Source organism: Maylandia zebra, linkage group LG3 (assembly GCF_041146795.1).
Source record: "Maylandia zebra isolate NMK-2024a linkage group LG3, Mzebra_GT3a, whole genome shotgun sequence".
Taxonomy (NCBI): Eukaryota; Metazoa; Chordata; class Actinopteri; order Cichliformes; family Cichlidae; genus Maylandia; species Maylandia zebra.
Window position 1 is genome coordinate 16,898,739 of NC_135169.1, and position 144,179 is coordinate 17,042,917.

Sequence of the window (144,179 nt, forward strand, 5' to 3'; positions counted from 1 at the left end):
TGACAAACTATATATATCAGCCACATACACTTAAATACTAAAGCAGTAAGAAGGCAGATAAGCTGTAATTACTAAACACACAAATACAAAACTTGAGCAATACAAAACGAATCATCTTACTCAAACATGGGTAATATGGTTTTTGTGGTTATGTCCTTTCAGTTTCCTTTTAATGCAAAATAAATTTCCTGTCAAACTGTTTCTCACACATCTCAAAATGATCTGTACTAAAACTGTAATATAAGTAGTTCCCCACAGTGAGTGCATCTACAAATGACAGCATGTCTATTCTGGTATAAGTAACACTCATGTATGAACAGAGATATAACATTGTCGGTTCACTTTTTTACCCTCAGGACATCTTAAAAAATAAATGCAATAGATGTGAGATACATAATAGTCTCACTTGAAAAGGATAGGACTAGGGGTGACTAGGATTAAGTCAAAATCTTGATTGACTTTATTGGGTGCAACTGAATGATAAAATCTAGCCCTAATTAATGAAAAATGAAATTATCAATCTACATAACATATTTCACATGTTCTGTGCTTCTGATAGTGAACAACACAAAATAACTTGCAAATAAGTTACCTCTCTCCCTCTTTGGTTTGACCGTGACAGCAGCATATGTAACACTGTCTGGATCAGCTACATTTCCTCTCTGATATTCTGAAACAATATAAAAATACATTTTCATGAATTGTTCAATGAGAAATTGAACTGAGTTTTCTAAAGATGCGATACATTACAGCTGATCCCTGTAGGGAAATTACTCTCTGCATTTAACCCATTCACTCAGTGGAGCAGTGTGTAGAGACAGTACCTTGCTCAGGGGTACCTCAGGGTATAAAAAAGATATTATGTAATAAGTATCTTTTCTCTTGTTGTTTTTTTCTGTTATTGTCACATTTATCCATGATTAGATCAGGTACCCTGACATCTTCATACATTGGAACAAATAAACATAAGACATACGTGTATACACATGTATACATACATAGTAGTCGTAAAGTAGACAGCATACACATACTTTTAAAATAGTAATCCTTACAGTCTTCACAGTCAAGTTATTCATTAGACTCCAGGAGAAAGAATTTCAATTCCTTTCCAAAGTTTAGAGACACTGTTTTTTGAAATTACTGCTATGCTTCAAGAGGAGTAATTACTAGAAAAAAAATACTGAATGCACAGTATTATTAATAATTTTATAATTTTATAAATTTTATATAATTGTATTATTATGCAGTGTGGTTTCTGTTAATTTACCATGTAATTCTTACCTGGTGCTGATGTCCCAGAGGAAGTACATGCTATTAGATTAAAAAAATAAATGAAATAAACAGAGATCAAATGTGAGAACCAATATGAAACTGCTAGCTCAACCATCATTTTTGCATTACTTACTTAAATAAACCTTCTTTAATCTACCGTACAAATGCTTACCCTAAGCTCTGCTACCCATTGCACACACTACACTTTTATTTGCTTTATTTTGAGTGCATCTCTCAGTTTTCCCTATATTGGCAAAAGTGAATTAGGCAGTCATGAAGTAATGTCAAAGGCTTGAGTACAGTTTTCAGACAGTAGTAGTGGAGCTCAGTGCATGCCCACTTTTAATTATACTTAACATCCTGTGGCCACGAAATGTGTGGGGTTTTAGAAGGATCCCTTTTATAGGGAAGCGTTCTATGGAAGACAGTAAATAATTTGATTTCTTGTAATTTGCAGCTGGATGAAATATTTTCTATACCTCTGTGTTTCTGATGGTAAAGTACTCCAATAACAACCAGCACAGCTACACCCAAAGTGGTGAAGACAGCTGACAACAAGATGGAGGGCTCAGTGGAGTTGGGTGTCTCTTCTGGACTCCTTTCATATTCACGAGGTATTGTTTCTTGAGGTGTGGTAACAATGTCCACTGTTAACAAAATAAAAAAATTGGTATGGCAATATTCAAGTTTAATTTGCATGGAAATTACTGGTCAAAGAAAAAAAAACTTATCAAAACCTCTTAGCATTTATTCTATGAAACTCTAACATTTGATAATTAATATCAGTTTGTCAAAAAGATCTAATCATAACGTTTGAACTTTTTGTTTTGACTCAATTTAGGTCTTTAGTTGTGCAGATTGTAATTAATTTTTTCACATCATAGTCACTAGAGGTGAATCCTGGATGAGCCTTGATTTGAATTGTACATTGCAATTTTGTTCTAGCATCGTATTTTTAGCCTATTTAATGCATAAAGCTAAAAAAACAAAAAAAAAACAAAAAAAAAAAAAACAAAATGTGAAATACTGTGTGTGTGCTGTTTCTTTTATACACAATTATATGTCAGGTATGTAGTCATTTCTCACCCCCAACAGTCAGCCAACTCTCTGGTGATTTCCCTTGAGATTCAGAAAAGATGCACTTGTACAGTCCTTCGTTAGACTTGGAAAAATTGGGAATGGTTATCTTTCCTGCATATCCAGTTTCCAATTTGTGGCCATCTTTATAAAAATCAGCTGGAAGATTGGAAGGCATTCCTTTTTTTCTACAACCCAAAGTGACATTTTCTCCCTCCATAACAGGAAAAGCAGAAATCTCCAGGATCACATCTCCTCCTCAAAAAAATAAAAAACAAAAAATAATTATAATGATGAATACAATGATACAAAGTCCATGTGCAAATCTGACTAAAGTGAAGATAGCTGCAAATATATTTTGAACAAAGCCTATTTTGACTTTTTCTGGAGCCATGGCAGCATATTGAACTTTTTAAAAAATTGTTAATTGTGGTTTACTAAACATACTAGTGATGGTGATGTTGACAGTGCTGCTTTTCTCTCCGTCTTCTTTTTCGCACCAGTATTCTCCACTGTGTGACTTAAAGGCAGGTTTAATGTACAAAGTTCTTGTTGATGTTTCCCACTGAGTAGAATTTAAACCAAGCTTTTTGATCACTCTCCATTCTGCTGTGCCATCAAACCCTGAGCAGTTTAATGAGATGGAGTCATATTCAAAGAACTGAAGTCTGTTAGGATGAACATGAAGACAAGCTCCTTCTGCTACACAGATAAGCGGGAAAAGAAAAGAAAGTGAGTTTATATCCACTGTTCAAAAAGAGCAAAGTGAAAACTCACATTGATTAACCAGTTTAATTTTAGTGCAGAACTAATACTCTGTGTTACATTGAGACCACCACTGTTGAAATTGTGCGACTCAGCATAGAAAATACATACAATAACTACATCCTTATTTTTTTTTATAGTTTATATATCAATAATGTCTTACATTTCTGAGCATGGCAACATTTCTGATCTTCAGCCATGAGCAGAAACAGTGCCATCACCACTGCAGACACAAAAAGAAAACCTTCATTACACCGCCACTCAAATTATTAAATTTAGCTTTTAGTGGCATATTTCAATCGTTTTCCCCCTTTTTGAATAAATACATATTGTAAACACTGACTAAAAGTAGGATTCATGTTTTGATAACTGTAATCATACACACCAATGTCCTTATTGACTGAAATAAACTCCTTTAAATGCAAGTTAATAAAAGTTAAAGGAGTTTCTATCACCAATACTAACTGACTGGTTAAAGAAAATCTGACTCTAACAAAAGTATTTAGGTAGTAAAGTTTTAATACTGTCTAATACACAAACATCTTATCTTGAAGATTTGATTTTGAAGTTGAATAGAGATGGAAAGAAGAATCAGTACTCACTCAGTCTCATACCGAGCCCTGTGACCTCCATGTTACCCCTCACATGTCTCACATATCACTGAGTAAAAGCACAATATGATAGATGTGAAGGTGTAGTACTTCCTTTTTCCTGTTCAGTGTAGAAGCAACAGTGACTTTTTTTCCTCTCCACATAGTTTACTTTTATGGGGAAGTTCTGTTTTGTTTACATTAGAAAGAAAAACAAAAAAGTGATAGATCATGACTTAGCTTAATCATCACTGAACAGCATAATGTTACAGCTATGGTGGCAGATGTGTGGGGTTATGATAGAGAACGCAAAATGCAGGAACTGGCTTTGATGCGATGAGTGAGCTTTTATTGAAACGATGTGAAATAACAGACTGACACGGAGGTGGTGAGGACAGGAACTAAGCAATAACCTAAACTGGGAAAATCGAATGAATGAAACTGAAACCTAAACTCAAAGGATGACATGCAGGGAAAAACACTGGAAGACTCAAAGATGAACACAGGAAGAACCGCAGAGGAAACACAGGGAGGCAAAACAGATGTACCAGGAAAAGGCAGAAGAAAACGCACGACTTATATACACACAGGAGCAATCAGGGAATGGGAGACAGAAAGGAAACAAGAGAAATCAGAGCTGACAAGACCTTGGGAAGCAAAACCAGACACACTACACACAGGACAGGGACTATCAAAGTAAAACAGACACGAGCTTAAGACAAGACATCAGACATGGCAACAGGGAGGGAACACATGGGCAGACACAAAACAGAGGAAGCAGGGAATCAAAACCCTAGAACTAAAAAGCCTAAACCCAAACACATAGAGAGAATACACTAGAACACAAGATCATAATAATAAACACAAAACGCTGGGTCAAATGACCCAGGACCATGACACATAATCCATGTAGTTTCAGACCACCTAGAGCAGTATGTAAAAGACTTCAATTAAAACCCATTTACTTATGAATACTACAATTTCTGCTTTTTTCATTTTATGTATTGAGTCATTAATCAGACATAAACATTGACTTTAGTTAACCTCACACTGGGAAAATTCACTTATTAAAGTAACAGAAAGAATGGAAAGAAAAAGTGAATTCGGGATATATTATAGAATGTAAAAACAGAAAAAAAAAATTGTGTACAAAAAAAGCTGAACTTTCACCTCCAGAATCCCCTATGTGAATCACCACTTTATCTTCGTGGAGAGTTTGTTGAGGGGTTTTTGTCTCCTGGTAGGGTCTCCCATGGGAAATTGGCCCTGGGAAAGGGTTTGTTCCCTGTGCCTTCGGGTTGGGGAACAGGTGTTGACCGCTTATGTGCAAAACAAGGGTTCAGAGTACCCGGCCTTATTGGATTCACTGGGCATGGTGCTTGAAGGTGCTCCACTTGGGGATTCTAACGTCCTACAGTGTCCCAGATCTGAACCTGAGTGGTATTCTGTTACTGGACTTTTGTGCAAACCACAGTTTGGCCATAACAAAATTATTTTCGAACCTAACGTTGTCCATAAGTGCATGGCACCAGGATTTTGTAATCATATCATCAGATCTGCAGCTGTATGTTCTGGACACTCAAGTGAAGAGAGGTGCTGCGCTGTCAACTATTCACCACCTGGTGTTGAATTGGATCAGGTGGTCATGGAGGATGGTGGACAAACCTGGTGCACCTACATGTACAGTGAAGGAACACCTGGCAGAGGCCTCAGTCCACGAGATCTTTAACTCCCACCTCCTGCAGAGCTTTGACCGCATTATGAAAGAGACTGGGGACATTGAGTTTGGACAATGTTCAGCACCTTCATTGCTGAAGCTGCTGCACTGTGCTGCTGCTGCAATGTGGTTGGTAAATACAAAATTAACAGAAAAAAAATTAACAGAAATTATTCAGAGAAAATCTTGTGAAAAAATATGTGATCCCCCAAAAAACCTTCACAGCAGTTTTCTTTTCCTTTTTTCTTTCGTATTTACTTTTCCTTCTGTACTGCCATCTGTTCATTTTATGGACACTTTTTTTATTATTCTCATGATAAGCTATCAAAGAACATATCTAAAGTTTTCTTAGAAGAAGTTATCTCTGGTGTATTCATTTACCTGCTGTTATTATGTCTAAAGGTCAATCCTGGTAAACACACAGTTAAAATGAAAGGAGCCAGTTTGTTGTTGCTGCAACATAGCTGGTTTATAGCAGTCTGGGATTAATTACTATCGTAGCAAAATACTATCAGCATTTTGATGGGACTGAACAACAGACATCCTTCGAAACTCCTACATTTTTTAGACTCTCAGTTTTTTGTGTCTTTTTTGTGTTTTTTGTGTGTGTTGTAATTAGCTGACAACAGTTCTTCAATTTGACCTTGAGGTAAAAGTCATGGGTTAAATATATATCTGTATAAAATCATTACTCTAGGGTAATAGCAATTAAGAGAGATAGCAAGATTTTATAAATGGACTTTGACCAGGCAACTTACTTCCTATCTTTCTGAGATGAGCTGACATGCTGCCACACTCCAAGGTATGTACGTACCATTTAATAAAATTCTTTTTTATAATAATTCACAATCACAGTAATACTTAAATTTACAATTTATTTATTTATCTGTTTAAATATTTGTATTACTTTCTCATGGCTGTACACGTTGTTTGTTCTTACACATTTCCTGAATTCTCAAACAAATTCATGTTAAATATTCCTTTACAAAAAGGAAAAGCTTATCTGCTGAACTTATCGCTGTGTCTTTATTATTCTTATGTAAGATTTTGCTGATCTATGTTAAATTACATCAATTACATTTTTCTTTTAGTTTTTACAGAAGCCAAGGATGAGGACCTATATCTTTTGCTGGATTTTTCTTTGCATCCTGTTATATTCAGGTAATGTATATTTAACAAATAAACTTGTAAACATTTTCATCAAGGGCTAAGGACATTACTAGTACTACAGCATTGGTAGTTTATCATATGCTAAGCCCTACAAAAATCGTAAGCACTTGCTAACGTGATTTCTTTGATGACAATGCTGCATAATATATATGGTGTATAAAAATATGCTAACATTTCTACTCGAGATTATGGGATTGGCCTCAGCTCTTCAAATTGTGTCTATTTCAGGACATCCTCTAGTATAAGCATTATTTCTAAAAGTAATGGTTAAAAAAAACTCACATGGTAATGTTTTAAATCTGTTGGGTTTATATTATCATGCCATCTCCACTCACTACTAATAAAAAAAAGGTAAGATATGAAAATGTCCTAAAAGTAAACTATGTAAAGTTTTATGACCATATTTCAAATTATTTGCGCGGTCACTGAAATCTTGTTTTAAAAAACCTTGCTGCATAATTTGATATTTCCCCCAGGGTCATTGATTAGGACCGTGACTTCCAAAAGTGACACAGAGGATCAAACTGATACAAGCAGCAAGCACACAGAGAATGGTACATATTCTGCTTTGTCCTGGACTTAGCATAAAGATATATATAAGTATTGTAGTCTTGATCTGTGTAGTCTTTTAATGCTATCTTGTATATGCTAAATTAATTGCAAAATAATATATATAATTAATTGTTTGATCATTTCATTTCAGCTTTGGCCTGTTCCCCATGTTCTTGCGTTTATTGTATCATTATTGGCACAGCTGGTGGCTTAGCTTTTGGCTTTGTGTTTGTTGGAGGTGCTTTTATCTTCTGGAAATGCAAGAAATCAACAATTAGTAAGTATGAAATATAATGTCCAGTCTTCTGCTGCCATTTACAGACTACCATTAAAAGACTTGGATGTTCAGGATTACTGGCAGATTGACATCAAATACATCATAATTCAAATACTTTTTCTTTCAGTTTTAATTTAATATTTGTTCTATTAATCCCTTTCCTTTGTGCCCTCTGTAGTGCAATTCATTTTCTCAGCAAAAAAGAATGATGGTCAACTAAAGACGGCCCTGCTGCAGAGACAAGCTGAGAAGACACATGAAGAACTGGATGTATTATCAGCGCTGAACACTCTAATGAAGGAACTGAAGAGGGGACATCACCAGCAAAAGGAAGAATTCAAACAGTTAGAGGAGACAAATAAAGAGCTGGCAGAAAACAAGGAGAAACTTTGTCTGGTAGAAAATGAAATAGCAAAGAGTGAAAAAGAAAAAGAGACGGACAAAACACAAAGATACTTGGAGGAAAAACAAAGTCTATTAAGTGTTCAGCGTAAACTGGAGAAGAGAAAGGAAGAACTGGAGAATCTACAACTGAACATGAGGAAACAGCTGCAACAAACAGAGGATATAATGAGCATGATGACAGAAAGGAAGACAAAAGTAGAACGCGCTTTGGAGGCGATTAACTCGCAGCTGGAGGACGCAGAAAGTCAAAGTGATACGGCTCATCTTCACACACAATAGTGACAATAACCTACTGCTACTTCACTTTTTATTAATTGTCCCTTGCAACTAAACTTAGGTTCATAATTTGGATAGAAAATTTTGTTTTATAGAATACAATTTCTTTTCTTTTAAACTGTTTACACCACGATAGCAGATTTTACCCAAGCAACCAATATGTAATTGAAAAGCAGAGTTTGCATCATTAATTCAAAACATTTAACAAAGAATTTTGTATTAACATTAACTTATGTTCAGTGGTTATACACAGCTTACACAGTGCCCCATTTTCAGGGGCTCAAAAGTCACTGGACAAAGTAACACAGCTTTAAACATAAGGATTGCTTCTAACAGCTGGAAGACTTTCTGTTGTTAATGGCTGTTTGAAATCCAGAAACCATGGACATCAGCAAGCTGTGTTTTTCTCCTTTGAGAAGCTCTGCAGGGCCTTTGTTGCAGCTGCTTTCAGTTGCTGCTTGCCGGTGTGTCTCTCTGCCTCCAGTTTTCATCTTCATTAACTGAAAAGTCACCTTCTATTTGTTTTTAAATCAGGTGACTGTAATGACCTAATTTTTTGACTTGAGAAATTGTTAGGCCTTCGTCTTCTTGAGTGTAACTAGTGGCGTATACCTTGTTGTAAACTTCCTGTATTTTGATTTTAACAAAAGGCACCAAAAAAGTGATTTAAGTTTAAATATGCCACTGAGAGTAACAATACATGTTCAACATCATGCTCATCTAGGTAATTTATATGTGGTATACAAAAGAAAACCAACAAGGTTAATAAAACTGAAATTCAACAACATAAATATTAATTAGAGGTATTTGTCATGAGATTGGAGGATAATTTCGATAATTTTGCTGCTATAAGTAAAAAGGAGATTTGGTAATTCAATGAATTATTATACATTTTGTGTTTTGATTACCTTTTAAGGATAGTCTGTTAGTCATTGAAAAAAAAATATTTTTTTAAAATGAAAAATCTGTTCTTAATTCTTTATCTGCGTGTTATTATAGAGTTTAAGAGAAACTGAATAAATAGACTTGGATAAATATGTGAAGAATAAATGTCTTTCTTATTTACTTTGAAATTGTGTGATTACCAGTAATGTCCTCCCAATAGGAGCAACATCAGACAAAGTCTGACATGTCGTCAGATTTTCCATTATCTGTTTTATTCAGAGTCAGTGTGCAGCAGTATTGCTTCTTTAATCAGTGACCCTTTATTTAGTTATATATGTGTTGTAATTACAGAATTCACCTGCTTGCTGCTACTACTGCACATTCACCCAGTGTATATACTATACATATATATATATATATATATATATATATATATATATATATATATATATATATATATAATGTTCTTCCTCTACACCCCCCCCCCCCCCAAATTTTTACACATGTCGAGGAGCGTGTCAGGCTACATTTCACTGTGTGTTATACTTGTATAACTATGCATGTGACAAATAAAGAACCTTGAACCTTGAACCTTGATGACAGTTAAACATTAAACTCTGGTTGAACCCTGGTTTAACTGCTGTACTATAAAGGACAAGACATTTATACTGTTCCGACCTCAGCGGAAAGCCAGTGTCATCATCAAGGACCCCTCACACCCTGTGACTTATTTATCATGTTTAACTTGAGTAGTGAAAGACTGAAGGGGTCTGAAAACGATGTGCCGGGAGGTTTTCACTGGCTCTAGTGAGCCTCGACTTTCAGGTCAGCTATCGAGCTGGTGGGTAACAAATGTCTCTGAAAACAGAGCAGTTTTGCAAATATGTGATGTTTTGATAAATCGAGTAGATATTACACAGCTACAGTCTCGCCTTAAAATATCTTAAAGGTTTATTTTATGACCCAGAAAGAGTAATATTAAAACTAAGTAGCTGTCGCCATTGTTGAAAACTGGAATTGGCGGGGTTGCGCTATGAATTCTGGGATAGGTTGGGCCACGAAGAATACACCCAACCAATCTTTCAAATATGGGGAAATAACGACGCATTTGTCAGCTGCATTTAGAGCAGCCTTTGAACTAGGTGATGTAATCAGCCTTCAAACGCGGCCTCCAAAGGATGCAGCCTATGAATTGGGACATACCTCCTGATACAGACGGACAAAATGGTGGTGGCTAACCAACTGGACATAGTGGTGGTAGACAAACAGAAGAAGACGGCCGTAGTGATCGATGTAGCGGTTCCGAATGACAGCAACATCAGGAAGAAGGAACAGTGGTCCCAGTGGTAATCGGAGCACTAGGTCTGGTGACTCCTAAGCTAGGCAAGTGACTCCAGCAGACCCCAGGAACAACATCAGAGATCTCTGTCCAGAAGAGTGCAGTCCTAGTAACAGTTAAGTTACTGCGCAGGACCCTCAAGCTCCCAGAGAGGACCTGAGCTTGAAGGATAGGGGCAAGAGGGGAATTGTTTTATATATATATGTATATACAGTGGGGCAAAAAAGTATTTAGTCAGCCACCGATTGTGCAAGTTCCCCCACTTAAAATGATGACAGAGGTCAGTAATTTGCACCAGAGGTACACTTCAACTGTGAGAGACAGAATGTGAAAAAAAAATCCATGAATTCACATTTGTAAAGAATTTATTCGTAAATCAGGGTGGAAAATAAGTATTTGGTCAATAACAAAAATACAACTCAATACTTTGTAACATAACCTTAATACTTACCAAATATCTTAAAAAAATATGTTATTAGTCAAATCATGTAACAAGTGAAATAAAAACAGGACAAAACACATCGATTTCTGTGTTTTATGGTTTGGAAAATTTTGTTGATATAAATGCAAATGTGATTTTTTCCATTTATGTGCTGCCATATGTTTTGCGTTGTGATTACATTTTACTACTAGTCTTCTAGTCAATAAATATTTTCTGTGATTTTACGCCAATAAAATTCTCTTTACTTCTTTTCTTTATATGTTTTGCAAAGATTTTCCTTCCCACTGTCACCAAAGTGCTTGCTCATAGGGGGTCATATAATTGTTGGGTTTTCCTCTGTATGTATTATTGTAGGATCTACCTTACAGTATAAAGCACCTTGAGGCAACTGTTGTTGTGATTTGGTGCTGTATAAAATAAATTGAAGGATGTGTTCAGGAAAAAAAATACATAGACTTGGATAAATATGTGAACAATAAATGTCTTTATTATTCATTGACTTTGAAATCGTGTGATTACCAGTAATGTGCTTCCAAGAAGAACAATACCAGTGGAAAGACTGACATGTTATCAGGTTTTCCATTATCTGATTTATGCAGAGTCAATGTACAGTGTACTGAGATTTTGCTTTCACTTGTCAGCCAACCATTGGGTGTAATCAGTGACCTTTTATTTAGTTATATATTAAAGTTAAACATTAAAAAGGCTGTGATTTTATGATAGTTATAAACACTTGCATATTCTCTGTAGCAGTGTTTAAAAGCACACTGTGTGATTATTAAATAAATCCAACTTAAAAGCTTGCACCGAAGAAGAAGAGACTGGATCAAAGTGCACGTCATTCTACAGTCAAAGTCTTGCGCTGTACGGTGTTGAATGGTGGTGCAAAGTCACTCAGAAAAACAACTGGTATGCACTTCTTCTTATTTAAACATCAGTAATTAGTACCATAGTAACTGACCTTTAAAATAACGATTGAACTAACAGACTGTATTAACACTTTGTTTATTTGATAGATTATTATTTTTTGCTTAGTCTGGAGCATTCTATCAGTCAAAGTACATACCACAGTATCACAAATGGGATGATGCATTGTAACAAGATGGTTTGTGCTGTTGTCCTTACTTTTCATTGATGTCATGAACTAGTCACTTTTAAGTCACCTTTATGTTTCCAGCACTGCAGGATACTCTAATGGGATTGATTGATCTTTGCACGATTTCAATGCTCTTTGGTTCCACCATGCTTTGACCCTATTCCTGTCGACAGATATTGGCATTGAGTTATTGAGGTATAGAAACTTTAACATGCAGTTTGACTTTTTTACATTTAGTCTGGTTATTTTAGTTAATAGTTCAACTGCATCTTTATTTTTCATACTAAATCTATGATGATGGCATGCAGGCAAAGCATTGACAAATGTCACATACAAAAACATCCTTAATTTTGTTTCATGCATTTCATTCATTTAATTATGTTTTTTTTTTTAAATTTGAAGGATGAAGTGTTTACATTACTATCAGCGCTGGATGGTTTGTGGCTTAAGTTGTGGCCTTGTGTGTATTGCCTTTAAGTGGTGGATCTGCAAAAAGTCAACAACCAGTAAGTGTGAAATAAGATTTTAATTTCTCTGCTGCCATTAGATAATTAATTTGATTTTCAAAAAATAGTGCTGAAATCAAGGGCGTAGATTTGGCAGGGACGGAAGGGACAAGTCCCCAACAATATCCAGCAATTATTGAATTGTCCCCATCAATAATTTGATCTCTTCAAGTAAAGAAAAACACAATCTGTCCACGTCTCATTGACCTAGCGGAGCAGAAAGAGTTAAATTACGTTCTCTACTGGAGTCCTACCTCATGTGGCAAATATGGCCAATGTGATTGGCTGTGCCTTTCAGGGAGCTCTGTTTATTTTTAGCAGTGTAAAGCCTGCGCTGCAAGGAGGAGAGGAGGATGACAGCAAAAAGGAAGAACCTGGATATAAAAAAATATTTTTCAAAGAAACCTGTAAGTCACTTAAAGTCAAGTTCACTCATATAATGTGTCCGTCACAATAACGTTACAGGCTATGCTAGGCTTTGGCCCACATCAGTCTAAAATTGTATGTAACCATGAATAACGTGTTTTGGAAACTAACTGCACCCTACAAACATTACTGATCAGTAATGTTTGTAGGGTGCTGTTAGTTTAGTTTAGTCGGTTATTTGTTTAATAGTAATTTAACATTATATAATTCACATATAAAACTATGAATTGTGATTTTAAATGGTTTAAAAGCATGTAGAATAGCATATGCAGGCAGGTATATTTCTCCTTTTTTTATCAAGAAGCAAAGACATAAAGGAAAAAAAAAAAGAAACCGGGCAGGGTTTGGTGGTTGAATCATCCGTCCCCACCAATGCCAAAACCAAATCTACGCCCTTGGCTGAAATGTTAAGAGAGGATTCTGTGTATTCGTGTGCTTATCCATATTAAGGAAATTATAATTCAAACAACATTTTGGTCCAAACCAGGCTGTTTGGCTATGACAAAAACCCAGAGATGCATTTTTCAAATGCAAAATTTATATTTAAAAAGAAAAAACAATTTATTTTAAATAAAAGGAAGAAAAAAGAAACCTTACACAAACCATGGCTTGCCAGTGTTGTGGATGAGTGCATGAGTGGAAGAATGGTGTTTGCAATGTTGTTTAGTGCAGGAAGAAACCAAAGGCAACCAAAATCCAAAGGGTTGTTTCTGAGAAAAGCACCACACAGTGATTGAGCGAGGATGTTTTTTTCTCACTAATTGTGACTGAACCACTCCACCCATCCAAATCAAGCGAGACATGCAACAAAAACAGGCCAAAAGAAATGCAAGGTGGAGTGGGTCGTTGTATTGTAATGAGTAATTTAAATTATATATTTAACTTTAATTAATTGCAAAAAAATTTTTTCTACAATGTCCTGTTGTTTGTGAAAAAGAAAGAAAAGTAAAAGAAAAGAAGACCCTGCTTCAGAAACAAGCAGAGAGAACACAAGAAGAGCTGACTGTATTGTCAGAGTTTATCACTCAAATTGTGGAACTGAAGAGAGGACATCACCAGCAAAAGGAAGAATTCAAACAGTTAGAGGAGACTAATAAAGAGCTGGTAGAAAACAAGGAGAAACTTTGTCTGGTAGAAAATGAAATAGCAAAGAGTGAGAAAGAAAAAGAGACGGACAAAACACAAAGATACTTGGAGGAAAAACAAAGTCTATTAAGTGTTCAGCGTAAACTGGAGAAGAGAAAGGAAGAACTGGAGAATCTACAACTGAACATGTGGAAACAGCTGCAACATATAAAGGATATACTGAGCAGAATGACAGAAAGGAGGTCAAAATTAGAAAACAATTATGAGGTGATCAAGTCGCAGCTGCAGGAGGTAGAAAATCAGTGATTGGTAGTGAGAAAGAATAAATAAATGATGTACACTGATTGATTAACCTTACTATCTGACGTGATATCTTAAATAAGACAATATAAATAATTAAATAAATAAAATAAAACAATCGTTAGTTGCAAAGAAGAATAATCTAAGAAAGATAGCAATATTTTTTTCAATTTATGATAAATTATATTCATGTTGTTTGAGTAAGAAAGTTTAAAAAGAAAGGAATTATCTCAATTGACTAAACAGAGAGATGGTGCTGGAAAGGATGCACAGCAGGTCGAGTAAGAAGGAAATGTACTAATGCGTGAAGAGGGTATGCTGAGAAAAAGGAAAGAGTACTCTGAGGAGATGATGAATAAAGAAAATGAGAGGGGATGATGGGTGGACAGAAGTTAATGAATCAGGAAGTGCAGAGGATTAGTAAGGAGGAAGTTAGGGTAGCTATAGAAAGACAGTTGGTCAGGATTCCATACCTGTAGAGGTATGGAAGTCTGGTAAAAAGGCCAGTTGACTTTTTCACTAGATTTTTTTTTAACAGTCTTGGAGAGTGAGAGGACGCATGAGGAATTGAGATACTGGATGATGTGCAGAGCTGTGGAAATGAAAAACAATTAAATTTGATTCAGAATATGTTGTTAATAAAAAAAACAGAAAAGAGAACTGCTCAAGCAAGGAAGAAAGCTGAAAGGAACAAATGTTTATTTAAATGAACACCTAATCAAGAGAAATACAGACATTGCAAGACAAGCAAGAATATTAAGAAAACAGAAGAAAATACAGTCAACTTGGATGTCAGATTGTAAGATATTCATTAAATTAAATGGAACACCAGAGCAGGCAAAAGTTCTAGTCATCAAAGCGATGACAGATCTATAAAAATATAACTAATAAATCATAATGCAAAGCAGTGCTAAATATGATGGCACTTGTCTAAGTTTCACAACCAACTCAGATGTCTGACAGTTTCATGTAACAATAGATAGATATTGACAATAGGACATATGTATGTCCTGGTGTATGACAGCAATATAGATCCTGATTGTAATTTCTTTAACAATAAGATAAATGAATGAAATTATTATAGACAATTTAAAAAGAAAATAAAGGTAGAAAAGGGTATAACAATGGTTCACTTTAATAGAGGAAGCCTATATGCAAACTTTCAATCCATCAAAGAAACCAATATACAGTTTAAACAGCCATTCAAGATGATAGCCATATCAGAGACCTGGATAACTCCTGAAAAAGAAGCAGACTTAAATAAATAAACGGATATGAATTCCTTCATTTAGACAGGGTCAACAAAAAAGGAGGTATTTCAATATTGCTTCGAGGTAGCAAAAAGCGCTCATGGAGCTGGATTCTGCAAACCTTTCAGCCAAGGTTCAGAGACTGAAGAATCACCTCTGTGCATTGTAGATGACTACATTTCACAAAATGGGACTTTTTAAATGGATATCCATCAAAAGGTTCATGCATTGCCTTGATATGATGTCATTTCCATTGTAGAGAAAGCATTTTTGGACTAACAAAATCTCAAATATGTCAAAAAAAGCAAAGGGAAATGTTCTAAAAAATAACCATAACCTGAAGATGTTTTTCATACAGGCCAGTAACCTGAGGAAGGGTCTAAGCTTGTTCTTGTGTTATCACAGTTCCTGTGTAATTTACTAGGGGATGGAACATAAACCATGAGCCTTTTTTCATTGTTTTGTTCATTTTGTTTTTTAAATAATCTGACCTTCTGTGTTTGCTCTCCTGGTTTGCCATTTATCCTTCAAGTATGTAAGGCTTTGAGCTAAAAGGGAAAAGACCCTTGTCTTTTTAGTGCTTGTTTATTTCGAGTTATTGCCATGTTCATGAAAATAAATTGTTCATTTGGAAAAATGTTAACATGTGGTCATTTATTCATAAATGTATTACAAAACACACAACTACATGTTAGTTTGTTTGGTTTTTTAGACATAGACTACCAGAGAAATACAATAACATTCATATTTGAATGTTAGGGGGCGATCGTGGCTCAAGAGTTGGCAGTTGGTGTTCGTCTTGTAATTGGAAGGTTGCCGGTTCGAGCCACAGCTCCAACAGTCTCGGTCATTGTGTCCTTGGGCAAGATGCTTCACCCGAAACTATACTGTGGTGGGGTTTGTTTGTTTTGCTTTACTTTTGCTTTATATGTTGTTTGTGTAATTTAAGACTAAAAGAAAATTAAATGAATGAGAGTTAAAACTTGATATAAATAATATGATATAAAACTTGGGTATAGGTCCAAATAAGTGTATACTTCTGCCTACTCCTTTTCAAACAAAAGAATGGAATGATATTTTGTAATGATTGTAAATGTACGTTTGAAATAAAAATGAACTGAACTGAACTGAATATATAAATCTACAGTGCATGAAAGTTCAAAATAACCAAAATGAGAAAAAAGGAAAAATGCAGGAAATATATTTCAGAAAAGAAGATTATTCTATTGAGAAGGATCATTTTATTAATGTTTCTCTCTTGATTAGTATCTAGAGTATAGTATAGTATAACTATCTTAAAAAAAATGTGTTAAGAAATGCAGCAAAAACGGGGCAGAACATATTGTACACCTATACATGTGCGTGACATTTTAATGGCAATTTCTGTATTTTGTGGTTTGGAGAATTTTGTTGATCTGAAAGCAAATTATATTTTTTACAATTTATGAGCTACCATAAGATTTGGCTTGGGATCACCTGATAGTCTGTCGATAGTCATCTATTTGTGTGATTTTTCTTTTATGGCAATAAAAGTTCTCTTTCACCCTTTTTCTTTTGTCTTGTCCTCATTTAAAATAAGAACATTTAGTGGCCTCCATCCCCACTAAAAAATCCATGTGTGAGAATTTGTGAAATTTGAATTCACAGTTTTAACAGAATTCTAACAAAAGCATTGGCTTTCTCTCAAATTTCCAAAAGCAAACAAACAAAACCTGTTTTCCCATTTCCATTCAGCTCTCCCACACTTCCATTTAATGGTACAGGTATTGTCATTATACTATTACTCTGATCTGGGCTGTGATAGTAGGCTTTTTTTTTCTTCTTTATTTGCCTGTCTTTTGTGGCAGAGTAGCAATCAGAATTATTGTCTGATCTGGCAGAGGCTTACAACACTTTCTCATTTGGCCCAACATGAAAAGTCTAACCCACGCAACAAAGAAAATTTGAACTACTTGTTTTGCATCAGAAACACTAGCAAAATAAAGATTGTCCTTAGCAGCCAGAAGCAGGAAGAATGCCACACCGAGGATGTGGAATAATGGGTGAAAAATTTCTTCGAGAGACAACATACTCAAGCAAAAAAAATAAAATAAAATAGTGGCACTGATCACAGCCACAGAAACAGCAATTTGAAACAAAAATCAGAATCAGCATACTTTATTACTCCCTAAGGAAATTATGTGGGTTACAGTTGCTTCAAATACAGTAACATTAACAGAAACAGAAACAGACTAGACTATTTAACAATACAAAATGTTACAGATTTACAGATTTAAGAAATAGCACAATATATACAAATCACTCAATAATAAATATCAAGAATTGACAGAGGCGATTAATAACAACATCGCAGATGTGGAAGCAGAGCAACTGCTGCCGAAAGTTTTGTCCTTTCTCAGTAATGCAAAGCCCCCAGCATCCAACATCGGCATGGAGGAAAGCAATGTCAAGATCATCATTGTCCTTCCAGTAGACAAGGGTAGGTGCACGGTTTTGCTGAACCAGAAAGACTATCATGAAAAAAATTTGTCACTGCTCAGTGACAAAAATACAGGGAGTGCAGAATTATTAGGCAAGTTGTATTTTTGAGGAATAATTTTATTATTGAACAACAACCATGTTCTCAATGAACCCAAAAAACTCATTAATATCAAAGCTGAATGTTTTTGGAAGTAGTTTTTAGTTTGTTTTTAGTTTTAGCTATTTTAGGGGGATATCTGTGTGTGCAGGTGACTATTACTGTGCATAATTATTAGGCAACTTAACAAAAAACAAATATATACCCATTTCAATTATTTATTTTTACCAGTGACACCAATATAACATCTCCACATTCACAAATATACATTTCTGACATTCAAAAACAAAACAAAAACAAATCAGCAACCAATATAGCCACCTTTCTTTGCAAGGACACTCAAAAGCCTGCCATCCATGGATTCTGTCAGTGTTTTGATCTGTTCACCATCAACATTGCGTGCAGCAGCAACCACAGCCTCCCAGACACTGTTCAGAGAGGTGTACTGTTTTCCCTCCTTGTAAATCTCACATTTGATGATGGACCACAGGTTCTCAATGGGGTTCAGATCAGGTGAACAAGGAGGCCATGTCATTAGTTTTTCTTCTTTTATACCCTTTCTTGCCAGCCACGCTGTGGAGTACTTGGACGCGTGTGATGGAGCATTGTCCTGCATGAAAATCATGTTTTTCTTGAAGGATGCAGACTTCTTCCTGTACCACTGCTTGAAGAAGGTGTCTTCCAGAAACTGGCAGTAGGACTGGGAGTTGAGCTTGACTCCATCCTCAACCCGAAAAGGCCCCACAAGCTCATCTTTGATGATACCAGCCCAAACCAGTACTCCACCTCCACCTTGCTGGCGTCTGAGTCGGACTGGAGCTCTCTGCCCTTTACCAATCCAGCCACGGGCCCATCCATCTGGCCCATCAAGACTCACTCTCATTTCATCAGTCCATAAAACCTTAGAAAAACCAGTCTTGAGATATTTCTTGGCCCAGTCTTGACGTTTCAGCTTGTGTGTCTTGTTCAGTGGTGGTCGTCTTTCAGCCTTTCTTACCTTGGCCATGTCTCTGAGTATTGCACCTTGTGCTTTTGGGCACTCCAGTGATGTTGCAGCTCTGAAATATGGCCAAACTGGTGGCAAGTGGCATCTTGGCAGCTGCACGCTTGACTTTTCTCAGTTCATGGGCAGTTATTTTGCGCCTTGGTTTTTCCACACGGTTCTTGCGACCCTGTTGACTATTTTGAATGAAACGCTTGATTGTTCGATGATCACGCTTCAGAAGCTTTGCAATTTTGAGACTGCTGCATCCCTCTGCAAGATATCTCACTATTTTTGACTTTTCTGAGCCTGTCAAGTCCTTCTTTTGACCCATTTTGCCAAAGGAAAGGACGTTGCCTAATAATTATGCACACCTGATATAGGGTGTTGATGTCATTAGACCACACCCCTTCTCATTACAGAGATGCACATCACTTAATATGCTTAATTGGTAGTAGGCTTTCGAGCCTATACAGCTTTGAGTAAGACAACATGCATGAAGAGGATGATGTGGACAAAATACTCATTTGCCTAATAATTCTGCACTCCCTGTAGTTATCAGCCCCTGACATGATACCGAGGAAATAGTTACAGGAAGAGGGTGATAGACTGTCTGAATCAGCCAGAACAAAATTAAAAATGCTTTTCGGGAGCTGGGCTCATTTAAGATAGACTAATGCAAAGTAAAACAAAAAATTGTCCTGCAGATCAACTTGTGCTGCCACCCAGATGATGTCTTTCTCAGGTAATGTCCTTCTTATTTCACCAAGGACAACACAAAAATGCTTTTTGCATACAATCAGAAATCATGCCAGTTGTCTAAAGGTCTGTGTACCACACTGAGATATCTGCAGTTCAGACCCCTCACCCGCTGAAAACATTTGGAATTTCATGAAGCAAAAACAAAATGAAAATTAAAAAAATAATAATTTTAACTACTTAAATAGCACTTTTCTATTCTAAACTCACAGAACGTTTTACTACAGGGCTCATTTACCTAATCACACTTACATTTATACAGGAACTTGTTTCTGTAACTACATGGATGGACATATCACAGGCAACTCAAAGTTATGTATCTTGCACCAGAGTACTTTGACATGCTGACTGGAGTAGCACAGGATCTTAGCTTGGTCATTCTCCACAACCCTTGGGGGCGTCTCCCATTTAGACCTCAGGACTTCCAGGCCGTATTCGGCACAGATGTTTCTGTATACTATACTTGATTATGGTGTTCCATGTACAGTGGCTTGCAAAACATTGTGGTTATTGTGATTAATTGTGTGATTAACCTTGTTGAGGATGAGGGGCTACTTGAAATAAATCACATAATATTCAACGACTGCACATCTGAATTTCCTTTGAGACCCTCCACTGTAACCAAGATACACAACTTGTATGAAGAAAAGAAGGCCAAAGTCGAGGAGGCTTTGGGGCACACCGACACAGTTGACCAAGTTCACCAGAGGCAATTGAACTTCTCTAAGCAATCACAGTTACCTTGGGGTAACAGCACATTTTCTTTTCAACTCAGTGGGAACTTGTTGTGACTGTTATGAAGATGGGGAAGAGGCACTTCGCTGACATATGACCCGAGTACTTTATGCAGGTAGCTTGACAGTCATTCACCATGTGAGAGGTTGTCAGGGAGTTTTTAATGTTTTATTTGATTATGCTTCACATGTTATGTTATACTTATGTTCACATATTTCAACAGACAGCTTTCTGTAGAAACAGGAAGCTGACCCTGTGACTGTAGACATTTACCGCAAGAGACCAGTACAGAAATACACATCCGCAGAAGTTGACTTGCATTATGCTATTCTTAGAAATGGACTTGTAGCACACACACTTTGTGACACACACACACACACACACAGCTTACACACAGACAGCATCAGGACCTGCGTAACAGGAAATGTGATTATATTTGCATATTGACGATGTAACCTATAAAAATAAACGAATGCTGCAGTTCGGTGTGTCTCTCTGTCTGAGATTCCGCACGTTATCAGTAACAAGTGTCTCAGTGTTGTTTATTCACCTGACTGTTTGTTAACTATAAATCTCTAACAGAGGTTATTTTCACTTGCTGGGCATGTTGTTCAGAAGAAGCAAGCTGCCCTGTCACCTGAAAATGCCAAAATGCTTGTCTGTTTGAGCAACTGGTTCATGGCAAAGAAACAAAATAATAGGGGAAACCCATGTACTGTATGTTTTAGTTCTGTTTTGTCATTGTTTCTCCTGTTTTATTACAAAAAAAGAAGAGGGAAGAAGCTTGGGTTGCTCAGCCTCTGCTAAATACAACTGGAGAGGAAAAAGAAGTATAGCCAAACTGTTTTATTCAAAGACACTGAAGGTATAAATTATAACCTAACTGCACTTTATAGACTTATGCATTACCCCATTGTTACATATGCATTTTATTTATTGTATTTTTATTTTTAATTTTTTATTGTGTCTCCCTGTTTTGATTCTGCATAGATGGGAATATATTTTGTGAGCCTTAACTGTGTCTAATGGTAAATTAAACAGTTACATTGTGTGGGGGTATAGGCTAAAGTTTCCTTTCAGCATATTTTTGAGTACTCAGTACCTTTGAGGTTTTTCTGAAGAATATTTTGGACTTTTCATTGTATTTTTCATTGTTTTGAATTGTTGCAATAAAATAAACATATTTGCATAAAGCAAGTTTATTTTTCCACTCCCATACTGTTAAGTTAGAAACATGAAGTATATCCTGTTAAAATTCCTTTAGAACAGATTAAAAAATATGTGATTGATTTGTAATTAATCATGAGTTAACTATTGATAAGTATGCAATTCATTGCGACTAAACATTTTAATCAACTGACAGCTCTAATATGTAGGTTTTTCCAATGTAAAAAAAAAGTTTTGATATATTGTTTTTAATTAAAAAAAAGCGATATAGCCTCATTGAACCATGTGAGCAGTAAACACCCCCCCCCCCCCCCCCCCCAAAAAAAAAAGAAGGAAAAAAAGTTCCCATCACACAAAACATTGACTGAAATGATTAGTAGTGGACTGGATGATATATGTTTATAGGAACTTTTTGGTTTCTGATACTTTTGGCTAACTAAACATGTCCTGGGTCAATGTAAATGTCCTGGTCATATATTATTTAGCTTAAAACTTTGATAACCATAATCTTTACATGAGATCCTGGGGATCCTTGCTGTACAGATTTACTAATACTAAAATGAGCTATAAACAAAGGGGTGTGCACATGGCCATGCCATCCATCCTTTTCTGCCCTCTACTGTAAATCAACTTGCTGCACAGCTACCCTTTGCAATACTCTTCCTCATTATTCCAAAAATCAAGAAAATAAATACCTAATAATTGCATATTTTTTCAGTTTAACAAATCAGTATTGTTGTGGCTTATTTGCAGTGGATACACTACTGTAGTTAGTATATAACAATAACTAACTCCATCTTTCTTTCTTTCATTTTATTTATGCATATTTTTTTTATTTTGCAGAAGCGACTTACTGTAGTATTAAATAGTGTTTACTTAAGACTGCAATAAAATATATAATAAAAAAGACTGCTACAAAAGCACAAAAAATCTATTAAAATGTAATAAACAAACATAAATATTAAAAATATATATATAATTCTCTATGTACGTTTTCTCTCAGGTTGTCCAGTTCTGCAGCTGTTCTGTCATATTACTGTCTCCCCAAAAACACTTGTTTTGTGATTTTTTTTTTAAACTTTTGCTATGTTTTTTGTTTCTCTTGTGTTTTATTGAAACTTGTGGTGTCTTTGTGTGTGGTCTATTTCTTTTCTTCAGTAGTGTTTTTCCATACAGCATTTTCCAGCATTTCTGTATTTGCTAGGGTTTTATTAACTTGCAAAAGATTTGACCTTTCAGGGTCATGGTAATAGAAATCTTCTATATTTTGAAATAATCACTATTGTCTCTACCTGCTCTAAAATACTGTAAAGTACTTGTTACCGCCCCACGAAGAGGTCTAGGGGTTTGAGTGTGGGGACCGGTAACAAATGGGTCCAGAACAGAATGAAAGGAAACCAGACAGAGGTGTTCAGTACATAACATAGCTGGACTGGCCATCGGGCATACCGGGCATTTGCCCAGTGGGCCGCTGGCGACTTTTTGTTTTTATGGGCCGATCGATTCTTTTTTTTTTTTTTTTTGGAAGGGTATAAGGTGTTGGATTGGCCAATTGGTCATGATCGACTCTGGGCTGGACCAAATACAGCCGAGGAGGTCAGATGCACCCTCCCCCTTGTTTAGCAATCTTATAGACGAACTAAAGCAAATAGAGAACAAAAAAAGGAAAGGAGGTGCAGAAAAAATTAGGGCCAAAAAGAAACAAGCCCTTCAGGCAGACGCTGCTAAATGTGTAAAAATAACTGAATTGTTTGGCGGTAGCTATGGCATAGCTTTCACAGATTTAGCAACATCAGCAAGTGGTGGAGGCCAGCAGGTGGATAAGGGAAAGGAGAGACCTGAGGCGGCCGCCAGTCATAGTGGCAGAGGAACTGAACTTCAGGTAAGAAATTATGACCTGCTGTCTATCCAGGGCTCTAGAGTGCGACCAATTTGGTCGCAGATGCGACTGATTTTTGCGCTGATCCTGAGCTGCAGGTTTTGTCTCTCTCCAACCAAAATTCACCGAGCTGAATTTTGCCGTTTTGCTTCCACGACTATTAAAATCACACTTCATGCACAGCTAGCTCTCTCTCTATCTCTCTCTGTACTTCAAGAACAGTTTCCCGTCTCCAATCTCTGTTTTCTGTATTATTCATTCGCTTATTACCCACCAGTCTACCGTTGTTTACAGCGCTGTGGCTGCTGTCTTTTTCTTTTCTTTTTTTCACTTAAATGACCTCGGACAAGAAAGCCTATTTTTTCTGTTTTTCAATACTGAAGTAATTTAAACTTTATATGCAGAACATTGTAGAATATTTCTAAGGTTATCTGCTATAAAAAGCCAGACCAGGAAAATCTCCTTCATGTTTTTCTGTGTTTTATTCTCAGTTACTTTCACACAAAGGCATCTGCTGTGATGTTCACAATTCTGATGAAGTCAGTACTGATAAATGATCAGAATTATAATATTTCTGACTGTCTGAGGCTAAATTGAATCGAATCGGGACTTTGAAAACCGGAATCGAATGGATTATAGAAATCCTTGATGATACCCAGCCCTAGTGAGCAGCCTAGGCACGACAGAAGTGGATGTAGCTGTAATAGGAAAAGAACTATTGCTAACTTTTCTGTTAAGTTAAGGCCTGATCCTTCTGAAATTCATAGCCAGTGCTCTGACACGGTGTCATCAATCTTTGAATGCTGAAAAAGCACAGTGTATCCAGAAAAACACATTATATTATATCAATTATTATAAAATTTGTGTGCGCCTAACTTTTGTGCCGGTACGCCTAACTTTTTAAAGTTAGGCGTACCGGTACGCCCATGGCAAAAAGTTAGTCTAGAGCCCTGCTATCTGTGTCAGATATAAACCAAATTTAGTTGTAGTTTGTTTTCGTTGTGGTGACTTTTTACAGTCGCTTAGAATAACTGGTACTGCGTACTAGCTAGCATGACAGAGTTTATATACTGCTGGGCGGGTGCTATGAAGTTACTGATAGTAAATTTTATTTTATGCTTAAGGTTAGTTTCTCAAACTCCTCAAAATCTTAACAAATTGTGCCAATCCTTACATGTTGCATCAGGCTGATTTATCATCAAAAGTGGAGAAGTCTGTGACAGAGGAGACAGAAGAGCAGCAGAGAGAGATGGAGAGATGACTTTATGTCATCCATGAGGGATGCATTTGACATATGTTTCACATATTATAGCCCAACAAGTTACTTATAGCAATTTAAATACGAGCAATCAGTTTTTGGCAAATACCGGAAATCACTTTTTGGCAGACAATCACTTTTTGGCACAACACCGGCTATTGCAGTTACAACAGCTTCTTGCCATTTTTTGTGTTTCTTTTTATCGCTGTGTAACTGAGTTCAACTGAAAGCCTGCGTGCGCTAGTACCTCTTGCCACAAGTTCCCAGAATCCTTTGCGGTTTACCCCTGAATGACGTCACATTTTTGGAGGGCCGGTCTCTAGTCAAAATGCCCGGGCCGATTTTTTGTCCCAGTCCAGCCCTGGTACATAATATGATTTTATTACAAATAATCTTAATCTAAACAGCCAGCAACGCTGTCTTATCAATAATGCAAGGGAGAGGCGGAGAGAGAACAACACCACACCCACACAAGGGCAGTTTCAGGAGGCCCTGCTAGGGCCGTATTGATACTGTATTATTGTGCATTTCGTCAAAACACCTGTTCATTTTAATGTGTTGCTACCAATCCAAGAGACAACTATGTTAAACTATTAAATGAAATAATTTGCCACCATTTGAACTACAAAACCTGTGTGCCAGTCCTTCTTAATCAAACAAATTCAATTCAGGCTGTAAAAATGGTTGACTCTGTGCTAGACATGCCAGAGACATTCATGTTGCAAACTTGCTTCTCTCTCCCTCTTGATTTCAAAATCAAAATTCTCCAACATTTGATATACAAGTAGGATTAATGTCAGATCTTGCTGATTAGACTGATTAGAGTGTGTAAACCAGCAATTGATTAAATTCAAATTTAGATCAGTACACCAAAGTATTCATAATTAAAAAATAGAAAACTACAGTTTGAAAAAAAAAGGGGGAAAAGGGCATCTAGTTTGCTACTTACAGTTTGTCATTTTAATATCAAAAGCAGAGAGTCATTTGATGGAGTAAATGTAATAAATATTCATTATGTCCTTCAATCATATCTTTTATTAAAATACAATGTGCTTTGAATATACTGCCAAATGACTACTTGGCCTATAAATATTCAAGAACTTGGTAGTGTCAGATGTTTTTTTAGCTCAACTCAAATGTAGTCATTTTAATTTATGAAGGGATTCAGCATTTCCTAATGCTCTGTGAGGGGATATGCATAAAACATAGACTGAACATCAATTTATATTTTTAATGCACATGAAAATACACACACCAGAATATGGAGTGCAGCAAAGGAAACAGACAACATCACAAAACTATTTCAAGGACTTACTGGTTGACATTAAAAATGTTCCAAAGTATCATTACACAGTATTATCCATCCATCGATACAATTCAGGTTTTCGCATGGCTGAAGCCTATCCCAGTGATCATAAGGTGAAAGGTGGGGCAGGTTATTTGTCTATCACAAAAATTCTAACTCTTTAACTCGTTGTCACTGTGCAGTCATACATTGTACAATATTACAATGAAATTGGAGCTAAAAGCACACCGTTGCTAAAAGAAAGACAAGAAGCAATCATAATAAATAACAGATATAGAAATGCTGTATCCCATTTTGAGACAGCAGGTGATGTAGGGGTCCTCCAGGGGGTTGCCAATGATTTTCTGGGTGATGGTAATGACCCTTTGTATGCCATTGTGCAGCTCGAGAACCACACAGAGATGCAATATGTCAGCACGTGTAGCAGCGGTAGAAGATAGTCAGCAGCTCCTGCTTCAGGTTGATGCTCCTGAGCATCCTCAGAAAGTGGAGATGCTGCTGGGCCTTCTTTACAACCTCTAAGTTGTGCTAAACCTACAGAGAAAGTCGGAGAGCTGACTGTGGAGAAGCAACACTGGAGTCGTCAGACTGCCACCAAATTCACCACTGCACATCCTCTTTTCTTAACATTGTCAGAGGCATAAGCACAGAGTACTAAAGCAGAACCATACATGTCTCAGTGTATGCAAAAGTATCAAATATGAATTCACTAATTTTTAAATAGCCTTAAATGAACACACATGGATACATTTGTCCTTCATTGAGAAAAAAATATGTAAGACTGTTCTCTTCCGTTTGCGCAACATCTCTAAACATCTCAGAGTGACGCTGAAAAACTAGTTCATGCATTTATTACTTCTAGGCTGGACTACTGCAATTCATTATTATCAGAATATCCTAAATACTACCTGAAAAGCCTTCAGTTAATCCAAAATGCTGCAGCAGGAGTATTGACAGGGACAAGAAAGAGAGAGCCGATTTCTCCTATATTGGCTTCCCTTCATTGGCTTCCTGTTAAATCCAGAATTGAATTCAAAATTCTGTGAATAATAAGGCCCCATCTTATTTAAAATCATCTCTGGCTCGCTTCCACAGCATGTCTTTCATCCTGTCTTCTCTCACACCAACCAGTCGCAGCAGATGGCCGCCCCTCCCTCAGTCTGGTTTCTTCCTGTTAAAAGGGAGTTTTTCCTTTCCACTGTCGCCAAAGTGCTTGCTCATAGGGGATCATTTGATTGTTGGGTTTTTCTCTGTGTGTATCACTTTAGGGTTTATCTTAAAATATAAAGCGCCTTGAGGCAACTGATGTTTTAATCATTCAAAACCATTGCATTTAAGGTTAAATATAATAATATATTTTTCTTTTCTTTCTCTTTTAGATAGACCACATTTTATCTTCTGTTTTCACATCCCTCATGAAAACCAAATGCTTTTTGTTTTACTGCGAACAATGTTTGGCCTTTAGAAGGCAGGCAACCAGTAGTATTACATAGCCATTATTCTACTGCTGTAAGGTACTGTCACGGCTGGTGAGGTGGACTCAGGCGCAAACAGAAAGTACAGTTAAACGGTTCTTTATTAATCCACACCGAGTCCATTATATACACGTGGGGTGGAAAGGCCAGTGTTCCAGGAGTCAGGGGGACATAAGATCTTCACACACGCTCCGCTACTCTCGCTCCTCGCACACACAAAACTCCACGCTAAACAGCTTCACTCACGCTCACGGGTCCAGGGGTGAAGGTACGACAGGGTTCCGGAAAAATCTATACAAGGAGATGAGGGTTACTCATAAGCAAGTACGTAGTAAGAAACGATAGTTTTTCTGGAGAGCTGGGCAAACACTAACTTGAGTTACTCAATATTCCAGTGACACGTAGCACAGTGCCCCTGTCGTATGAGGAGCCAGCAAACAATAGTGAGGAATCACCAGTAATCAGCTACAGGTGCATGGGCCAAGGGCAGGAACTCAATCTGAGCTCCGCCCAGGCAGAGTGACATAAGCGAGAGAGCAAGAGAGGGAAGAGAAAGACAGAACCAAAACAAAAACATGTCTGGCCACGCTGGGCTGACCAGGTACAGCTATATCTGTCACACAGCATGTCTACTTCAGGTTAAGCAAAAACCTATTGTTTATTATCACAATAACCACAACGTATCTATCAGCATCTAAAGTAAAACTGCACTGTGGTATAACTGCTAAACTATAATAAACCACTACCGTTAAAAAGAAAAACTGAAACTGTATGATGGAAGCTCAAATAGGAAGGCAGTTTAGATAAGCTCAATCTTTAATCACTTCACATGCCAGTAAACATGTTCAACTCAACCTCCTCTACATTCAGAACCTCACTCTTAATAGCAGCTAACCACAGTGCATGTATTTAAAAGTGACAGCATACTGTGTCTTATAAAAAAAACAACCATCTCTTGGGGTATTAACAAATAGAGAGAGAACAAGGTTGCTTATGTGTTTTAGCAACACAAATAAATGCTGTAAGATACACGTAGCTCTTACTTCAAAGCAGATGGTTTAAGAGCAACGAATCATGTTGAACAGACAGAAGTAAATGCTAAAGCAACATGAAAAGCAACAAAATCATTGATCCATTCAACCATCACTTGGATAGATCTTTTTAAGAATTGTTTAAAAGCGCATCATAGTGCTGAATAAAACTTTTAAACATGTTCAATGACCTTTTATGAATTGTAGACTGAATTGATTGAATTGGATTATGCAAGTTTTGGTTCTTTAAAACTAAGTGCTGCATTCATATGTTGAAACATTGTGTTCTATTAAGAACTTCACTCACATTACGCCTACTTTAAAGGTGATCTTGGCCCTTTGGAAAAAATCAAAACACCCTTGGTAATAAGCATGGCAGGTGAGTTTTAACAACATCTTTACATTTAGGAAATACATAAATGTTGCTCTAAGAGCTAGTTTTGACTGGCTGTGGCCCTTACCAAGGGTAAGAAAGGTTCCTCAGCTCCCCCTTTAACGCTGAGAAAGTAAATCATACCTTCATTTCGACCAGGCTTTATTATTGCCTTTTATTTGGGAACTTGGGGAACTATGTGGACTGTTTATTTGAGAGCATATTTCACTCTTGCACCGGCTACCTGAGCATTTTGGATTTTATTGTAATATTTAAATACTTTATACTATTTTAATACTTTTTTCGGTTATTAAATTGCTTCTGGTTTACCAAGAAAGATCAGAGGAGATCAGATCTTTGTTTTAGCTCCCCCTAAACTTTGAAACAGCCTGGCCATTCACATTAGGAAACACGCCATCACCAAGACCACTCTCATTAGTTTCAAAACCCATTTGAAAAGTCATTTTAATATCCTTGGCATTTAATCTAGACTGAGTCTGTAACATATTTTTGTGCTTTGTGTCCCATTCTCAGTGAATGATGAAGTAATATAAAAATATATTAAAAAAAAGATTTCAATACAGAATGCTCTAAATTTTGTTGTTATAATTATTATTATACAAGTTAAGATATACATATATTTTGTAAATGCAACATAAATAAAATGATGTAAAATTAGTACCTCTTTTCTCTTTCTATTTTGTGTCATTGTCGTAGATATCCATTTGTAGATCAGTTACCTGAACATTTTCATACACTGAAAGACATTTAAAAAATGATATGAGTAGTGTGTGGTGACAAAAACATAATGGAGAAATTTTCTACAATTTTTACAATTTAGTGCACTGGGACTCAAATCTATGCAGGAGAGATGACTACCGGACTAATGAAGCCATTGTCATAAATGCAGTGTTATGCAATGTAGTTTACATTTATGAACTACTCACCTGTTGATGAAATGGCAGGAGAAGAGCCTGCTCCTGGGTGAAAAACAAAAAGAAGAAGAAATAAAGAGACTGAGAACAAACAAATAATTGGCACATCACATTTTCCTTCAATTTTTTTTTAAATAACCATATTTCAATAAATATCAATTAAATCAATCAAAATCACATTCTCTTTCTGCTTTTTTGCTTTGCTGCTGTACATTTACAGGGTTCTCTCTAATATGTAATGTATACATATATAAGACCAGTTTCTTTCATTTCCAGCTACTTGCAAAAGTGAAGCCACTCCTCTGTTTTAGAGACTTTGAGAGAGCTATCCATGCCTTCATTTCATCTCGCCTGGACTTTTGTAATAGCCTTTACTCAGGTGTCAGTCTGTCATCCGTTAGCTGACTGCAGCTGGTCAAAAACAGCCCACGCAAGCAAGACCACACATCTCCCATACCAGCATCCTTACACTGGCTGCCAGTTAGTTTTTGAATTGATTTGAAGTTTGTATTTTTCACTTTTAAGGTATTGCACGGGTTAGCACCCACATACCTTTCTGGTCTTTTAAATTGGTACACTCCTGCGAAATCACTGAGGTCTGCAGATCAAATGCTCCTAGCTGTCCTGAGGTCCAGATTAAAGCACAGAGGAGACCGGGCATTTGCTGTACACAGCAAATGCCCTGCTCCTAAATCATGGAACAAACTGCACCTTTACATTAGGACCTCCCAAACATTAGACACTTTCAAAACCCACTTTTATTCCTTGGCTTTTAAATCAGAATGAGTTTGTACTACTTTTATTTTTCTTACTTCTTACTCAAATCTTCTTGTTTTATGTTTATTTTCCTTAAATTTTTATGATGTCTTCCTATGTTTTTATTTCTTTTGATTACCTTAAATGTACAGTACCTTGGTCAACAATTGTTGTTTTAAATGTGCTATATAAATAAATTTGACTTTGAAGAATTCAGTTGTGTTATTTACTTTTCTTTTCAACTTCAAACTCTTTCCACAATAAATAAAGATAAAAAAAAGAAAAGATTAAAAAAAAGAACATAAACATAAAAAGAAAGAAAGAACGAAACCTGTGTGTTTCTGCCTGTAATGTAGTCCAGCCATCAGCACAGCCACAGCCAAAATGAGAAAGATTGCTGGCAATAGGATGGAAAGCACCGTGGACATCGATGGAGAGCTCTCTTGTTCAGTTGCTTGACCATCTTGAGGTATTGTCTCTTGAGGTGTGGAAGCAATATATGTTGCTGATACATTAAATAGAAAATAAAGTATAGTATTTTGGTGATTTCTGTGAGTATTTCAAATAGAGTGGATAACAATGTAATTTATAATACTTTGCGTGAGTGAATGCAGCGTTAGATTTCCTACTAGATTAACTAAATTAATAACTCTCAAATTATTTGCAATGACAGTTTCTACAGTCATGGTCACCAGAAGATGAATCCTGATAATTCTAGAAATATATTGGATAAATTATTTTGACACCATGGTACCATGGCCTCCATGGTGTCCAGCGGTGAACTGATGTAATTCATTTAGCACTAGTTTTGTGACCTCTAATAAAATAATAATAACATTATTATCTCACTAAGCATTAACTATCGTGGTAAACATTATGCACTGTGACATAGAAAAAGTCATTGTAAGCATGTTTCAAGGCTGACACTGATTTAGCTGAAAGTGTCACTGTTTCTTAGAAAAGGAGTTCTTTAAGAAGCCCGCAGTTTGGCTTTATTCTTGAAGCTCAAACATTTCCTTAGTATCCTTGATATTTCAAATTCTGAGATTATATTTGCTGAACATAGACCTGTTTTAAAACTTTGATTTTCTTCTGGCACCTCTGCACAAAGCTTTGAGTATTACAAAGAAACTAGTGCATGTCCATTTGTACATTACATTTGTATTTAAAAACATCATGCACTTATTGTGTTAAATGATTGTCATATCTCACCTCTCACAGCCATCCAGCTCTCTGGTGATTTCCCTTTAGAAAAACTGCACTTGTACAGTCCTTCATTAGACTTGGAAACAGTGTGCATCGTGATCTTTCCTCCATATCCAGTCTCCCTGTAGTGACCATCTTTATAAAAATCAGCTGGATGATTGGAAGGCATTCCTTTTTTTCTACATCCCAAAGTTACATTGCCTCCCTCCTTAACAGGAAAAGCAGGAATCTCAAGGACCACATCTCGAGCTCAAAAAAAATAAAAACAAACAACAATTGAAACAACCACAGAAAAGCACAAATTTCAATCAAACAAGAATGACTGCAAGAGCCATATTAACCATATTCATAATTTCTCAGTGTTTTGTTTGACCACTGATATTTGCAAAGACCTATGAGATTATCTAAAACAAAATTTCAAATTTTCTCAAGCATGCTGAAATTTGTGAAACATACCAGTGATAGTGACATTCACCATTGTGCTTCTCCTTCCATCTTGGTTTTCACACCAGTATTCTCCACTGTGTGACTCAAAGGCAGGTTTGATGTACAAGGTTCTTGTTGATGTTTCCCACTGAGTAGAATTTAAACCAAGCTTTTTGATCACTCTCCATTCTGTTGGGCCATGAAACCCCGAGCAGTTGAAAGAGATGGAATCATATTCAAAGAACTGCAGTCTGTTTGGATGGACATGAAGAGAAGCGCCTCCCACACACAAAACAATAAGTAAATAGATAAAATTAGATGAAGAGATTGCTTCTGACATTTGATATCTACTCTTCAAAAACTGTAAATAGGGATCGTCCTCTTGCAGGTAAACCACAATCAAAGTACAAGACATTTAGTTTTTCATTTGCAGGAGAATGGAAAGGTAAGCCATGAACGGAAATATTTATACACACACATTTTGTCATATAGACAGCCTAAAGACAACTGACTAAATTTTTAATCATCCATCAGAATGGGAGGGAAATATGATTTATGAGACTTTAAATGTCTCATGGTGCCAGACGGGTTGGTCTTAGTCATAAACAAATTTAGATGTTTTTTTAAAAGCACACCTTAATGTCATGTTAGCAACCCTAAAAATAACTATACAAATATTAGTAATAATATATTTTGGTATTATTTTCTGGCCTTGTCCTATAACATCATATAACATCTTAAAACACAATTTCCCAACTTGTCTAATGAAAACAATAAAGTCTGAAAACTGGTTTTAATGTCCAATGTCATGATGTTACAGAGCATCCATGCAGGGGTGTCACTGATTCACTGATTCAGCAACACGTTTGTCATTATATTTAACCTGTTACAAGCAAGGGGTACCTAATAAAGTGACCAGCAAGTGTATTCAATTAGCAAATGTCTGCTTTCATTTTTAGCATACATACAATATTTCTGGTCTTGAGCCATGAGCAGCAGCAGTACTTTCACCACTGTAGAGACAAAAAATGACAGATTGCAGATGGCTTTATGCGTAAGACAACTTCATGTACCCCAGAAATGTACAAACATAACCACATCTTACAGTATGTTTAAACAACTACTTTTAGTGATCTATTGGAAAATTATTTATATTTTTTAATGAAGGATAAACATAGGAAATATGAACTAAAAACAAAATAAATGTTTCTATCTGTAACAGTTGTGCATTGATACTGATATATGTGTGTCAATACAGTCAATAACAGTACATTTATCACATATGTGCTGTAAATGACATGTATTTAAAGGCACAGACAAGTGTCACTTTTTAAAATATTTAAGTAGATATCGGAAATACTAGTGTGGCTTCTATATTCATTTAGTTTAGAGCAATCTTTAGAAGCATTTTAAAAACTTTACCAAAGGACCAGTTAAATCCTGCATCCTCACCCCTAAATGTGAGGTCACAAACTAACTCAGTGTAGAGTCATATATACTTTATGAATAAATAAATCCGAGTTGTGAAAAGAGTATTTAATTGACAAATATTTAATTTTCAAAAAGGCTTAATAGACATACACATAAATGGATTTTATTTTATTTTATTATTTTTTTTTTTTTTCTTAAATGACATCAGAAACAGCAGTATGCGACATTACGTGATGGCAGAGCTTCAGTTCATCCTTTGTCTTTTTTTTTTTTTTTTTTTTTTTTTTTTTTTTTTAATTAAATAAATAGGACAGGGGGAATGAATGAGAGAGAGAGGGGGAGAGAAAGAAAGAAAACCAAAGGGGAGAAGAGACGGTGAGAAGGGGGGGGAAGAGAGAGAGAAAAAAAAAGAACTCCTGGGTCACCTGTATGGAGAAAAAAAAAACAAACAAACAAACAAACAAAAACAAACAGAGGAGACAGCAAACAACAAAGAGCAACATAATAATAGAGAAAACAAAGCACCATCACAATAAACTAGCTAGTCATAGATATCAGTATTTACTAAGTAATAAACGATATTGTGCAGCACGCAAGATAGACAGCGCACAGTGTGCTTTGAGGCAGCAGCCAAGAAAGCTTTAGTCCGCGTCTGTGAATACCCATGTGTGCATACCTGTGTGGATCAGCATGCTTGCATTCCAAAGGTTTCTCCATGTAATGATCTGCTAGGGAGTGTGGGGGGGCCACAGCCCCGTCCTCCAGGGTGTGAAGCGGGTATGGAGGAGATCAAAACTCCAGACATCCAGAGGCCCCCAGAACACAAGAGACCATGGAAGACCAACAGAGGGGCAGCCGCGCCACTGTCCCAGTAAGAGCTGAGGAGAGTCCCAGATGAGGGCTCGCCCAGCAGCCGCGGAGCAGAAGTCAGGGGGAGTTGCAGTGACGCGCCCGTGAGCTCCGCCGGCCCCCAGCTGTGCCTGAGTGACCGAGCCCCAGGCCGAGAGGCCGGGGGCACCCCACCTCCAAAGGGGCCCGAGCGAGCCCCAGGCCCCAGGCCCCGACAAGCGGCCGCCAAGGAGTGAGCCGGTGTGTACCCGGACGCCCACCCCCAGACACAAAGAACCACCAACACACCGACACCTGAGGGAGTCCGCCACCGGCAGGGGAAGTGGTGGTGGGTGGAGATAGGCCTCCAAACCTTGGAGGGCCTGAGGTGTCCCCAGAGAGGTGGCGTCTGATACCCAACCTGACATATAGACACAGACATACAGGCACACACAGACACAAACATCCATTCCCACCCTCATGCTCTCATATGCACTCACTCCACACTCAACCAACGTGGAGACAGACATAAAGAGACGCTGTACACACAATCACACTCCCCAAGCGTACTCTACAAACCGGGTCTAGGTACCCTTGCCCCTGGAGGGGGGAATTGCACCCAGACCCAGGTGGTGTTACCCTTTTCCCTGCGGTGGGGAGAGGCAGACCACCCCGACTCCGCAGCAGCAGGGAGGCCCCACACCCCAGACCGCAGTCGGACGGCCAACTCCTCCTACTAGCCCTCCCGCTCCAGCAGGCCGCAGAGAATGGGGGTGGGAGAAGACTCCAAACCTCCCTCCACCCGCTCATTGTAGTGTTGATGCATATGTGTTCTAAGGTGCAATTAAAACCCAGGAGGGCATGGAGCTACCTGCCAAGGAGCAGCAGGTAAGCGCATAGTCCCTCCTGCTAACCCTCAATGACTAAGTGTATTTAAAATTGAGAGGTGGGCAACGACGTCAGGGGTGAGGTATACACCCTGATGGTGATTTGGACTCCGTGATTGTGCCCACCCCCAAGATCCTATATGTATGTGTAATGAGAGTGTGAATAATGTGAATGTCTAAGTTGTGGGATAAAATTGAGGCAGAGGCAGCCAGAAGGGGACGGGGGGGGTAGCCCCCTCTGCACCCTGGTGACATACCCCCACTCCAAGGCCCTGCATGTGTGGGTGGTTGTGGAGGAGCGGGAAGAGGGAGGCAGCTGGAGATGGGGAGGGAAGGAAGGGAGGGGCAGGTAACCCCTCCCTGGGGCCAGCTCCCCCGCTGACCCCAGTAGGCACTCCCACCCTCCGCGACCCGCCAGGGAAGGGGGGCCCAGGCCCATCAGACCGGGGCCCAGTGCAGTAGCGCCCCCCGGCTCCACAGAGCCCTGGACAGTCCACCCAACCCCACCACAGAGAAAACTGCACCCACCCCACCAACCACACATCTTCCAGACTACATAAGACGATAAACGCCCAGGCTGAGATCTTCCTCCACCTCTCCTGTATCTCCCCCTCCTGCAGAGAGTTCCTGAGAGAAGAAAGCTCCTGCAAGATGTGACCATCCCCCCCACCAGTTGAAGAGCCCCCCAGGCGGCTCGATGCACCGGCGGCACCCTGCTCCAGGGCCGGGCCCCCATGCACCCACCCGCCCACAACCCCGGCAACACACCAACCAGGACCCGAGCCCCCGAGGCCCGGCCCGGGCCCCAGCCCAGAGACGGAGCGCCCCCAGAACCTCACGCCCATCCCGGACCCACCCAGGGGCAGCCAGGTTGCCAGGTCAGTAACCCACGTCCGTCAGCACAGACCCTCCCCTAGCCCCGCTGCACGCAGCCGCGAGGAAACAGTCACCTGAGAGCCAACAGAGCCCTCAACCGGATGTGACCGCTACCCCGGGTTGAGCCCCCCAAGGAAGATGCCTCCGGGGAACCCCCCGACGCCCTAAGCCTGTCCCTACCCCCTCACCAATCACAACAGTGAAGGCGGGACCAAACTATGACCCCCCACCCCCACTAGGTGATGGAGCTGATAAAAGGGGCCCAGAGCAATTGATCTAATGTGGTGGCAGAGGCTGTGTCAAGACTAATGTAATCTAATAGATAATTTCTATATTGGTTAGAATTAAGATTATTTTTATTTTTCCAGTTCATGAGGACTGTTTTCTTGGCTATGCATAGGGCGGTGAAGATCATATGGGCTATATTCTTTTCTGAAGTGATATTATCTAAGCTGCCCAACAAACACACTAAGGGGGAGGTTGGAATGTTACATTTCAGACACTTTGATAAGTCTTCACATATCTCGCGCCAAAACTTTTGCACTGGTGGACATAACCAAAGAGCGTGGATGTAATTGTCTGGTGTATTGCCTTGACAGTGTGAGCAGTTGTTGGAAGATGTAAAGCCCATCTTGAACATCCGATGACCTGTATAGTGCACTCTATGAAGTATTTTGTATTGTATTAATTGCAGACTGGGATTTTTAATTAATTTAAAAGTTTTTAAGCAAATCTGAGACCAGAAGTTTTGGTCTAGGTTGACTAATAAATCTGCTTCCCACTTTGCAGTAGGAAGGGATATTGATTCATCTAATTTAGAAAGTGTTCTGTATATTTTAGATAATAATTTGGGGGATTTAAGAGTAAGAAAATGTGCCGCACTTAGTGGTGTTTGTAATTCAACTTGACTGAGGTTAAATTTCTTTTTTACTATGGATTTAATTTGTTGATATTCTAAAAACCTTGTCTTGTTGATCCCATATTGTTCAACTAGTCTGTCAAATGGAATAAATTCTGTTCCCTCTAATATATGTTCTAAGTATTTAATTCCTTTACAACTCCATTCTGGGAAATTAATCATATTATTGTTTTGTAATATGTCAGGGTTATTCCAGATAGGTGTACGTTTGCATGGGATTAATGAAGACTCCGTTATTTTTAGAAACTCCCACCATGCTGTTAGAGAAAAGCTGATGTTGATACTTTTAAAGCATTCATGTCTTTTGATGTTTGAGCTAATAAATGGTAGGTCTGAAATCTCTAGATCCTTGCATAGTGCCTGTTCAACATCTAGCCAGGGCTCAACTAAGAAGGTATGTTTTAACCATTCTGAGATGAACTGAAGCCTGTTGGCTAAGAAGTATTGGTGAAAATTAGGCAGATCTAATCCTCCTCTATCCTTGGTTCTTTGTAGCGTTTTTAAGCTAATACGCGGGGGTTTATCTTTCCAAAGGAATTTGGAAATATATGAATCCAGAGATCTGAACCAATCTTGTGATGGTTTGTTAGGGATCATCAAAAATAAGTAATTTATTTTTGGCAAGATCATCATTTTTATAGTGGCGACCCTTCCCATGAGTGATATGGGTAAAGATTTCCATCTAGTCAGATCGCCTTCTACTTTCTTTAGAAGTGGGATGTGGTTTAGTTTAGTTAAGTCTGAAAGCTTAGGAGAGATATTAATACCTAAATATTTAATATTTCCGGATTGCAGTGGGGCAGAGGAAGAATTATGGAAGGAGCAGTTAATGGGGAGAACTGTAGATTTTGGCCAGTTAATTGAATAATCTGAAACTCTTGAAAACCAGTTTATTAAAGTAATTACCTCAGAGAGGTTGGTTTGTGTGTTTTGCAGAAAAAGCAACACATCATCCGCATAGAGACTGATTTTATGTTCTATGTTCTTACATTTTATGCCCTTAATTGTTGTAGCCTGTCTAAATGCTGCTGCTAGAGGTTCGATAAAAATTGCAAAAAGTGAGGGGGAGAGTGGGCATCCCTGTCTGGTGCCCCTCAGGAGACAGAAGCTGGAGGATGTCTGGTCATTTGTTCTGATACGAGCCGTTGGGGAATTGTATAATATTCTTATCCAGTTTATGAAAGAGTTTCCAAAACCAAATTTGTGTAAAGTTGCGAATAAAAATTTCCAATTAACTCTGTCAAATGCTTTTTCTGCATCTAGAGATAATATTATGGCTTCGATGTTTTTATCGTATGAGTAGTCTATTAAATTAAGTAATCTACGAGTGTTTGTTGAGGAGTGCCGACCTTTTATGAAACCAGTTTGGTCAGGATGAATTAAGAGGGGATTCATTTTCTCTAATCTCTTTGAGAGAGCTTTGCAGATTATTTTAAGGTCTACATTTAAAAGAGAAATTGGACGATAGCTTGAGGGAAATAAAGGGTCTTTGCCTGGTTTTAGCAGGAGACTAATGTTGGCAGAATTCATATTTGGTGGTAGTCTGCCCTTTTCCTCGATTTCCTGCAACATGCTGTGGAATACTGGTGCCAAAATTGTCCAGAATTCTTTGTAGAATTCTGCAGGGAAGCCGTCTGGACCTGGAGCCTTATTATTGGGCATACTTATCAGGGCTTCCTGGAGTTCACTTGGCATCAGTGGCGAATCCAGTTCCATTGCTTGACTGTCTAGTAATTTTGGAAGAGTTACGTTGTCAAGAAACAGATCAATTTCATTTTTAGATGGGTTTATTTGTGGTGAGTATAAAGTTTCATAGAAATCCCTAAAAATGTTGTTTATTCTTCCAGGATCATATATTGTGTTCCCCGATAAATCTTTAGCAGCACATATAGTTGTTTTTTCTTTATTTATTTTTAGCTGGTTAGCTAGAAATCGACCTGATTTGTTACTGTGTTCAAAATTCTGCAAGCGAAGTCTTTGTATAAGGAATTGTGTTTTTTTATTAATAGTTTCATTTAATTCTAGTTTTGTTTTGCATATTTTGTTCAATGTTTCCTGATCTTGGTTGCACGCGTAGGCTTCTTCTAGTGATTTGATGTTTTTTTCTAATTCCTGAATATTTTTGTTTTCTTCTTTCTTTTTGTGTGATGAGAAAGAAATTATTTTACCTCTCATCACAGCTTTCCCTGCTTCCCATAGAACAGAAGCAGATATTCCGGGAGTGTCATTAAAGTCTAAATATGAAGTCCATTCCTTTTTAAAGTATTTAATAAAGTCTTCATCTTTAAGTAGTGATATATTAAATCTCCAGTTTTTACTTGGCGTAGTATTATTCTTGTGCATTAGTGTTAAAGATACAGGAGCATGATCGCTGACAGCTATAGGATGAATCTCAGTGTCTGAAATGTCGTTCAGCAGTGAGCTGCTGACCAAAAAATAATCCAGACGAGAGTAAGAGTGATGAACATGCGAGAAAAAAGTATATTCCTTACTGGTGGGGTGAAGAGAGCGCCATGCATCGCAAAGACCAAAGTCGTTCATATACTGTTTGATTATATTTGTGGACTGCCAATTACGCTGAGTTCCTGTTGTGTTGAGCCTATCCATTTCTTCATTTAGTCCAAGGTTGAGGTCACCGCCAAGAATGAGTGTGCAATCAAGGTGTTCAGAGAGTGCACTAAAAAAACCGTGGAAGAATGAGGGTTCATCAACATTTGGACCATATATACTAACAATACATAGTTTTTTGTTCAATATTGATAGTTTAATAATTAGAAATCTACCCTCTGGATCTATAACTGTATCGAGTACTGTAAAATTAACATTTTTATGTATTAAAATTGCTACTCCCCGTTGTCTAGAATTATAACCGGCTGCAAACACGTTAGGAAACTCAGGTGTTTTAAGTTCATTTAAACCTGTGACAGGTTTGTGAGTTTCTTGTAATAAAACAACATCTGCCTGTAGTTTTTTAAGCTGGTTAAATATTTTTAACCTCTTTCCTCTGGTGCCAGCTCCATTTACATTCCATGTGACAAACCTCAGCATGCCCTTAATTGTGCGTGTATGTTTAATGATGTATGCTGGGTGTTTCGTTTAGACAAGTGGAGAGAATATGGAAACATCCCTTGTTTGTAAATAGAAAGAGAAAAAGAAGTGTGGTGAGAGACTCCATAAGTCTGACTATGTGTGTGAATATTCACTAATATGAACAAGCGTGGCTTGCTTATGTGTCCTGCAAGTCTGTGCGTGCTGTGAGGCTGTTGTGAATGTGCTGCCGTTGAGCTGATGTGTTTGCGTGATCGTGCTGTGAAAATATGGAGAAATAGAGGGTGTTGTTTGTAGGTGAGTGGGGGAGTAGGTGACCACAGCAGTGAAAGACAAGAGAAAGAAAGAAACCACATGAACTGTGAGCGACAACAAAAAAAAGGAAACGAAACGGAAACATTCCAATTAAAGCAATGACGGAGGGTGACGGTGTTATATCTGCTATGACATCCTACTGATATTACTAGGTTAAACACATTTTAAAGGAGAAAGTGTGAATGAATAAGAAAAGAGTGTAGCGGGTTCTTATCTGGAGTGCAGTCAGTATAACCACGGTGTGGTGCCGGGGTCGCGGTACAGCTGTCCATCCACGTAGAGCCGGTCCACAGCGATGACAGCACGGGAGCCTTTCTGGATAAAGCTACGTCGAACTGGGAACAGGACCTTGCGTCGTTCCAGGATCTCTTTGGGGAACTGGTCGTTCACGCTGAAGTCCGTTCCTTTCAGCTCTCTGCCGCGACTCTTCACCTGTTCCTTCTGTTTGAATTGACTGAATTTGGCCACAATAGGCCGTGGTCTCCCGGTCCGCGACCGCGCGCCCCCCAAGCGATGTACTCTATCGAAGTCGATGTTCTTTACGGTGTCCTCCGGCAGCTTCAGGTGGATTTTAATGAAGTTTTTCACCGTTGCCTCTGCGTCCTCTCCGGCAGTTTCTGGAATACCAGAAAACACAAGATTATCTCTCATGCTACGGGCTTGTAGATCGATAACGGACTCTTTTATTTTTTTATTTTCAATGTTTAGCTGGGTCACGTTATCGGTGAGAGATTTAACCGACTCCCGTAGCGTGGCATTTTCAGCGGCAAGCGTTTCCACCTGCCGCTGGCTGAATTCCAGGGATTCTCTCAGAGATTTAAATTCCCGGTGTAAAATCTCCACCAGGGACAGCCTCGCATCGAAACTGGACAATCGCTTGTCGATTGACTCCAGGATTTCTGCGATGTCTTTGCCGGCAGGCGATGTTGTACCGGGGGAGTCTGCCTGGCGACTTCTCTTCGATGACGGCGTCTCGATTTTGGCCGGGGAAGATGCACTCTGGGCCTTATGCATTACTAAATCTTGAAAACAGCGGTCGATGTAATCTTGGAGAGCGTCTAAACTCTCCCCGTTGTCCTCCAGGGTGTTAGAGATGATAAAACAGATGTTGTTAGTTATATGACAATTGATTAGTATATTTGGTAATACTGAAGCTTGGAAAACCTTTGTTAAACTCTATGCTACCATTTGCTTTTTCTCCGCCAAAATCTCCGGCGTCTGACGTCACCTACAACATCACTTCCGTCACTTACCTCCTCTTGAGTCTTGAGTCAAGTCTGGGTGCTTGTGTGGGCAGAAAAGTGTCATTTAAGGAAATTTATCTTGTCTGTGCACACTGTAAGGTATCAGACTGGTCTGAGCTTCATATGTGGATTTTATTTTAATGTTGATTTAGATGCAGGAGGAGGATCAGTACTCACTCAATTTGATGCAGAGCTCTGTAATTGCCATATTGTACCTTGCATGGGCCTCACTATTTGACTGAATAAAAGTAAGATACAATGAAAGGGATAGGGTACTACAGTACTTCCTTTTCCTGTTCAGCATAGACATCACAGCCACATGTGGGGGATTTTTTTTTTCTTTAACTGTCACAAGAAAGAACCACTGTTACTGAGCACAAGACATACAGGGTGGGAATTACCAACCCGTTCTCACTCCCAAAGCGTAACATTTTACGCTAGGTGACAAATCGTCACCATATTACGTTTTCGGCTACCCACCACGTTCCTAAATGACGACCTCGGAAAAAGAGGAAATATGAGAACCGTCTGGCCTGAACCTACACATGTTCGCTCTTTTTCTTCAAATCGCTTAGAAACACGCTATTTAACATCATTAAAGTCCTGGTTAAGGTCAGGAATAAGGTTATGGTCAGGGCTAGGGATAAGGTTAGGTTTAGGGCTGGAATACAGGTCTGGAACGTCTACTACCGCGGGAGCGTCATTGCACTGGATTCCAGCCATAACCCGCCGCGTACCATAAGAACGCCGAAGGTCTCCTTTCGCGTTCCTCAGGAACGCCGCGGGACGTGACAAAATGTCCACATGTTACGCCTCGGGAGTGAGAACGCTCTGGAATTACAGGTGGAAACAATATGGTTTATTTTATGTAGTTACTTAATTACGTTATATAAAAGTAAACATCATCCAAATTAATATGCGAGTTAATATTATGGCACTGCAATGCTAAAATAATATTGGTAAGTTTTTAAGGTGGTACAAATTTTGTTTTATGTAAACTTTGGCACTTTTTATTTAAATAATTCAATTCAATTTTATTTATACAGATAAAGCCAAATCACAACAACAGTCACCTCAAGGCACTTTATATTGTAAGGTAAACCCTACAATAATACATTCAAAGAAAAACCGAACGTTCATATGACCCCCAATGAGCAAGCACTTTGGCGACAGTGGGAAGGAAAAACTCCCTTTTAACAGGAAGAAACCTCTACCTCAGAACCAGGCTCAGGTAGGGGCGGCCATCTGCTGCGACCGGTTGGGGTGAGAGAAGAAAAACAAGATGAAAGACATGCTGTGGAAGAGAGACAGAGATTAATAACAGATATGATTCAATGCAGAGAGGTCTGTTAATACATACTGAGTTATAAAGGTGACTGAAAATGAAAAACTCAATGCATCATGGGAATCCCCGGCAGCCTACGTCTATTGCAGCATAACTAAGGGAGGATTCAGGGTCACCTGATCCAGCCCTAATTATATGCTTTATCGAAAGGAAAGTTTTAAGCCTAATCTTAAAAGTAGAGATAGTGTCTGTCTCCCGAATCCAAACTGGAAGCTGGTTCCACAGAAGAGGGGCCTGAAAACTGAAGGCTCTCCCTCCAATTCTACTTTTAAATACTCTAGGAACAACAAGTAGGCCTGCAGAGCGAGAGCGAAGTGCTCTAATAGGGTGATATGGTACTACAAGGTCATTAAGATAAGATGGGGCCTGATTATTTAACCCTTTAAGACGTACCATAGAACCAAGTCCGCCAGAGCTGATATTATATTTTTACATGCTGTAGTGCCATTTCTGGGAGCATTTCAAGTTGATATACATCAATACAACCATTATAGCCCAAATTTTAATAATATGTATGCATTAAGTGCATAGTAATTACATAAATTGCAAAAAAGTGCAATAAACTACAAAACATTTGAAAATCGTTTTTGCTTTTTTAACATATATTTCTAGTTAGAGAAATTTAAGAGGCTTATCCCTCAAAACTGTAAATACAAAAAAGTTCCACAAAATGGTCTCCAACCACAGGAAATTTATTTTAAGTGTCTTCATAGACCCACCACATGTCTTTTAGATCCAATCCCCTCTTTACTTTTTAAAACACTTTATGGATTTTTTGAAGCTGATCTTTTATACATGATGAATTGCTCTCTTCAGTTGGGTGTCTTCCCTGCTGCCTTTAAAACGGCGGTGGTGAGGCCCCTTCTGAGGAAGAGCAATTTGGATTGTAATGATTTTAATAACTACAGACCTGTATCCAACTTACCATTTTTAAGTAAAATTTTATAAAAACTTGTTTTTACTCAGATTAATGACTTTTTGAATGATAGACAGATCCTGGAGATATTCCAGTCTGGATTTAGGGTGAACCACAGCACAGAGACGGCTCTCCTAAAGGTTTTAAATGATCTTAGATGTAACTGGGACTCCCAAAAGCTCTCAGTCCTGGTGCTACTGGATCTAAGCGCAGCCTTTGATACAGTAGACCATTCTATTCTTTTAAACAGACTGAAACACATGGTGGGCCTCTCTGGTGCTGTAGACAACTGGTTCACTTCATATCTCTCAGACAGAACTTTTATGGTGAGTATGGATACATGCTCCTCTAAGATCCATAAAATGACATGTGGTGTGCCTCAAGGGTCGGTTTTAGGCCCTGTACTTTTTAATTTGTATATGCTCCCTCTCGGCGGTGTCATCAGGAGGCATGGAGTGAACTTCCACAGTTACGCGGATGACACTCAGCTGTACATCTCCGTGTCTCCTGATGACACCAGACCAATGGATGCCCTTTTTAACTGTATTTTAGATATAAGATCTTGGATGGCAGAAAACTTTTTACAGCTTAACCAGGACAAAACTGAAGTTTTAATCATCGGTCCTGAGGCTCAGAGAGAGAAACTCTTGTCTAAATTACAGGCATTTTCACTATGTCCTTCACTACAAGTGAAAAACCTGGGTGTTATTTTCGACTCTGAGCTTGGTTTTATCCCACATATTAAACATGTAACCAAAATTGGATTTTATCATCTAAAAAATATAGCCAGAGTCCGCCCTATTCTCTGTGGAACTAAACTGTCACGTATGCAGGTAAAACAACTTTTCAGTTTCGAGCAAAACAAGTCTAGATACTGTGTATGTGTACAGGCAGCCTATGTGTGTCTTGACCTCAGTGCATGACCTCACTCGACAAACAAAGACATTTTAGAAGTATACTTCCTGACTCCGTTTGAGTCATCTGTTACCAGGCAGACTCCAATGCAGCAGGCTGCTGAACACACACAGGCCTCTATTCTGTTTACAGGTTATATGTGGTGTATTGTAAGCATGTATGCAATCCTTTCATAGCTTGGGTCACCTTAAATTACTCAATAGATCGGCCAGACGTCGCGCTGCCCGAAGCTTCAGACCATCATCAATTAACTGACCGAGCTTCAACTCTTTAATTAGCACAAAAATGCAATGTGTATAACATGATTACAGTTGCACCTGCAATGAAAGATTATTATGTAATTATGCTCACACCTGAAATACAAACTTTAATGTAACATCAACAGCTTCAATAAATGCTCTGATGAAATGATAATGATAAATGATACGTAATGCAATAGTAATGATAATGGTTATGAATAATAACAGTAAAATAATATTCTAATCTCGACAGTACAAAGGAAGGACAACGCTGTCCACTGAAAAACTCAGGCAGGAAGACCAAACAACGTTGGCAAAGTCTGGAGAGGCTTTAGAACCATCTCGGGCCACAAAGGTCAGAACTCTCTGCCTGGGAGGGATTTGAGGTGGGCAAATGAACTGAATCGTTTCTTTAACAGATTTGCTTCATCCATGAGGCAGTCTCCAACATCAAAGAGTAGAGGAGATGTATGGCGTTATTTTTGTGCCACTATTCTGAGCACACATAAAAAAAAAATTGCAGGTGCAAGTGTTGCATTTTGAGGAGAAATTTATTTTGAGCGAAGAAAAGTTAAATTTGAGTGAGTGAACAAAATTCATTGCTGCGTGTAATTTCTTCTTAGTATAGAAACTCTGTCGTGCTAGCTAGTATGCAGTACGAGTTATTGTAACTGACTGGAAAAAGTTAGCACAAAGAAAATAAACTACACCTAAACGTTTATATCTGACCCAGATAGACTGCTGTGGACAGCTACAGGTACCTTGGTGTTCATCTGAACAATAAACTGGACTGGACTCATAATTCAGAAGCCCTCTACAGGAAAGGGCAGAGCAGGCTGTATCTGCTGCGGAGACTTGGGTCTTTTGGAGTGAAGGGCCCACTCCTGAAGACCTTCTATGACTCTGTGGTGGCCTCAGCCATCTTTTACTGTGTGGTCTGCTGGGGCGGCAGCATCTCAGCCGGGGACAGGAAGAGATCGAACAGGCTGATCTGCAGGGCCAGCTCTGTTCTAGGATGCCCTCTGGACCCAGTGGAGGTGGAAACTCTCTAAAACACTCTGACAGTGGCACATTTTTATTTTTATTTTTTGCTACACATTTTGAATTACAGTAAGATACAGGTCAATGACATATTAACAGAAAAACTTTAACCACTGATGTCTGCAGTAAGGGGATTCAATGCCTTTCTTAAACTATGGGAAGCATTGGGCTGTCATAGATAGAATCAAACTGTGCACTTGCAGGTAATGATCTCTGTTAATATAAAGTTTTAAGTGATCACTATTTTCCAGGAATTACATATTTCTAACCTGAAAAGCTATGGCAGATTGTTATCAGGGATTTAGACATTACTCTCCATGAGCGTCATCAAAAAACAAAACAATTTGTGTTATTTGGTGTAAAAACTGAAGGTTCCTCTGATATATATGTCACAGGAGTGTTTAGCACTTTTATTGATACATGGTGGCCCAATATCTTGATGAGACTGGGTTTCCCGTTATTTTTATCATACAGCAGTATCTTTACCTGTTAGCAGCTACACTAGAGCATGCTCTGTTTTGATTTATTTCTTTATTCATTATTTTCTTACTTATATGTCCAATGAGAGAAATTTTCACTATTCCATCACAAGAAATAGATACCGTAGCAGGCATTTAAATCCATGTAAATATTGTGCACACTATGATTTTTGTGTGAAACTGACTGGGGTTTTCCTAAAAAAAATATTTACATGTTACAGTAACAGTTGAAGAAGTCTTAAGACCTGCAAGTAAACTAGCTAATCCGAGCTGTTATAGGGCGAGAGGTGAGGTTGCCAGTCAATCGCAGGGCTGACGCGCAGAATCAGACAACCATTTGCTCTCACATTCACATCTATTTAGAATCACCAATCACCAAACCCTGTTAGTTGCATGTCTTTGGACTGTGGGAAGAAGCCAGAATACCTGGAGAGAACCCATGCAAACACAGGGAGAACATACAAAGTCCAAACAAACCAGCTGGTGGATTTTAATTCAGGATCTTGTTGCTGTGAGGCAACAGTGCTAACAACCATGCCACAGTGCTTCCCCTTTAACCTGTACTAAATTTTAATTTCTTCATAGTTGCTCAGGAATGTCATTTCTTATTCTCCCAGATTTAAACCCAGTGGGAGTTTCCCCCCAAAGAGGGACAAAAGGACCCCCTGATGATCCTCTACGTAATCACATGAGCCAAGGTGTGAAACTGGGTGTGGGTCACAATCAGCCAGGGTTTCGGGTTAGCTCATTGTGAAACCTGGCCCCACCCTATCATGTGATTTCCTGAGGTCAGATGGCCCAGGATGTGAGTGGGCGTTAAGGCGTCTGGGAAGGGAACTCAAAACTGGATTATAGATGGCAGACAGTTGGTGTCGTAAACCACCACCTCTGTTCAAAGATGGTCGCTCACAGTGGACATAAATGGCTTCTTTCTCTCCTCTTTCAAACCATCTGTCCTCTCTGTCCAAAATGTGAACATTGGCATCCTCGAATGAGTGACCTTTGACCTTTAGATGCAGATGGACTGCTGAGTCTTGTCCCGTGGAGGTGGCTCTTCTATGTTGTGCCATGCGCTTGTGAAGTGGCTGTTTGCTTCTTACATTTTAATGATAGTATGAAGTTGAAATTCCAAATCCTGCCCCTCACACACACCTCTTAAATAATTAGGCCCCATCTTATTTCAAAGACCTTATAGTACTATATCAAATGACCAGACTTTGCTCTCAGGCTGCAGGCTTACTTGTTGTTCCTAGAGTATTTAAAAGTAGAATGGAGTGAAAGAGCCTTCAGTTTGCAGGCCCCTCTTCTTTGGAACCAGCTTCCAGTTTGCATTCAGGAGACGGACATTCTCTCTACTTTTAACACTGGTCTTAATCAGAATCAGAAATACTTTATTAATTCCGAAGGAAACTATGGGTTACACCAGGCAGCATGCTGGTTGGCGCATGCACACTCACAAAGGAACCCTCCGACCAAACATACATCACATTGGGGAGACAGGTCAGAGTGGTAGGCTGATAAGAACAACAACAAAAATACACAACATGAGGTGAGAAAAATGGAGAAAAAAGAACTCCCCACAGAACAGTTTGAGAACAGAAAAAACACCTCAGCACCAAAAAGCACATGAATCTTAATATACACCATAGAAACACATGACAAGCAACAAGGGCAGGTATGGCGTGAGAGTGACCCGGTGTAGAGCAAGAACGAGACAGAGAGGCTTTCAGAGGTTTAGAGTTAGACGAGACTAGATGAGGACATAGAAGCCGAGCAGGGAAGATAAGGCAGGGAGAGCGAAAAAGATGCGACCGCCGTCATCAAAACTTTCTATTTTGATAAAACATATAGTTAGTCCCTGATCAGGTGACCCTGAACCCACTGCAATGGGCCTAGGAAGCAGTGGATTTTCTTATTAACTCACATCTTTTTTAGTCTCTTTGAGTCTCTTTGTCCTGTCTTCCCATAGTCGTAGTTTGTTTGTTTGTTTGTTTGTTTGTTTGTTTGTTTGTTTGTTTTCCGTTGTATGGGTTTCTCCAGTCTTTATCTTACATACAATATGAAACAGCTTGAGGTTACTGTTGCTGTTATTTGGCACAAAATAATGACCTGCAACATGGACAATGACGGTTCTAATGTCTGCGTTTTATGTGTGTATGGACATGAGCCATCGTTGAGCTTGGCAACTTTGTGCTGATCTATAAGAATGCAGAAACATAAGAACATTGTCTTCAACCCATCATACATATGAGCCAGTCAACCAGAGAAATAGAATTAAATGATGGCTTTACTGAAGGTCAATTATGCTCAGTTGCTTAATAATAATCAGATTATAACCCGGCATATAAAGTATGAATATTTTTAAGTTAACCAGTGTAATGAAACAGAAAATACAGAAAATGATCTTGTTGTTGGTGTGTATGTGTGGGTGGTGCAGGATAGCAACACACATGAGGCACTGATCTTGGAATGTATGACTTTTAAAATACATGATGTATTAAAAACAAATTGTTTTGGGTAAAGTTTGATTGACAAACACAGACTTTTAAGGAAAAAGTAAAATGAAGTATTCTATATAACTGGATTAAAGGAATTATGCTAAAATGAATGTTTGTCAAAATGAAATCTAATTGTAGTAAGACTGCATGATCTAAATGAAACATGAAGTGTTTATAATCGTATGTGTGTATGACTGTTCAAATGTGATGGGATTTTCACTGTTACAGAAAAAAAAATAATGTAATGAATTCATTTTAAAGTTTAAATTATATTTGAAATGCATGTATGTCGAAAAAAAGTTAGAAAGAGATCAGGTGTTTTTATTTGCTCAAGAATTAAGAAGACTTGGATTTCCACCTAGCACTATAAAATATGATTATACATTTATGTGGTTTTATGATAGTTGTGTAGCGACACACAGCTTAGGATCAGATACTTGCACCAAAAAGCAATGTCAGATAAATCAGTTTTTTTCTTGCAAGGAAAACATGCTATTGCAATCTCAGAGGAAGCTCAGAGGCAGTCTCGTCACCTTCCCTTATTTATATCCTAACATAGTTTCATACTACTTTCAGACACACAGCTAAGATACAAGGTCACATGGAGGTTTTCTTTCTTCACAGCATTCATATTTTATGAATGCTGTGCTGTAAGTTTGTTTTTTGTACTCTCCCACCTTCCAGTAAACTCTGTTCCTCTTCCTTGGCAGGGTGTGATAACTAAAACAGAGACACAATTGTTTGTTTTTTAATGAGAAAAGGTTTAGATCTCTATCTAAGATAGATCTAAGAATGTTTTTTGTTTTTTTTTTTTGCAGTTAATGTATCACTAGACTGTGCTGGACTTTGTGATCAACTGTACAAAAATCACAAAATGCCGCTCCCCCACACATCAACAAACAAAGACAGATTACAGAGGGGGTGATCTGTGGCAGCAAAATGGGAAAATAGAATAAAGTAAAAAAATAAATAAAATAAAGTATTTTCTCCAACTGAAAATGCCAATGGTAACAACACAATCAGAAACCCTGCAATTAAAATAATGAAAGATTTACTGGTAAATTTGTGTGTGCATTTGGCACTAGTGGGGTTGGAAAGACTGGACTTATTCAAATTTCTTGAAGACTTATCACCTGTCATCCAAGAAACGTCTTCACTTTTAAAACCAAAAGGTGAAAAGTCCCTAAAGTGTGAGTGTGAATCATATGTCTTATCACATGAGCCAAGGTGTCAAACAAGGAGTGGCTCATTATTAGCAGAAGTTTTCAGTGAAACCACTGTGAGACTTCCTTCCTCATCATGTGATTTATCAAGCTCACCTGACTCAAAATGTTAGTGGTGGTTCAGGCACCTGAGAAGGGATCTCAAACGGCATTTTAGATAACTAACAATTGATGTCTGAGTCACCTCCTCTGCCCAAAGATGGTCATTCAAAGTGGACATAGATGGTTTCTTTCACTCCTTGTTCAAATCATCTCTCTTCTCTGTCCAATGTGAGCATCCTCGAAAAAGTGACCTTGTCCTGTCGAGGTGGCTCCTCTATGCTGTGCAGTGCTTTTATGGAGTAATAGTGTCAATGTTAAATAAAAATGTCAATGTTAAATAAAAAGGCTTACATAGAAATAAGTGGTTGTGTGAATGGGTGAATTAAAAGAAAACCTTTAATATCATGATCCGGAGTCCGTGACTTTATGTTTTAGTTTTTTTTATTATTCTGTGGTTTTGGTTACCTGGGGTGTTTGTACTCTTCTGTTTCATGGTTCATGTTCCTATGTTCTGTGTCCCCCAGTCTGTGTTAAGGTTGTGAGTTATGTCATTACGTGTATGTGTTTCCTGTTTTACTTACTGAAGATCCGTGTCTGATCTCAGTATGTTCAGTTTACTTTTCCCCTGTCTCGTCAGGTCAGATTACTCCCAGCTGTGCCCTCCTTTTGTGTCTCATTCCCTCGTTATCCTTCTGTGTATTTAAACCTCATGTCTGCCTCTGTTAAGTGCTGGTTTGTCTGTGTTGTTCCCCTCGGTCTCCCTGCGTATGTCCTCATACCTCCCTGCATCTTGATTTCTGGTTAGTTCTTTTCATTTTAGGTTTTCTTAGTTCATGCTCACCTTGCCATTTCTGTTTGTATCTACTTTTGTTCAATAAACACTCACCTGCACCAGAGCTGCCGCATTTTGGGTCCTTTCTACAAACTCCACACGTCTGCCACACCGGGCGTGACATTTAACCCCAATAATACAAATAATTAAGTCAGCATAATGAGTTATTTAAAGAAATCTGTTCTGAACTTATATTTAGTATAAAATCTTAACTCAATAGTACATGGAAAAAAAATACAAAAAAATCCATACAAACAAAAACAAGATGGGGGGGGGGAGAGAGTGACTGCCGTCTTGAAAGGATAGTTTTTCAGAACTAACGAATGGGAGTAGCCCTTACTGAGTTTACCCTAACTCATAAAACAAACGCAGTAGAATGTGACATCCTTTCTCACCATAATACATCTTGGAGAGCTAGGAGTGAGCCAGCTAGAAAGGCTGAAAAAGTGGGGGTTTCAAGTTCCACAGCAAAAACTGTGTTTCTTCTGCCACAAACTTGGCCATGTGGTTGCTGATTGTATGAAACTGGCACTTAAGCGGAAAGCGCATCCAAAGGGAAGAAGGCCTGATTTGAAAACAGTCAGTCGTGGTTCTCAAACTGACAAGGTTGTCAGGCCCAGCAAAGGACCACACTTGGGGCATAGTTGTTTAAGGGGCTCCTGTGGCCAGTGTAAGGGGTCAACTAACCCTGAGCTGCCGCTGGTTGACCATTTCTCAGGTCCTCAAAATGACTTGCAGGGAGACAGATCTTGTATAAAACCACCACTCAGACCTGCACCCCTTGCTAACAAACATGTCTGTGTTTCAGTAAAGCCTGCTAGCTGCCTGCTGGGTTCTCCACATGTGATGGTTCGAAGCCCTTGCTATCACATGGGACACTGTTTCGAGGGTCTGGGGCCACTCTCTGTCAATGTTGCGAACCCACTGAGATGGGGTTGGCAGCTTCCGCAGGAAATGCCTAACCGTTGCGATGGGGTTTGGTAGGTGGAAAGCCTACAGCTTTGGTGTTGAAACAGTTATGGACTTGATTAATTGTTTTGTTTATCATAATCATTTGACAAACCACAGGTTTGTATTTATGGGAGGGGGTGTTACGGCCCTAGCAGGGCCTCCTCCTGAAGGTGCCTGTGTGGGCGTGTCCCACCACCTCTTCTGCCTGAGGTGCCACCTTTCCCTTTAGTGCAGCTGACTCTCGTCAGTAATTAAAGAGATTTAAGCCCAGGGAAAGGTGAGCTCTGAGCCAGAGTGCCATTAGTGTGGTTACAGCTAGTGAGCTGAGTGTTTGTGGTGTTTGCAGCTAGTGAGCTGCACTCTTTTTGGCGGCTTGTCCGTCTCTTTTAGTTAGTTTTGATTTACGGCCTAGAAGCTGCTCTCAGCCGTGGCTAAATGACTCTTTAAAAATTCAAATTCAAATTTTATTTGTCACGTACACAGTCATACACAGTACGATATGCAGTGAAATGCTTGACAACTGCTCGAGACCTAAAGAAAACAAAAAAGGAAAAGGCTATAAATAGGAAATAAATATGAAAAATTAAAAAGGGTAAATTTAACTAGGAAGGAATAAAATATAAATTAAGGTTAAAAATGAAATAACTGTACAACACACTGGGAAAGAATAAGATAAAATATATAAATTAAATTGAAAATAAAATAACTGTACAACAAAATACACAATATAGAACTATATAAGAATGTATGAACAAATACACAAGAAGTATAAATAAATATATACACAATAACAGCAGCAGTGATTTAAGTGATGAAGTGAAAACAAAGTCCAGAAAGTCCAGTGTGTGTGTAAGAACCGTATGTGTGGGTCAGTACTGTGTGGTGGTGTGATTGTGATTGAGAGACCGTATCGCCTGCGGGAAGAAGCTCCTCCTCAGTCTCTCTGTGTTGGTCTTCAGGGAGCGGAATCGCTTTCCTGACCTCAACAGAGAGAACAGTCTGTTGTTGGGATGGCTGAGGTCCTTCACGATCTTCCTGGCCTTGGTCCAGCACCGCCTGCTGTAGATTGAGTGCAGGTCAGGGAGCTTGGAGCGGATGGTGCGCTCAGCTGACCGCACAACCCTCTGTAGAGCTCGTCTGTCCTGCATGGTGCTGTTCCCTTTATGCGCTTTACGACGCGTTTGCCGCCAAGCTGACGGTGGAAAAAAAGATAGGCTCCAGGTGTCTTTTGATATCCTTCGCAGGACCCACCTGGAATTTCAGAAATCTGCTAAGTTGGCTAAAGCGGCTTTTCTGTCGGGTGTCATTGCGGATAATAGTCACAACCCACGTATTTTATTTAAGACTTTTAACTCATTGATCAATCCTTGTCCTGAAACGCCTAGATTGGCTTCCTTAGCCCTTTGTGAAAATTTTTTAACTCATTTTACAGGCAGAATCTTATCTCTAAGAGTCTCACACCCCCCTGTGATGAGTCAGGCCCCAGCATTACGATGCTCTACTAACCTCAATCAGTTTGATCCAGTTTCGCTCCCTACTCTTAAGGGTATAATTGATCACCTAAAAAACTCAAACGCTGCTCATGACATCCTTCCATCTCGCATTATTAAAGATGGGTTTAACATTATTGGGCCCTGTATTTTATCATTAATTAACCTGTCACTGTTATCAGGTTGTGTTCCGGCTGCTTTTAAACATGCTGTAGTGCAACCTATACTTAAAAAGAGCTCCCTTGATCAGAATGACCTCGCTAACTTTAGACCCATTTCCAAACTCCCGTTTCTGTCTAAAATCCTAGAGAAGATTGTTCATTCCCAACTTCAAACTTATTTGGATGCAAATAATATTGGGGAAAAATTTCAGTCGGGGTTTAAGCCTCGCCACAGCACGGAAACTGAGAGTCTTTAATGATCTTCTTTCAATTGCTGACTCAGGGCGCCCTGTGGTGTTAATTTTGCTTTATTTGTCCTCTGCTTTTGATTTGGTGGACCATAATGTCCTTTTAATGAGGCTTGAGCTTCTGGTGGGCATCACGGGCAGTGCCCTTAGCTGGTTTAAATCCCATCTCTCAGAAAGGTCCTTTTCTGTCACCATGGGTACCTACGCCTCCTCCATTGCCCCTGTTACCTCTGGTGTCCCCCAGGGGTCTGTGCTGGGTCCCATGCTGTTCTCTTTATACTTGTAACCCTTGGGCCGAATCTTTGATAAATACAATATTTCTTTCCACTTCTATGTGGATGACATTCAAATCTATTTTGAACTAGCTGAGGATGTCACATCGTCGTTGCAACACTTCTCCGATTGTATGAATGAAGTTAAAATCTGGCTACTGAGCAATTCCCTCATTCTAAATGATAACAAGACTGAAATTGTAATCTTTGATACTCCCTTCTCTCGGGCTGAACTAATTGGTATTTTTGGGCCCTTTGCTGACTCCCTTTCTGACACTGTGAGGAACCTGGGTGTTGTCTTGGACAGTTCCTTCAAGTTGGACAAACATGTGTCCTCTGTAGTTAAATCGAGTTTCAATCAACTATGTCCAATCTCTAAGGCCAAGCCCTACTTACCACGTAAGGACCTGGAGAAATTTATACATGCCTTTGTTACATCAAGATTAGATTACTGTAATTCCCTTAACACTGGTCTCCGTTCTGCCCTTGTTCACAAACTTCAGCTAGTTCAAAATGCGGCTGCGCGTCTTTTAACTGGAACTGGCAGGTTTCAGTCTATTACTCCAGTTCTTTCCGACCTGCACTGGCTCCCTATTAAATTTCGTATTGATTTTAAAATCTTATTGCTCACTTTTAAGATCATAAATAACACCACGCCCAGCTATCTTACGGATCTCCTCAGCTTTTATACCCCTGGGAGAGCGCTTAGATCAGCAGGCCAAATGCTCCTGGTGCGACCTAGATCTCGGCTCAAGACCAGAGGTGACCGCGCATTCGTCGCTGTCGCACCCTACCTCTGGAATAACCTCCCTCTAGCTATTCAGGCGTCTGATTCAATTCAATCTTTTAAATCTCGATTTAAAAACTTATTTGTTTAGCCTTGCTTTCCCCGCCTCCTAGAGCCCACATTTTTGCTGTACTGTAAGTTATCCTTTTCGCTTTATTAATATTTATAATGTTTTAACCTTCAGCCTTCCGGGTTGTGCCTACTATGCCTGGTGTATTATTGGTTAGTTATGTCACCCGCCTGTTAGTATATTTTATTTGTGTTTTGTATTTGTATTTATTATTGCTCTAACTTGTTCTGTGAAGCACTTTGGCATACCTGTGGTTTTTTAAATGTGCTATATAAATAAAATTGTATTGTATTATTAAGGACCTTAATAAAGGGAAACTAAAACTGGTCCACCAAACAGTAAAGGCTGAAGCCGTCTCAACACAAAGTTGACCGTGTAACTTTATGAATGACCACATGTTTTGTGATGTGTTTACCTTTCAATGATAATCTGCTATTATCTATGTATTAAATATGTTTATGCAATTTATTTCAATAAAAAATTATTTCATCCCTTTTTTTATCTTCATGTATGGATTTTTGGAGAAACAGAATAAATATACTCTTTCCTATTCGTTTCTGGATCAAACTAGCATAGACACTGTGTGTTTAAGGTTAGTGTTTTATCAAATTTGTCATGATGGTTCTTTTTCATAATGCTAAATGATGTCAGGTGTCCACCAACCACTGCTGTGTGATCTGTAACCCAAAGCTGTAATATACAGTTATACATTAAAAGACGGTATGATAGTTATATAGTAGATGCTGATGCAGCAGTGTAAAACAAATAGTAGTGTGATCATCTATCCAATTTAGGAGCCGATGCTACAACCAAAGAGCACACAGGAGTTTAAAGTACACACTTCCTTTTTCACATTCAAAACAGACGAGGATTCTGTGTATAGTGTTGAACAACGGTGAAAACTTACTCAGAGAACCAAATGGTATGTGCATAATGTTATTTAAAAAATATTTCTATCTTTACTTTCTTTTGTGTGGTTCTAAATTAATAAATGTAAATGCTATAGTAGCTCTACTATTTTGTGCTAGTATTAGACTTACACATGTTTACATGCAAGTTTTCTTCCTATATTTCTTCTTAGCGAAATACAATGTTTGGTGCAACCCCTGCTAATTTAAGGTTTAAAACAAAAGATGTCCCAGAATTTTGTCATTTTAACTACACTACTTTGCACATTAAAACACTTAAAATTTTAACCAGAATGGCAAAATGTAATATGAAACATTATTTTGTGATTGAAATTTATGCTTCAGTACAGGCACTACAGTAGTATTATATATTAGTTGTTTTTTTTCCTACTTGATATAAAATGGTCATCATGATATAATTGTATTTATAAATTTCTAAATAAATGAATCATAAGAGATATTTTTCAGACTGATTGACTTAAAATTATAAGTGCATTGAAATATCACTGTTTAAATTTCTCTTAGATTTTCTATTCAGCTGTCAGTATTGTCAGTTGATAAAGCTATATGCTTGTATGTGATTTTTACAGTAATTAAATAATAATCCTATCCATATTTTTGGACTTCATTTTGCAGCAATCCAGGATGTTGCCCCAACTTTGCCAACTCATCTTTAAACCTCAGTTGTGTTCTTCTATTTTACGCCACACTGTGATCCTATTCATTCTGACAGATATTGTGACAGGTAACATTGTCTCATACTTTGTCAACTAAGGTGAATAATTTATACAGTTATTGTAGGTCTGGAGATATTTTGCACTTTTTCCTCGGTACACCGCAACAATAAATATGAAAGTGTCACAATTGGCTGTGTGCAGGCAGGAAAAGACCCAAAAACAAACTCACAGAAATGGGACTTAAACTCAAAATAAAGCTTTATTTGCTGAAAGAGGGGAAAAAAGGCAATACAAAACTGAACTGGAAAAACCTAGGAATCTAAATACACGGGGAAACAGGGAGGGAGCAAACTAAACGTAACACAGGAGATGAGATACCTTCAAAGTAAGAGGAGCAACAGAACACATGGTGCACACAGACAGGGGACTACCAAAGTAAAACAGGAAGTAACAGGAACACACACAGAGACAGAAACAGAGCCATGAGCCTCCACAGTTACATTTCAATAAAAGCAAAAGAAAAAGTTGTTCTCCCAGCAAGAGGTAAATTATTGGCAGAAGTAAATTACTGTAAGAACACATGACTGCTCTTAGACCATTTTGTGGTTGAGTGAAGTATTGGACACAATAAATGAATAGTTGGAGTTTTTATCAAACTTGTCTCCATACTGATTAAAACATTTTATTGCTGAAATAATTGAACAAAACACAATGCAAGAATGCATTAACACCTCTTCTTCATATATGAGCATCATTCCTAAAATCTCTGTAACAAAACCAAAACATGGTCAAAATCTCATAAACATCACCCACTATAGGTATCACAGACCTTTACCGCCGTAAAAGTAGGATTTTTCAGCTTACTAAAGTAATCTCAGATCAAACCCTGGGTTTGATTCAACATAACAACTAACCTGCTCTGAAGGAGGTTGCATTCAGGATGATATATCCATAAGTATAAAACCTATATCAGCTAACCAGTCAGACCTCTGTAAGAGTGTGCCACCATTAATTTACTTTTTAAAGTTTAGTGTGTAGAAGTGTAGAAGTCTTTAGGTTTCAAATAATATATACAAACATTTATACTGATATCTTCATGTATTTTAAAAATGGTACATGACAATGACAAGCGGATTAACTTGCAAAGTCAACATTTTTTTGCATTATTTCTTCTCTTGTTTGGCTGCACATGATTTTAGCCTGTAATAGTTCTCTGTAAGAGTTAAATTATTAATTATAAGTTAAATTATTAATATTTTATTATTATTATTATATATTTTCTATACCAGTGCTACTGTTTTGTACTACTAAATTTTGTACTATTAATATTTGATTCATCATCTGATGCCAACATCAGTGATTTTATGTGAGTTCATGGCAAAATTCAAAAAACAAAAAATATTTGCATAGCTCTATGGCCTTTGATTTTTAGTAATAGGTTTGGTGGAGGCAGGCCCATGATTCCACCATGCCACAATAGAAGCAAGTATCCTTCGTTGTGTTTTTTAATCTGGATGTCATCAAATTAATCAGAGATACCAAAATTGTTTTAATAACAATTATGGTATTTTTTTCAGTCTCCATATTTTATGGATAAAACTTATTTTTCTTATATTTCTCTTCAAATTCAAGACTTCCTCCTGAAATACAGTGATGCTGCTGCTACAGCTGATTCTATCCAGTCAAGACAACGCTTGAGTTTCCAGCACATGTATTGTAGTATGCTGCAGAAGCTTCCTAGAAGTGGCTCTCAACTCTGTTACAGAGAATAGCAACAGAATGATTTTTTTTTTTTTTTTTTTTTTTTTAACTTTTTATGGAAAAAGGTGCACAAAGCATCAAAAAAGGCATATAGGGAGTTGGTTATGGGTAAAACAGCAAAGAGAATCTGGTTCTTTTGATGTAGCTCAAGGATTACCTTCTAGCAGTAACAATCAAGCAGTAACAAATTCATTATACTTTTTTTGTCTTTTAAGCATTTTTACAGAAAGTATTAAGCATTTTAAGACATGCAATTGCCAAATGCAACATGTGTTTGTTTTCTAACATCTGAGAATTATGGGTGAGATATAAGGATGTCTTAAAAGGAAAACTATATAAAGTTATGACCATATTTAACATTATTTACACTGAACTCTCTCCCTTTTCAGTGACTAATGTCAAAAGTGGCGTAGAGGATCCACCTGATGGAAGGAATGGTACATATTCTGTTTTGTGACAGACTTTTAGCATATATATAATGCGTGATTTCATTCTTAATATACAATTTGTTTAGCCTGTTCTTTCATTCAGTTCTTAATAGGAAGAGCTTAAATGCACACAAAGATAATGGTAGATTTTATGTTTAGTGCTGGTCTTTTTATTCATATTTTGATAGTCTGTCATCTTATGTGTTATTTTTCAAAAACATTATTTTATGTATTTTATCATTTCAGGTACAGACTTTGCTGAATCTTTTTACATCCTCGATGTGGTGGCTGTTACTTTTAGTGGCTTAGTTGTTGTTGTTGTTTTGTCTTCCGGAGGTATCGCTATTTTCTGTAAATGCAAAAAGCAAAAACTCAGTAAGTATTAAATATTATGTTCAGTTTTCTTTGGCCACTTTGAGACTTTCCTCTGTATTAACTGGCATTTCCACATCCACTACATCATAATTTAAACAACTTCTATGTTATCAAGAGTTTCAATCTGTATTTATCTTTAATTAAATATTTCTTCTATCCTGACCTTTCATCTGTGCCATGTTTAGGGCAATACATTTTCTCAGCTAAGCTGCAGGGACAAGCTCAGAAGACACAGGAAGAGCTGAACATATTGTCAGAGCTCAACACTCAACTGTTGGAACTGAAGAGGGGAAATCACCAAGTAAAGGAAGAATTCAGACTGTTAGACGAGACAATTAAAGAGCTGGCAGAGAACAAAGAGAAGCTTCAGCTGGTAGAGATCAAAATAGCACAGACAGAGAAAGAAAAAGAGACAGACAAAACAGAAAGATACTTAGAGGAAAAACAAAGTCTCCTGACTGCTCAGCGTAAACTGGAAAAGAGAAAGGAAGAACTGGAGAATCTACAACTGAATATGGAGAAACAGCTGCGGCAAATAGAGGATATAATAAGCAGAATGAGAGAAAGGAAGACAAAAGTAGAAAACATTTTAGAGGTGATTGACTTGAAGCTGGAGGAGGTAGAATGTCAAAGTGATACAACTCGTCTTGTGATAGAGCAGTGAGAAAGAAATAATTTACTGCTACTTTACTGTTTACTACTAATACCATTACAGTTGATTTTAAACCAAGCATCAAACGTGATTAAAGTGCAGAATTTAACCTTGACTCAAATCGTTTAACAAAACCTTTTCACTGTCATTCAAAAATAATACAGTGTCTGATTTTCAGGTGCTCAAATGTGATTGGACTGTTGATAGTTGTAAATGCAAGATTGCTTCTAATAATTGGAAGAGCCTCTTTTTTTTTTATTAATGCCTGTCTAAACCCAGACTCCATAGACATCACTGAATGCTATGTTTCCTCCCTTCAGACGCTTTGTCATGCTTTTGCTGCAGTTGCCTTTCATTGCTGCTTGTTTGTTAATCTCTTTGTTCAGTTTTGTCTTCAAAACGTCTGAAACGCATGCTCTGTTGTTTGTACGCATTTACTGATTTAGCTGCTTTTAACTTGTTTTATAAAAACCCAAATTCATCAACATGAACATTTGTTAGAGCAATCTTTTAAAATTGTTTACAGGTTATATAAACTATAAATAAACAGTACGTAAAGAATAAAGTAACAATAAAGTAAAGGTTGACAATAAAGAAAAGACAAGAATTTGCTAAAAAAAAAAAAAAAAGAATTTTTTTTCAGTGAAATGCTTCCAATTTGATTGATGGTGTTTTTGTTTTTCGGTTATTCCTTAAAAATTATTATCCCAAGGATATTATCATAAGAAGAATCATGCTTCTTTGTAGTTCATCTATTAACTGCTCAGTGTAAACTGGAGAATCTACCACTGAACATGGAGAAACAACTGCAGCAAACAGAGGATATCATGAGCGTGATGACACAAAGGAAGACAAAAGTAGAACCAAAAAAGTGATTAACTTGCAACTACAGGTGGTAGAAAGCCAAAGTGATATGATTCATCTTCACACAGACTATGGAGAAAGAAATAATACACAATCTGCACTGAACCTGTGTTACTTAATGATTAACTTTATTATGTGAACTATGTATCTTAAACAATGAGTTGAATATAAGTATCATCTACAAAAAATCGATACATTTGATTCACTTTATGATAAATTGTATTCATTTTGTTTAGTACGACAGGAGAAAATGACTTATCGCAATTGTATTTACAGAGAGATTGACAGCAGGTTAAGGTAGATGGGAATGTACTAATGCATGAAAAGGGTGGGAGAAAAATAATGGGTAATTTAAAAAGCCGAAGAATTAAAAAAATGGAAAAAAAAAAGATGGATGGTGGGAAGTTAATGAATCATGAAGTGCAGAGGATTAGTAAGGTGGAAATGAGGGCAGACTGTTCCCTGAAGAGGGTAGAGTAAAAGTTCAGTTATTCCAGATGACACACCCTGTGGAAAATTTATCAAATAAAAATTAGCCCATAGCAGTGACCCAATAATTATTAAATAAAAAGAAGAATTATGAAAACTATTTGGATGTAATTATGACTTCCATTTCTGTGTGCTGTCATTGTCACAATCCTGTGTCGAGTGACCCAGTGTTTTGTGTTGTCTTATTTTTTGATGGTTTATGATTTATGTTTAAATTCATTTAGTTTATCTTAAACACAGGCAGTGAAGACACAAGGAGTATCTAATAAACAATGAACTATAACAGAGCAAATTAGCCAAAGCAGACTGAGCTTAAGTCTCCCTCGCCCTCCATTTGTTTCAGTAATGTCTTTAGCTGTGTCCCAATTTAGGGTCTGCCTTCGTAGTCTATGTTGGCCTCACCTCCAAAGACCGAGAAGGCCGGAAGTGCGAGGCTGTGAAATGGGACGGTCTAGCCTCTGTTGCATTGCTCAGGTTGCAACTATGAAACGCTTCATACAGCATTGTTTGACAGAAATGAAGGAGAACAATTTTTTGTTCATATGTTTGCTTTTGTATGAGCTTTGTTTGATTTGATAAGTATCTGAGGCTGAGCCCACAAGACTGTAAAAACATGAACAACAGATATTTATATTTCCTGTCAGCTTAAATCTTCACTCAAAGACAAGTATCTTTGACAGTGTATATATAGATATATTATACATAAATATTGTTCATTTATTATGTTGGCATTACTAAATTTGGCTCAATGCTTTCATATATGTGTAAAAAGAAAATGTACGAGCTGTGAAAACTGTTTCTGATAGAATGAAGAGTAGACTGATATATGAAATATTCCTTTATTGGGTGAGAAAATCAGAATCAGAATACTTTATTGATCCCTGGGGGAAATTATTTTTTGTTACAGTGCTCCATTTTAAACCAACATTAAGACAAGACAGACAATACGCTAATACGCTAATGACCATGTCATAACTGCTTTAAGTCATACAGAATAGATATCAGAGCCTTAAACAGGCTGACTTCTGCTAAATGGGTCAAACTGGGCAGAAAGTACACAAACACATAACATCCTTATAGAATATGATGTAACACTATAGATCAACTTACCTCAGAATATATAAAGCATATAAACAATTACAGCAATATGATGCAACAAACACAGCAGTGCTACTGATCCAAAATACTCAAAGCTTCATAGAACTGAAACAAACATTTATTTTTAGCTCCATTCTGCTGCTGATACATACTTTACGTTTCTGAACATTAAACTAGTTGCTGCCTTTCATAGTGTGTAACTTGAAGGCCCTGAGTACTTTCTCCCACACTGAAAACACTGGGATGATAACATTATTTGAACATTACCTAATAAGACTGATTCAGGACAGACAATTAGTTATGTTAAACTTTTCTAACAGTCCTTCACAAACAGGGAACAGTCTGTCTATTCTCCATCTGTCAGCTGCTGCTGGCTCTTCCTCCTCCTCTTCCTCACACACTGCTGAGTTTGTCCTGGTGGATCATCAGGGGTGCAAAGCCTCACAGATGATGTGCAGCGGTGGGTCCCTCAGTCTGTCCTCACTCTGGACACTTGCAGTCGTCACACATGGAAATCAAATGTGTGATAAGCTGCAGGATTCAAACACAAGTGTGACTTATACAGTGGGGCAAAAAAGTATTTAGTCAGCCACCGATTGTGCAAGTACCCCCACTTAAAATGATGACAGAGGTCAGTAATTTGCACCAGAGGTACACTTCAACTGTGAGAGACAGAATGTGAAAAAAAAAATCCATGAATCCACATGGTAGGATTTGTAAAGAATTTATTCGTAAATTAGGGTGGAAAATAAGTATTTGGTCACCTCAAACATGGAAAATCTCTGGCTCTCACAGACCTGTAACGTCTTCTGTAAGACGATTTTCTGTCCCCCACTCGTTACCTGTATGAATGGCACCTGTTTGAACTCATCATCTGTATAAAAGACACCTGTCCACAGCCTCAAACAGTCAGACTCCAAACTCCGCCATGGCCAAGACCAAAGAGCTTTCGAAGGACACCAGGAAAAGTATTGTAGACCTGCACCAGACTGGGAAGAGTGAATCTACAATAGGCAAGCAGCTTGGTGTGAAAAAAATCAACTGTGGGAGCAATCATCAGAAAATGGAAGACATACAAGACCACTGATAATCTCCCTCAATCTGGGGCTCCACGCAAGATCTCATCCCGTGGGGTCAAAATGATCATGAGAACGGTGAGCAAAGATCCCAGAACCACACGGGGGGACCTGGTGAATGACCTGCAGAGAGCTGGGACCAAAGTAACAAAGGTCACCATCAGTAACACACTACAACGGCAGGGAATCAAATCCCGCAGTGCCAGACGTGTTCCGCTGCTGAAGCCAGTGCATGTCCAGGCCCGTCTGAAGTTTGCCAGAGAGCACATGGATGATACAGCAGAGGATTGGGAGAATGTCATGTGGTCAGATGAAACCAAAGTAGAACTTTTTGGTATAAACTCAACTCGTCGTATTTGGAGGACGAAGAATACTGAGTTGCATCCCAAGAACACCATACCTACTGTGAAGCATGGGGGTGGAAACATCATGCTATGGGCTGTTTTTCTGCCAAGAGGACAGGACGACTGATCCGTGTTAAGGACAGAATGAATGGGGCCATGTATCGTGAGATTTTGAGCCAAAACCTCCTTCCATCAGTGAGAACTTTGAAGATGAAACGAGGCTGGGTCTTCCAACATGACAATGATCCAAAACACACCGCCCGGGCAACAAAGGAGTGGCTCCATTTGGCTAGGCCACTCCAGGACTTTCAGTCTCCAGACCTCAACCCCATAGAAAATCTGTGGCAGGAGTTGAAAGTCCGTGTTACTCGGCGACAGCCCCAAAACATCACTGCTCTCGAGAAGATCTGCATGGAGGAATGGGCCAAAATACCAGCTACTGTGTGTGCAAACCTGGTAAAGACCTATAGTAAACGATTGACCTTTGTTATTGCCAACAAAGGTTATGTTACAAAGTATTGAGTTGTATTTTTGTTATTGACCAAATACTTATTTTCCACCCTGATTTATGAATAAATTCTTTACAAATCCTACCATGTGGATTCATGGATTTTTTTTCACATTCTGTCTCTCACAGTTGAAGTGTACCTCTGGTGCAAATTACTGACCTCTGTCATCATTTTAGGTGGGGGAACTTGCACAATCGGTGGCTGACTAAATACTTTTTTTGCCCCACTGTAAATACATGTTCATACTTTTATTCCACAATCAGAGAGAAAGAAACAGAGAGAGAGTGCAGGACAGACAGACAGGTGAAAGTCTCAGGTGTACACACTGCTACAAAACGGCACAAGAGAAGCAGGATTTAGTGTTTGTGTTATTACGAGTGCTAAACAAGAAGAGTTCCCAGATGGTACAGTGGACACATGTGTGACTCCTGTGATTAAAGCATCTTTTTTTTTTCAGCTTAACGAGTGAACCGTCAGCTCGTTCAAACACACGTTAAAGTCCGTTTGGCTCGACACCACCGAACAGAGGCAGCAACATAACATAGCTAACATTAACAGTGCAGTGAATCCTGCTTGTGCCGTGATATCCAGGACTGCAAACCGAGCAGCATCACTGACTTTCAGCTTGTTGTGTTGAGCTACTGTTAATATCAGAAATGTCTGGAAATGTAATCTTGTCCTTTGATTTCAACATAAGACTGAAGACTGAAGATGACATAAAAGTAAAGATTTAAACAGGTTTAGATCTATTACACTCACAGAGCACTATAGCCTGCTAACATGGAAACTTTAAATAAAAATAAGTGTAATTTGTTCTCTTTTGATGTAATAATAGAGTCCACATAATTATCAACAGCTATATCCACCCTGGGGGATACTGGTGAGGGAGACCATCAGGACCAAGCTGGGTTTCCTGGGTCCAGAGGTTCGGAAAAGCTTCTTCACTTTCTTTCATCACAGCTGTCCTGTGATACAAGTGATGACCTTTGACCTTCATTGGGTTTTATTTAATGTTGTCAAAGAAAACATCATATGCTCTTCATGCAGCCGAGTACATTCAGTGTTTAAAACAGAAGCTGTGCTGGTCTGATATTTCTGACACACCAAACTGAGTTACTGTTAATGCCGATATACAATGATGATGATGTGTACTTCATTGATCCCCGTGGGGAAATTCCTCTCTGCATTTAACCCATTCCCTCAGTGAAGCAGAGGGAGCAGTGTGTAGGGGCAGTTCCTTGCCCAGGGGTACCTCAGGGTAGCCATTCAGTGGATTCAAACTCCTGACCTTTCTATCACAGGGCCACCACTCTACCTACTGAACTAATGCATAAGGTGATTTTACAAATATCTGAAGTTTTATTGAATAGGTTGTAAACAAATAAATGTTATCTCTGCTATGTTCATTTACCCAGTTTTATTATGATTAAAGGTTAATCCTGATAAAGAGAGAGTGAAACTGCAAGGAGAATGCTTTTGCTGCTGTATACTTGTTTTATATCATTTACAGATTAAATATTATCCCTGGCAGTTTGATGTGATGTCTGACAGCCTTACTGGTTTACTCCTTATTAGATGTTTTTTTTGTCTTTGTGTCTTTTATTTCATTTTATTACTTTTCTTTTAATCATTCTTATTCACTTCTGGTGGGGGGGAAAGGGCACTGATAGAGGGTACTGATCCTAAATATATAGTACAACATATAGCATGTACACATTGTGTAAGTAAAGCAGCTACTCACACATTACATGACTATAAAAACAGATCATTTAATATTTCTTTCTCACATAAGGGCATTGCGATGATCTCTGTATTATTACATGAATTGTACTTTTTTTTAGAACGCAAGTATTAGCAAGTATATCTTTTTCTGTCTTTTTCTTTGTATCCTGTTATATCCAGATTGTATTTAAGAGATCTTTGAGAATATTTAAAAGAATCCTCAAGGGCTAATCGTATTAAATGGCCTGCATTTGTATAGCGCTTTACTTAGTCTCTAATGACCCCAACGTGCTTTACACGTTCAGTCATCCACCCATTCACACACATACACATTCACACTGGTGATGGCAAGCTACATTGTAGCCACAGCCACCCTGGGGCGCACTGACAGAGGCGAGGCTGCCGGACACTGGCGCCACCAGGCCCTCTGACCACCACCAGTAGGCAAACATGGGGTTAGTATCTTGCCCAAGGATATTTGGCATGCAGCCAGGAGGCAGCCTGGGATCAAACCACCGACCTTCTGATTAGTGGCTGACCTGCTCTGCCACCTGAGCTACAGGGTTCGGGTTATTAAAAACTCAGTAACAATATTAGTAGTATATCATATACCAAGACCTATGTAAACTTAAGCACTTAAAAGATTTTAGTTAAAATCTCTGGATTCAAATGGACTCGCGTGCACATCCAAATCACACGACCACTTTAAGATGGCAGTTCAGACATCAAACTATATCTCAGTTATTAATCATAGCAGTGGTGTGGATTTGATTGACAGTTTGATACAAATAAGTCCTACACCTTAAAAAAATAGCACATATGATGACAGACCTCAGACGGCTCACTATTTGATAACTATGTTATCTAATTATGTGTTTACATACTTTCTCTAGATTTTGGGATTAGCTTCTGCAATCCTGAGATTTTCCCAGTACTACTGTGTCTATATAAGGACATCCTCATACATGAGCATCATTTCTGAGACTCCTGTACCCAAAAGAAAAACACTGACAATCCACTGACCTCACCCTATGTCATCACATATAATCACATACCTGTGAGTTAGTTGGTTAGTATCCACTAACCAAACAGTACAATTAATTTAATCCTCAAAGTTTAGCGTGTTGAATGTAATAAAGTAAAGTTTAAGACTCTGTCTACAAGCTTTGCCATTTCAAACTCAGTTTTTCCTATATTTTCTCTCCCTCTCCCATAACCTTGATACTGCCTTGTCTCATTTGATCTCCTTTGAGATGTGAGAGATTTGGGGTGTTTAGCATATTTGGAGTGTGTAGTTACTGTTTTGTGTTGTTAGTGTGTAGTGTAGTCAGTAGTTTTGTTTTGTGTGTCAGAACAATGAGGCCACTGCTAATTGTCACAGTTGCTACCAATAAGCCACCAAAGACAGACTGCAGTGTAAACGCTGTTATCAGGTGGAAAAGAGGAGGAGTGATACACCTGCTGTCAGGCCAGCAGGTGCAGGTATCGGCTTGTGATGTGCTCCTCTTTCTAATGGTGGACACAATTTTTTTTGGAGTGGCACAAATAATTTGTGTGGCATATTATTTGATGCAGAACACCTGATTGTTCTGTAAATAGTTTGAAATGGTTATAGAAAAAACACATAGGCTGCATTTTTAGCTAAATAGCTGCATGCAACTTTGTGTTTTGCAAAACTTATGCATATATTTTTTAAAATGCACAATTTATTTTTGCATTTCAAGTTATGAAAATGATTCATTAAACATGTTTGTGGTTGTTACAGTAAAAAATATGACTTTAACTCTAACTTTTTTGTCTCATTTTAAGTCAGTTCTTTTAATACAAAATCAAAAAATAAATTCAGACATGTGAGGTTCCAGTTTAGATTAGGGAGACAGACACTATAAAGAGTAGGCTTTAAATGTTTCTTTTTGCTAAAGCATATAGTTAGGTCTGGATCAAATGACTCTTAATGCAGCTGATTATAGACATCACGCAGCGAGTGTTTCTTCATCATTTACCATGCATTTATGTATTACTCGTCATTTAATTTTTAGTTAATATCCATGTCTGTGTAAATGTGTTGCTGAACAACCGTTGTCAAATACAATTATACATGATATCCTGTGATTTTATGATAGTTGGAGCAGATCCTTCCACTAAATGGTACGCAGGCGGTCAAAGTACACACTTGCCTTATTCACGTTCAGCACAGCCGAAGATCCTGTAGCGTGTTGAACGCAGGTGCAAACTCACTCAGAGAAACAACCGGTAAGTGTGTGATGTTACTTAAATACAGTTTTATTTTAGTTTTAATGGTGGTTCTTTATTGTAGTTCTAATTTGATAAATTGCAGACTGGTTTTCTTATTTTATAAACTGTGTTAACTCTATTTGTTAGCTAAGTTTTCATTATATAGAGAATACTATATTTTAAGTTTTTCTTCTGTTAGCCATCATTAAAATAGCGGCCAACCAGTACAGCTTTCTTTTCTTGAACAGGAAGTAGTTTAATATCAGAATCTAAACACTTTTCTTCTTCCTTGTCTTAGGCTACCTTTATTTTTGGTGTTGACTGTGCTGGACTTTGTGATCAAGCGTATAACTAACACAAAATGGCAGTATTGGTAAGTTGTCTTTTGTTTTGTTTTGTTTTTCGATTGACTAATTGACTAATTTACCCTTTGTAATCCAGTTTAAGGTATATTTGTTTTTGCTGATCAAAAACACAGATTGCCAAAGGAAGGTCTGTGGCAGAAAAAAAAGGAAAACAAAATAATTAGCTTTGCAATAAAAGCATTTTTTTAGTGCACAGTCTACATCAGTATTCAAATTGGTATTTTGTTTCATGTCATTGGCTAAATTTTACAAGATGATCAGTATTTTTTTGTTCACCTGTTATTGGTGATCTCAGCTGATATTTTTACTTGTTTATGCTTTTTGATGTCTTAAAGTCATGATATACTTTTAAGTAATTAAAATTTGGCGGCGTTATATTCTTTTTCCAGAACTCCCAATGTGGTCAACTCACTTTGAAACGTCATCTATGCGCTTTGTTTTTTGTGATCCTACTCCTTCTGACAGATATAAGGACAGGTAACATCTACACAAACGTTATCAGCTAAAGTAAATACTTTACACAAAATATATCCTTCTTGGAGGTCTGTGTATATTTTATAATTTGTTAGGTGTACAAAAATATAAATGAAACTGAGCAGTCAAGCTTAAGCTGCAGATAATCTAAGAACATTAGATAAACATGACTGTGAGATACAAACTTTGTCCTGTCCTTTCAGGTCAGTCTCAGACAGTAACATCATCTCAAACAATAATCACAGTAGTTGGTGAGGATGTCATCTTACCATGCTACCTTGACTCTGCGTCAGACGCTGTTTCTAAGATTCTGGAGTGGGGGAGACCTGACCTGGATCCCAGATTTGTCCATGTGTGGTTTGAGGGTCAAGACCATCTGGTTAATCAAAACCCATCTTACAAAGGAAGGACATCACTGTCCACTGAGAAACTGAAGCAGGGAGACCTTTCACTGAAACTCACTAGAGTCAAACACTCTGATAATGGCAGATATAGATGCTTTTTTCCCTCGGAGCACAAAGAATCTATCATTGAACTTCTTGTTGGTAAGTGGACATTTTTCAGTACACTGTGAGATACAAATTGATGACAAATTAAAGGAAAAACTTTAACACACAGTAAAGTGATCCTTGTGCATTCCAGTCTGTGAAACATTGACTGTCACTGTTCATATGAAGCTGTTTTATATGTGATCACCTTTATTAAGTGATTACACATTTCTATGCTGAGACAAAAATGAACACCTATGGAAGATTTTTTACCATTGAGTTAGACAGGGATCTCCACAACCATCATCAAAACACCAAATGACAGTATGTGTTATTTAGTGTAATAACTGAAGGTGTTTATTCCTCTAGTTTACGTCAGTGGAGTTCAGATGGTGCTTGGTGGCCCAACTCCTTGCTCATTTTTCTTTTATCACACCCCAGTATCGCTACCCTTTATCAACTACACTGGAACATGTTTTGTTTTCGTCTCCAGTAACAGCTGAAGTAAAAAAAAAGCCTGCTGGAGGTAAACTATTGGCAGGAGTAAATTATTGGAACATCACATGGCTGTTCTCACGTTGTGGTTGAGTTACCAAGTATGTTACAATTAGAGGAAGTGAAGTATTGGTCAGCTTTGAAAAAAGCAGTCAAAGTTTTTTCCACACTGATTAAGACGTGTTTTACTGCTGATATCATTAATCAAATACACTGTTCTGTGAATGCATGAACACGTCTCATCTTTGCCATCCTCAGGTTCACTTTCCTTACCTACAGTAGCAGAAGTCAACATAAACAGGAGTGCAGTCGCTTTACAGTGTGAGTCTGCAGGCTGGTATCCGGAGCCTGAGTTGCTGTGGATGGACAGTGATGGAAACAGCCACTCTGCTGGACCTACAGAGATCCTCAGAGGTCCTGATGACCTCTATACTGTCAGCAGCAGAGTGACTGTGGAGAAGAGACACAGAAATACTGTCAACTGTATAGTCCAACAAAGGGATATCAACCAGAGCAGAGAGACACAGATGCATGTTTCAGGTAATGTTTTCTTCTGAAATTTGCAAAGAAATTAAATGCAAATCTAAATTCATTTAAAATTTGATATAAGAAACAATACTGGATAATTGATATAATGATAAATTCAAACTGTTACAAACTGACTTTGTCTGTATGGGGCATGAGAGGTGTAATACAAGGGCAATAGCACAAGCTGTTTATAAGCTCAGACTACAAACAATAAAGTGTGTGTCAAAATTTATTTAGCGGTTTTTAAAAATTCTTACAGTTTTACATGATTAAATTATGTAGGAGTGGAAAAGGAAGCAAATTAATCTCCAGGGTCTCCAAGGCCAAAACAACAAACAAAAACTCCAAGGTTCACATAAAAAAGAAATGGCAGAGAACCCCTACCAAACGTCCACTAACTTCTAAATACCATGACTAAATCGTAAATTTGGCTTCCAAAGCACAAATCAAAGAAAGCAAGAACAGCACTAATGTTTTCCAGGACTCAGTAGCCAAAAGACAAAGAGAGTAACACACTTGCTGCTGGGGGGATTATGCTGCTCCACAAGTGATCTTGATGCTGCTCAGCTGTGTCAATCAGGTGTAGAAACCTGGAACAGAGAGCGAGGGAGAGAGCAACTGTCTTGCAGGAAGAGGCCAAAAGGTCAGTGGATGTAACACAAACCAATCCAATATCTGACAGTTGATGAAGTTACTTCATAATTGATGTTTGGCATTAAAGAAAACCACCCAGTGAGGCTGAGTATTTCTGAACTGAAGAGGGACGAGTTTTCCAGTCTGTGAAACATTGACTGGCTGTGATTTCTAGACCATCTGGTAGCAGTGCCTTAAAAATTGTCTAGATTTTGAAGAGAAAATCATTTTTGTGGTCTGAAACAACTCTGAAAACCATTTTCAGTCAACACAGTTCATTTCTGCATCGAAATAACATCTGAGCTCATTAAACATATATTGAAGAGAAGTGGGAAACTGTACTGCTGTTTTCAGCACACAGTCCAAAGTAATGTAAAGTGATGTATGTGGTAGCTTGGACATCTGTGAAAGCCAGCCAGTCGGTACATAATGATACATACTGGTTTTGGAGTAACATCAGCTGCCGTCTTTGTCAGGGAAGGTCCTTCATGTTTCAACAGGTTCTCTTTGTGGTATTTCTTTTAAAGTATAGTCTCTAAGTGTCTCATAAAATGATTATCTGTTTTATTTACAATTTGAATGCATGTCTGAGCATTATTGGAAGTTATTATGAATTTAATTATCTTGTCTTTTTAATTTTAGGTGATTGTGTTGCAGTTCCACCTTCTTCTGCCCTCCGTGTCAGTATTATTTTGGCAGTTTTTCTCATTTGTACTTGTACAACAATTGTTGTTCTGTGGATATGGAGACAAAACAAAATCAAAGGTAATCATATTGGTCTATCTGCTAGGTGTCACCAAATCTGTACTAACTCAAGTTTCTAACAACTAAAATCACCTTGATTAACAACTTAATCAAGGTGTGTGTACCATTGTTCATCAGACAACTTTTACATAACTAACTCTGTACTTATGCAGAGAAAAAGAGGCAAACTGAGGATGAAGCTGAGGAGAAAGAGAAAGAACAGCTGTTGGCAGAAAACAAGAAGTCTGAAGAACTACAGCAGAAAGAGGAAGAGCTGAAAGACCTGGAGGAGCTGGTTAATATACTGATTGAACAGGAAAACGAACTGAAGAAAGTAAAAAATGAACTCAAACAACAAAGGGATATGGTGGATGGTGAGGTGGAGGATATTGAAAACAAGCTTCAGTCAGTGGATAAGAACACAGAAAGTGACAGAGCAAAGGGATACATGGATCTGAAAGAAATAATAACAGAAAGCAAAAACAAATTACTAAAGAAAAAAGTAGCAAATTCAGAGCTGCAAGCAAACATTGAAAACCGTCTGCTTAGAACGCAGCACATACATGATAAAATGACCCAAAGAAAACCGGAAGTGGAGAAACAACTGGCAGAGTTACAGAAACAGAAAGATGAGATTAAGAAGACACTTAATTTAGAGCAAAATCAGGAAACTTTAAACATTTAGAAAAATTCTCAAACCTCATGTAGAGAGGTTTGAAAAGTACTTCTTGTATCTGCTGATGGTACATACCGCCAGCCTGTCCTTCCATGATGGCTCATCTCATCCCCTTGTTTCTCAGGTGTCTGCTACCTGAGGTATTCACTAAGCACATCATCTGTTGTGGCCATCTTCCTGATGTACTCATGGATGTTTGTTGTCTCATCCTGGACCGTGGTTCTGCCACTCATTAATGCACCTTTCTTTGGTTTAGCATACAGACTCAGGGTGATGGATTTGGGGTGAATCAGAATTAGAATAAGAATAGTTTATTAATCCTTAATTAGACTATGTGCGTCCTCCTCCAAGATAATAAGAACTGTAACAGACTGAAATTAAATAATACAATATTTAACAAAGAAATAGCTCTAATATATACAAATATACAGATTATAAATATCCAGAATATTACAAGGATTAAATATGTATGGTTTTACTCTAAACTGTAAAGTGTAACTGTAACCCCATGGATGGTAAAGAGCTTCCTTGTCTTGATGTCAGTGGCTTTTATCTCTGCCTTTGGCCAGCTTATTATCCCACCAGAGTACCTGATCACAGGTGAGATACAGTGTGTAGGTGTTGATTGCCTGGATCTTGTTCTTCATATTCAGCTGACTCTTCAGGTCTTACCTGACTCTCTGCAGGTATTTCACTGTTACAGCTTTCCTGGCAGCCTCTGAGGTTCCCATGTGTATGGGCTCAAATTGTGGTCATAAATATTTTGTACTTGTAAATCAGAATGTGTAGTTGTGAGTTTTGTAACCTTCAAATGAAAATATATGAAAATATAATGTTTTTGCATCTATAAATTTTAATTTATGTGTGTAAAAAAGATTTGTGTTTGTAAAACATATTTACACAAGTTAGATATTTTTTTTTGGTAAGGTCTGCTTACATATACAGAGCAAAAAAACTATGTGTAAAACTCACGTTTCACGGCTGCGTGTAAGTTTCAACTTACAAGTACGAATTTTTACCCGATTTTTCGTCTTTTCTTCAATTTAAACTCCAGTTTAAATTTATAAAGTAATTTCCACCTCATGTTCTGTCAAATATTTACATCGTCTCCAAGATCCAACTGTGATAAACATTGTTCAGTCAGTGTGATTGATAATAATAGGACAAATGATCATCGATCAGTGTGTAATATGCAGTCCTGTGTAATATAAATATATACATACACACACATACAAACACACACACATATCCCCAACTAGCCATCCTCTCTGAGACTGATTCAAGACTTATGTTATTATTGGGTGATATTATTGGTTATTATTGGGTGACAGCATCTCAAAATACTATCACCCTCAACATCTTCTCAGATTCATTTCATGCAAAAACAGAGCAAAGTAAAAATCTGTGTCGTTTTAACCCAGTGTTAAGTTAGTCTTTTGATATTATGTGATATTCAGTTACATCTATTGGTTGTTTTGTTAGAACGTGCCCTACAATAATTGCAAGTATTACAATGTCACTGATTTACGCCTGTTTCACGACAGTCAACTGGGGAGTAAACTCTGGTGGGAGGGGCTGTAAACTCACATGGCCTGTGGCAGTGGCAGAGTAAGCTTGTGTGAGCCAGCCATGATATCTGTACAAGCAGTAGCCTTAAGATATTCACTATTCATTCTCCTGCTAGTGGTGGAGGAGAGTTTTCTAATGGGGAAGAGGCCCTGCTGTCCTCCCGTCTTAATGGTGCTACTGAGAGATTAGAGGCGGCTACATATTCTTCTGGAACATCGAGTTTTGGACCCAAGTAATCACAGACACGTTTCACAATTTATTCAGGGTCTGACAGCAGTTCACCATCTGTGTCCAATATCTAATACAAATTTCTGGATTGGAGCATGTATGTTCTTGAGAACTGACCGTGTCCTCCCCACACCAGGGGAAACCATAGGGTCCTGATGCATCGGAGATTTAAAAAAAACACACTCCTGTGAAGAGGAGGCCAAACTCATCTGCCAAGACAGCGGCGTTTGCAAGAGACTTAACTTTTTGTTCATTTAAATAAAATACCACATGCTCTAGCAAGCATTTCTTAAAACCCCCCAAAAGCACTAGATACCTCAGCTGTCCAAAATCTTTGACTTGCTAGCCTGACACCATTTATCAAAAAGCAACCGTTTCTCACGTGCAAACTTCATATATATCTGGTTGTCCCTTTTCCCACAATGTAAGAATTTCTCTTGGTACGCTTCAGGCACCAATTCAAAAGCAAGCAATACTGTAGCCCTAACCACGTCATAATCCAAGCTTTGGTCCACTAAGAGGCTAGCACACACCTCCTGAGCTTTACACACAAGCCTAAACTGCAGCAGCAAGGCCCAAACCTCCTTCGGCCAGTTCAAAGCCTCATTACATCCTCAGCCAATGGTACGGCTCCACCTGGAACTTACATAGGTACAAACAAAAAGAATGAATAACGCCACCCTCAGGTGTGAGGAGCACAAACAGCACACAACATCATGACATGGGCAGTTATTCTTTGTTAAACTAATATATTGGTTACATCTTCTGAACTGCTTGAGTCAGATAATGGGTCTTGTTTATCTTTGGTTACTTGATATTCTAAAGAATGATACAGACCTCGACACAGGCTACATTTGGACACCCACCATTTACACATGCCTCAGGGCTTCAGTGTCAGACGCAACATCATCACCCCCACCCATTGTCTGACTGGTTGACCTAGCAACGTGCAGCAATAACCCCGACTGTATCATCTGTGATCAGAGAGCTGTAAAATACAATTGTATATCAAAGGCTGTGATTTTATGATAGTTGGAGCAGTTCCTTGTACCAAAGATCACACAGACGGTCAAAGTTCACACTTCCACTTTTCAAGCTCAGCACAGCCGAAGATCCTGTGTAGCATTTTGAACGTAGGTGCAAACTCACTCAGAGAAACAACTGGTAAGTGTATAAAGTTACATAAATATGATTCTATTTTAATCTTAACTGTACTTTTGTTGTAGTTCTAATTTGATAAACGTAAATTTAAAACTAGTTCTCTTGATTTATACTGTTGTTCGAGTATTTGTTCACTGAGCTTTCATTAAATTGTGTTTCTTCTGTTAGCCATTGTAAAAACAACACTCTCAACCAGTGTTTTTTCTTAATTGGGCAGCAGTTCGGATCTCTTTTTACTTGCTTGTCTTAATCTGCCTTTACTTTTTGCTGTTAATGTATCACCAGTGCTGGACTTTGTGATCAAGTGTATAATTATCACAAGACACCACACTCACACACAGCAAGAAAAAAAGACCAAATGAAAAGGGGGAAAAAAGATTGCACCAAGGGGAAGATCTGTGGTTGCAACATATTTTCCCACAAACCTCAAATAGGAATGGAAATAACACTGTTGGGAAATGTTGCAATTAAGATAATTAGTGTTTCCCTGCTGATTTTAAATTGCATTTGGCACTAACAACAGAATAAAAGGCCTAGAGCTGTAACCCCAAAAAAGCAATTAAAAGTGGAGCCGTAAGACAAGAAAAACCTGTGCATCTATGTGCCATTGTATAGCTACAATACCATGATAACATATTAGCTAGATACTGGATACTAAGGGTCTTATGATACAACATTTGCTGCCAACTGAGGATATTGCACGGAATATCACACATTGAGCAGTTTTGGGGGTTTTTTCGAGACCTGCTCCCGTTCGATCCTATCACTAAGTTATGTGGAATGATCTGTTTTATGTTGTAAATTGTTGCTGACTTAAGAGAAGTAATTAGCAAATTCAAATTTTTTTAAACAAGTAATCTCACAGACCTTATTTTACGTTTTATTGTTTTACTACTCATTTCAGTGCGGTACTTATTTATATTTACGCACTTACAGTAGTAACCAGAATAGCACAAATACATTTGACTAATTTGACTGTTGATTGTATTTTAGGGGAGCTGTCTCTACTGATATAATATGGTCTGATATCTAGGAAGTGTATGCACAATTTAAATTATGATAATTCACTGAATTTTTAACTGATCTTTGACAGAATGCTTACTACTGAATATACAAACTTGATATCACAGTAATTTAATATTTAAGGTCAACTCACTCTGTGCAATCAGGTTTGAAGTATGTTCTTCTTCCATGGTTCTTTTCTTTCTATTTCCAGAGAACCAGGATGTTTCCCCAGTATGGCCAGCTCATCTTGAAACCTCAGTTATGTTGTTTGTTTTTTCACCATGCTGTGATTCTGCTCCTTCTGATAGATATTAAGACAGGTAACTTCTACACAAACCTCAACTAATTTGAATACTTTAAACTCAATATAAAGTTCAACGAGGTTTGAAGATATTTCATAATTTTGCACATATACATCAGCACAATAGAAATAAAATGAAACAATCAAGAGTCAGCTGCAAAGAATCCACAAACATCAATGTGACTGTAAGATATAAACTTTGTCCTGTGCTTTTCAGGTCAGTCTGAGACAGTAACACCATCACAAACAATAATCACATTAGTTGGTGAGGATGTCATCTTACCATGCCACCTAGAACCTCCATCAGACGCTGTTTCTGAGATTCTGGAGTGGGGGAGACCTGACTTGGATCCCAGATTTGTCCATGTGTGGTACGAGGGCCAAAACCATCTGGTTAATCAAAACCCATCTTACAAAGGAAGGACATCACTGTCCACTGAGAAACTGAAGCAGGGAGACCTTTCACTGAAACTCTCTAGAGTCAAACACTCTGATAATGGCAGATATAGATGCTTTTTTCCCTCAGAGCACAAAGAATTTATCATTGAACTTCTTGTTGGTAAGTGGACATTTTTCATTACACTGTGAGATACAAATTGATGACAAATTAAAGGAAAAACTTTAACACACAGTAAAGTGATCCTTATAAATATGTCTCTTTATATGCCGTGGGGAGCATTTGGCTGTATAGTTACATGAAACTGTTGCAGTTAATATAAAGCTGTTTTAAGTAATCAACTTTATCCAGTCCAATCTTTGCTGGTTTTTTCCATTATTTTATCACACACCAGTCACTTTGTCCTTTACCAACTACAATGGTGCATGTATTGTTTGATTTTTGCATTATATGGCAGGAAATAAGAAAGTTGATCCTATGCAGGTTTTGAATATTTTTGAAAATAATTTATCTTAGTTTTCCATCTTCATCCTAATAGAGCTTTGTACACTATGACCTTGTGTGAAACTGGCAATAGCACCATGGCAGTTTCTTGAACTGTGACATTTTCTAGCAACAGTTCAACCTTTATTTTCCAGCTGGAAATAAACAATTTGCAGAAGTAAATTATTGTTAGAACATATAACTCTGCACAGTACGCTTGGAGGGAACCTTTATCCAAACTGATTAAAACATTTTTATTGCTGATATAATTGACCAGAAACACTGTGCTCTGTAAAAACACATTCTTCTCTTTGGCATCCTCAGGCTCTCTTTCATTACCAACAATATCAGGAATCAACATAAACACCAGCAGGGTGGTGTTACAGTGTGAGTCTGCAGGCTGGTATCCAGAGCCTGAGCTGCTGTGGTTGGACGGTGAGGGAAACCTCCTCTCTGCTGGACCTGCAGAGACCCTCAGAGGTCCTGATGACCTCTATACTGTCAGCAGCAGAGTGACTGTGGAGAAGAGACACAGAAACAGCTTCACATGCAGAGTTCAGCAAAGGGATATGAAACAGAGCAGAGAGACACACATACATGTTTCAGGTAAATTGTATTTCTTTTAATCTTTAGAAATATAAATAAAAACAAAATTAGATTTTTTAAAAATGCTATAGTTAATTGATTGCACTAAAAAGATCATTATCAAATCTTGAAACTGAAAAAAGATGTTTCCAAATGGACACAAGCGACAATATTTAAAAATCTCTATAATTTAAAAAGAACCCAGTGGAACATCTGACAGTGGATGTTTGGACATAATTGTTTGTTTTTTAAATACCAAAATACCTCCCTATGGAAGGGGTGTCTTTTTGTTTTGTTTTGTTTTTTCCACTCTGTGATCTGAAGACCCTATGTTATGTGTACCAGTTCAAGGATGACCCCAATCCAGAATGCTGAAGGCAGGAATCAAACTCGAACAGGTGCAGGGAAATCTGAAGAATATATAAAGTCCAAAACCAGAGAGTGGGTTAGGGAATACAGAACAAGAGAGCTCTGGGTAGGCCTGGAAGCACGGGGAATACAAAGCCTGGGAACCCACAGCTAGCACGACACAACATTGAACAGATGGAGACAGACTGAACACTACAGACATACGGAGGTAGAGGGATGTGAAAATAACAACACAGAATACAGCAGTTATCAAAATAAAACTAAATATAGCTAAATGTGCAGACAAACATACAAAGACAAGACTGGATGAACAGAACGGGAGCACAAAAAAGAATTTACTAAAGAAGCCCAAGGCTCTCCAAAATTTAACTTAACATGAAATAACAAAACCATACAGAAATTATATAATTATATAATGCATCAGGCAATAAACAAGACATGCATTACACGTAGGAAACTAGGAAAACCATCACTGCATTAAAAATTGTTGTTAATCTGTAGTGAAAAGGATCAAGAAAAAAACACTTTTCTAGTCTATTTAAGCACTCAGAGCTCCTTTTACTACTAGGCTCATTCACCCAAACACACTTTCATACAAACAATTTTTTAAGATGCAACAAAGCACTTTGTTTCACACTTGCACACACGCTCACACTCCTAATGGGTGGAGGCAAAAAGGACACTTTGACATGTAGACTGGAGTAGCCAGGGACTGAGCAACCAACATTGTGATTGGTAGACGACCCTCCTAAGTCTCAGTTGCCCCAATTTGTATGTTCATTAAGAATATGACAAATATATATTTTAATTTCAAATCTACAGGAAACCATCTCCTCTGATTCCATACACTTATACAATTGCTTCTGACATCATTTTTATTAACTCAGATATGAAAGACAAGAAATGTTTTTTCTCTTATTTGATTTTTTAGACATTATTTATAGAGTCCCAGAATTTTGGGGAAACAGATTTTTGTATAAATGTAATTCCGTTGTCTTTTTCATTTCAGGTGATTGTGTTGCAGTTCCACATTTTCCTGCTGACCGTGTCAGCATTATCTTAGCAATTTGTTTCATATTAACTGCAGCAGCTATTTCTGTGTGGAAATGGAAACAAAACAGATCTAAAGGTATCTAACTCTGGTAACTCTTAACAATTTAATGTGAATAAGCATTAGTGACCTTTACAGTGTACCTACTGTATCATGATAGATTCATTTAAAAAGCCCCTGATCCTAGATGCATGGCCCAGAATCTATAGCAATGAAATGTCAAAAAAATCTGTTTTGTTGAAGGGTAATTTCTAATATTCTTTATTTAATGTCCATAATCGTTCTTCAAACCATATTAGAAATGTTTTAATTAAATTATGTGGCACATTTTTTTTCAGCCAATTTCAACAAAATAACTATTTATGCATTTACACAGAAAGAAAGAGGCAGAAAGTAGAAGAGCTGCGCGTGGCAGAAAGCAAGAAGTCTGAAGAATTACAGAAGAAAGATGAAGAACTGAAAGACTTGGCGGAGCTGATTAATATACTGATGAAACAACAGATTGACCTGAAAGAAGTGAAAGATAAACTCGGAGATCAAAGCAATACATTTGCATCTGAGGTGGAGAACCTGGGCACGCAGTTTCTGGAAGTGGATAAGATCACAGAAAAGGACAGAGCAAAGGGATACATGGATCTGAAAAGCATTATAACTAAAAGCAAACACAAATTACCACAGCAAGGAGCAGCATATGGAGAGATGGAAACAAACATTGAAAAACATCTGATTAGCATGCAGCAAGCATGTAATAAAATGAGAAACATAAAAACAATAGCAGAGAAACAGAAGGAAAACATAATTTTGCAACTGTCAGAGATACAGAAACATAAAGAAACTATTCATAAGAAATCAAATTTAGAGTCAAACCAGGAAACCTTAAACATTTAAATACAACAACTACTTAAAAAAACAACTCAGGTGCTAAAACAAACACACACACATATTATAGATGTACTGTATATTAACCTAACAATATTTTTTTATTTGAGTAGAGTTAAATAAGATGAATGCAACTTTAGATGTGGGGTTTTTCAAATACATGAAGGGAAAGTTTGAGCTTTCTTTTTTTTCAGCTTGTTTGATTAAATCTCTAGCAAGAGCCATTTGCTCTTTTGGTGAAAAGGCTTAACTGAATAAAAAAAACGAATATCTTTTTGCATTTTTCTGATGACATTTTCTGAAGGCAGTTATTTATTTATTTATTTAAAAACTGTGCTGTAATAGAGAAGAAATCAAAGTTATCCTCTTGTCCAGATAAGATCTCATTTATTTCTGTGCTGCAGTTCAGCCATTCAGTCATGACTCGACACATAATGCACATCACATTACATCAAAAGGTTCTTCAAAAAATAAAACTATACATTTCATAAACACAACAAATAAAGTTACATACTATAAAGTATTCTGGCAACCGTCAGTGCTACCTCTGGGCCTTCTTGTTTATAAACGAGTAAGCTGCTGATAAAATGAAGAATAGCCTGTATCCCTTTATTGGGTGAGAAAATCATGACATATAATTTTCTTAGGTCAGATGGAAAAGATATCTGATCCTTAAATGGCTGAATGGGCCTAACAGAGCATGATACAGATGTATAACATGCTTATAAAATACGATGTAATGCAGCAGATGAACTTATCACAAAATATATAAAGCATATAAACAGCAATATGAAACAAACACATAGATAAAGCAAAAATATTTCATGTTTAACTGAAGAAACATAAAACTGAAGTTAATATGCTTGACGTTTATTTTCAGGGATATTTTGGTGCGAGTGCTTACACACTTTAACTTTTTAAATGTATACCTTTTCACTGCCCAGTGCTACTTTATTTATTTAACCATTGCTAATTATTTTAAACTTTTCTAACAGCCTTCATCAAGAAAGAGCAGTCTGTGTCTTCACCTCCGCTCTTCTATCTCTGGGCTGGCACTTCTTCCTCCTCCTCTTCCTCACACTGTTGAATTTGTCCTGGTGTATCATCAAGAGTAGAAAAACCTTGTGTCTGGGCACCTCTCGCCTTGATGGATTTCTCAGTCTCTCTTGACTCTGGACACACAATCCTAAGGCAAAGTAAACCAACCATGGCACTTAACAAAAAATAGCAAAAGTTACAGTGGTCCTGAGAGGCCAAAAGGAGTGCAACTTAAGAAAACACCATCAAATTAAAAACACCACAAAACACAACAGAAATCGAAAAAAGATTACAAAGAAAGAAAACAAAGAAAGAAAACAAATAGAAAAATGCAGCAAAAGCTAAAAGAATAAACAAATCAGTCACTAACTTGACAAAGCTGATGCGGAAGTGTGGTGGTGGATAATTGTTTTGCAAAAATGGCTGAATGCTCAAACAGCATGACGAAGAGTAATGTCAGGGTTCCTGGGTTGTGACCCAGTGTTTTCAGTTCATTCATGTTCACTGTTTATTTTCCACATGTTCTACTTCCTATGTGTCAGATTATGTTCAGCTGTGTTCTCATCGTCAGTCAGTCCGTCAAATAGAACTCACGTTCTACTTGCTTTAAAAGCCTCTACTTTAGAATGCACACTGTTCATGCTGTCTGAACACTGGCAGAAAGCTGTGGAGGACAGGAGGGCCATGATGCTCAGCTGAATATCACTTTTACGGTCCTCCACAAACATCAGGATCATTTACACTAATGATAATGTTAGTTCAGTTATTTTGCTGCCTAATCTGGTTATATCGGTGGTGCTAAAAGGACGTTTTTTATAAGGAGAAACAAGCAGAAAAATAGTAGTTTATTCGGATTAAACCTGTGTTCTAATCCTGCATCTTAGCACACATGTGATTTCCATGTGTAAAAACTGCAAGTGTCCAGAGTCAAGACAGACTGAGAAATCCACTGCTGCATGATGTTATCTTATAGATATATTTCTCTTTTACTTTTATTATAAAAAGAAGTGTTATTTTTATTTATTGCATCTAGAGGGCAGGTGACCTCTAAAGGGCCTCTAAATTGGAACTCTAAATTGCATTCTATATATATTCTAATGTCTTAAGCCACAGTTATATCTGTCACATTGCATGTCTACTTCAGGTTAAGCGAACATCCAACGGTTATATTCACAATAACCACAGTATCTACCAGCATATAAAGTAAAACTGTATTGTGGTATAACTGCTAAACTATAATAAACCACTACCTTAAAAAACAAAAATTGAAGCTCTAATAGGAAGGCAAAAATAAGTTTGAAATGTTGAAACATTTTAAGAATAGTAATTCTAAATGTTTGTTGCTTTTCAAGGTTTCTTTTTTGTTTGTTTTAGTCTTGATATGTCATAAATTCATGAATATATCTGACAAATATGCTGTTTTCTATATTCCATTGTATAAACTGAATCTGAAAATGTATTTTTATTATGTTTCTAATTAATACATGTACATGTCTTCTAAATGTATAATTAATAGATCCACATAATACAGGTACAAATAAAGAGACACATGGGCTAAAAAATAAGTTTATACAGGACAGTGTATTACATGCCCAATATAAGAAAACTGGCCATAGAAGTTACAAAAAGTTATGCAACTGCTCTTCCAGAAGTCACATGTATTGTAACTGAAGTCAACGAGTCAAACATAAATGCAGCTGCCAGTATAATATATGAAGATAACACCTAATAACACCTATAGCAATTAACATAATAAAAATGGCTCTTTGCTGTAGTTAAATAGCACTTAAAGTTGACCTTTGCAAATTGGGTTTACTATAATATTCACTTATTATTTATTGGACTCTGTTAAGTGCATGCCCTGCCTTTTGTATGCAACAGATTTTAAAATTAAAAACAAATGCTAAATAATTATCGAATACCTTTTAACTAAAACACACATGTTTTGATACGGTGGAATTTTAGATAAACTTAATCTTTAATCACTTCTTTCCTATTTCTTTTTTTTTTTCCATGTCAGACATCTGCCAGTAAACATGTTCAACTCAAACTCATCTGTATTGAGAGCTGAGTTGTAAGTGTTGTAAGATACACGTAGCTCTTACTTCTAAGCTGGTGGCTTAAGAGCAACCAATCTTGAATAGATGAAAGTAAATGCTAAAGCAACATGAAAAGCATGAAAATCAGAAATCTATTCAACCATCACTTGGATGGATCATTTCAGAGTGGTTTAGAAGCGCATCATAGTGCAGAATCAGCACTTTTAATCATGTTCAGTGATCTTTTATTAATTGTAGATTCCTACTTCAAAGGTGATCTTGACCCTCTGAAAAACACATTTGGTATTAAGCGTGGTTTTTGACAATATCTTTACATTTAAGAAAGAAAATGCTGATGTCAGAGCTAGTTTTTACCCACTGAGGCTCTTAGGATAAAACATAAAATCGATTGTAATATTTTATTTGTTTCAGTCATTAAATTGCTTCTGGTTGTACCAAGAAGTTAAAGAAGAGAGGAATTTGTATCTTTGTTCTAGCTTCCCGTAAACTTTGGAACAGCCTGGCCTCCTATTAGGACCTCACCAACACTCAGTAACACTTTTCAAAACCTGTTTCAACACTAATTTTCATGCCTTGGCATTCAATCTAGACTGAGCCTTCACATTTCTTTTTAGTTTTTTCTTGTGGTTATGTGTATTGTGTTGTTATTATTGCTTTCATGATATAGTTTAACAGTATTTTGGTCAGTATTGTTTTTTTTGTGCTTATAAATGAACTGACTTGACTTGGCACTGGATATTTTAATTTAATGTAATTTGTTTTATTCATTGTCAATTCATAACAATCATCATCTGGAGGAGCTTTCTTACTAATTCCACTTCCCCAGCAAGTGGGGCACACCCTGAATAGGTTCGTGTCTATTTCAACACTAATATAATGCTCTTTGTGTCCCATTGTCAGTCAACAATCAAGCAAATCAAAAATATAAATATATGTCAAATACAGAACACTATAAATTATGATATTATGATTATCATCATATTTTAAGATATATATTTTCTATAAGTTATAGAAAAATATATAGTTTTCCTATATGGTTTTCCTAAATAAAGTAACAATAATAATAATAATAATAATAATAATAATAAAATGTAAAATGAGTACCTCATTTCTTTTTCTGTTTTGTCTCATTGTTGTAGGTATCCATTTGTAGATGAGTTACCTGAACATTTTCATACACTGAAACAGATAAAAAAAAGTTTTGAAATAAGTAGTATGTGGTGACAGAAAGATAACTTACTCATTAGTCTATTTGAAAGACATTCTCACATAAAAACACTCACTCTTGGTGATACTGTGTTACAGCTTCCTAATTTTACAATTAGTTCACTGAGACTCAAAACTTCGCAGGAGAGATGAGTGTAAGATTAATAAAATAAACATAAACACTCTTACAATACTCACCAAAAAGACTCAAAAACAACACAAACTTCCACAAATCTACTACAAACTGGACCTTGGAACAATATGCTTATTCGCCTCAGTCACATGGTCACTGAACACATCTACATTATGCTATATTTGCAAATTTTACACCTTGCACATGTCTTTGGCTTGTCTTCTCTACTAAAACCTGACCATAACCTGAACCTGGTATTCAATACCTACTGCACAATCATCTCACTTTACTGCAATTGCACATGACCACTTTTTATTGTTTGGGTTTCCACCGGCGTGGAATTACCAAAAATAGAGAGGGCATAGCCTAATATATGAAACAAGAAAATACCGCCATGTAATCCCTTTATTTCAACAAAGTAACTGTATTCTGAATACCACCTTTTTAAACTGAATAGATTTACTCATATTTTGTATTTTAAATACGTAACGTAATGTATTCCCCAACACTGTCTATTTTTTATATTCTCATAAATGCAAAATGGGGGGTTTGTGGTGAAACGGCATTTTGGTACGCTGTATACTGTGTATGTTGTTGTATTGACAATAAAGACCTTGAATCTTGAATTTATAAACTACTCACCTGTTACTGACATGACAGCGTAAGAGCTTGCTACTAGGTGGAACAAAATAAAATAAAAAGAAGAACAATAAATAAAAAGTTAAAGAACAAACAGGTAATCTTACATTAATAAACATCCATTTAATAATTCCAAAAATTATTTCTCTTTCTGCCTTGTTTTGCTACTGAACATATTAATCTATTGTTATTATAAGTGCTTTACTGCACATCCAAACTGAGCAAAAGACTTCTTCTGATATCTACCTCGATGAACATCATATGAATTAAATTGTATTATTTAATTTTCTGTTCACCTTAAATTATTGGCACAATAAATAAGTAAATGCACAAATATAGAAAGAAAGAAACCTGTGTGTTTCTGGCAGTAATGTAGTCCAGCCACTATTATCACATCCACAGCCAAAATGATCAACATAGCAGGCAATATGATGGAGAGTCCAGTGGACCTGGATGGAGAGCTCTTCTGTTCAGTCTCTTGATCATCTTGAGGTATTGTCTCCTGAGGTGTGGGAGCAACATGTGCTGCTAACACAATAAATATACAATATTGTATTTTGTTAATTTTTGTTAAGTATTTCAAGATGATGAAATGGATAACAATCTAATCTATATTCCCTTGACGTGAGTGAAGACAGTGTTAGTTTCTCACTAGATCAACTAAATCAATAACTCAAAAGAAACTGCAATGACCTTTTGCACAGTCATGGTCAGCAGACGATTCATTCTAATAATTCTGGAGATAGGATTGTGACGCTGAAAAACTTGTTCATGCATTTATTACTTCTATGCTGGAGTAATTCATTATTATCAAGATGTCCTTAAAAAATCCTCATTAGAGCGTTTCCCTCTCGGACTAAAGGCTTACTTGTTGTTCCTAGAGTATTTAAAAGTAGAACAGGAGGGAGAGCCTTCAGTTTTCAGTCCCCTATTTTGTGGAACCAACTTCCAGTTTAGGTTGGGGAGACAGCCTCTCTACTTTTAAGATTAGACTTAAGATTTGGGCTGGATCAGTTGCTCCTGAATCCACCTTTATTTACACTACAATAGGTCTACACTACTGGGGGATTCCCATGATGCATTGAGTATTTCTTCTTTACTCACCTTTTCCACCCTCTATGTGCTAAATACACCTTTCTTCGAGTTAACTAATGTAACCAGGACAATGTTATCTAACTTATGTTAAAAAAATAATAATAATGATGAAATATTATCTCCACTTACTCAATCATAATCTATGCTAAATCTGAACATTATATAGTAGGACATGAAAGAGTGAAAATTATAATTATGGTTGAAGGCTGATGTTGATGTTGCACAAAGCAACACTGTGCCTTACAAAACTAGAGCTTTACAAACCCCAAAGTGTGGCTTTATTCTTGAATAAAATTCAGTTCAAGCATTTCCTTAGTATGCCTGATATTTTATATTCTTACATGCAAGCAGAGACTGCAGAGACCTGTTTTAAAACTTTAATTTTCTTCTAGCACCACTACACAAAGTTTAGAATATAGCAAAGAGACTATTGCGTGTATATTTGTGCATTGCATTTGCTCAAATGCAGAACTGTATAGTTTATTTGAAAATATTATGCATCCATTGTGCTAAAAAAATGTCATAGCTCACCTGTCACAGCCATCCAACTCTCTGGTGATTTCCCTTGAGATTCAGAAAAGCTGCACTTGTACAGTCCTTCATTAGACTTGGAAACATGGGGAATGGTTATCTTTCCTGCATATCCAGTTTCCAAGTAGTGACCGTCCTTGTAAAAATCAGGTGGAAGACTGGAAGGCATTCCTTTTTTTCTACAGCCCAAAGTGACAAAATCTCCCTCCATAAAAGGAAAAGCGGGAATCTCCAGGATCACATCTCCTCCTCAAAAAACAAGAAGATTTATAATAAAAATGAATACATTGACATCCCCCCTGACTAAAGTTAAGATGGCTGTAAAAACACATTTAACTCAAGTCCATCTTGATTTTTGAGTCTTAGTAGCATGTTGAAATTTTGGAAAAATGTGAAGTTAGTGGTTAGTAAACATACCAGTGATGGTGATGCTGACAGTCATGCTTTTCTCTCCATCTTCATTTTCACACCAGTATTCTCCACCGTGTGACTTAAAGGCAGGTTTAATGTACAAGAATTTTTTTGATGTTTCCCACTGAGTAGAATTTAAGCCAAGCTTTTTGATCACTCTCCATTCTGCTGGGCCATGAAACCCCGAGCAGTTTAATGAGATGGAGTCATATTCAAAGAACTGCAGTCTATTTGGATGAACATGAAGATAAGCTCCTTCTGCTGCACACACACAAAAATAAGTAAATGGATAAAATTAAATAAAAAAATGACTAGATGAAGAGATTGATATCTACTCTTCAAAAAAGTGAATTTAATAGGGACCACCCACTTGCAAGTACAGTACAATAAAAGTACAATATACTTTTTTTTCCAAATCATTTTCTTAGGAAATAGAAAGATAAGCCATGTCTAGTATTTGTAATTGTTATATACACTAACCGGTCACTTTATTAGGGACATATGTTCAACTGCTCTTTAACAAAATGGCTAATCAGTCAAATCAACAATTAGAATAGAAAACAAAATGATCTGAGAGACTTTGAATGTGGCATGGTGCCAAATGGGTTGTTGTGAGTCACAGATTTATCATAGATAGACATTTTTTTCAAGCACCCCTTGATTTCATGATAACACCCTTAAAGTAACAATACAAATAGTATAATAGCAATTTATGTTGGTATTGTTTTTCTGACCGCTACATTTTCCCAGCTTGAAGGGAGTAAAGGTTGGAATGAAAATCGGGTTTAATGTGCAGTGTCATGATGGCACTCACACCGAGGCATCACTGATTCAACAACAGGTTTGTCATTACATTCAACCAGGCACAAGCAAAGTGTACCTAATAAAGTGACCAGTAAGTGTATTCTTACAGACATTTGTCTCTGTTAACAAAAGTTTGTCTTACATTCTTTAGCATACATACAATATTTCTGGTCTTGAGCTATAAGCAGCAACAGCATTTTCACCACTGTAGAGACAAAAAAATGACACATTACAGATGTCTTTATATGTAAGACATGGAAATCTCAACAGCAAAAAATACTAATACTACTGCTGCTAATAATAATAGCAATAATACTAGTCTGGTTTTTATATACTTTTAGTTCAGTGTCCAGCTGACAGCGATCAGCAGAAGCAATTTAAAGTTACCAAATGATCTGGTTTCTTTAAGGCAACAGAATTAACACTTACATCATATAAAAATCTTATTAATCACTCAGTTTAAATTCACATGCACTGTGCTTTATAAATAAATGTGACTTCTGAAAAAAGCATTAACAAACCGCTTAATAGACACACACATCCATGGATTTTATTTGAATGTTGATTCAGATGCAAATGAGGATCAGTACTCACTCAGTTTGATGCAGAGCTCCATATTGTACCTCACATGGGCCTCACTATTTAACTGAATACAAGTAAAACGTGACAGGGTAGTACTTCCCTTTTTCTGTGCAGCATAGAAGCCACAGCTACGTGTGGGGGATTTTGTTTTTTGTCAACCTATCTCTTGAACTGTCAGAAGGAAGAGCCACTGTTACTGCACACAAGACATACAACAACAACAATCTTTATTTATAGAGCACATTTAAAAACCAGCGGTATACCAAAGTGCTTAACATTAGAGACAGAGAAGTAACATGAGTATTATAAGGCCTTAGCAAAGTATCAAATATGCTCACAGGTCAATACCACTAATACACAGGGATAATATAAAATGCATATTAAAATAAAAACATAATAAAAGCACAAGCCATAAAAAATATGTATAAGGAAAAATAGAGTAAGTCTAAGAGTCAGGTGCGAGCATTAACAAGCAGGAAAGGCGAGATTAAATAAATAGGTTTTTAACCGCGATTTAAAAGATTGAATGGAATCGGACATCCGGATCACAATAGGAAGGTTATTCCACAACTCTGGTTAGCCAGGGCAAACACCCGGTCACCTCTAGACTTCAGCTGAGATCTAAGCTGCACCAAGAGTAACTGAGTAGATGATCTTAATGCTCTGGCAGGAACATACGATTTAAGGAGTTCCTTAAGGTGGCTCGGTGCTGTGTTGTTGGTAATTTTAAACGTAAGCAGCAGTATTTTAAATTGGATGCGGTATTTTATGGGTAGCCAATGCAGGTCAGCTAGAACAGGAGTGATACAGGCAAACTTCCCAGTTCTGGTCAGAATGCGTGCTGCAGCATTTTGGACTGTCTGCAGTCTATGAAGGAGGGCAGAATGAAGACCAAAATAAAGTGAGTTGCAGTAATCCAGCCTTGAGGTCACAAAGGCGTGGATGAGCTTTTCCAGGTCCTTATGCAGAACATACTGCCTAGCCTTAGAGATGAGACGGAGTTGGTAGAAACTAGATCTAACTACAGCAGACACTTGTTTATCGAGTTTGAACGAGCTGTCAAGCAACACGCCCAGATTGCTAACAGTGTCAGAAAGGGAGCTGGTAAGGGAACCAAAGGCATCACGAAGTTAGCCACGAGGAATGTTGCTGCCAAATACCACGATTTCAGTTTTCTTATCATTTAGGATAAGAGAGTTTGCTAGGAGCCATTCTTTGACCTCGCGCATGCACTCCATAACGCGGCAAATCTCCGTTAACGAGCTACCGCGGATCGCCCCGTGCGTGGGGCTGGACACCGTCAACACGTTAACGAGCAAACTGTGCTAACGCACTAGTTCCCACCAATGTAATTGAGCATCGCGTGGCACATCTGATATACTGTTTCACTTTTTTCCATGACGCGCTTACCTTCAGGGTCATACGTCACATGAAAACCAAAATAGTTCCAAACGCCAGATCTGAATGAGGGTGGGGGAGGTTCAATTTCGGGTAGCGTTGAGGCAGTTGCCATGTTGCAACGAGCTTAACTTCTGTCTTGCTAGCTTGCGCTGCGCTCAGTGGATCTGCGCTCGACAGTGCAGGCTAGGCGGAGTAGTCGAACGCAGATCCACTGAGCTCTCAACACAGACAGCATCGTCAGAATAAAAGTTGATAAAATAAATTAAAAAATTTTGTATTGTTCGATACATATGCGTACCGAACCGAAAGCACTGTATTGAACAGCTCAATACCGATACATGTATTGTTGCACCCCTAATATATATATCTATAGATAGATAGATAGATAGATAGATAGATAGATAGATAGATAGATAGATAGATAGATAGATAGATAGATAGATGATGTTCCTGGGATCTGCCGGAGCCACACTCACTTATATATAACGTAGGGTTGGTTAGCATGGTGGCCTAGCCTAGGGACGCTTAGTGGTGATGATGTAGTAAGTAATGATGCGAAGAATCATGAACGAATGGTTCAACACTCGAGAATCACTTTTGAATCATTCATGAGTCAGTAACTCAACTCCAACTGACTCACTGACTCATCCCTCTTGCTGTTAGTTTCATTATTAGAAATATATCTAGCTTATAATTAAAATTGTGGAGAAAAACACAACATCCAGTATCTTAACAAAAACATTTCTGCTCTGAAATGGAAGAAAAAACCCTGAGTAGAATCTCACATCAAGACAATAGCTCCTCGGTTCACAGTAGCATCGCTCTGCTAACATGCTAACAACACATTTGAGCTACTCACCCCCTCCCTTCCTGTGCTGATTTGTAGGGTACGCGAATCACTCAGGACTCACTAACTCATTCCCTTCCCGTGCTGAATCATAGTGCGAAGGAATCACTCAGGACGCGCTCACCCCCTCCCTCCTGTGCTGAATCATTGCACGAATGAATCACTCACTCACTCACCCCCTCCCTCCTGGCTCACAGCTTCTTCTTCTTCTTGGTTGGCACCAATGTTAAGGCGCATTACCGCCCCCTGGCTCACAGCTCAGTGGACATTTAGATGAGAAAATATATATTTGACACATTTAAGGAAAATACTAATAAAATAAAAATAAACAAAATAAATGTTCCCTATAGAATTTTTTTTGCTCTTTTTTGTTCTATAAAATAGTTGTTTTCTTTTAGAATCACTCATCTTAGCAGTAGGATATACATGAAAAGAGAAACAAATTAAGTTTGAGTGAAAATGTACATTTTTTGGATTCTCTGGTCAACTGACTCAGTGACTCAAAACACCCGATTCACTTTGGTGAGTGACTCATTAAAACCTGATTCACTTCACTACTGGATACAGATGACTTGCTGAGGATTCAAGTATGGGTTTGACTATCTATCTATCTATCTATCTATCTATCTATCTATCTATCTATCTATCTATCTATATAGTTACAGTTAAAAGCTTATATACATGATCATGGGCATGAATGTATTGGTAATGTGGGTTTAAGGCTTTTAATCATAACAACTGGTCTTTTTTCAGGATGTATACAGCATAAGGCTGCAAGGGCTTTAAAAACATTTATATGGCTGATTTTTTATCTATGAGTGTAATTTCTGGTCTAGAGCTGAGTTTCCCACAGTGAAGGAGTCCCACCAAAAGCAGCAGCAGAGCCACCATCACAATAGTGAAAACAACCCTTAAGAGGAGGAGGAGATCACGAAAGTTGTCAGAAAAGAGATTAGTATCTCTGTGAAGCCCTGCAAAGAGACCAGAAATTTGCATATTAAGAAGAAACATTTGCAATTTTTCTTTTTGCATCGTCTTTCACACCATGGTGTCTCTTCTAACATCATGATACCCTAAATTAAAAAAAATATTTCTATCCCATTGTAAGATTACTTAAAAATATATATAAATAAAACCTTGCCATGCAAAATGCACTTTTTAAAAGAATCTAGTTATGTTGGTTAAATAATGGTACATAATAATATTGAATGATAAAGCGTGCTTTTCAGAATTCATGAGCATTTATCTCCGAATGTAGGTTTTGCTAATCCTTTAATTTAAAATACAACCAGCCTACGTGTTATTTTGAGCAATGCTTAGATGGCTGGACAGAACAGTGACACAGTTGACAAAACTGACAATGCTCCCAGTATGACTAAAATGATATAGGTTTGTCAAGTTTAAATGTGATCAATAAAGTTTATTATATAAGTTTACTACAAAGTGAACAGATATAAGTATGAAATGTAAGGGTTTTATTTTGAAACATTTACACCTCACCTTGGACAGACAGCCAACTTTCTGATGATTCTCCAACTCGTGATATTCTGCACTTGTAGAATCCTTCGTGAGACTTGTAGACTGTGCTAATGGTCATGTTTCCCATAGAGTTGGTACCAATGAAGATGTCATCCTTATAGAAGGAAGTAGCAAGGCTGGCAAAAGCCATTTTGGTTTTGCAGAACAGAGTCACAGATTCGCCCTCCATCACAGGATGAGCAGGAGTCTCCAGGATTAAAGCAACAACTAAACAAGATAGGGCTTGTCAATATTTATATAATTTAACCTTCCAACATTCATAAGGTCACTGGCAACCCATCTAAACTGAATGCAATTTTCAGTTCATTCAGTTTTAAGATGCGCTAATCTTTTACTACAGGCAGAATCAAATAATTAAAATGACAAAAGATAAACCAAAAACAAATGACAGTACACAATTTTGTTCAATTATTAAATGATGAAGCCTATAATTACACTTCACAATACAATATACAGAACATATTAAATTCAAGACTTATTACCCTCTCTTTTTTGTTCTTTCACAATCAACAAACTCTCTGGTGATTCTCCAGCCCCAGAGATTATACACTTGTAGAGTCCTTCATCAGACCTGGATACATTGTGAAGGACCATCTTCCAAGAATAGCCAGTTCCAATTTTCAGATCATCTTTATAGAAATCAGCTATGTGGTTTAGAAGAGCTCCTTTCTTTTTACAGCACAGGGTGACAGTTTTACCCTCCATGACAGGGAAAGTTGGACTCTCCAGTATCACAGAATTAACTGAAATTAACAGAATTAACTGAAACATTTATACAGTATGTTAAGGCCTAATATGCATTCATTAGAAATTATTTTTGTTGTTTAACTATCGGGTGTTCAGGCTTTCAGGACACCTGGTTTTAACTAAAGAATTATGGTTGTCAAAACATTCATGAAAAGTATAATATCTATTGATACAAAAAAAAAATCTAAAACATTGTGCTGCCAAATCTATACATGTCATTATCTTGTTTTTTCTTAGTTTTAAATATAGAGGTGCACTTGTAAGCAAAAAAAACCCCCACATTTGCACGATAGTTGGGATGGGTTGGATCAAACCTTTCTAGAATTTCAAGTTTCTCAAGTACACAACAGTACATTTTACTGGCTCAGGTCTGAGTGGGCCAAAATTCTGCCACAGCAATGTAAACGTGTAAATATTCTAGTAGGCAATGAGCATATCTTCACATTGCATATTGACACAAATATTGTGACACATATTGACACAATATTTATGGAAATTTGAGATGGCCATACAGAAAATATTCTAAAAACTATATATGATATTACAGTGGCTTGTTTTTTGTTTTGTTTTTTTAAAATACTTTAGTTTTTAGAATATACTTGTAATAGAATATTTTTTTTTTCCAAACATTTTTTCCAAATAAATAACTGCAAAGTGGGGTGTGCGTAATTATTCAGCCCCCTTTGGTCTGAGTGCAGTCAGTTGCCCATAGACATTGCCTGATGAGTGCTAATGACTAAATAGAGTGCACCTGTGTGTAATCTAATGTCAGTACAAATACAGCTGCTCTGTGACAGCCTCAGAGGTTGTCTAAGAGAATATTGGGAGCAACAACACCATGAAGTCCAAAGAACACACCAGACAGGTCAGGGATAAAGTTATTGAGAAATTTAAAGCAGGCTTAGGCTACAAAAAGATTTCCCAAGCCTTGAATATCCCACGGAGCACTGTTCAAGCGATCATTCAGAAATGGAAGGAGTATGGCGCAACTGTAAACCTACCAAGACAAGGCCGTCCACCTAAACTCACAGGCTGAACAAGGAGCGCGCTGATCAGAAATGCAGCCAAGAGGCCCATGGTGACTCTGGACGAGCTGCAGAGATCTACAGCTCAGGTGGGGAATCTGTCCATAGGACAACTATTAGTCGTGCACTGCGCAAAGTTGGCCTTTATGGAAGAGTGGCAAGAAGAAAGCCATTGTTAACAGAAAACCATAAGAAGTCCCGTTTGCAGTTTGCCGCAGGCCATGTGGGGGACACAGCAAACATGCAAACACTACTGTTCACAAACGCTGTCCATCGAATCTGACTGAGATGGAGCTGTTTTGCAGAGAAGAATGGGCAAGGATTTCAGTCTCTAGGTGTGCAAAGCTGGTAGAGACAGACCCTAAAAGACTGTCAGCTGCAATTGCAGCAAAAGGTGGTTCTACAAAATATTGACTTAGGGGGATGAATAATTACACACACCCCACTTTGCAGTTATTTATTTGTAAAAAAATGTTTGGAATCATGTATGATTTTCGTTCCACTTCTCACGTGTACACCACTTTTGTATTGGTCTTTCATGTGGAATTCCAATAAAATTTATTCATATTTGTGGCTGTGATGTGACAAAATGTGGAAAGTTCAAGATGGCCGACTACTTTTGCAAGCCACTGTAGATCTTATATTGTGCTTAATATATGTTTTTCTTGGTACAGCTTGTAATATTTGCTCATCCCAGCATTGAAGTTGAATGAAAATGGCATTTTCTTAATTTTTGTGACTAAGAATTTCATGTTAATAAGTATTTTTACAGTGTTGTGTAATTCATCTTTATACAAATCATCATTTGCAATTAGTCTGTGCTCAAATATGGGACTTGACAGGACTGTTTGGAAATTTTTTATTTTTTTTTACATTTTAATTTGCCCATTAGTACACATTTTTAAAAATATTTGTCCCAAATTACAAATTCTAATATTTTTTTTTTTTTATGCTAAAAAAAGTCAGGTTTTTCTTGAAGATACTCATGTGCAAACATTGTTGTAGAATTCAATGTCAAAAAAAGGGCCTGAAAGTGGGTAGTTGAACCATTAAAATATATATTTATAAATATCTTAAAGTATTTCATATATGAAGTTAAAATTTCACAGCAATAATTATAAATGTTCAGATTTTCTACCATAAAATACTATAATGTAAATTGGAGGCGTCAAAGCAGAAGGTTTGATTTGAAAAAGAATTACTCTATGGTGTTGCAGAGTTTCAAAGGAATGGTGGGTAAATTAATTTTCTTAAGGGACCACATGAGCACCTGGTAATGCTGTGGAGGACTGTACCAATAAGCATATAAAGACATAAAATTAATATCGAGCACAACTGAATTCAGCTTATTGGCGTCGCCCTCGGCAATATTACCAGTTTGTTTTGCAGTCCTTCAGAAAATGTATTGCCCATCCCTCTTTTTAAGCTTTAATTTTAAATTTATACTCAAATCAGTAAAATGCTTTTCAAAAACATTGTACATTTTGACATTTTAAATTTTAAAGTGACGCTTTTCAGTTAACAAGCTTTTATTTCGACTCCATGTTTATTTCTCACCTCTGACAGCCAGCCAGCTTCCTGGTGATTCTCCACCTCCAGATATTCTGCACTTGTAAAGTCCCTCATGGGACTTGTAGACTTGGTGGATGGTCATGTTTCCTGTTGAGCTTGTCCCAATGAAAATGCCATCCTTATAGAAGAGAGCTGGAAGGCTGGCAGACAGTGTCTTGTTTCTACAATGCAGAGTTACAGCTTCACCCTCCAGCACATGAGCAGGGCCCTCCAGGATTACTGAAACAACTAGAAAACATTTTACCACATTTTTAAAGTGTAAATGTTTACTTAATCTCTTTATCAATTTGTTGGTGATCCATCAAACTTGAGGGTAATTATTATAAACACTGAAAAAATGATTTTGCAATGCCATTTATACTCAACAGTTTTTTATGTCCAAGTGGAAGGAAGCCTTGGGCTGGACCCAGGACACATTAAAGAGATTATACATCTCGGCTGCCTTGGGAGGTAGGGAGAGAGGGAAGTCTGGGCATATCTGCTCATACTGCAGGCCTCAATACCCTTATGAGTGGTCAAAAATACATGGGCAGAGTTGCATGTTTTATTTATTTTTTTGTATTTAACTTTAGGGTATTTCTATTTGTGTTGTGGCTATGCCACAAATTAATTAAATAACCTAAAAAAAAAAACCCACAATGTTCCACTGCTAAATGGTTTGATCTAACAGAGTTTCGTGTATAATTTAAAGAATACATGAACTTGAAAGCAAATACCTTCTCCATTTTGATTTTCCAAACTGCTGTTTATCACCACCAGGGAGGTCTCTGGTGATTCTCCAGCTCCAGAGATTATACACTTGTAGAGTCCTTCATCAGACTTGGAAACATTGTGAAGGACCATCTTCCCAGAATAGCCAGTTCCAATTTTCAGGTCATCTTTATAGAAATCAGCTATGTGGTTTAGAAGAGCTCCTTTCTTTTTACAACGCAGGCTGATAGTTTCGCCCTCCATGACAGGGAAAGGTGGACTCTCCAGGATCACAGAACCAACTGAAACATTTAATAAATGTACAATAAAAGTTCAGTCCTGAATTCAGATTATACAAAATTGCATTTAATGTGAATTATACATAAAATATTAGATAATGATATGCCATGTGGGGGGGGGGGGGGTTAAAAATATTTCATACATATGGTAAGAAACAAGGGGGAGATTCAAAAAGCATGTGACAAACTACTTAAAAAAACACACGCACAGGAAAAACATTCCCAGACATCACTGTGGCCATATTAACCTAACATGTATTAGACAAGAAAGTGGCAAAAGATAATTCATCATCACAAATATCTAATACTAGGGCTACTTGTTCAGTTATTATACCTGCAGTGCAGGTTATACAGTTTTGTAACTGTACAATCCAACAATATGCTGGGTTGGCTTCCAAATGGTCTAAAAATATTAATAATACTACTGTAATCAAAAGATACATTCCAAGGCTCTTGCCACAATACTACATGAAAACTACACAAACTTGCAAATTTAACAGCTACTATAGCTCCACATAGTGTAATAAACAAAGTTATATCTGTAACTGTTTAGTTAGGAAAAACTGCATTACCCTTGATGTTAGAATTAGTTTTTGTGGCCACGATAGAGTTGTTACTGTAATTGTTTTAAATTACTTGTATCAGAACCTGAGTCATACTTAACTCGAATTTCTTGGATAATGAATGTATTTAAGCACTTATAAGACATTTAACTGTATCAGAGATATTGAATGACAGACTTCCCAAAAGAGAATATTTTAGATATAATGGCATATGTATTATGTGATCATCTTCATGTAATTAAGCTATAAGGTCAACCAGACTTAAATTCTCACCTTCAGTCATAGGATGAGAAAGATGCTCCTGTGACACAGCTTCACCTGTACATAACAGAAAATATTATGTAACCATATAATTTAGTACCGTATTTTTCGGACCATAAGGCGCACTGAATTATAAGGTGCACTGTCTGTGTTCATACATAAGGCACACCAGATTGTAAAGCGCATTACGCGAAACAAAACAGTCTAATAAGTCAAACTTTATTCAACTCATTCTTCTTGCTTCCTCCACTTCCATACAATTGATTCATGAATTCTCTCGCAGCTGCCCTATTCCGATGTTGTTGCAGTATATTAATGACTAACCTCGTATTGTGGATGGATTATCTCAGTTGCTCTCCTGTCTGAAGTTTGATCTATTTACAGCATCCTGCCATGCGATTGCGTTTGACCATAACCACTCGATGTGCCTCTAGCGATCACGTAGCACCAGTGTTGGGGAGTAACGGAATACATGTCATGTATTTAAAATACAAAATATGAGTAACTGTATTCCGTTACAGTTACCGTTTAAAAAGGTGGTATTCAGAATACAGTTACTTTGTTGAAATAAAGGGATTACACAGCTGTAATGCCCGTGTCTCAATCTCTCCTTGTGGCCTGCATAATGATGTGACGAAATATTTATTATTGTTCAAAAAATTATTTAATATGAAGGCAATAGACAGAGTTTTACAGGCATAGCCCTAAAGAATATAGTCTCATGGGGAGTGTAGCCCAGTTGTAAGTAAGCTATTAAGACTCGACTGTATACTGTGTTCGTGTTTTCCTCCAAAACAATAAGTTCCGTTGGAGCAGCAAAGTTGACCCAGACAACAAAGTAAAGCTAGTTTTTGGTTACGAACCCAACACGGAACCCAACGCATTAGCCAGAGGTCCTTTTACTACGGTTCAGAGCCGCGGACCTGTTTCATATACGCGCGGAATAGTTTTCTATACGAGACCGCTGCAAAAATTGCAGCGTTAGGTCCAACCTACTGTTACTCATTTTATATTAAGATTTAAAATTCTAGTTGGTATCGGTATGGCGAATAGCCTTCAGTAATAGTAATAAATCACACAGCAATAGTACATTCATGTAGTTGTAAAAAGCATGATAATATATTAAGTAATCCAAAGTATTCCGTTAAGTTACTCTATTTGAGTAATGTAACGGAAAACGTTACAAAATGGATTTTGGGGCATGTGTTCTGTAATCTGTAGTGGAATACATTTTATAAGTAACCTTCCAAACACTGCGTAGCACATTATTAAATACCAGCTAGCCCAACTTCAGTAACCCTACAAACATCACTGCTGTTTAGTTTTCTGTCTTCATTTATGTTGGAAGTGATAGCAGAGCTGTACGTTTTAATTTTTTCAAAAATCTCTCAGTCAGAACATGTTATATCATGTTTGGGTGGAAACTAGCGAGCTAACTTCTAACTCTGTTAAATTTAATACATTCTGTTTTCATGGATGCCTGGATGTTAAACTTAATTATTACACCAAGTAAAGCAGCAACTCTGATCATTTTATTAAGGATGAAAGAATTTAGACCGTCTTTAACTTTCAGCATTGCGACAGTGTTTGTTTGACTTTGGGACCTGAATGAGACGGAGTATTGCACCCAGATTACTCTGCAAGGGTCCTGACTATGGTAGCCGTAATGCTACGACAATCTATTTTTTGAGAGATTTTTGAGTGCCGTGTACCACACAAAATCCGTTCGAGGTCAGTGAGCACAACCAGAATTCATACATAAGGCACACTGGATTATTGGCGATTTTTGTGAAGATTTAAGGATTTTAAATGCACCTTAGAGTGCGGAAAATACGGTAAATAAATCAAACAGTGTAAACCTGTGTTAGCTCCTCAAAGCTGAGGCAACATAGTTACTGGAAACATTCCTGGTTGCCAAAATGTGCCCCTTAATCCTTAAATTCTCCTTGATAGAGTCAAAAATACCCTAAATTTCATCCTTGCATCCATCCTAAAGTTTGATTACTTTTGTTAAAGTGACATAAAAATAAACAACATTGAACATTTTTTTAAACTGCTGTATAAGTGCTGCAAATTTCTTGTTTGATCTTGCTAAAATTTGACACATATGTATTAAGATACGTTTTAAATCCTAGAACAACTAATTAATCTATTCTTATACACTTTTATATGTAACAAACTTGAGGCTTTTATTTTGAAATATGTTTATGTCTCACCTCTGACTGACAGCCAGTTTTCAGGGGATTCTCCAACTCCAGATATCCTGCACTTGTAGAGCCCTTCGTGAGACTTGTAAACTCTGTTGATGGTCATGTACCCTGTAGAACTGGTCCCAATGAAGATGCCATCTTTATAGAAGACAGCTGGGAGACTGGCGGACATTCTTTTTCTGCAGCACAAAGTTACGGTCTCTCCCTCCATCACAGGATGTGTAGGACTCTCTAGCATAACAGGAACAGCTGAAATAGATCATTGACATCCACATATTATCAAAAATACCTTCTGCCCCACTGAAAATCTGCATGACAATCACATCTTGATGGTTTCATTTAACAGATGAAAGATTACAGAAGCTTTGTCAAATGTATCAACCTAACTGTATATTTTGACATATAAGACAATAATTCGTATATTAATAAGAATCGAGATCAACAAGAGTTGAGGGTTTACCTTCAGTGGCAACATTAGAAGCTCCTAGAGTCAAAGCACTACCTGTATGTGACCGAAAATATGTTTGCACATATTAAAGTTAATCACAGAATTTTCAGCCTTTCAAAATCACTTTTTTTTTTTTACCCCTACAGTACATCAAAAATGTATCATGCATCGTGATTAGCACACAAATCCTGATGTGCATAGGTTGGTATCCAATTTGGAACCAAGAATATTTCCAGCAGTGTTACATTACGAATGGTATGCATACACCATAAACAAAATATACAATAAAACAAAATGACGACATATCCTTTGTGCTGTGCTTACTTTTGATCGCTAGCCAGCTCTCTGGTGATTCTCCAACTCCATGTATTTTGCATTTGTAAAATCCTTTGTGAGACTTGGAAACATTTTGGACTGTCACCTCTCCTTCAAAGCTGATGCCAATGAGTAAGTTGTCTTTGTAAAAATAAGCCGTAAAATTGGAGGAAGTCGTCTTGTTTCTACAGTACAGATTCACAACTTCTCCCTCCAACACAGGATGGACGGGACTCTCCAGTATCACAGAACCAGCTGAAAAATGTGTAGAACGTTTTTTTTCTTCTTCTGACTTTATAAAAGCTGGATTGTATAATTTTCACATTTCAGATTTTAACTTTGAGAAAACATACTTGACACAGTGATATTGATGGTGTCGCTTCGCTCCGCTCCACTCTCACACCAGTATTCTCCACTGTCTGATACAAAAGCATAGTCGATCGTGCAGGTCTTCATCGTAGTGTTAGTGGAACATTTCGAAACAATTTGCTCAATGTTCCTTACTTTCCATTCCGCTGAAATATTAAACCCATTACAAGTGAAATAGACTGACTCATATTCAAAGAGCTGCAGCCTCGATGGAAGGATTTGAAATGCTGAATCTGAGAAGAAAGCATGTCATAAATGTAAAATTCAGTTTAATGCAGAAATTAGGGGAAAAAAGAACAAGGTTAAGCAAAGCCCATCAAAAGAGTGTGAAAGAAATGTGTGTGCGTGATTTTTTTTGTTAAGATTAACGTTAAGTTGACTACTACTTACCAGATACAACATATGCAACCAGCAGCATCGACCCTTAAAAAAAACAGCAGGGACAGTTTTGTATAATGTTGATTGTATAACGATATATATAAATATACACTAATTTTTATAATCTACTTTGGAGAGTGACAGAGCACCATACATATACTGTACATGCACTGCACATTAAACCATGGTTACCTGGTGATGCTGTCATAGTCTGGCTATACTCAGTATGTTTTTACTTCAAGTTCTGAAACAATTTTGTAATTTTCTTATTAGTATTGTGCTGTGTGGAAGGAGCTCCCTTTTTATTCAATCCTAATCTGAGGCTAACACGGTTCTTGCTCTTATAAATGAACAAGAGGGTTGTTGTCTAGTACTTTTGGGTCATGAATTCACAAAAAAACAAATGTAAAAAAATATATAAACAATAACGGTTTAGCATATCTTATTTTATTTTCTTGAAATATTATTTTAGCTGATAGTTTTTACTATGAGACTTTTGGATATCTATTATTTTACACTTCACAATTCAGTGTTGTAGATCTTACATGAACAAATGTTAAGAACCTAAAGTAAAACTAAAAGAAAAGTCTTGCATTTAGATGCTACTACTATGGTGTCCCATATTTGAGCATAGGCTAATAAAAAGTAAAAACATATATTGTTGATTTTAATGCCTCTTACAATATTATAAATTTTACTTGAATTATATGACTGCTCGAGGGGAGTAGGTCTTAAAACAGCAGGTAGAGTAAGATTTTAAAAAATGTCTAACAAATCAATTTTCTCAGTTATAATTAGAGTATCATCTGAAAATGATAAAACATTTAAAATCTGTATTTATGTTTTTGTTTTTATGGTTAATAAAAAAATAGCATTTTTGTCATTTTGCGTTTATCTTAAAAAAAGCATTTGAAATATTTTTGTTTGCCTTTTTGTGAAACTCAACTATAAACCATCAGAAATTGCCACTAACATTTGACATTTGTGACATTTTAGTTAGTCAAATTTGGGCGTCTGCAGGAGTGCTGGCCTTCTTTCCACATTTTTTACTTGCTAGCTCTAAAATCCAAATCCTGGTAAATTACAATGATAAAAAAAAATCACAGGGAACATTTCAGGCTCCTTTCTTCAATAGTTTTTGCCTCATTTTTCAAAAAAGTGATGATTTTTCCCAAACAAGTGTCTAAACAAATATATAAGTTAAAATTTACAGCAATCATTCTCTGTGTCCTCATTATAGACCATATAATTGTATGCAAATCAAAGACAAACAAGAAGAAGGCCCAAATAAATTTGATAGGATGAACCAATAGTAACTTACAGGTTAAAAATTACACCAGCTGATTACTTATTGATAACTTATTGGGACACACATTGCACATATTGCATTGCAAGTCTTGCGTTTAAATGTTTGACATCATCTCATTGATCATATAATAACTTGCAGAAATGTCCAATAAATAAATAAAAAAGACATTAACTTTGCATTATGCCGAAAGAAGAATGGTGGAAGTAGAATAATTTCAAAATCTTAAAACTAGCCAGTGAATGAAAAACAGCAACATAGTTTGCAACCTGTCATGCCTTACTTATGTGAAAGAAAATTTATGAGGACTACAGAATAATACACTACTCACAGATTGTGCTCCAGAAAGCTGTGACCATCATGCTGTCTTGATGTTGTCTTGGCTGTGACAATGAGACAACAATAAAGCTCGAAGTATTTGAGGTCTTGCACTTCCTTTGCTGTTTTTTTGGTTGTTTGTGTGTTTACGCTAATATTCATGAACTAAGATACAACTTTCATTTTTAAACCGTATGACCATTTATTTCTGTGTCTATTAGGGTGTTTCTTCTGTTTGTTGTCTTCATGTGTGGTTTGCTTTTGATATGCTGCAGCTACTAAATAAAACTTTGAAGACATGCTGTAAAAACTCAATACATGTCTCTAAATGTCTACATGTACCTTCAGACTTGGTTATTAATATTCTACAACCAGTTAACTGTCAACACAGCAGAACTTTAATAAAAAGCTTTTGATCAGTAGCACACTCAGGCCTCCATCAAGTGATAAATAGGTTGTAAAAGGTAATTTTGCAGGAATTCTTTCTTTTACTCATTTAATGTATTTCAGTGCAAATGTATTAAATTTAAGTAGTAATTTTAGATGATGTAATATGCATTTTTATTATATAACCATGATGCATTTCATGTGTGACTCTTTTCTTATACTTTTTATGTAATATTAAGAGAAACTTATAAAGTAAAACAGCTCCAGGTTTTAATTTATAAAGATTTCAATATAAGCCACCACTGTGGTAGTGGCAGGAATAGTTATAAGTGAGGGGCTCCTCTACTCTGATGGATGTGACTTTCAACAAGTAAAAGTCATAAACTATGTATTATTTCTTACTTTATTTCTTGTCTGACTTCTCTGTTACATTTCTCTGCAGCTTTGAGTGATGTCTGTAATCACTGCTCTTTTTTTCTTGTATTTTGCATCTAATCTTTTGCATTTTTTTTCCACTTTCTTCATCATTCTTACATGATTTTTTCATAGTGTTTCTCTCATTTTTCTGCTGCTCTAACTTTTAGAATAGAATAGAATTCAATTTTATTGTCATTGCACATGTCACAGGTACAGAGCAACGAAATGCAGTTTGCATCCATCCAGAAGTGCTTAAGCCATGATATAGATATATTACAATATATATTAGCAATAATATAGATATGTAAGTATATTACAGAAATGGGTCTATTGTGGTATGTAATATGTACACGGTATGTTATGAATATGCTATAACTATAAGTATGTACAGGCTGTAGTGAGTACAAGCTATGTACAGGATATAAATATGAAAAAAACTATACAGAATACGAAATAAAGAATAAATAACTATACAGAAATATGAGATATACAGCTATACAGAAATGGGAACTATGCAAGTTAAGGGTTAAAAATTATCGTATTGTACAGAATGATTATTTACACAGAACTATACAGTAGTGCAGTTAAGAGGCTATATAAAGTGCTAGTGGTTGTGAGTGGTGGTTCAGTCCATGTTATTATTGTGTGTTTGAGGGTACAGTTGTCCATTGTGGGTGTGTGTATGTCCAGTCCATGTGTTAACGTGGGTCAGATGTCAGGAGGCAGAGTTCAGGAGTCTGACAGCTGTGGGGAAGAAGCTGTTCCGGTACCTGGTGGTCTTAGTCTGGAGGCTCCTGTGGCGCCTCCCAGAGGGCAGGAGGGTGAAGGGTCCATGTGATGGGTGACTGGGGTCTCTGATGATTTTCCCAGCCCTTTTCAGACAGCGCTTCCTGTAGATGTCCTTTATGGCAGGAAGTGGTGCTCTGGCAATGCGCTGGGCAGTTTTCACGATCCTCTGCAACGCCTTCCGGTCCGAGGCAGAGCAGTGCCAGTTGGAACAAACATGGTCTAAAGTCTTGTCTCCTCTGGTGTGGCAGGAGACATGTTGGTAGAATCTGGGGAGGACTGTCTTTAAGTTGGTGTGGTTGAAGTCACCAGCAACAATAATCTTGATCTCTTGATTTGTTGGTAAAACACACATTGTCAATCAGCAGCAATGGCAAAAACTGTTTCAGTAGTACATCTATAATATGAAGTTTAATATCATAGATGCATCTACTAATCATATTGAACAAGTTCGAATCTTGGTGAGTCAGAGATGAGGTTTTCTGAAAATTTTGTGAATGCAATGAATTGAGAAATATGTCCCAAAGGATTTTCTAAATGATACCATAGCTGCATCTACTAAGTCTTGGACAAATAAATCCTGGTGACCTTGACCTTGAGGTTAGAGGTGAAGTTTTCTGAAAATCTTTCTGAAAATGAGTTAACTTGGGATTTGCAAATTCATACTATAAGTGCACGTTATCAAACAAATCAGGGACTGCAAAAATTCAAATTTTGTCAAACAAGAAATTCTGATGCTTACCAAATTTGTGAAGTTATTTCACATTTACTTACATAACCATAAACAAGAATTATCGTGTGGCTACATGACATTTAGTTATTTCATCCATATTTTGAAAATTTGATGTGTTTCCATTACAACATAATATTTTCACTATATCACTATAACACAACCATGCTCAGACAATCAAGAAAAAATTTTATAAAGAATTTTTTGGAAATTTACACACATTTAACTCAAGTCACCTTATTCCAAAAACACACACTAAAACAAAAACATTAGAAGAATATCTAATAAATGTGGCCCAATCCTAGCAAGTGAATGGGTTGGACAATCTCCTTGATTTAGCTGACATTCCTTTTAGGCTACGTTCACACTGCAGGTCTTAATGCCCAATTCCGATTTTTTGATCAAATCCGATTTTTATGTGGGCTTGTTCACACTACAAATAAAATGCGACTTCAAACGTGCTGTAGTGTGAACGGTTCACGGCCCTCAAAGCGACCCGCATGCGCAAAAGAAGACATCACGCACAACACGCTCTGTTTACGGAAGTAAAAATGGCGGCTACAGAGCGAGTAGGTGTTGTTGCAGCAGTTTATCAATTTATGCACAGTCATAACCGACAAAATTTTAACAAATTAATCAGAGAAAGGAGGACACTGAGAAAAAAGAGAGTCCGTGCTTTAACAATGGCCTTGTTTGGAGCAGTGGCTGCTACCTCCGTGCAGAGGTATATATGGACACGGAGTCGGAACCAGGAGTGGTGGGATTGGGATGTGAGAGGCTTCACTGACACGGAGTTCATCCACAATTTCAGGATGTCAAGACAAACACTTGAATACCTCTGTCAGCGCCTTTCAGCTAGAATGCTTAGACAGGATACTCATCTCCGCCAATCCATACCTGTGAGCAAGCGCGTTGGAATCGGGCTGTATTGGCTGGCAACAGGCGCATGTTATCGGACCATGTCAAACCTGTTCGGAGTTGCCAAATCTACAGTTTGTTCCATCGTCCATGAATTCTGCTTTGCGGTCCGCTATGTCCTCATGCCTGAGTACATTAAATGGCCTCGAGGAGATGACCTGATACAAGTTATTGAAGGCTTCAGACAGCGATGGGGGTTCCCACAGTGTGCCGGAGCAATAGATGGGAGTCACATTCCCATCACTGCTCCTGAGGACAATCACTGTGATTATTTTAACCGCAAAGGCTGGCACTCTGTCCTCCTTCAGGGCGTCGTCGACCATCAATTCTGGTAAGCATACTATGATCTACTAATTATGAAAAAATTGAAAGGGAAAAAAAACATGCATTTGAATGGCTCAAACATATATACAGAGCTGGACAAAAAGTAGTCGCCTAAAGAATTATGCAAGTAACTGTTTGATCAGAAGTGTGATGAACATTTTGTGTTTTCCTTCAGTCTCTCTGTTTTCTCCTAATTACCCACATCTTTCCTGCTTCCAGTAATTCCCTATGCATTTTAACTCACTTTACTTGTATTGTTTTTTATGTAACATATTTTTAAATGATTACTATTAAATAAATGAGTGATCCTTTATAAATTGTCATAAGTAATCAACTGTGGCTCAATATAGTAGTGAACTGTTACTTTTACAAGTAAAACTACTCTTAAAAGGTAAAACTTATACTACCCACCTCACAGATTTCATATATTTTATTAAAATATATTGCATTTTCTGTCACCCATACCCAGACCAAAAAGTATTGTTTGACTGATGGCCCGTAATATAAAGACTTGTTTTGGACTTTACGTTTCGCAATTTTGCCTTAAGTTATGAATTTATTTTGCTGTTTACATATCTCCTGATAATTATCCTTATTGCTGTTTTAGAGAAGATCAGTGCTTCAAAGGATAGTTGCAGACATCTGTCAGAATCTGCAGATTTACAGTAGAAATAAAATGTTCACGTTTCCCAAACGTTGTCTTCCCAACAGTTTCACTAACATCTACACTGGATGGCCAGGAAGCGTCCACGATGCCAGGGTTCTCAAGAATTCTGAGATATACACAATGGCAGAGAGAGGGGAGCTATTTCCACCAGTCAGTATCTTTGAACACAGTGAATTGTAATTAAAATTGTTTTACCATTCTACCTTGTTGATATATGTCACCTTGTATTCACATAATCTTTAGGTTACAGAAGAAATCATGGGTGTTGAAGTTCCAGTCATGCTGCTCGGTGACCCTGCATATCCCCTGCGAAGCTGGCTGCTGAAGGGATATGCAGATACAGGAACCCTAACTGAAGAACAACAATACTTCAACCAGAGACACAGCAGAGCCAGGATGACAGTGGAGTGTGCATTTGGCCGACTTAAGGGTCGGTGGAGGTGCCTTGGGAAACGTCTTGATGTGGACATCCACACTGTTCCCACAATAATAGCTGCATGCTGCACACTCCACAATGTGTGTGAAAAACATGGTGAAGCTTACAATGAAACTGATAAAACTGATCTGCGTGATTCTAGAGGTACCGAAGGAGGCATCTTACCAGATGTTCAGCCAATAAGAATCAGAGAGGTGCTGACCCAATTTTTTCATAGTCAACGTTAAGGCACAAAAGCCATGGGTTCATCTCATTGTCAATAAATTTGAGCTTGATGTTTAAGTGATGCATTCACAAAATTTAAAGTAAAGCATTCAAAGTTTTTTTTTTTATGGAAAATATTTATTTTGACGTGTGTAACATGTACACTTCTTCCTCTGAGTACTGAAATTGCAATGTTGTTTGTCTCAAAACATATAAGTTTGCATATGAAAAGCACAAATTAAATCTGAAAGAACCACTGTCCTCAGCAGTACTGAAAATCTCTAACAACAAACAAAGCATTTTTGGATGCAACGATAAATAACCAACACTTTGCATTGAAAGTAAAGCCCCTCCAAAACAATATTAACATAACATTAACTGAAATATTTTTGGAGTATCCATTTAAAATACATTAAGTGAACCATGTGCAAAACTTGCTTTTCATAACATTTAAACTAATGCCTTAAAGTAGTTTAATCCTGTTCATCTGGAGGAGGGTAGGATGACATAAAGGCCTGGTTAAAGGATGCATGCTGAGCCTGGTCTCGAGGGTTTGGTCGTTCTGGTCTAAAGGGCTGACCCGGATTGTGAGATGGTGAAAGGGCATTACCAAAAGGAAGAGGTTGAGCTAAATCTTGTTGGAAAGACAGAGACTGATTGGACATCTCAAATAGTGGAGACTGAGATGAAGCCATGGGGTATGGAGGGGAATGGATGACTGAAGACTGTGTTGGGCAGTAAAGATGTGGAGCCTGTACTGCCTGCTGGTAGAAAGGTGGTTGTTGGCGTGTGATGAGCTGGGTCAACATGGACAGCACTTTAAGATCATGCTCATGCTGAGCTGCTTGCATCTTCAACAGAAGCTCCGACTCATCATTCTTCAAGGCGCTTGTAATCTTGTCCGCAAATATTTCCAAAGTTGACTCCATCTTTGACTTTCTCTTCCTGCTCTTGGCAGATGTATCTGTAAAGGGAATAGTTGTTTGTGTTATTTCAACAAAAGGATAATTTTTATGTTTGAAGGACAGAGGGAATTTCCATATGCAGTTCTGGTACACACCTTGGAGAAATTAGAACATCACCATATCAGTACAGGTCAGAAATTAAGACTGGGGTATTTGATCATTTGAGTCAACTCGTGGTTTTTATTTAAAAAACATTGTACAATCTACAGCATGTCTTACATTACAATCTCACCCTTCCCTCTCATTGACAAAATGAGTAGTATTAATTAAAAGATATGTGTGCTTTATCCATGCTTAGACATCTAGAGTAAAATTTAACTCATTATTTTGCCTTGTGAGGTCTCGACATGACACCTTACTTAGAAAAAACGTTTTTATTCAATGTGATGATGAAAAGTTTGCAACAACAATGTTCTATTTGATATATGGGTTACTTACTTCTGGTTTGTGCATTCTTCTTTATGGAATTATCTGCACTCACTGCAGATGAAGAACTTTCCTCTGATGCAGAATCAAATGTCAGTGACACAGGAGTATCCTCACCCAGTGTACAGGCGCCTTTCGAAAATACAACCATACAACCTATTAAAAAGTTATATACATGGTTACAGCTGATGTAGTTCAGCCTTCATTTAGAATTACGCTATTGCTGTCATATAGAATGTTTTCAATTTTTGTTCAGTAATTTATTCAGTTCTGTTATGTTTAGACATGTGTTATACAGTACGTTTAATGTAACGTTACTTGTACTTAGTTTTATTCTCCACACATGACTACAACAAGTTAGCCTACCTTTTTCACTGTTGAGGCTGGGAGCTGGACTGGCGCTAGCCCCTGGACTTTCAGGCTCCTCTTCAGCTGTTTCAATGGAGCTATCGATCAGCTCTATTGGCTGACAGCTGGGTTTGTCCCCCAAAATACGGTCAAGCTCATCATAAAACGGGCAGGTGACTCGACCACGTCCGCTTCGTTTGTTTATATCTTTAGCTTCTTTAAACTTGGCTCTGAGGCTCTTGACTTTCCTCTGACACTGTAGCCACGTTCGCCTGTGCCCTCGTCCAATCATTTCTTTGGCAATGCACTCGAACACAGCCCGGTTGCGATACGACCCTTCAAGTTTAGCTTGGATAGAATTGTCTCCCCATATGCTAATCAATTCCGCAACCTCAGTTTCGGTCCACTGACCCGCTCCGTCTCCAGTTTCCGCCGCCATGCTTTTTTGGTTTGTCTTCTCCGGCGCTGATAATTGGCGTCTGTCTCGTGTCAGTGACGTAAAAGACGGATTTAATGCGACCTGACCGTTCACACAGCAGTCGCTTTCTAAAACATCGGATATGTATCGGATTCAGTACCACATACGAAAGTGACCCAGATCGGATTTGAAAATATCCGATTTGTGCCGTTCACACTGTCAGACCATGATCGGATATGGGTCGCATAGGGTCAAAAAAATCGGATTTGATGCGCTTTCGCCTGCAGTGTGAACGTAGCCTTAGTGATCTGTAAGGAGGGACAAGATGATTTCTCCCAGCTGTGTTTCCCTCTTGTCTCCCATTCCCTGATTACTCCAGTGTGTATTTTCTTGTGTTTTCCTTGCCCTCTGTTGCGTAGCTTTCTATTGTCGTAGTGTTTGGATTTGAGTTTGTAGTTCTATGATTTTGTTTTGTGTTCGGATTTTTTCTTTTTATCCAGCAATAAAAGCTGTGCTTTAAGGTTAACCTCCCGTCTCTGAGAGTCCTGCTTTAGAGTCCAATCCTGCCTGCCACATAGTGCATCATGACAGTAACATTGTTTTGTTTCAATCTCTACACTAAAACCCCATTCCATTTTTTAAAATATGCATTTGGCTACAAAATCAAAATTTTGGCAATTAAAGTGAGCAGGAAAATTGCTCTGTAGTTTTTGCAGCATTAACCTAGCCTGGCACATCTTTTAACTAGCTGCATAAAGCTGATACCAAGGAAAACAAACATAATCTGGACAAGTAAAACCAACAATTTATGTCAGTTTCAGGTGACATTTGACCATGTTGAAATTTGGAGTTAGTAAATAGTCTGTCTGGAACAAAAGAGAAATTGTATTTGACAATTTCTCGTATCAGTCAGCTATAATTACATTTTTAAACTTGCCTAGTTTTGTATTTAAAAATATATATATAAATAATTTAATTAAAAAAAAAAAAAAACTTGTGAAGGAAACAGCAATGCTACCTATGCCAGAAGCCCCAAAGACAGGCTACCAAAAATCCAGTGGGTTCTTCACACTTGTGTCAAGCCAGCCTCAACTTTGTTTTGTGTTCCCTGTGTATTCCATGTACTACGGGAAGAGATGTTGAAAACTGATTTCAAAATAAAGCCTGTGAGGTAGCATAACATAAGCAGCATGGAAAGTGATAGGAAAAAAGCATCTGCAGACTGTTCAAGTTTCTTTTAATTGTCCTTTGTTTTCTGCCGTCGCCTTTCAACAATTATTTCACAAAACATCAGAACCTGGCAGTTTCATATCTCACCTGCTTTATATAGAATTCCACTCACATCTGAACCTCATTAACCTCTTCCATTGAGAAAACAGGGTAGACTAAATAACACAGTATAGACAAAGAAAAAGTAAACTCAATCTTCCACTTAACAAACTCATTCACCCAGCTGAATGGTTTGAAAAGTCAATCTCTTCACAAAATCTGACTCATGAGGTTATTTTAAAGAAAATAAACAATTTTACACAAAAGAAACTTCCTTCATTTGGTTACACCCAATTGACATGATCAATGACATCATATCCTATAAAAACAGGAAGTACTGGGGCAGCCCTTCACAAATACCGGTTTCACAAATAGGACCTGCACAAAGGAACACACAATGGTAAGTATAACCAAACTGCATAAACAAATGAAAGATTCAAATCAACTAATGATGAAGTGACCTTTAGCTTTAAGAACACTTGCACAGATGTAATGAATGTAACCAATACTACCACAAACTACCACAGACCCAGGATAGTATGCAAGGTTACATGTGCTGTGTTTACATTAAAGCACTATGACTGACTATAAGATAACAGAACACAAAAGAACAATATATGCAAGTAACAAATGGTAAATTAATTCAGTCCTAGCCACTTTGTCACAAAGCCCAACCTTGGTGAATTTAGCTTCAACATTTACCCTGATTTCAAAATAAAAGCCCACTTTGAGTGAATTAATAGACATATGTTAAGTACATAATAACAAATATAACTTAGTCCTGTTAAAAAACTAATATTAGATCCGCATGACGTACCCTTCCACCCTAGTAGCACCCTGTCAACATCAAGGCCATCTTCTTTTACATTTCAAAGGAAAAGCCTTGTGAATTTTCATTTTCTAGACTTTCAATGTATTCAGAATGCTCTTGAAAGGAAATCTCATGTTTCCGCATACTAGTTGTACATTATACAACCACACAGTGATACCATGTCAATTTCAAGTCAGTCGGATTCATCTATTCATCCATCCATCCATCCATTCGCTTCCGCTTATCCTTTTCAGGGTCGCGGGGGGTGCTGGAGCCTATCCCAGCTGTCGTAGGGCGAGAGGCGGGGTACACCCTGGACAGGTCACCAGTCTGTCGCAGGGCTAACACACAGGGACAGACAACCAGTCACACTCACATTCACACCTAGTGACAATTTGGATTTTCCAATTAACCTATCCCCACAAACTGCACGTCTTTGGACGGTGGGAGGAAGCCGGAGTACCCGGAGGGAACCCACGCAAACACGGGGAGAACATGCAAAGTCCACACAGAAAGACCCCGGCCTGATGTTGGAATTGAACTCAGGACCTTCTTGCTGTGCAGCAACAGTGCTAACTACCGTGCCGCCAGTCAGTCGGAGTTTGCTTTTTAAAATAAAAGCCCTTTCCAATTGCCCATATATCGTTGTGACTTTAGAATGCTCTATAAAGGAAACTTGCCATCTCCACAGGATAATTACAGTCTATATTGACTGTAGAAAACCTCACACTTGTCAAGGGGTTTAAAACTGACTCAAGCGCAGACCAGAAATCCTTTGCAAAGAAGACAGTGCATTTATTTACAGTGGAAAACACCAGGTGATAATATATACAGAATGTGGCAGGGGAAAAGGGTCCGAGGGTCCAGGGAAAAGGGAATTAGTCCAACAGAAACTTCCTCAGCAGTTCGTTCACACACACTCATTTGGTTTACGCTGCATTGCAGTGATTCGATTTGTTACATAGAATTTTACCGCTGTCCAGCTTCTTTTTTTAAGTGCTTTCGGTGAAGCCTCAATACAGGCAACGCACTCTGACTTTCCTGGTATTTTACCAGACTCAATGAAGGACATTGGTGTCTTTTCCACAGCATTGACCTCAGCTGATGTCCAAGTCATCTTCTTTGATGTTCCTAAAATAGAAAAGAAAGTAACTTAATACAGTTCTAATAATTAATTTAAGATAAATTAACACAAACTAAAAGGGTAGAAACTGCAGTTTTAGGGTAATTGTTGGGTTTGCAAATGTAAACTTCTGCAAACTAAACCACTCAACTATGACCTTTGATAGCAACTTTATGGATGAGAAAAAGAAAACTTAATGCAAGTCAGCCAGTTCAGATACAACAGAAGCAGGAGAGGAGTCAAAGAAATCCTGCAGGTTAGGTTTACAGGGTCTGTACCCCAGTATCTGACTCCATCCTCACTCTGAAATGGAAAACCCGGATTATACCTCATCACCAAGTTAAACTCAGAATTTTATCCAAACATGTTTTCTGGCACAGAGCCCTGATTCCTGGAATCCTCTTGTCCAGAATTAAGAAAGTGTACTTTATTGATCCCCGTGGGGAAATTCCTCTCTGCATTTAACTCATTCACTCAGTGAAGCAGTGGGCGAGCCATTGGGCGCCCAGGGAGCAGTGTGTAGGGATACCTCAGGGTAGCTGTTCAGGGGAATCGAACCCCCGACCTTCCGATCATGGGGCCACCACTCTACCTACTGAGCTATCCCTGCCCACAATATAATATGAGATAAAGACTTCTGTCTGTATTCACCCACCCAAGGAGTATGACTTTGGTTGCTTCAGGTTAAAGTATTCACATACAGGAACTCTCAAAAAAGAGCTGACAGATGAAGAAGTGTTTTTCTGTTAAGTAACAAAAGTAAATTCTTTGACCAGTAACAGTCTTTTTGGACAAGAGCATAATAACCAGCTAATCAACGAGATAGTTAGCCTTAATTAAGAAATTTGGCACACATTTTATCCACTGTAACGCCTCTAAGTTTGCTTAGAGGTTAAATTAAGACAGGTATCTCAGATGTGCGGTAGGTGTGAGAAGTACCTGTTTTAGGGTCATCAATGTCAGATCCAGTCTCCATTCTTCTCTTAGGTGTTGAGGATGCTGTTTAAAAAAAAAAAAAAAAAAAATCAAATAATGAGATATATATATATATATATATATATATATATATATATATTACATTTCTGTGTTTATAAAAACTACAAAAGAATAAAAACAGGTACCATCTAGTTAGTCTGCTGGATACCTGTGGGTGTTTCATCAAACTCATTGGAAGTTGGCTGGCTTTTCGATCTTTGGGATCATTTGACAAAAAAGAAAAAGTCAGTAATGGTATATGGTTGAACTCAGTGCCCATTCAGCCTTCACACTATGCAATGTATTTTTTGTTAGACGTATTAACTGTATGTAAAGATGACTGGTATGTCTCCACATCTTTGCACTATTCAAACATTAAGCCATAACAACAAGCGCAGACATCTTTTGCTTGTCGTTTGGACCAAGAGTCTGCACAATAGTGATGGGGCAATGCAGCAAGGGATGTAGTTCTTGTCCATCCACCTGCCAGAAACAAACTGAAATCAGCTGTCAATAATGACAACTCACAGCCTTTTTATAACATTGAAGTACACTTCAAACCAAACTGATAAGAAAATTTAACAACTGAACATACATTCACGTGATAAGAACTAAGTAAAAAGAGAGAAACTCTTTCGGAACAATTTATTTGGGATGCACTTTGAGGTTTTAGTTTATCCCCTTTGTTAACTAGTGATGGGATTTCCGGCTCTTTTTAGAGATCCGGCACTTTCGGTTCGGCTCACTAAAAAGAGTCGGCTCTTTCGGCTCCGAACCGGCTCTTCAGGTTGTTTTGTTGCTTTAATTAATTTATTATTAACAATAATATAAAATTATGCACAAAAGGAATTACTAACGTAAAAACAAGTGATTTTATTTATATATGTTTATATATAAATATATGCGGTGGCCCCTAGAGACAAAACATGTACAAACTCCAAAATACATTTCTAGCATGAACTGAACTTCCAAAGCAGAGCTACTAGATCACTTAAATTACACAATTGAAAGCATGTGTGTATTGTTTGTGTATTTATACACAGGCACTCATATATATATTCAAATAATTTAAAAAAAAAAAGTTCATTTACCTGTTATTACCACACACCAAATCCGGTCGTTGGTACTTGCTGGCTTGTGTAGCCACAAGATAACAAAGGCTCAACACTGCGCCTAGCATCCTGGAGCACTTCTGTTGTCTTTTGTACGTGTTTTGAGTTTTTATGTGCTTCTGAGTTTTTACGTGCTTCGGAGTTTGTACGTGTTTTGGAGTTTTTACGTGTTTTGGAGTTTGTATGTGTTTTTACGTGTTTTGGAGTTTGTACATGCTTCAGAGTTCGTACGTGATTTGAAGTTTGTATGTGCTTTGTCTCTAGGGGCCACCGTAAATATACTTTTATTTATTCACTCCACATAAAATGTAATAAATAAATCATATAATACAAAAATCAACTATTCACATTTCAAGTTTTAACTATTTAAATTTTCAGCTTTTTCCTTTTAAACCAATTTAAAGTGAAAAGAACACAAAACACTGCAAACCACAACACAATTAAATATAAATTATAATATGAAAACAAACAGAAGATGCACATTCTCTGTCATATGGACCTGCATAAATAAACTTTCTCAATCCTTTATCATCTGCAACCGAAAATAGTTGTGGATGATCACTATACCTTTCTAATGTTGTTGTCCCTGGCTCTTTCTCTCTCTCTGGCTCTGTTCCTGTGCTACTGAGTGTAACTACCGCCCCTTCCCCCCTCTGCCCAGCGTAAAGCACAGAGTGAAGCGGAAAAAAAGTGCGAGAGAGAGGCTGAGAGAAAGAAAAAAAAAAACAAACAAACCACGTGACGGCTCGCGATAAGGAGCCGGCTCGCGTCGTTCACGTCTAAGAGCCGGCTCTAAGAGCCATTTCGTTCGCGAACGACCCATCACTATTGTTAACAGCCTGCCACCATAAGATTCCACATTTTAGCTACAAGTTTAAAAACTATCATGTCATCTATTTTTATACACAGCTAATGGCTGGATGCTAAAAACATTTAAACCTGACACCTACTCAGTGTTGAGGAACTGAAAGAAAGTCCTTTGATGCATTAGTCTCTGAAAGATCACTGTCCACATCTTCCTGCATTTTTTCTTTAAATTAATTTGGAAGTCTGATAGTCTGCCTTGTTCTAGAGCAATGAGCACTTTGGTGACTTTAGCCAACTCAAGTGTTCCTTCAGGCAGTCTATAGTACTCCCTATGAACTCTGATATCATGGCCTAGAAAATCTGCGAGGATGTCCATCTCATTGTCTCTCAGTTTTAGGACTGTGGACAGTGTGTGGACACATGCCTTCCCAACTTAGTTGAGGACAGCATTTCTGGTTGCTTCGCTCCACATTCCTTTGCAATCTGTCTGATGGTTTTCGATCCCCTGAAGTGAGTGTCTGCTTCAGGTCCAGAGAAGAAAAAGGGATTTTCATCAGACACACCACAGGCCCACCGATGTGAAACCAAGGCTTCCATTGAAGACATCGATGGCTTATTTCGATGCGCTGGAAATGCAGACAAAGTTTTGTTCACACTCTTAAAGTCCTACTGCCAAATCCGAACTCCTGAAGTGTCTCGCAGGGTGAATGCTGTTAGTGGCATTTTTGATACCTCACTTTATCTCCTGCAGTTAAACAGTATCACTTCACGAAGAGTCAAATTGGTCAGCATGGACCAGTTCTTCTTATTGAGATCACTGGCAAGTCTGGTTTGGTATTCTTTTCTGTTTTTGTCTTCATCAAAGCCAGCCACATCCTTGACTGCTTCAACCACAAAGTTGAAGTTGGAAGGTACATTGAAAAAAAAATTGAGGATTTCTGTCTCCCTGCAGAAGTAATCATGCTATGTCTCGCATTTTTTGTCCGATGTACTTATGTTTGGTCTTGTCATGTCCATGTTTTGAATACAAGTGTCCTCAGAGTCTCAAGATACTTTTCTCCTCTGATGATGTTTCTGACTTCATCCTAATACATAGCATTCACCAGTTCCCAAACCGTTCTGCTGACACAATCTAGGACAGACTGTGCAAAGTGACTGGATCCAACTTTTGCCTGGTTTTGCTGTGCTGCAATTCTGTGAAAGCTTGCATCTTGAACTATGTCTCGATAATGCCTGGCAATGTTGGGTCTACGCTTCCACAGGCCCCGCTGGTTTAGAAACGTATTCCCGTTAACGACAAGGAAGCAAGACAGTCAGCGATCGTTCGATTTTACTTGAGCAAGGGAAGCCCCGGTCGGAGTCTCAGAGGAGCACTCTGAATCCAACTGCAAAATGACTCCGACTTAGGCCTCCGCTTGCCACCTTTTATTGAAAACAATTACAGTACACACAAGCACCTCCCATTGTAAAATCCCCCTATGGTTACCAGTGATGGGAATAACGGCGTTACAAGTAACGGCGTTACTTTTTTCAGTAACGAATAATCTACCTAATTACTATTCCTGTCGTTACAACGCTGTTACAGTTACAAACAAGAAAATGCGGTCCGTTACTATTTTTCATCAAACAGACGGTTGAAGTTGTGTTCAGTAGTGATGTGCGGATCGATCCTGAAATATCGATTCCTCCGATACCAATCATTTATGTTCTAGAATCGATTCTCACATTAAAATATCGATATTTTAGTAATTTAGAGTAAATTTGTAGTTTATCATTAACAGGAACACAGTGGAAAGAAACTATAACATTCGGATTGCCTACATTCAAAGGAACTACTTCCTCTTCCGCCTTTCATAGTCATGTGTGAAATACGGCTGTATAAATGTCTCGCAGCCCCTTGGCGTGCGCACTCACAACAATGGCTAAGCGTAATTGTGCGGATGCATTTTACCTCCACAAACAGCTGAGCCGTGGTTTGCAATAAATGTGGCAAAAAAAGTGAGGTGTTGTGGCCATACTTGCCAACCTTGAGACCTCAGAATTAGGGAGACATTCAAAAGGGCTGTTTGGGCGGATAAATATATTTTACAGGGTTTATTTATCGGATAAAATACGTTAAATGTCACCGTTATTATTGGCCGGCCCGGAAACAGCGGGGGTGTCCAAATTCAGAGGCTGCTTCCACCTGAGGACCGGCCTTCGCGGTCTAAAGAAAGCCGGGTAGTACGTCACGAGCTCCCTCGGTGGAGTGAAACTCTGCCGTCTGCTCCTTGCTGTCTAAAATATAACCGGACACTGACGTAAACTCTTCTGTTTAATCAGTTTTCTGTTTGACGTTTATTCAGCTGTGTGAAAACCCCGGAGGAACCCTCCCGAGGGAATAATAAAGTTTAATTTAATTTAATCTAATCTAATAACTTTAATCTCAGCCAAACCGATTTACTCACGAACAAATAAAACACTGAAAAAGCCAAACAAGAACATTTTTAAGTTATCAAAGTGACTTGTACATCATGTTTAACCCGAGTGGTGAAAGACCGCGGGGGTTTGAAGACGATGTGTCAGTCGGCTCAGATATTTGAAGTTTACACAGCTACATTCTCACCTGAAAATATGTTAAAAGTTTTTTTGCGACCCAGAAAGAGAAATAAGAGTGATATTAAAACTAAGTCGCTGCCGTCATTGTTGGAAACTGGAATTGGCTGGGCCGCGCTATGAATTCTGCGATATGGTTTTTCAACTTTGTTGTCCGGGTGGAAAATCTGGAGAAAGGTGGGATTCTCCCGGAAAAATCGGGAGGGTTGGCATGTATGGTTGTGGCAACATCACTAACCTTCTCAAACACCTCAGAGTAAATCATATCACAAAATATGACGAGCGTATGTTGAGGCGAACTGAAGAGGAGGAGAGGGACAGGTGCTGCTAGGGTGAGAGTCTCTCACGGAGTCCTTTAGTCCTCCAGGCAGGCAAGGTGTTCAAATAGCACACAACTTTAGTTTTTTTATTTCTATATGATGAACTCTGCATTATTAAGTGATAAGAAGAAGGTATTCTGATGTCCTGTAATCATTATGACGCTATAATTTGAGATACAATAAATAAAATCCGTTTTGTACAAAGTATCGGTATCGGATCAGTATCGTCGATACCACCCTGAATATTACTTGGTATCGGATCGGAAAGGAAATCAGTGGTATCGCACATCACTAGTGTTCAGGTTACCGCATTTTATATTAGTTGCACGGAAGTAGCTGTAAGTAATCTGGGTGCTACAGCTTTAAGCAGCTGTGCGCGCTCCCGCGGATGGTAATCATGATTACTGTCTAGCACAACACCTGGAGCTAAGGGGGCAAAACAATCGCATGAGTGCTGCTGTTTGACTGAGGAAGAATAAAGTAGTCGTGGTAATCCAGTCACATGGCCACTTAAAGACAAAGCAACAAGGTGATATATACCAGTTTATAAATTGTGTTGATAGGCCACGTAAAACCAGAGTCATGATAAACAATATATACGCGTGTTTTTCCTCAATAGTTTCGTCACGTTTACTGTCTAAGGACAGCGCAGCAAGCACTCTCTGCTTATGGGCGCAAAATAAAAATAAAAAAAGGGAAGTTTTAGGAGTGACGGCGAGAGAGAGAGAGAGCAGAAAGAGAGAGAGAGCGAGTTTTGAGATGTGAGAGATTTGTTACATTTAGCGTGTTTGGAGTGTGTAGTTAATGTGTTGTCTTGTGTAGTGTTGTGGATAGTTTTGTGTTGTGTCAGAACAATGAGGCGACTGCTGTCTCCAGGTAGAAACAGGAGTGATACACCTGCTGCTGTCAGACCTGCAGGTATCAGGCTGTGATGTTCTCCTTTAAAGTGGACAGAAATTATTTTTTTGGAGTGGCACAAATAATTTGTGTGGCATCTTATTGAATGCAGAACAGCTGATTGTTCTATAAATAGTTTGAAATGGTTATTTAAAAAATCAAGGTAAAAGGTAAATGGCTGCAAATAACTTTGTTGTTTGGAAAACTTGTGCATAGGATTTTAAAATTGACAATTTATATTTGCATTTAAACATGTTTGTGGTTGTTACAGTAAAAAATATAACTTTTTCGACTCTGATTTTATGTTTTGTCTGATTTTAGATCAATTGTGTTAATACAGTATGTCAAAACGAAAACATAACTGTAAATTCAGACACGTGAGGTTGTGCTGAAAAGGATGATACCAAACAAGGCAAAGTAAATAGTTTTTAAAGGTAAAATGTGGAGGGAAAATCAAGTAGTTAAAAATGGCCAATTATACCCTGGAACCCAGAGGGTTAAACTTTTTTTTTAAGTAACGCAATAGTTACTTTTCAAGTAATTAATTACTTTTAGAATATTGTAACCCAGTTACTTTTTTGAAGAAGTAACTAGTAACTATAATTAATTACTTTTTCAAAGTAACTTACTCAACGCTGATGGTTACAAAAGACAAGGCACTATGTGTGTATGTGTGTGCACGTGTAAGTGCGTCTATGCATGTGCGAGAGTGTGTGTATGTGTTTGTGTTTGGGAGTGCGTTTGTGTGACCTCCTGCTCACCAAAGGGTCATAAAGGCAGGAAGTTTACTAAGCAACAAAACAGAACCCTCACATAGATGTCCCTATAATAAAACACTACAGCCTCCCCCACCAACAGACTGGCTGGGGAAGGAGTCAGAAACAAAGGAATGTCTTTGATCATAAATTTGTAAGTCGTGGGTCAAACTGTAAGTAACACAATGACAACACTTAACAATTCGACTCCAACAGGCAGTTTATGCAATGTAATCATTTGCCTTCACCGGTTTCTGAGTTTGCTGACTTAAAATTAGTGTCCCACAGCCAGCTTTCAGAATCTCAATATTACGTGCACGGTTCCCCTTGTTTCTAATGAAGTCAAAAAGTAGTTTTCGCTCCTTTGATTTCAAAGGAAAACTCATTGCTTCTGCTACAGCTAGTTCACTGCTGTGCTTGTGTATTAAGCAAAAAAAAAAAACCAAAAAATCCCCGCTTATTTATCCCAGTTTTATTATTTCATAAGTTGACCATTTATTCATTTAAAAGTAATAAGTATTATACACGTTAATTATTTGATATTGTCTCCTTAAATGATATCAGTTGTGTAACAAAAAAACAAAAACAAAAAAAAAATCAAAAGGAAAATAAATGAGCTCCTCTTTGCTTCATCCAGTTTGGTGAGCACGAATGCGTGATCCTGCGGCAATATATTCATGTTCCCCTTGTTTTGTATCACGGTCTTATGCAGCGTGGGTCTGCTAAGGTCCTCCAGTGGAAGGGTTTTTAGTATCTCAACAAATTCTGTCAAGCCGCCATTAACAAGGTCCACCGTGTGCCTTGTTAAGTAGCCAGGCATTTGAAAGGCTGTCTACCACCACAAGGGACTTGGGAATTACTATTACCTCTAACTTGAATCCCCTGTCCAGGTTGGCAAAATCAAAGCCTCTTACCTTGTGCAAGACCTTTAAGCCTCCACAGACAAGTTACTACGGTCAAAGTGTTTCTTGATCATATGCCAAGAGCTTTTCAGCTGGTGCATCTTGAAGGGTGCCATGTTCAACCTAGAAAAAGGTATTCTCAGGCCTTCCAAGGCTTTTAGTTCCACCACCTCTCTGTCGTAGTCAAACTCAACTGTCAGTAGTTTCCTGGTGTCCTCAACGGTCGTCACCTGCAGCGGAATGATAATGTCAGGGTCCAGGAGTAAATCTTCAATACTTTGCGATCTCGCGAAAGTGTCCGCCAATCCCTTCATGTTTTCCACACCAACGACCTCCGTGGCTGTTGTGTTCTGGAAAGAACAGAAAGTGAAATAAGGTAATTAAAAAAACCTGTCAAACGAGGAAACGCAAAAACAGTGTAATTAGGTAAGTAAAGAACAGGAAATTGCAATTTGCAACAGTTAGGGATATGCAAAAATATTACCTGTACTGTAAATACAGTCTTTAAATCCAGCAGAGAAAAAAGTTGTGCGTGTTATCCGAGATGCTGTTGTCAGAAATCCAGAGACGCTGCTCCTGTGAGTTTCAGGGCCCGAATGACTGAGCTGAGCACTCCTCCCCTTATATAGGGTCTGTTTGGTAAGTGTAAGAAATAACTTTTTAAAAAACGTGTTTTTAAAATTGTTTTAAACAGCAAGGCCTTTAGGTTTTCCAGGTAAGTATGAATGTTTTTTTTAAATGGTTTTTACACTTTGTAGGCAAGTATAAACTGCTTTTTAATTGTGTAAGTATGAATTTTATTTGGATGTTTTCTTACATTTAGTGTTAGGGGAAGGGGACTGAGCCTGCCATCTACATGAAGCAGAAAAGGGTTAGGGTCATCCCTCCGGTAGGAAACCCAACTTGCTGGTTGTTTCGGTTACGGGAAGCCCTTTGTCTTTTCCCATAAAGGACCACGGTCAAGCCTTCTGAGGCCATCGGGTCCTCGGGTGTGTTGGTGTTGTTGTTTTTAGTGTTGTACTTGTTGTGTTTGGGTTCACCTTTGCTATATAAATAAATCACAATTAATTTTTTTTAAAATAACTCTAATAGGAGTCTTTATCTGGCAAAAAAAAAGTATATGATATTAAAAAATACAAAAACAAAAAAATGAAATAAAAAAACCTTTTATTTAATAAAAAAGTTAAAAAATGGTGTGCCATATGCGCAACGTTCTGACCCTTCAAGGGTCTTCCTCAGGCCCTTGGCACGCACACGCACACACACAGATCCAGAAAATGTGGCTCTATTGCACACTGTTGTGGCTTCTGTGAGAGATGTGTACTGGTCAAATGTTTTTTTACATTTAGGGTAAGGGGTTATGGGTTCGGTTGAGAAACGAAAGCCTGTCCCCATCATAGGGTAGGAACACGGAATGCACGAGCCGTCAACCCCCATGGCCTCGAGTCCCACATTCTTCTCCAAATTGAGGCCCCAGGTAAGTATGAATGTTTCCGTGACTGCAATCTCAGGCCATAGTTTCCAGGAAGATAGAAAAGTGTACACATACACACACGTCCAGTTAGTAAATGGTCTCACAAAACTCACAGATTCTGACTTGCAGATTTCAGAGGGGCTGATGGCACAACGATCCAGCGAAGAATAGCACAGGTCCACCATCTTAAATAGTGCTTCAATCTGCTGGAATCAGCCGCAGGTGTTATGGTGAGCGCAGGTGCGTGGGCTAGGGGTGGGAGCCCGTAATGAGCACCACCCCTGGCAGAGAGGAGAGAGAGCGACAGTGTTGGGAAGGTTACTTTTAAAATGCATTTCAATACAGATTACAGAATACATGCCCCAAAATGTATTTTGTAACGTAACGGAATACTTTGGATTACTTAATATATTATCATGCTTTTTACAACTACATTAATGTACTATTGCTGTGTGATTTATTACTATTACTGAAGGTTACTCGCCATACCAATACCAACTTTATTTTTTAATCTTAATATAAAATGAGTAACAGTCGGTAGGGTAGGGTAAGGCTGCACTTTTTGCAGCGATCTCGTATAGAAAAATATTCCGGGGGTATATAAAACTGGCTGTGAACCGTAGTAAAGGGACCTCTGGCTAATACGTCGGGTTCGTGTCGGGCTCGTAGCCAAAACTAGCTTTACTTTGTTGTCTGGGTCAAGTTTGCTAGCGAGAGACAGAGAGAGGCGTTGAAAGTCTGCTCCAACTGAACTTATTGTTTCGGAGGAAAACACGAACACAGTGTACAGTCGAGTCTTAATAGCTTACTTATGTAAGTAGAGGTGACATAGGGCACAAGATTGAGACACAGGAATTAGAGCCTTTTAATGTGTGTTTTATTTGGGTTTCCACCAGTGGGGAATTACCAAAAAACAAAGAGCATAGGCTTAACATATGAAACAGAAAAAGGCCGCCGTGTATTCCCTTTATTTCAGTCCACCTTTTTAAACTGTAACAGAATACAGTTACTCATATTTTGTATTTTAAATACGTAACGCCGGTACATGTATTCCGTTACTCCCCAACACTGTATGCAGATGACACCCAACTCTATGCAGTGGTTTGTATCATATCTATCTAATAGACTCAAATTTGTACATGTAAATGGAGAGTCCTCTTCACACACTAAGGTCAATTATGGAGTTCCACAGGGTTCAGTGCTAGGACCAATTCTGTTTACATTATACATGCTTCCCCTAGGCAGCATCATTAGAAGACATAGCATAAATTTTCACTGCTATGCAGATGACACCCAGCTCTATCTATCCATGAAGCCAGATAACGCACACCAATTAGTTAAATTGCAGGAATGTCTTAAAGACATAAAGACCTAACTTTCTGCTTCTTGATTCAGATAAAACTGAGGTTATTGTACTTGGCCCTGAAAATCTTAGAAATATGGTATCTAACCAGATTCTTACTCTGGATGGCATTACCTTGGCCTCCAGTAACGCTGTGAGGAACCTTGGAGTCATTTTTGACCAAGACATATTAAACAAATATGTAAGACTGCTTTCTTCCATTTGTGCAACATTTCTAAAATTAGAAATATCCTGTCTGGGCCTTTAGGGCTGGGCCATATTATACCGTTCACGGTAATACCGGTATAATGTTAGGCAATGACAGGAAAATGAAATATCGCGATAGAATGAGTAAAACGCGCATGCACAGTTCCTTTGTTTTCATACGCACATGGCCGATTGTTGAGTGAAACAAATGAACCAGAATTGGTTTGTAAAAATGGTGCAACTTCAGTGATGTGGAACTGGTTTGGTGTTTGTCCGTCAGATACACGACAAAGCACATTTTTTGCAGAACATGCAAGGGGCCGTCGTTATTGTCGTATTTGTCGGACTAAGATGCTCTTAAATCTGGGAGTAATCTGGGTCCTAAACTCCGTATTCTTCAGGTCAAACGAACACTGCAGCATCACTGAGAGTTAAAAACTGTCTAAATTCTTTCATCTTTAATAAAACGATCAGCATTGCTGCTTTACCAGGTGTAACTATGAAGTTTAACTTCTAGGCATCCATGAAAACAAAATTTATTACATTTAACGGAGTTAGAAGTTAGCAGGAAGCTAGCGGAAGTTAGCTAGCTAGTTTCGCTAGTTACCTAAGCATGATATTGCTATCATGATATCATTATATATGATATAGTATGTTCTGACTGAGAGATTTCTGAAAAAAATCAAACGTACAGCTCTGCTATCACTTCCAACATAAATGAAGACAGGAAACTAAACAGCAGTGACGTTTGTAGGGTTACTGAAGTTGGGCTAGCTGCTATATAATGATGTGCTACGTGATCGCTAGCAACACAGCTATGTTAGCATAACATAAACAGTGAAGCTGGAGGACGAACACTAACACTTTTCCACTTATAAAAGTTAACGTGAAGGTTCCTGATGGTTAGAGACAAATGTATTGTGGATGAATAATCTCAATTGTTCTCCTGACTGAAGTTTGCCCCGTGTATAGCATCCTGCTATGCGATTGCATTTGTCCCTGACCACCAGAATCCCTCACATTAACTTTTAGACCGTTTTCAACTCTGTGTTTGTTTGACTTTGGGACCTGAAACAGATGGAGTTTTGGAACCAGATTACTCTGTGAAGCTCCTCACTACAGCAGCCGTAATGCTCTGACAATCCATCAAAACATTTTTTAACAGATTTCTGCACGCCAAAATCGGTTTGAGGTCAGTAAGCACAACCAGAATTCATACATAAGGCACACTGGATTATTGGCGATTTTTGTGAAGATTTAAGGATTTTAAATGCACCTTAAATGTGGAAAATACGTTATTCAGAAGAAAAGAATATATCGCGATATATATCGTTACCGCATGTGCTTCAAATTATATCACGATATGGATTTTAGGCCATATCGCCCAGCCCTATATACATCTTTTCCATATGGGCCAGTTTGGATTCGGGAGACAGACACTATCTCTACTTTTAAGATTAGGCTTAAAACTTTCCTTTTTTCTAAAGCATATAATTAGGGCTGGACCAGGTGACCCTGAATCCTCCCTTAGTTATGCTGCAATAGACGTAGGCTGCCGGGGGATTCCCATGATGCATTGAGTTTTTCCTTTCCAGTCACCTTTCTCACTCACTATGTGTTAATAGACCTCTCTGCATTGAATCATATCTGTTATTAACCTCTGTCTCTCTTCCCCAGCATGTCTTTATCCTGTTTTCCTTCTTTCACCCCAACCGGTCGCACCATCGGCCACCTCTCCCTGAGCCTGGTTCTGCCGGAGGTTTCTTCCTGTTAAAAGTGCTTGCTAATAGGGGGTCATATGCTTGTTGTTACTACTGTTATTGTGATTTGGCACTATAGAAATAAAATTGAATTGAATTGAATACAGCAAAAACAAAACATATCGCCTAACACTAGGGATGGGTATCGTTTATCCGATACCGGTGCCAAACCGGTACTTTTGAAATGGTGCCGGTGCTTAAAGAATGGAGACCACAAAATTGGTCCAAAAACCTCTCATGTTCAGCTGTTTTTTTTGTAAAAAGATAACAATGTTAGCCTTTTCTGCAGCTATGGGACATATATGGTATCACTCTTGGCTGGAAGCAGTGCTTAAACAATGGAAAAAACACAAACTTTGTCCAAAAACTTCTCATGTTTAACTGTTTTCCACTTTTTCTTTGGTCATTTTAGCCTTTTTGGCCAGGGTGAAGGGAGCATCTGCCATCAAACAAGAAGACAGCCGCATGTAGCTATGATGGTGTTTGCTAGTTCACCTTACATGCATTAATTTAATAACGTGGCTAGCCTACTCAACGTAAGTTACACACAAACAACATTAAGCTACTCACGCAGAGAAGAACGGCTGCTGCTGCCGTCATCATTTCTGCTACACTGGCAGGGCTAGGGGCCAAGACTCTCCTCTTCGGGTTCTCGGGGGATGTTGCAAACTCCGAATCCGATAACAGGCACCACACCCGCAGTAGATGTGCTCGGTGTGAGGTCTCGCAGTATGCTATCAAATATGGCGCATTTCTCGGCTTTTAAAAAAAAACGCTATGCGTAGCCAGGTGTTTCATCGGATTTGAGGTGTTACCTCCTTTGACAGTATTACAGTATCAGCTTAAAGCACTTGTTGCAGGCTGCTGAGTTTGCATCTTTTGCTGTGAAGTACAGATAGACTTTGACCGCTTCGCCTTGGGCATTTTTAATCTGTAGCTATGCTCTAAAAGAACGTACATACCTGGACCCGCCTACTATCCTCGGAAACGTAAAATGATTGGCTAGAATCTAAAGTGTATCACAGCTCGGGGAAAAAAGCACCGAAATGTTCGCTGCTTTTCGGACTGGTTACTACCGTTTATGTCAGAACACCGGTACCCATCCCTACCTAACACAGAGTCAGCCAGCAAGGCACGGGGACCATGACAACACTGATATCATGTCAATTTCAAGTCAGTCTGATTTTGGTTATTAAAATTTACCGAAATAGTATTGTCTTAAAAGAATCAAGACACAATGTTTTCAAAAATTTTTCCTTGTATTTCTCCTGTTATGAAATATAATAATTTTAATTTTAACACCGGTAACTCCACTTAACTTGGAAAACCAAAAAAAGTAACAGCTCAATAGCAGGAGAGTACATTACTTTTAAAGTCCCAAAGGTGCAGTGACGATAACATTAAAGGTGCACATAGGGTAAATGAAAATGTCACGGAAATTTGCAGTAGTGTTAAAACGTTATACCATACTATGCTGTTCAAATTATTACGTTGCTGGAGACAACAGAGTACATCTTCAGAGATTATGATGCAAACATCCGTCTCTGGTTTAACAGCACAGGAGAATTCCACGCTTCATCCCTTGCTTTCTTAAAGTCATCGTTAGTTGTGTCAAGGCACTGTTCATTATACCACCTTTGACATGTGTCATATTGTATCTATTAAAAAACCCCACAAAAAAATACAAACAAAGCAAAAACAACAGTTATATTCAAAGACTAATGCACATTTTTCAGAAATTCAAATTTTGTCCAACTCACCCAGTTCATTATTAAATGTTGATCATTGAATGTCCTGATCCTCAGAACAGAATTTTGGAATAGTAGCTGGTGGCTTTGTCATTTAACACAGTTGCTACTTGTGTCAAAAACTAAACTACAGGATCAAAATAAATCAGGCAGATACTTGTTCGAGGGCCAATTCGTGCATATGTCAGACTGTATACAACTTTCTATAGATTAGACCACAGCATAAAGTGCAATTGTGCCTTATAAAACGCCCTCCAAAAAAAAAAAAAAAAAAAAAAAATCACTAATAATAGTACTAACAAAATAATACATTTCAGGCTTCATACACACTACTGTGACAGCAACATGATGAACTTAGTCACCCCATACAGTTGAGTTATTCATTTCTAGACACATTGCAGAATCCCACAGTGCAAATGTCCATAAAAGGTGAACAGATAAGTGGCTGCTTGTAAAAAAAAAAAAAAACCTGTTCCCCACCGTGGCTCAGCTCCGTGAAAAACACACTCCGCTCCGGATTCCTGGTGAAACACCAGAACACAAATGTCAAAGGCAATCCCAAGTCAGTGAAGTTACTTTCACAACACCAATGATAATCCACAGCTGTACTGATTAGTTTTGACTCAAGGATCTGGCGCTAACTGGAGCTCAGCCACACTCTTAACCCTTGGTGAGTGTAATCTGCTGCAGATAACTAGCAGCAGGTGTGGCTGCCTCCAGCGCAGGAACATTCCCGGGGTCGTGATCCCCTTAGCTGACCCAAAACATCTGAGAAGAACAACAACAAAATACTACCCACAGAAAATAAACATACAGTTGCTATAACTTTTTTTGGGTGTGTGTGTGTTAATGTGCTGCCGTGGCCTACGGGTGTCTGTGGTGTATAATGCAGTTTTATCATAAATAGAAACCAAAAGTCTAATCCGAAAACTGATTTTGAGAATCTAATTTTAATGTATTTTAATGTGTTTTAATGAGTGTGGCTGACTTTTATTTTATTTCACAATAAAACACTACACTACATACCCAGGTACACAAATTAGTGATAGGGCTTGTCATTTTTTTTTTAAATGTGTAATTATTCTTTATTTTGATTGTAGACGTTTCACCTCTCATCCGAGAAGCTTCTTCAGTTCTAGGATCAAATGGTGGAGAGTCCCAGATTTAAGCTCTGTGGGAGTAACCCCCCAGGAGGCACAATGGACCCCCTAATGATCCTCTACCTAATCACACGAGCCAAGGTGTGAAAACAGATGTAGGTCACAATCAGCCAAGCCATCAGCAAATTTTAGAAAGATATCAGAAGAAAGTAGAGGAAAAGGCAAAAAAAGGGACCCATGGGAAAAAAAAGACAATAATGGGGGTGTTGGGAAAAAACGAAGTATATGTATCAATCAATCAATCAATCAGTCTTTATTTATAAAGCACTTTTCATACAAAAAATGTAGCACAAAGTGCTTTACATAGTTAAAAGCAGCCCACCCCACCCTCCAACTCACTCCCCACACTCTCATGAACAATCTGCAATGTATCTGCATCTGTAACAAAACACTCAAATGATATCCAGCACCAAAAGGACAAAACAGACATTGGTACACAAAAACAAACCAAGTTTTGCTGTGTGTGTGTCTGTGAGAGAGAGTGTCACGGTTCTGGGTATTTGTGATCTAGCATTTTGAGCTCTTGTGTTTTGGTATTATTTTATATTATGGTTTATGTTCTGCGTACTTTGTGCTGTTTTGATTATTGTTTTTGTAATCATTATTATCCTAGGGTTCAGCTATGGCTGTTAAGGTTTTAGTTCTTAGGTTTTGTCAAATGTTCCATCTCGTGTCTACTCTGTGCCTCTCGGTCCCACGTTTCATGTCTCTATATTTTGTCTCCCCGGTCTCTGTTAAGTTTACATGTCTAGAGTTCAGTTGGTGTGTTTTCTGTTTTACTTTGAAGGTCCGTGTCAGGGTATGTAGTTTTGCTTTTCTTGTCTCATCTGGCCTAATTACTCCCAGCTGTGCTCTCCTTCTGTGTCTCATTCCCTCATTATCCCTCAGTTTATTTAAGCCCCATGTTTCTCTTTGTCAGTGCTGCACTCTCCCTCATACAAGTCTGTGTGTTCTACCTGCCTAGTTTATGTTTGTAGTCCAGTCCAGTTTAGTTCTTTCTTGTGTCCAGCAATAAAACTGCCATTTTGAGTTCAAGTTTTACTGCTACATTGAGTCTGCATTTTGGGTCCTTTCCTGACTTCCATAACAGCTCTGACAGAGCGAGAATATGTGAGCGTCTGTGCCTGTGGGTTGTGTTTTTTTTTTTGTTTTTTTTTTTAAGTTAAACTAGCTTGAAAGATGAGTGTTAAACCATAGCATAAACCTGAGGTTGATGCAGCCCAAGCCACCCCAGACTACAACCCCCAAATGAGCAGGCTAGCAAACATGATTCTCTTGTTAACAAATAAAACAGACTACCATGAACATCAACAATGGATGTCCGCCTCCATAACTGCAGGTTGTGAAAATGTTTTTCAGCATTCTCACCAATATACGGACTTGCAAAAACAGCTACAGCACTTTGAACCATGTCAGTGAGGTCTTTTAAGGAAGTCGCAGTAGTGAAGAGTCCAACAGTGTGTATTGTGAGATGGTAGTTCAGTTTAAGAAGAAATTATCTTTAAGCTTTTCCAAAACTGTAATAATAATAATGTGAAAAGTTTCCCCAAATTGAAAAATGAGATGCCATGTCACATATCAAGAGCCAAAAAAACCCCACGCAAACACTAATAACAGGATTATACTTACTACTTTTTACAAATCTCCTTGGCATTCTTCATGGCATGACTAAGACATCTATGAAGAATTGGAGCCTCAAAGTCTTGTTTCCTTTCCCAGAAGCGGTGTTGTAATAATGATTTATTGTGTCTGACAGATTTTTTTTTTTTTTTTTTTTTTTTTTTTTTTGGGGGGGGAATGCTAAACAGCTATTAGGGCCATTGATCCATCACAAATGAGCATTACAGGTGACTGCATGGCTTTGTGCCCAGAGGCCCTTGTAACATCGGTCATAAGTGCCTCCAGAAAATATGTGACAGAGGCAGTGATATGGTCGCTTGTCAAATATTTAGCCACTGGTAGGGGAGAGCATGTTTTCTGTGGATTCCTTACTATAAGTTCATGAACATAGAAAGGAGGCGAACCCTTCCTTTTTTGATGATACTGCCTGTAGCATCCAAATAAACTATGTCCTCCTGACATCGGCTCTGAAAAATTTCAATGCTCCTTTAAAACCATAAAAGAACACCTTTTGGGTGTAACATCACTTTTTGCAATACGTCATTTGGGTTGTTTTTCTTGTTTTCTACCATTACCTGGAGACAATGTCATTAATCCTCGAACCTGCATAACCCAGACACTAGAAGAGAGGGCCCTTTCTTTTTGAGTCTAAAGCCTTGACTCTATGCCTTTTTGAAAGCAAAATAACAATATGGAAACACTGTCCACAGTCCATCTGAAATAAGACTGGTCCACTAGTCCCATGTATCCTCTTTGTGATCTCTCTTTTTTATTTTTTTTTTATTTTATTTTTTTTTAGATTTGTCCATTCTTTCCTTTCTTAAAAAAAAAAAAAGTAGGTTTAAGTGGGACATCATCAGACACGTTGCTGTTAGACTAAAGAGAAATTTGTGAAGAGACTTTTGTTTCTTTCTTTTTGCATATATACTATAATATCTGTAAATATGCTTGAAATACTAAGGTATTTTAAGCAAGCGATTTTAGTTAGGAATATATTGCAATAATTTATGTTGAGAACTGTCATTAAATATCAGTTATGTCTGAGTTCCCAGGCCGCATCCTTCGGAGGGCCCGACCTTTGGTCTACGTGGTCCGGGTGCTTCTATGATGATGATGATGTTACGTTCACACTGCAGGCAAAAGCGCATCAAATCCGACTTTTTTGACCCTATGCGACCCATATTCGATCATGGTATGAAAGTGTGAACGGCTCAAATCCGATTTGGGACACTTTCGTATGTGGTACTGAATCCGATACATATCTGATGTATTAGAAAGTGATTGCTGTTTGAATGGTCATGTCGCATTAAATCAGTCTTTTACGTCACTGACACAAGACAGACGCCACTAGAGCGCGCTTGCTGTCACATTTTATTTTAAGTGTGAACAACATATCTGAGAGAGAGACTTAAAAATCACAGTTGGTGGAAGCTTTAGTCTGGATGCTGTGCAGCTCAGAACACACGTAAAATGCGTTTCTCACGGCCACTTGTTTTCAATGTGATGGACAAGTTTTTATTAACAGTCAGAGTGAGAGGCAGGTCAAACGTCAAAGGTACTCATCCATATTTATAATATCATTTGGCTCAATGGAATTCTCCACTGTCTTTGTTTGAGTCAATGTGCAGAAGTTGGCAAGTTTTTCCTCGTAGTCGGGACACAAAGCTGTGCGTGCCCCGACGGACAGGCCTTTTCGTCTCATATCAAAACACCACGATGGCCCACCTCTAAAATCTTCAATTTTCACTTCGGTAGCAATTGCTTTAGCCTTCAGTCTGATCTGCACTGTAACATCGCAGCCAACTTCTCTCTGAGTGTTCACCCAGCCTTCGTGAAAGTTTTCATGGTTGGGCTATCTGCTATGATTACCTGTGAAAGCTTTTGTTGTCTTCTTGCATTGACTCAGTTCTTCACGCTGGCGTCTCCACTGGCTCCCCATCGATTAATTTATGCCAAGACAACGTGCAGCAACTAGATTTCCTTCTTGAACCACCAGATTGATTGCCTTTAACTTAAAAGCTGCATGATGCTTTTCTTTGAGTGTTTTCCATGTTAAGGAGGACGAGTACAAATTACTGATTTACAAAAATTGTAAAAGTGCAATGGATTTATTGCACAATTTCCTTGGACCTCTGTGAACTACTTATCAGTTTTATTGGTCTGCAGTTACCAGACAATGTTTTTGGCGGCATGAAAAAAAACATGCATTAGCCGCCCCATAGTATAGGCCACAGTCTTCAGTGTGGAGAAAAAAGTAGTGGCTTATAGCCTGAAAAAGACAGTAAATGTAATGTCCAGTAGTGGGTGGTATAGGCTTGTGTACTTCCCCCCCCCCCTGACCCGTTTGGCACTGTAGCAATCAGACTTCTTGTCTGAAGACGAAGAAAATGCCCAATGGAAGTATTTATTTAATAACTCTATTTTAATATTTACATTTTCAGCTATTATCAATGGAACAGCCATGAATGCTTGATAGGAAGGTAAAGACGTAGGCAAGAGGCGTTCAACAAGAGGAGAAAAAACAGAGGGGATGACGGACAGTGAGAAAACACAATGAAATTCCCTGGATTACCTGCTGGAAGAAAAAACAGAAAACAAGCAAAAGAGAGCAATGCAGTAGGGAGACCACAGCCACAACCTAGATAAGTATAAGTAACGGTAAATAATAAATATTGGTATCAGCACAGCCCCTCCCGAGAAACCTCAGTCTACATGTATTTAAAATTGAGGGGTGGGAACCGGCAACAGAGGTGAGGTTGAATACACAGACCATCCCTTGGATGCGGTTCAGTCTGCCCAGCCCCAAGGCTCTACGTGTATCTATTATGAGAGTGAGTAATGTTGATATCTAGGTTGGCACAGGTGGTCAGAAGGGGACATAGGAGGAATGCCTCCCCTGCACCCCAAGGCCCTGCATGTGTGGTGGTGGGAAGAGGGAGGCAGCTGGAGATGGGGAGGGATGTCAAGGCAAAGTACACTCTCCATGGGGCCAGCTCCCCGCTGACCCCAGTAGGCACCCCTGTTCCATAGAATCCACCAAGGGCAGGGGGCCCAGGCCCATCCAGACAGGAGCCCATATTAGCAGCACACCCAACCCCACCTCAGAGGAAAACACTCAATTATCTCCCTGACTACCTAAGACGATAGACTCCCAGGTTGGGTTTATTCTCCAAATCTGTACTAATTTTAAAGTTAATTTTTTTTTTTTTTTGTGATTCTGGGGAATACTTTAACAATATAAAAATGAAAAACAAAAAACTTTAGAAATGAAAGGACCTTGAAGATGTGAGTCAAAATGATAAAATTGCACATCAAAACATATGTAGGTAACAGAAAGGGGGGGGGGAATGGATTTAAAAGACTGGGTCTTATGTCGGCAACTTCAACAATTTGAAAGGGCCATTACTTAGTGATACCATGTCAATATCAAGGCAGTCTGATTTTGCCTTTCTGTGGTTGTATACTGTATACTGCAATTCTATGGAAATGGCAATTTACATTTTAAGAGCATTGTGAAGTCATTGAAAGAGTTCTTCAAAAAAGAAAATTCAGAGGGATTTTACTTTGAAATCCCCAAATAAGATGGCCTTGATATTGAGAGGGCACTATTAGATTACAAGGTTATGTCATTTGGAAGACCGAATGAATTTGCTATTATCTAATTAGCAGGCCTTAAAATTCATTTAAAGTTGGCTTTCATTTTGAAATCAGGTTTCTACGTCTCTTGCCATGAGACCAGTGTTCTCAGGTTGTTAAAGTACGAATGAAGTAGTCTCACAATGCTTTCCCGCCTGTCCAAATCAACCAAAACCCTTAAAGCCTCCTGAAAATTAGTGTGAAACTTCATATAATATAGTAAAGAATTAAAATATGAATAGTCACAATATTAAAGAGGCTAAAGAGTATTGTTGTCAGTGAAAGTAGAGTGTGAGGCAAGGGCTCATCGTTATCTGGAAAAGAAACAAACAATTTATTGAAGAGTGTTATTTTATTTTATTTATTTATTTATTTATTTATTTTGTGTTCCCAGTCTGAGATTTATTCTTTGATATAAAACTGCTACAGTATAAAATGCAACACCTCAATGCGAGATTCAGATTTAGAAAAATAAAAGATTTAAAATGATGACAGAAAGATGGAAAATATAAAGGAAACATTTTAAGAAACATAGTAAGTAACTCTGATAAGTAATCATGCATCCCTAGTTGCACAGTAAGATGTGCTGTATTTCCATGATGACTTCAGGTGCACTGAGGTGGCAGCACAAGTTTCTTTCTCAGGGTGAATCTCACTTCAGGCATCTGCTTGGCCAACGAGGAGGTCTCTCGATGTGCTACATCATCGTTCACGTAGTGGAGGATGGAGACGATGTCTTCGCCCCTGGGACAGCGCTCCTTCAGCTGCTCACAAAGAGACTGAACGAACCAGCTTCCATCGACTATATGTCTAAGTGAAGCATGATCTTCAACAGTGGCCATGGCAACCAGAACATCAGCTTCCTCGGGGATGGTCAATGGTGAAGTATCATCATCAATCTCCATATCGTTCATCTGCACTCCACGCTGTATGTTACTTCCTTGGCAGGCCTGGATCAGGAACACTTTGGGCTTACCGATGAGGACAGACTGGTCACACCCCCTGAACTTTCGGGTAATTTCTTTAATGGGGAGGGGGTTCCTGTCAGTTCCCAAAACTACACCCTTTTTTCCGTGACTCAGAATAGAGCAGATGAAAGCATCACCGTGCTCAAGGACCTGCTGAGGATCAACAAAGCTGCTGCCATCCCACTCTTTAAAGTTGAACTTCTGCAGCTGAGACATGTCTGCCAGGGAAGCAACAAACGTCAGTGCCTGATCCATCTGATCCTTGTTCAGGTCTCCAAACATCAGCACTCTGAAGCCCAGACACCTGAACACCTCTGCCAAGCTTTGGGCGTCTTTATCTGTCCCTCTTCTCTGTGAACCATCCTTGAAGTTGTTATTGTTTATGATCACGCAGAGGCCGACGGGCCGGCTAATGATTTGATAAACATCCTGTGACATATTCCCATCGTGCTGACATGAAGACACTTGGACAGGCTCGGATAAAAGGGGGGTACAACTCAGCTGTAAACTCGCCAGCTGAGGGAAAGTTTCTTTAATGGCGCCATCGGTTTGCAGGAGGTTCAGGAAGTCTTTGCATTTATCTTCTCCTTTATTCATGATCTTATCCACGAGCTCAATGACGTGTGTCTCCGCATTTGCACTGTTGATGCTTTTAAGATTGTCCCGCTGAGAGATCAGCTTATTCTCATAAACTTTGTTGAGAATTAGCCTGTGGTCTCCGGACAGAATCTCATGAATGGCTGTTTTATTGCTCCTTATTGCATTTTGGGCCGACATGCTGAATGGTCAGTTGGAACTTCTGCTGTCCTTGAAAACGAAGCCTCGTTCCTTTTTTTTTTTTTTTTTTTTTTTTTTTTTTTTGCCTGTCCCGTTTGGCTCTTTTGCCATCAGAATTGTTGTCTAAAGGCAAACAAAGAAGCCCAACGGATTTACTTTACCAAATTGACCATCCCAGCCTTGCCGTAATGGTCCATTTGATTCACCTTTTATTGTTTATTTTATTTTCACTTACTGAATACGGGACAGACTTGACTGGGGGAAAGAAGGGGAGAAAGAAAGAGGGAAAGAGAAACAGCTGAGAAGAGGGACGGGGGAGAAGGGCAAAAAACAAAAACCAACAGGACGGGCAGAAAAAAAATGCATATATCAATCACCTGGATCACCTGCTGAGAAAGAAAAAAAGAAAACAAGCAGAAGAGAACGAGTAATAGAATAAACAACATCACAATGATATATGGGAATATGACAGTAAATACTAAATATTAAACATTATTGTGCAGCACATAAGATCAACAGAACACAGTGTGCTTTGAGGTAGGAGCCAAAAAGGGTGTAGTTTGTGGGTGTGATCACCCGTGTGTACACCTGTGAGCATGGACGCGCTTGTTTTTTGTTCTTTTTTTTTTTAAAGGTTCCTTCATGTAACGATCTGCTAGAGGGTGTGGGGGGGCCACAGCCCCGTCCTCCAGGGCATGAAGCAGGTATGGAGGAGATCAAAACTCCAGACATCCAGAGGCCCCCAGAACACAAGAGACCAAGGAAGACCAACAGAGGGGCAGCTGCGCCACTGTCCCAGAAAGAGCTGAGGAGAGTCCCAGATGAGGGCTCACTCAGCAGCCACGGAGCAGAAGCCAGGGGGAGTTGCAGTGACGCGCCCGTGAGCTCCGCCGGCAGCCAGCTGTGCCTGAGTGACCGAGCCCCAGGCCGAGAGGCCGGGGGCACCCCACCTCCGAAGTGGCCCGAGCGAGCCCCAGGCTCCAGGCCCCGATAAGCGGCCGCCAAGGAGTGAGCCGGTGTGTACCTGGACGCCCATCCCCGGACACAAAGAACCACCAACGCACCGATGTCTGAGGGAGTCCGCCACTGGCAGGGGAAGTGGTGGTAGGGGGAGATAGGCCTCCAAACCTTGGAGGGCCTGAGATGTCCCCAGAGAGGTGGCGCCTGACACCCAACCTGACATAGACACAGACATACAGGCACACACAGACACAAACATCCATCCCCACCCTCATGCTCTCATATGCACTTACTCCACACTCAACCAACGTGGAGACAGACATAAAGAGACGCTGTACACACGATCACACTCCCCAAGCGTACTCTACAAACCGGGTCTAGGTACCCTTGAGAGTGTTATTTTAAGAATTAGCATCTAGCTGTCACCACAGGTCAATTTTGGTCTAACGGCAGATTGCTCTTTAGGTATAAATACCACATGTAGCAGCCTCAGAGGACTGTTCACAGAACTCATCTTACCTTTTTGTGTCTGTGGGTTTGTGACTTTATTTGTCTCAGGGCTCAAATTATTAGCGGCAGGTTCAGTGTCTAAAAGAAAATGCCAGAGATGATGTGAATTTCAAACGGAACAGCGGTCAAGCATTTCTTGTAACAACTACAAAATATGTTTTTACAACTGCTCCTTATTTACAAATTATCCCACTCAATGTTAATACTGTGCATACTACAGTAATATTATGTGTGATATGTATGAAGGTGTGCAGTTTCATGTCGTAATGAGAAAATTAAAACTGAATCTCATACAACTAGATTCCATCAGCACAAACAGCACTGATGAACATAATTTCTACTATTGGTAACTTAAGGTAAGAGAAGCTGGAAAACTGATGTGTGGTAGGAAAGTGAGTCAGTACCTCTCTTTTTCTTGAGATTTTAGATAACACCACATTGTTCTTTTTTGAATTAGTCAGTATTTAGCTGTATTAACTAATAAGGATTTTCATTATTGTTACGGCCCTAGCTGGGTCTCCTGAAACTGCCCTTGTGTGGGCGTGGCGTTTTTCTCCGCCGCCTCCTCTCTTGCCACTCCTACCCCCTCTGTTTCTCTCACTCTCCTCTCTCCCCAGGAGACAGCTGCTCTTGGTTAGCCTCGTTTGCCACCTGAATCCAGTCAGCAATCGCCTCTGAGGCTATCTAAGCTGGGGATGAGCTGTGAGCAGGGGGTTATTCTCTGGTGTTCCCACATTGGGTGTCGAAGTTGTTGGGAGAAATCTTATAGTGTGGAAGCAGTGTGCAGTGTAACTGCTTCACGTGAGTAGTGTGGGCTTGTGGGCCTCGGCAGCAGTAAAGCTAGCTGCTGCTAGTGACAGGGTGAGCTTGTGGGCCCCTGGAAGTGCCTCCTCATGGTGTGGAGTTTTTGTTTGGTTGTTGTGTTCTGTGTTGTTGCAACCTTTTTCCAAGTGTTATCGGTAAAACGGCAATGCCGGCTCTTTATGTTAGTCTTTATTATAGATAATCTTATTTTATTTACTAAGAACACCTGTCTGTTCTCCTTTCATTCTGTTCTGGACTCATTTGTTACTGGTCCCCTCACTCGTATGCCTAGAGCCTTTCGGGGGGGACGTAACAATTGTAAACATTTTATTTTTGTTTCAAACATGACATGTTATACCTAGTTTCATCTTCCAGTAAAGAAATTCCAACACCCAAAACTGCGGAGTCAACACAGCAGTGATAACAGCCCACAGCAGGGTGTGGTAACTATATAATTTCTTATTGAGATATTGGAACAATAGAAATACAGAAAGGTAGTTCTATATGTTTGTAAATTCAAATTATTACAGGTTTGTTGCAAAAATTGTATTTAATGAGTTAAGCCAAAGACAAAAAAAAAAAGGAAAGCAATTGAAATTAAGGTTAGGAAAAGAAAACCGGTGAGAGGGCCTCACCTCATAACAATCACCATAAATAACAATCTGTTTTCCCTTTAAAAATCACCCTTTTTTGGGAATCCCCTAGATATGCCCTGCTCCGACCCTATCAGACTGGCTCTTATTCCTCAGGTTCAAACTAACAAATTATCATGTTTTTTCAATAGGCTTGGGCCCACACTTCAGGAAGGGTACCTAGAATGCAAAAATCACATACTGGATAAGGCTTTAGGGTGGGACTCTCGCTATGAATAGAAACATAAAACAAGTAAAAAGTAAGACAAAGAAAGTCACTAAAGAAAAGAAATCAGAAGTAAGACAACAAAAACAAGTTGAAAGACAAAGGAAGAAAGTTTAAGAAAAAAAAAAAAAAGAAAAGCAAGACATTTGCCTTATCACCCACATGGTTAAATTTCTGATGTAATCAAAAACCAAAAAACGTTATTGTTATGTTTTTTGTTTTTTAAGTTAATTGTCTCATGTTTTTATTTAACAAAAAAGCACAATACACCACTTTTTTTTTTCCCCCAGAAACGTTTTTTAGTTTTATTGAAATATTTTTTTAGCACAAATGAAAATCATTAAAAGCTTTCAGAGAACACGAAGTTTGATTAAAATTGCTAGCTTTACATATTAATACACATGTGATAAATCGTTTTACAAAACACGAGACCATGCTATCATTTTTGTTTTGATTAGAGCTATATAAAGCAAGTACATCATAAGTCTTTCCATGTGATTTCTGGGCTAGAAAAAATATACAATGCTGCCCACTGTAGACAGTGTGGCTTGTAGCTTTGATGGAAAAATACTCGTTTAGCATGCTTTTTCAAAAACGTTACAATGCTTTTGGGGTAAAAAGGATAATCTGGTGGGAATCCAAACGAATCATAAAAAGTAGCACCTCCATCTTCATCTAAAGAAATAGCCAGCCAGTGAGTTCCAGGTTTGTTCCTTGGATCTGTATTTATGATCATATATGTAGGCCGTTTAAACAAGCGTTTGAGTAATGTTAATAATTCATCTTCTGCATATACTCCAAAAAAAAAAAAACTATCGCCCACTAGCAGTCTCATAATACTGTCCAATTGGTGATTGTTCATAATTCAATTTAAAAAAAAAAAAAAAAAAAATGGTGAAACCTCAGTAATAATCAACCCAAACTTGTCTTTTGGAATTGATCTTGAGAATGGAATCATAACAAGCATAAACGATCAATGTGGTTGTGTGAGGTAGAGGGACTCTGAAGCGCATTTCAAGTCTCAAGTTGCCATTTATCACCGGTGACAAGGCCTGACTGTCATCTGAAGGATTCATATTGAACACGAACAATGTATACCATTGTTCAAACTCCTGTCTGTCAATGCACAAGGACAGATCTTTCAGGTTTCTCCCGGTAGCAGTGTACAGGCTGTAAAACTCTCTTACGGAGTGATTCTCAGCAAAATTGGGTTGAAACGCTTTGGCTGGTATTTGCTTGGTCTCATGACACAAAGCCAAAAACTCTAGATTGTTATGCTGGAAATTGAAAGGGCATAAATCATATCGACCTGTAAAACCCTTATGGTTAACCATGCCTATGACTAGGTAACGGGGAAGTGAGCCCAGAAACAGATTCTCATGATGTGATATCCGCAAATTCTCGGGTATTGAAAATGTTTTTTCATTAATCTGGGATATGGGATACAATGCATTCGCTTGCATGAGAGTGGACGCGTGGCCTACGCGTCCAGATTCAGACCGCAGTCTGCCTGTTAGTGACCTCTGGCATAGAAGAAAAGTGTCAATAGGGCCTTTTCCTGTGAGACAATACGTGTATTTTTATTTGGGTAAGGTTTCACAAGAAGTTGTTCATATACTTTTCTTCTTGTTTTTTTTAATTTAGAAAACAAAGTCTGACAGCTTATTGATTTTTGTTTGTCTCAGTCTACATCCATGTTGGCATGCTGAAGGAGCATAGCTCAGGTATTTTCCAAAGCAATTGTTAAAATTTACAGATTCTTGTATTTAAAACAATACTTTTTCATACAGTTGCATCAAGTCCTACATTCATATCATTTTAGGAGGTATAAATGAGAAAAAGTGGCCTTAATCCTGTTATCCGGTATATTTTTTTTTTTTTTTTTTTTTTTTTTTACTATCACATACTCAGTGTGTATTTGATAATAGGTTGTGTTTTTGTTAATTCTTTTGTTGTTGAGTTTTGGAGGAGCATAAAAAGACTCAAATAATAACACATCAATTTTAAAATTACTATTAAATTGAAAATTATTTTTTAAACAAAATATAAACAAAATCTCCTCCACACATCACTCACTCACTTGGACACTAGAAGGGGGAATTATGTTAAAATGCTCTTCATAGACTACAGCTCTGCATTTAACACCATAATTCCCTCCACACTCACCACCAAGCTGGAGCATCTGGGACTCAGCTCATCTATGTGTCAGTGGATCTCCAACTTCCTAACTGGCAGACCACAGGCAGTAAGGATGGGCGGACATGTCTCAGCCTCCACCACTCTCAGCACTGGAGCCCCCCAGGGGTGTGTTCTGAGCCCCCTGCTGTACTCTTTGTACACATATGACTGTGTGGCCACTACCAGCTCCACCACCATCATCAAGTTTGCTGACGACACCGTCGTGGTGGGCCTGATCTCTGATAACAACGAGACGGCCTACCTGAAGGAGATTAGGAATCTGGAGAACTGGTGCCAGAGGAACAACCTCCTTCTAAACGTCAGTAAGACAAAGGAGCTGATAGTGGACTTCAGCACTAAGCAGGAGAGGAACTACCAGACCCCCGTCATCAACGAGTGCCCAGTGGAGAGAGTGGACAGCTTCAAATACCTCGGAGTTCACATCACGCAGGACCTGTCATGGTCCTGTCACATCAACACCGTGGTGAAAAAGGCCCGACAGCGTCTCTACCACCTCAGACGCTTGAGAGACTTCCAACTGCCCTCCAAGGTGCTCAGGAACTTTTACTCGTGCACCATAGAGAGCATCCTGGCGGGAAACATCTTAACCTGGTTCGGGAACAGCACCATGCAGGACAGACGAGCTCTACAGAGGGTTGTGCGGTCAGCTGAGCGCACTATCCGCTCCGAGCTCCCTGACCTGCACTCAATCTACAGCAGGCGGTGCTGGACCAAGGCCAGGAAGATCGTGAAGGACCTCAGCCATCCCAACAACAGACTGTTCTCTCTGTTGAGGTCAGGAAAGCGATTCCGCTCCCTGAAGACCAACACAGAGAGACTGAGGAGGAGCTTCTTCCCGCAGGCGATACGGTCTCTCAATCACACCACCACACAGTACTGACCCACACATATGGTTCTTACACACACACTGGACATTCTGGACTTTGGTTTTGCACAACACTGGTCACTATATTCTTCATTTCCAGTTAATACTTGTACAGCTGCTGTTATTGTGTATATATTTATTTATATTTAGATTTCTTCATACATTCTTATATAGTTCTATATTGTGTATTGTGTATTTTGTTGTACAGTTATTTTATTTTCAACTTTAATTTATATATTTTATCTTATTCTTCCCAGTTAAATTTACCCTTCATTCTAATTTGTGTTGTACAGTTATTTCATTTTTAACCTTAATTTATATTTTATTCCTTCCTAGTTAAATTTACCCTTTTTAATTTTTCATATTTATTTCCTATCTTATTCATAGCCTTTTCCTTTTTTGTTTTCTTTAGGTCACGAGCAGTTGTCCAAGCATTTCACTACATATCGTACTGTGTATGACTGTGTACGTGACAAATAAAAATTTGAATTTGAAAATAATATTTCAGTGGAGTCATTTCATTCCGCTGTAGTGCAAATAACATCACACATGGACATTTAATAAATATGTTTTAATAATGTTTTTACAGTTCAAACAAACTTACAGCTTCTTTTCACAGAGCATTAGAGACGTTGTGGTTATGCTGCAGATAGTTTTCAGACGAAGAAAAATGAAGAAGAAAAAAGACTTAACCAACAATATAAATATGAATGTAGAGAGATACTGGGGTTTAGAAACCCAACAGACATCTTCAGTTTACTTCTGAGAAATTTCATCACTGACACCATGGCATGTACAGTGCAGTGGTTAATGTACATTATTGAGCTGCTTGGTCTAAAAATATATAGCTACATCATATGTTTGTTTTTTCCACAGTAGCATGACAGGTGGTGAATAGGACACTTATCTAGAGATATATTTTTCCAGACAGTAGAATTTACTGGTGTTGCGGGTTCAGATATTGAGGGTGAGCACAAAAACAATCATGG

At 38.2% G+C, this 144,179-nt stretch overlaps 5 protein-coding genes and 2 long non-coding RNA genes across 11 annotated transcripts; 4 read left to right on the top strand and 3 right to left on the bottom strand.

Annotated features, from left to right (window-relative positions):
* The first annotated feature begins 5,872 nt into the window (after positions 1 to 5,872).
* On the top strand, positions 5,873 to 9,359 carry LOC112431260 (uncharacterized). The gene is made up of 5 exons (XR_013097236.1): positions 5,873 to 6,223; positions 6,513 to 6,582; positions 7,068 to 7,145; positions 7,295 to 7,420; positions 7,599 to 9,359. It is a non-coding gene; the product is annotated as an uncharacterized LOC112431260 (long non-coding RNA).
* Positions 9,360 to 17,861: 8,502 nt separating this feature from the next.
* On the top strand, positions 17,862 to 73,895 carry LOC143416678 (CD276 antigen homolog). The gene is made up of 5 exons (XM_076882134.1): positions 17,862 to 17,910; positions 69,535 to 69,876; positions 70,573 to 70,854; positions 72,118 to 72,240; positions 72,393 to 73,895. Exons 1-5 carry the CDS (start codon positions 17,862 to 17,864, stop codon positions 72,902 to 72,904), a joined length of 1,308 nt encoding a protein of 435 aa, XP_076738249.1. The 3' UTR covers positions 72,905 to 73,895.
* A 1,878-nt stretch (positions 73,896 to 75,773) lies between these two features.
* LOC112431259 (butyrophilin-like protein 10) lies at positions 75,774 to 82,010 on the top strand. Its single transcript, XM_076882135.1, has 6 exons — positions 75,774 to 75,856; positions 77,070 to 77,178; positions 77,377 to 77,718; positions 78,364 to 78,645; positions 80,421 to 80,687; positions 81,919 to 82,010. The coding sequence occupies exons 2-6, from the start codon at positions 77,079 to 77,081 to the stop codon at positions 82,008 to 82,010; spliced, it is 1,083 nt and encodes a 360-aa protein (XP_076738250.1). The 5' UTR covers positions 75,774 to 75,856; positions 77,070 to 77,078.
* Positions 81,316 to 90,367, bottom strand: LOC105940513 (low affinity immunoglobulin gamma Fc region receptor II-like). Of its 5 annotated transcripts, none has more exons than XM_076882644.1 (8): positions 89,435 to 90,367; positions 89,001 to 89,045; positions 88,043 to 88,297; positions 87,626 to 87,874; positions 86,351 to 86,527; positions 86,003 to 86,035; positions 85,126 to 85,200; positions 81,316 to 82,109 (listed from the first exon to the last, which is right to left on the bottom strand). In XM_076882644.1, exons 1-7 carry the CDS (start codon positions 89,454 to 89,456, stop codon positions 85,127 to 85,129), a joined length of 855 nt encoding a protein of 284 aa, XP_076738759.1. In that variant the 5' UTR covers positions 89,457 to 90,367; the 3' UTR covers positions 81,316 to 82,109; position 85,126. The 5 variants fall into 5 exon arrangements, with proteins under 5 accessions (XP_076738759.1, XP_076738757.1, XP_076738756.1 ...); XM_076882642.1 differs by having other exon boundaries at positions 86,351 to 86,524; positions 88,983 to 89,045; XM_076882641.1 differs by having other exon boundaries at positions 86,003 to 86,032; positions 88,983 to 89,045.
* Positions 90,368 to 107,136: 16,769 nt separating this feature from the next.
* On the top strand, positions 107,137 to 108,319 carry LOC143417002 (uncharacterized). The gene is made up of 3 exons (XR_013097237.1): positions 107,137 to 107,279; positions 107,984 to 108,089; positions 108,183 to 108,319. It is a non-coding gene; the product is annotated as an uncharacterized LOC143417002 (long non-coding RNA).
* A 635-nt stretch (positions 108,320 to 108,954) lies between these two features.
* Positions 108,955 to 111,036, bottom strand: LOC143417001 (uncharacterized). Its single transcript, XM_076882645.1, has 3 exons — positions 110,337 to 111,036; positions 109,983 to 110,102; positions 108,955 to 109,543 (listed from the first exon to the last, which is right to left on the bottom strand). The coding sequence occupies exons 1-3, from the start codon at positions 110,755 to 110,757 to the stop codon at positions 109,053 to 109,055; spliced, it is 1,032 nt and encodes a 343-aa protein (XP_076738760.1). The 5' UTR covers positions 110,758 to 111,036; the 3' UTR covers positions 108,955 to 109,052.
* A 24,595-nt stretch (positions 111,037 to 135,631) lies between these two features.
* Positions 135,632 to 137,050, bottom strand: LOC106676518 (caspase-8). The gene has a single exon (XM_014413301.4). It carries the CDS (start codon positions 136,992 to 136,994, stop codon positions 135,855 to 135,857), a length of 1,140 nt encoding a protein of 379 aa, XP_014268787.4. The 5' UTR covers positions 136,995 to 137,050; the 3' UTR covers positions 135,632 to 135,854.
* Between the last annotated feature and the right edge of the window lie 7,129 nt (positions 137,051 to 144,179).

What these genes read in the sequence shown, in the direction of transcription:
- LOC143416678 (XM_076882134.1), top strand. Translation starts at nt 17,862, where the DNA reads ATGGAGGAAAGCAATGTCAAGATCATCATTGTCCTTCCAGTAGACAAG. An exon ending in TATCATTGAACTTCTTGTTG is followed by an intron (nt 69,877 to 70,572) that starts GTAAGTGGACAT and finishes TGCCATCCTCAG; the next exon opens with GTTCACTTTCCTTACCTACA. An exon ending in GAGACAAAACAAAATCAAAG is followed by an intron (nt 72,241 to 72,392) that starts GTAATCATATTG and finishes GTACTTATGCAG; the next exon opens with AGAAAAAGAGGCAAACTGAG.
- LOC112431259 (XM_076882135.1), top strand. Translation starts at nt 77,079, where the DNA reads ATGTTTCCCCAGTATGGCCAGCTCATCTTGAAACCTCAGTTATGTTGT. An exon ending in TCTGATAGATATTAAGACAG is followed by an intron (nt 77,179 to 77,376) that starts GTAACTTCTACA and finishes TGTGCTTTTCAG; the next exon opens with GTCAGTCTGAGACAGTAACA. An exon ending in GACACACATACATGTTTCAG is followed by an intron (nt 78,646 to 80,420) that starts GTAAATTGTATT and finishes GCATTTACACAG; the next exon opens with AAAGAAAGAGGCAGAAAGTA.
- LOC105940513 (XM_076882640.1), bottom strand. Translation starts at nt 89,456, where the DNA reads ATGGAGCTCTGCATCAAACTGA. An exon ending in TTGTATGTATGCTAAAGAAT is followed by an intron (nt 88,298 to 88,982) that starts GTAAGACAAACT and finishes GTGTGTGTGCAG; the next exon opens with CAGAAGGAGCTTATCTTCAT. An exon ending in TTACTGCCAGAAACACACAG is followed by an intron (nt 86,036 to 86,350) that starts GTTTCTTTCTTT and finishes TGTTCCACCTAG; the next exon opens with TAGCAAGCTCTTACGCTGTC.
- LOC143417001 (XM_076882645.1), bottom strand. Translation starts at nt 110,757, where the DNA reads ATGGCGGCGGAAACTGGAGACGGAGCGGGTCAGTGGACCGAAACTGAG. An exon ending in CAGCCTCAACAGTGAAAAAG is followed by an intron (nt 110,103 to 110,336) that starts GTAGGCTAACTT and finishes TATTTTCGAAAG; the next exon opens with GCGCCTGTACACTGGGTGAG. An exon ending in GAAGAATGCACAAACCAGAA is followed by an intron (nt 109,544 to 109,982) that starts GTAAGTAACCCA and finishes TTCCCTTTACAG; the next exon opens with ATACATCTGCCAAGAGCAGG.
- LOC106676518 (XM_014413301.4), bottom strand. Translation starts at nt 136,994, where the DNA reads ATGTCGGCCCAAAATGCAATAAGGAGCAATAAAACAGCCATTCATGAG.